This window comes from Muscardinus avellanarius (assembly GCF_963383645.1).
Source record: "Muscardinus avellanarius genome assembly, chromosome: 21".
Classification (NCBI taxonomy): Eukaryota; Metazoa; Chordata; class Mammalia; order Rodentia; family Gliridae; genus Muscardinus; species Muscardinus avellanarius.
In genome coordinates, this window is record NC_137807.1 from 14,554,859 (window position 1) to 14,699,037 (window position 144,179).

Below are 144,179 nucleotides of genomic sequence, written 5' to 3' on the forward strand. Positions count from 1 at the left end.
CTCCTCTCAGATGTTGCCGTTAGCATAATCTGCCCTCGGCCTGTCCATAGCCTTAAACCAACTTGAAGAAACATGAAATGGGGGGAGAGGTGGGCCAGGGCTGGGAGATGCTGCCAGACTGAGGGTCCCTTTCGAGGAGGGCCACTTATCTGAGGACCCTTCTGCCAGGGTGCTCGGCCAGCCCTCTGGGCATAGAGCAAGGTTTCGGCCTGGCGGTGCCTTCTCTCCTCACGCTAAGGAGTAGATGAGCTGGCTGTGCTCCCAGCTCCTCACTTTAACATTTCCTGGACAGAACGTGTCCACTTTGCTCATGGGGCACAGCATCTCTTGAGGCCAGAGCAGGCCTCTTCATTACTTTTTACTTTTAGACTTCTTCGGGGAAGTTTTTACAAAATATCAGTGGTATTCCCAGCGCGTGTGATGTGTGGTTAGACTTCTGATAGTATTGATCGACCTCCTGGGGGCCAACCTGGCTCATGCTGGGGGACTTATAAACCAACCGCTGCTTTAAAGAGAGATTTGATTCCCTCCACACAGCATAGGCTGGAAGGTTGGCTTTGAATGGGGATTTGTCCCCAGAACTCTTTGTGGACTTCTTACTTAGAAGACTTTTCTTATCTGCCTTTCTAGTGAGGTAGTTTCTGGAACCATCTACCAGGTAAGTCCTAAATAATACATATCTGATCTTTCAAGCTGCTAATTGGAATTATTTCAATGTTTGGGAAGGGCACAATAGGCTGAGGTATCTTGTCAGAGCGATGTGTTCTTAAGATGACGTCTGTGCTTCCTGTGGGCTGCTTATAGACTCAGACCCGCACTGGATGCGCCGCCGCCTCCGCTCCCGTGGTTGTCCCTGTGGCTCTAGGTGCTCACCCACCTCCATGTCCCTCCGTGGTGCCGGGGTCTATTTAGCACTGATGGACTGTCAACAGCAAGGGATCAGGTGTGTGGCAAGCCACGGCAGAACACTGCTGGTGTCTCAAGATGCCTGGGAGGAAAGTCACGTGAGCGGGGCGAAGGGTCAGTGCTTTGCCCAGAAGCCCCCCCCATGCCTCAGCCAGCTTGGCTCCTCCTCGAGCTTCTAGATGAGTGGCCTTGAACTTTGACTCAGTACTTTGTGCCTGGCCAGAATCCCCATGTCAGATCCTGGCGCCCTCAGCTTTCTCACTGAGAAAGCTCTGGTTGCCCTGTGTGCGGAGCTGGCCCCGCCTGCCAAGGGAGGAGGGAGACCATGACCCTGTGGCATGGGTGCCTCGTCCACACCAATGTATCTCAGAACTGGAGTTGACTCCAAATCAGGTGCCTTACCCGTGGCTCTGTCCCCGTGCTGCTGGGGAAAGCGGGATCGCTTCGTCGCTCCCCACTGGGCAGACGTCAGCACCATCTCACCTCGTTTCTCACTGTGGCTCCATGAGTGGATTTGCATGTTCCTGTCAAGCTTCAGAACATCTCTCTGGGAAAAATTCTTCCATGTTATATTTAAATAGGACCTAGGATGTGCTTTCTGTAGCTGCCCAGAGTCCTGCTGAATAAAGTGTATTTTGAAAATGTGCCCCAGAGCAGACTCTGCACCGTGGGCTCTCCGTTACATGCAGTGCTAGCTTTGCTTGGAGGGTGAAGGGAGGCAGGTGCCTGGCCGCAGTAGTGCTCCCCTGACTCTCACTGGAGACCATTTTGAGGTCAAGTGCTCTCAGGGCAGGGCTTCAACACCCCCTGCTCCTGAAGGTCCAGTGCTCTGTAACAGGGGCTCTAAAGTCCTGAGAAGCATGACCATTCTGGGTGTTTGCTGGGATGAGTTCAGAATTCAAGCTTTTAGTCAGGCATGGTGGCGCATACTTGTAATCCTACTACGAGACAGGAGGATCTGGGTTCATGGCCTGCCTCGGCTACATAGTGGGGCCCTTTGCAACTTAGACTGTTTCAAAATAAAGAATAAAAAATAGGGCTGGAGGTGTAGCTTGGAGGTAGAATGACCCTGGGTTCAGTCCCCAGCACCACACACACATACAATTCAAGCTTTTGTACCTAAATAGAGGAAGGAATTGGAACTCATAATTTTTCTGAGTAACTGAATCAATCAGAAGTTGAGCCAGAGCCGGGCGTGGTGGCATATGTGTGTAATTCCAGCATTCAGGAGACTGAGATAGGAGGATTGCAATTTGAGGACAGCCTCAGCTACTTAGGCTTTTTGCAACTCAATGAGACCCTGTTTCAAAATAAAAAATAAAATATAGGGCTGGGGGTGTAGCTTGGAGGTAGAATGCCCCTGTGTTCCATCCCTAGTACCAAAAAAAAAAAAAAAAAAGCCGAGTGTGGTGGCACAGGCTTGTAATTCCAGCATGTGTGAGGCAGAGACAGGAATATCACAGTTCAAGGACAGCTACCTAGTGAGGCCCTTTGCAGCTTAGACCCTGTTTCAAAATAAGGAATAGAAAACAGGGCTGGGGGTATAGCTCAGAGTAGGATGCCCCTGGGTTCCATCCCCAGTGCTGCAAAAAAAAAAGTTGAGCCAGGAGGCCATGGCGTCAGGGAGTCTGAATTGTTGACAGCAGTGATCTTGCAGGCGATACAATGGGAGGGAAGCAAAACAGGCCGCCTGCTGGGGGTCCAAGCCTCTGGCCAGAGCAGGCGGTTTAGAGGCAGCGCCGGGGCACTCGCCCAGCCGCTGGCACACTCACCCAGGGCATGGCCCCTGCTCTACTCCTCCTGCCTGTCCTGTCTGGGAATCCCTGGAGAGGACCTCTCCTTGCCTGGGCCGCCTTCAGGCTAAGCTGCTCTAAAGAAGACCTGATTTCCTTCTGTTTTAAAATATAAGCTTAGAGCCAGGCGTAGTGGTGCATGCTTGTAATCCCAGTACTTAGGAGGCCGAGTCGGGAGGATCGCAGGTTTGTGGTCAGCCCTCAGCTACTTAGGTCCTCAGCAACTTAGTGAGACCCTGTTTCAAAATAAAGTAGGGCTGGAGGTGTACTCAGAGGTAAAATGCCCCTGGGTTCCATCCCTAGTACTATACACACAAAAAAAGTAAGCATAGGAAGTAATGCTTGGAAATAGTTGGGACTAAAGGCTGTTTTGAGTTAGCTCAAAGCTGACTCGCAGAGAAATCCTTCTGAGGGGCTTGTACCTCCTGAAGGCACTGCAGACTTTGAGCATCTGGCTGGCGATACCTGGGACAGCGGTTTGCAGATGTCTGGTGCTGACGGTAGACCAGGTGATTGAGGTGCAGTGACTGGGCATCTTCAGCTTGTATTTTCAGTTCGAGTGGACCATGCTGGACGGGATTTAATGGGTTGTATCTAAGGTGCAAACGGGGTGAGTCCTGCCTTAGTGTGTCACCCACCCCTGGAAGGCCCCTTGTGTTGTCTTTTCTTTGTGAGGTCCCTTCTGATGGCGATGTCACCGTGCCATCAGTGAGGTCTGGGGTGAGGAGTGTCCTAACCATTACGGCAGGCCCCTTGCAGGGGCGCGAGGGTTGCCTGGCACCGCAGGTGCCGCTCTCCCTGGACAGGGGCCTCGTAGTTGAGCTACGTCCGTGTCCCAGCATCTCGCCACGAGGAGCTGGCGGAGGCGGGTCTGCCCCTTGGCGTATACAGAGCGTGTAAAGTCACTGAAGTCGCGATACTCTATTTTTCCCCTGTAAATCTATTTTTTGCAACATCAGAAACATCGGTGACTGCTCTGCCCCCCCCCTTCACTGGAGGCCCACATTCCAGTTTGTATTGTCTTCGTTCAAAGTAAACTAGATGACTTATTTGTATAAGATGTTATTTTGCCACAAGAGACAAATAAAAGATTTTCACAGTATGTCGACGCTGTCTTGTCTCCTCCTGCGTGGGCCCGGGAGGGGCTGGAGGGCAGGGGTGGCATAGTGGACTCCAGACTTCTCAGCTGTTCCACGGCCTTTCTGTTGAGTGGAGAGTTGCTTTCTAGGGAGCTCATGGGAGAGTGTTGTTAGGGGGCTTTGAGAATTGAAAACTTATAACACCTTTTAAAGATAGGTGGATTTGACAGTAAAATGTACCTCAATACAGTTTGAGCTGGGCATGGTGGCACATACCTGCAATCCCGGTACTTGGGAGTCTGATACAGGAAGATCGCAGGTTCGAGAACAGCCTCAGCAATGCAGCCAGACACTCAGCAACCTAGTGGGACCCCGTTTCAAAACAAAAAGGGCTGGGGGATGTAGCTGAGGTAGAATATGCCTAGGTTCCATTCCAAGTACCCCTTCCCCCAAAGAAAAGTTCAGTGCATTTTATAAATGCTGACGTCTTACTGCCTCATCACAGTCAGAACAGGACATTTCATCACAGCCAACTCAGAAACTTCCCTTGAGTTCTGTGTGTTGGGAGACAATTCCTTCTTGCTTCATCCTCTTAGATCCAATCTGATTCTGTCTCTTGGAAAACTTGTACACTTAAAATGAACTCATATCCAAAACAAACCCCTCACAGCCATATTTACGGTCGCAACTGATAGATTTTTTTTTTTTTTTTTTTTTTTTGCAGGTCTGGGGATAGAACCCAGGGGCATTCGATCTCCAAGCTATACCCCCAGCCCTATTTTTTATTCTTTATTTTGAAACAGGGTCTCACTAAGTTGCGGAGGGCCTCACTGAGTAGCTGAGGCTTGCCGCGAACCGTGTTCCTCTGGTCTCAGCCTCCCGAATGCTGGGATTACAAGTGTGCGCCACCACGCCCGGCACAACTGATAGATTTTTTAAATCGGGGGCTGAGAACATAGCTCAGGATAGAGCATGTGCTTACCAGGCAAAGCCCCTGGGTTTAATCCCATCACCAATGCTTAAATAAGAGCCTGGTTTAGCTGGGGCACCCAAAGCAATTACTATTGGTGTCTGCTCACAAACATGACTCACTTATTTTCCCCTCTGTTCTCTTGGATTGTGTATGTACCAGAGGTTGCATCCAGACATGCCCTTCCTCTGAACTGCACTTACAGCCCTTCTTATTTTATCTATCTATCTTTTTATTTTTATTTATTTATTTGCAGTGTTGGGCATTGAACCCAGGGGCGCTCTTCCTTGGAGCTATATCCCCAGCTCTAATTTTCATTCTTTATTTTGAAACAGAGTCTCACTAAATTGCAGAGAGTCTTATTAAGTAGCTGAGGCTAGCTTTGAACCTGCAATCATCCTATCTCAGCCTCCCAAGTACTGGGATTACAAGTGTGTGCCACCATGCCCGGCTGAGAGATTAATTTTAGAGTGATACTGAGGACCTTGCTGTTTTGTTTTTGTTTAGTACTGGGGATTAAAGCCAGGGGCATTCTACTTCCAAGCTACACCCCCAACATTATTTTATTTTTTCTTGCTAAATTGCCAAGAGTCTCCCTACGTTGCTGAGGCTGTCCTCAAACCTGCAATTCTCCTCATTCTCCCAAGTACTGGGATCATGGGCATGCACCACCACACCCGCTCTCTTACTAATCAATCTATCTTTCTTTCTTTCTTTCTTTCTTTCTTTCTTTCTTTCTTTCTTTCTTTCTTTCTTTCTTTCTCTTTCTTTTTGTACTGGGGATTGAACCCAGGGACATTCTACCTTCGAGCTATACCCCTAGCCTTATTTTTTATTCTTTATTTTGAAACAGGATCTCACTGAATTGCAAAGGAACTCACCTGACTAAGTAGCTGAGGCTGGCCAAGAACCCTAATCCTACTGTTTTAGCCTCCCAAGTACTGGGATTACAAGCGTGCGCCACCACACCTGGTTTATAATGTCTTCTTAAAGTTTAGTAAGAAGCCGGGGTGGTGGCGCACGCTTGTAATCCCAGTACTTGGGAGGCTGAGATGGGAGGACTGTGTAGGTTCAAAGCCAGCCTTGACTACTTATTGAGGCTCTCAGCCATTCAGTGAGACCCTGTTTCCAAATAAAGAATAACAAATAGGGCTAAGGGGGTAGCTCAGAGGTAGAATGCCCCTGTGTTCCACCCCCAGTACCACACACACACACACACACACACACACACACACACACACACACACACACAAAGACCGTTATACCATTTTTGCAGACATCTTTGGCTTTGAACTGTTGGCTTTTTTTCCCCTCCCCCTCGGGTCTGGAGATGTAACCCAGGACATTCTACCTCCGAGCTCCACCCACAGCCCTATTTTTTTTATTCTTTATGTTGAAACAGGGACTCACTGAGTTCAAAGGGCCTCACTAAGGAGCTGAGATCCCCACCCTAATGTCTCAGCCTCCCAAATGGTGGGATTACCTTTTTATTTTTGAAACAGGGTCTTAATTGGAGGGCCTCGCTAAATAGCTGGGGCTGTCCGGGAACCGCGATCCTCCTCCGGTCTCAGCCTCCCCAGGGTGGGATCTCAGGCGCGCGCCGCCACGCCCGGCGGCACTTTTTTTGTTTTTAAGGGATAAAGGCAGACAGCAGGACCGGCCCACGCACAGGAAGTTACCCACCCCTCTCCGCGGGAGGCCCCGCCCCGCCCTCGCGCCCCGGGGCGTGGCCTCTGCCTTCGGGCCCCGCCTCCCGCGGCCTTGGTTCTGGCCAATGCCTTCCGGCCCCGCCTCCCGCGGCCCGGGGCGTGGCCTCTGCCCGCCGGCCCCGCCTCCCGCACCCCGGGGCGTGGCTTCTGAGCTCCGGCCCCGCCTCCCGCGGCCCGGGGCGTGGCCTCTGTCCGCGGCCCCGCCTCCCGCACCCCGGGGCGTGGCTTCTGAGCTCCGAACCCGCCTCCCGCGGCCCGGGGCGTGGCCTCTGTCCGCGGCCCCGCCTCCCGCTGTCCGGAACCGGAGCGCAGAGGAGCGGCCCAGCGTCCAGTCCGCCGCTCATGGCCGCCGCGCTGCTGTCCCGGGCCTGCGGCCCGCTCCGCGGAGGTGAGTGGCCTCTGCTGCGGCGCAGGCCGCGGCCGCGGCGCCGAGAGGTCGAGGGTCGCGCTGCCGGCCCTGCGCGGCCCTGCGCGGTCGTCCGCCGGGCAGCGGCACCTGCGGGCGGGTGGGCGGGCGCGCGGCCTTTGCCCCAGTTGCCTCCCCGCCGGCCGGCCGGCCCTCCGCGACCCCGGCGGCGCCAGCCCGGCCGCCCGCGCCCACTCGGCCCCGCGGCCGCCCCTGCTGGGTCTGGCTCGGGCCCGTGACCTTGGACCGGGCGCTCGGCCCCTCGCAGCCTCAGTTAGGCCAGGTGTCAATTGACCACGAGGGAGTACCACTGTTGCCAGGGTTAAATCGCAGGGTGTGTACGACACTTAGTACCGAGCTTGGCACCGAGCAGGTGTTCCGTGGTGTTGGCCGGTGCTGGTTCTCTAATACAGGACTTTCCCATCGTTTGTAGCAAGACGCCTATGGCCAAGGTTTCCAGATCCTTCACCCCCAGTGAAAACAGGGACCCTCGATTGACAGCTGTGCCAAGCCCCCCTGGCAATATTTCTTCTATCCTCCCGCTCTCAGGAACCGAGTGCTATTGTTGTCCACATTTTATAGACACTGAGGCCTGGTGAAGTTAAAACCCTAACGTTAAACACTAAAGTTAAAACCCGAGCCTGGCGTGGTGGCGCACGCTTGTCATCCCAGCATTTGAGAGACTGAGACCGGAGGATCGCGGTTTGCGACAGCCTCAGCTACTTAGGCCATCCTCAATTTAGTGAGACTCTGTTTCAAAATAAAGAATAAAAATAGGGCTGGGGGTGTAGCTCGGAGGTAGAATGCCCTTGGGTTCTATCCCCAGCACCACAAGTAGTGTGGCTCTCATCAACCTTGCAAGACTCTGTTTCAAAATAAAAATAAAATTTGGGTGTGGTGGCTCCCGCTTGTAACCCCAGTACTTGGAAGGCTGAGACAGGAGGATCACAGGTTCGCTGCCAGCCTCAACAACTTATGAGGCCCTCCACAACTTAGTGAGACCCTGTTTCAAAATAAAGCATATAATAGGGCCATGGTTGTGCCACAAAAGTAGAATGCTCCTGGGTTCCAATCCCAGTAATGGAATAAATAAATAAATAAAAATAGGGCCAGGGATGTAGCTTGCCCCTGGGTTTCATCCTCAGTACAATACAAAAAACAAAAAACAACAACAACAACAACAAAAAAACCAAAAAAAAACAAGCAAACAAAAAACAGCCTGGGGTTTTTTCAACAGCAGCACTATTGACTGGGCTGATTTTTTTTTTTTTTTTTTAAGAAGGGTCTTGGCCAGGCCACTCTTCAACTCCTGGGCATGAGTAATCTTCCTGCCTCAGCCTCCTGAGTAGCTGAGACTATAGGCCCTGTCACCATGCAGGGCATAAATGAGAAATAATTTTTTTTCAGCACCGAGTATTGATCCCAGGGCTTCCCACATGCTAGGCAAGCACTATACCACTGATCTACATCTCCAGTCCATTTATTTATTTGTTTATTTATTTATTACTAGGGATTGATCCAGGGGCATTCTACCTCCCATCTACACCCCCATCCCTATTTTTTATTCTTTATTTGGAAACAGAGTCTCACTAAGTTGCAGAGGGCCTCACTAAGTAGCTGAGGTTGGTCACAAACCTGCGATCCTCATGTCTCAGCCTCCCAAGTACTGAGATGAGGAGCATGGGTGACCACGCCTGGCTATTTATTTTTTGGTACTGCAGATTGAACCCAGAGACATTCTACCTCCGAGCTACACCCCAGGCCCAATTTTATTTCTTATTTGGAAACAGGGTCTCATTAGGTTGCTGAGAGCCTCATTAAGTTGCCAAGACCAATTCTGAACCTGCAATCCTCCTGTCTCAGCCTCCCACATGCTGGGATGATAAGCATGTGCCACCATGTCTAGCTAGTCCTTTTTATTTTATTTCTAGATAGGGTCTTGAGGCTGGCCTCGAAATTGTAATCTTCCTGCTTCCACTTCCCGAGTAACTGGAATTATGGGTGTGTACCTGCTCCATGATTCTTTTATGTGGAGGCTCTCTTGTGCATGGCGGGGTGTTTAGTAGTATCCCTGGCCTCTACCCAATGGATGCTGATAGCTTTCCCCTTTCTAGTTTTAACAACCAAAGTATCTCCAGACATTACCAGATGTCCCTGGGGGTAGGCAGCATCCTACCCTGGTAGAGAACCTTTGAGTTAATGAATCACGATCATCATTATCCAAGCTACACTTCCAGCCCTATTGTATTTATTTATTTTTTGTGGTACTGGGGATTGAATCCAGAGGCATTCTACCTTCAAGCTACACCCCCAGCCCAGTTTCATTTCTTATTTGAAAACAGGGTCTCGCTGCATTGATGGGAGTCTCACTACTTGCCGAGGCTGTCCTTGAACCTGGGATCCTCCTGTCTCAGCCTCCCAAGTACTGGGATTACAGGCGTGCTCCGCCACACCTGGCTGTTGGTTGTAATTACTAGTCAAGATTGCTTGCTTCCTCCCTCTACTGACCCTCGCTCTTCCTGCTGGTAGTTCTGCGTCCTCGGGGCTGGCGGAGGTTACACACCATCTACCAGTCTGTGGAACTGCCCGAGACACACCAGATGTTGCGGCAGACATGCAGGGACTTCGCTGAGAAGGAGCTGGTGCCCGTTGCAGCCCAGATAGACAAGGAGCATCTCTTCCCAGCGGCTCAGGTGAGCACGTCAGCCTTGGAGCCCGCTCCGGTGGCTGTCTGCACGTGGATGAGTGGTGACAGCGGTGAGGGTGACGGTGTCGGCCAGGGGCACGGAGAGCCAAGGAACCCTAGAGCAGGGCTGGGAGCCCTGAGAGTGCTCTGAAGGTTTCCTTTGGCCACCGTGGGGCCTTTAGCCAGGATTTAACTTGCAAAACAACAATAGTAAGCCAGGCACGGTGGTGCACACCTGTAATCCCAGTACTTACGAGGTTGAGACAGGAGTATCATAGGTTCGAGGCCAGCATCAGCAACTCAGCAAGGCTCTCCGCAACTTAGCAAGATTCTGTTTCCAAATAAAAAATAAAGTAGGGCCGGAAGCATCCCGAGCACCAAAATAAAATAAGCTGGGCCTAGTGGCACAGGCCTGTAATTCCAGTACTGTGGAGGCTGAGACAGGAGGACAGAAGGTTGGAGGGCATCAGGTAGTGAAACTCTGTTTCACCTAGTGAGACCCTGTTTCAGAATAAAAATAAAATCAGGTTGGGGGTGTAGCTCGAAGGTAGAATGCCTCTGGGTTCACAATCCCCAATACCAAAAATAAAAAATGAAAAGGAAGGACGGTAGTAAATGGTGGGTGGCTGACACGCTTGCCAGGTGGCCGGCACCGTGGCACCAGGGCCGTGGGTAGGGCTGTGGGTGCTCACGGGAGGCTGGCCAGGCGCTCCGCACCGCCCGAGCACGGGGATAGTGTCAGGCACTCCTCACCACGGCGCTGTGAGAGGTGCTGGCGCTGCGCCTCGCTGGACGCTGATGAAACTTCAGCTCGTGAGCGTTGAGTAGTGTGCCCAGGGTCCCGGGACTGTCCACTGCAGAGCCAGGACGTGAGCCCGGGGCCTCTCCTCCCAGGGCGGAGAGCCTCACCAACAAGCTGCTTCTGTGTTCCCCCATGTGTGGGCGTCACTGTTGCTGCTGGTCCCCTGGCCAGGCACAGTGCGAATGCTCAGTAGACGTTTGTTGAATCAGTGAGCCATGAAAGGATATACGTTTCTAGACTCTTCTGATCTACCCTCCCCCCACCTTCCTCTCTTTCCTGGTACTGGAGTTTGAACCCAGAGGCACTCTACCTTCAAGCTACACCCCTAGCCCTTTAATTTTTAATTTTTTAATTTTTTAATTTTTTGGTGGTGCTGGGGGTGGAACTCAGAGGCTTTCTACCTCCAGGCTATACTCCCAGACCTATTTTATATATTATTTGGAAACAGGGTCTCACTAAGTAGCTAAAAGCCTCACTAAGTAGCTGAGGCTGGCTTCGAACCTGTGCGACCCTCCTGTGTCAGCCTCCCAAGCGCGGGGATTACAAGCGTGCGCCACCACGCCCGGCTATTATTTTTTTATTTTTTTGAAACAGGGTCTTACTAAGGTGCTCATGCTGACTTCACACCACCAGGCTCTTGTCTCAGGCTCCCAAACACTGGATTACAGGCACAAACCAACTTGCTTGGCTTGGCTTGTTTTTCAGTCTGAGAAATTCAAGAGTTATGGCCCACCTGGTGCAGTAGCACACTCCTATAATCCTAGAACCTGGGAAGTGGAGATGGGAGGGTCACAGGTTCCAGGCCAGCCTCAGCAATTTAGCAAGACCCTGTTTTGAAATAAAAAATAAAGAGGACTGGGGGTATAGCTCAGAGATAGAACTACCCCTGGGTTCAGTCCTAAGCACCACTTCACCCCTTAAAACAGTATTGTGCTGCCGAGCATGGTGGCACACGCTTGTAATCCCTGTGCTTGGGAGGCTGAGATAGGAGAATTGCACAGGTTCGAAGCCAGCCTCAGCTACTTAGTGAGGCTCTCAGCAGGCTCTCAGACCCTGTTGCCAAATAAAATATAAAATAGGTCTGGAGTACAGCCTGGAGGTAGAAAGCCTCTGGATTCCACCTCCAGTACCACCAAAAAAATAAAAGTAAAAGTATTGTGCTTACCATATACCTGCCCTGCAGGCCTTGGGGCCGCCTGGCTTCATGAGTATTTGTAGGTCACTGTAGGAGACCTGAGGGACGCAGAGCTGCGCAGGCAAGTGGCATTCTGGGTGCCAAAATCGGTTGGGTAACTTAGAGGTATTGGCTCTGAGTCATTTACTTAATCCCAAAGGCTTCCCTACTTAATGTAATCTCCATTTTTCTTTCTGGAATAGTTGCAAAGATTATGTAAAATAATACCTGGCCCTTGAACCATGGCAGCTGTTAATAGAGCAGTTGTGGGTGGGTGTGGTGACACCTGCCTGTAATCGTAGTACATGGGAGGCTGAGACAGGAGGGTTAGAGATTCACAACCAGCCTCAGCAACATATCGGAGGCCCTCTGCAACTTAGTGAGACCCTGTTTCCAAATAAAAATTAAAATAGGGCTGGGCATGGTGGCGCACACTTATAATCCCCGCGCTTGGGAGGCTGAGACAGGAGGATCACGCAGATTCGAAGCCAGCCTCAGCTACTGAGTGAGGCTCTCGGCAACTTAGTGAGACCCTGTTTCCAGACAAAATACAAAATAGGTCTGGGAGTGTAACCCGGAGGTGGAAAAGCCCCTGGGTTCCATCCCTAGTACCACAAAATAAAAATAGGGCTGAGTTGTAACTCAGAGGTAGAGCACCCCTGGGTCCAATCCGTAGTAACACACACACACACCAGAAAACAAAAAATAGTTGTTTATCTCATTACAGTTGAGAAAGTTCAGACAAAGGAGTGAGGTGGCTTTGCGAGGTGAGCTGGTGGGTGGAGCTGACTCCGCTTGGAGCCGCATTAATGGAGTCGTGAACACAGGCAGACCCTGGAGAGGAGCGAAAGGGAAGAAACAGAGGAGCCCCAGCACAGCAGGCCAGCCGAGGGCACGGCCTCAGAGCCAGGCCGGCGTGCGCGCTGGCGTCTTCCTGCAAAAGTGGCAACTGCCGCTTTCTTTGGCCTCCATTGTACTCTCTGCAGGTACTCCCAGTGCATAGACAGGGATTTGCTGTGGTGGGAGAAGGCTTTCCAAGCCGGGCGGTGGCACACTTGTCATCCGCTTCTCACTCTGTGCTCGCAGGGTTGGATACAGGCTTCGGAGCCACCCCTGCCTTAGTGGTTGCTGATCATTTTTGTCCTGAAGAATTTTTGTTTCCCTCAAAAAGTAGAAGCCGGGCGCGGTGGCGCACGTTTGTAATCCCAGCATTCGGGGGGCTGAGACTGGAGGAACACAGTTCATGGACAGCCTCAGCTACTTAGGCCCTCCGCAACTCAGTGAGACCCTGTTTCAAAATAAAGAATAAAAAACCAGACAGGAAGGTCGAATGCCCCTGGGTTCCATCCCCGGTGCCACAAGGGAAAAAAATAAAGAAGCAAGTGTTCCCCAGCCTGCCCCTCACTAGTCCTCTGGTTTGTCCTCTCCTGCTTGCTTTATGGGGCTGGGGACATTGCAGGTTAAACCTTCCAAATGGTTGCAGAAATGGCGCTGGGAGGAGGGGGCCAGCGAGGCAGCGCTCCCTCTGGGCACGCGGGGTCGTGTGGTAAGGGCTTCTGCCCGTGACGGCACCGTGATGCCATCTGTGTTGCTTTGTTACTTGCCAGGCGTCCCCATGTGGAGACTCTCATGAGGGCCGCTCTTATGTGGTCCTGTTTACAGGTCACCCCGTAGCCTTGGGTTGTGTAGCTGGGGAGGACAGGGGCCAGGTCTTCAGTTTTTGTGTTTTGGTGTTGGAGATTGAGCCCAGGGGCATGCTGCATCTGAGCTACACCCCAGCCTTTTTATTTTTTATTTTTTATTTATTTATTATTTTAATTTCTTTTTGGTGGCACAGGGGATGGAGCCCAGAGGCTTTCTACCTCTGGGCTATACTCCCAGACCTATTTTATATTTTATTAGAAACAGGGTCTCACTAAGTTGCTGAGAGCCTCACTAAGTAGCTGAGGCTGGCTTCGAACCTGTGCAATCCTCCTGTCTCAGCCTCCCAAGTGCGGGGATTTACAAGCATGGGCCACCACACCTGGCTTTATTTTTTATTTTGAACCAGGGTCTCCCTGAGTTGCAGAAGGCCTCACTAGGTAGCTAAGGCTGGTCTTGAACCTGCAAACCTCCTGTCTCAGCCTCGCAAGTACTGGGATTACAAGTGCATGCCATTATGCCCAGCGCGCGAGGTCTTCTGATCTGCCACTTCACCACAGAAGCTGGGTGCCCATTTGGTGCCAGTGAGACGCGTGATTAGTCCGGTTTGCTTCTCTTAGCTGAGGATTGAGGCCTGTTTACTCTGCTTTTATCCTCGTCCCTGTACGTGCTGCTGAGCTCCCAGGTATAGAAGGGAATCCAGGGTTGCAACAGGCAGAAGGCTCAAGGAACTAGACGTACACAGATAACAGGCATGTTTGAATAATTCTAAACAATACAGTGAGTGTTCCAAAGCCATAGTAATGGGGACGGGAGTGCAGCAGAGTGGAGGGGCACTTGCCTAGCACGTGGGAGGCCCTGGCTCCATCTCCAGCACTGCACACACATACCCAGCAAAAACAAAACTCTAAATCACACAATAATAACATTGACAGCTAACCCAAGATAAACATTTGCATATCTTAGGGGTGTGTGTGTGTGTGAGTGCGTGCGCGCGTGTGCACGTGTATTTAACTCATTTAGTCTATTTTTTTGGTGTGTGTGGGTGTGTTACTGGGGATTGAACCCAAGGGCATTCTACTTCTGAGCTACACCCCACAGCCCTATTTTATTCTTTATTTTGAAACAGGGTCTCAGCCTGGCATGGTGGCACACACTTATAATCCCAGCGCTTGGGAGACTAAGACAGGAGGATCGCACAGGTTCGAAGCCAGCCTCAGCTACTTAATGAGGCTCTCAGCAACTTAGTGAGACCCTGTTTCCAAATAAAGTATAAAATAGGTCTGGGAGTATAGCCTGGAGGTAGAAAAGCCCCTGAGTTCCACCCTCAACACACACACACACAACAAAAAAAACAGGGTCTCACTGAGTAGCTGAGGCTGGCCACAACCCTGCAATCCTCCTGTCTCAGCCTCCCAAGTACTGGGATCACAGGTGTGCAGCACTGTGCCCGGCTCGTTTAACCTTCAGGGCAACACAATAAGGTAGCTCTTCATTAGCTCCCGTTTTCAGATGAGAAAATCAAAGCTAGAGATTCCACTTCTCACTCTGTGCTCGCGGGGCTCGCGGGGTTGGATACAGGCTTCGGAGCCACCCCTGCCTTAGTGGTTGCTGATCATTTTTGTCCTGAAGAATTTTTGTTTCCCTCAAAAAGTAGAAGCCGGGCGCGGTGGCGCACGCTTGTAATCCCAGCATTCTGGAGGCTGAGACCGGAGGATCGCGGTTCGCGGACAGCCTCCGCTACTTAGTGAGGCCCTCTGCAACTGAGTGAGACCCAGTTTTAAAATAAAGAATAAAAAAAAAAAATAGGGCAGGGGATATAGCTCGGAGATAGAATGCCCCTGGGTTCCATCCCCAGACCCGCAAAAAAAAAAAAAAAAAAAAGTAGGTTTACTTTTGCCAGGAGAGATGACACACGCCTATAATCCCAGCACTTGGGAGGCTGACCCAGGAAGGTCACAGGTTGAAGGACAACCTCAGCAACTCAGTGAGACCCTGTTTCAAAATAAAAAATAAAGTAGGGATGGGGTGTAGTCTGGAGGTAGAATGCCTCTGAGTTTAATCTCCAGTACCAAAAGAAAAAAGAAAAAAGTTCAGCTCACAAGGGAAGGGTCAGGAGAGAGGAATCCCGGGAGGCCAGACCGAGAGCGAGGTGGGGTGAGCGCCAGTGGCAGCGCAGCCTGGTTGGCTTCGGAACCTGACTTGAACTTTGGTCTTTTCGTGCACAAACTAACAAATGAAAAAAAGAAATATGAATTGCCAATGCCATTTTGTTATAAAGGGGAATAGGAAACAGAATGGTGCCTCCAGCTAATTTTGGACTTCCTGACCCTGGAATGTCTATATATTATACATATAAAACAAGGTAGTTTCTTCTCATCTGCTCAGTGAATTGTTTTGTATTGAGGATTGAACCCAGGGGCATTCTACCCCCAAGCTACAGCCCCAGCCCAATATTTTCCTTCCTTCCTTCCTTCCTTCCTTCCTTCCTTCCTTCCTTCCTTCCTTCCTTCCTTCCTTCTTCTTTGCAGTACTGGGGATGGAATCCAGGGGCATTCTACCTCAGAGTGACACCCCCAGCCCTATTTTTATTCTTTATTTGGAAACAGGGTCTCACTGAGTTGCAGAGGGCCTCACTAAGTAGCTGAGGCTGTCCATGAACCGCGATCCTCCAGTCTCAGCCTCCCGAATGCGGGGATTACAAGCGTGCACCACCACGCCCGGCTTATTTCTTATTTTGAAACAGTCTCGCTAAGTTGTTGAAGCTGGCCCCGAACTGGGATCCTCCTGTCTCAGCCTCCCTCCCAAGAACTAGGATTGCAGGCATGAGCCATCACCCCCAGATGCTCAGTGGATTTTTACTGAATAAAGTGGTGGGTGCGAAGCCTGCCTTCTTTTCCCCTCTTGTCTCAGATGATGGTGTCTAGTAAGCCGCGTGGAAACTGTCAGAGCCGTACCCTGTATTTCTTCTTCTTCCTGCTCGCTAACTTTTACTAACTCTACCCTGGAAATGTCTCCCGTGTCACCTCCTTTCATTTCCACGCTTGGGAGGTGAGGAACCCGCCTGGGCTTGGAGTCTGTGAGATGGTTTCCATGGGAACCCCTCAAGGCAGCATCAGATAAGCAGTCTCATCCAGGATGCTGCAGAATTACCAGGCAGCAGGTTGGAAGGTGCCCCCTTCTCCCGGGTCACTGCCACGTCCAGAGCTCGTCAGCCACGTGGTGGTGGTGAGCGCTGGCCACTGAGCAGCTTCTGGGCTTTTGTGTATATATATATATATATATACATATATATATATGTATATATATATATATATAGTGTGTGTGTGTGTGTGTGTGTGTGTGTACACATGTGAGTTTTATGTACATTGTCTTGCTTAATCCTCAGAACAATCCTATAAATACTGTTTGGAGGCTGGGCGTGGTGGCACACGCTTGTAATCCCAGCATTTGGGAGGCTGAGACAGGAGGATCGTGGTTCACGGACAGCCTCAGCTACTTAGTGAGGCCCTCTGCAACTCAGTAAGACCCTGTTTCAAAATAAAGAATAAAAAATAGGGCTGGGGGTATAGCTCAGAGGTAGAATGCCCCTGGGTTCCATCCCCAATACTGCTAAATATATATATTTTCATACTGTTTTGTGGAGGCAAACTAAAATCCAGGAGGTTTTTTTTTTTGTTGCTGTTGTTCCAGTGCGGGATAGAACCCATGGCCTCGTGCATGCTAGGCAAGTGCTCTGCCACTGAACTACACCCAGATCTCCAGAAGTGATAATAATTATAGAAACAGACTGGATATGGTGGCACGTACCTATCGTCCTAGTCCTTGGGAGGCTGAGACAGAAGGATCACAGGTTCAAGACTGGCCTCAGCAACTTAGACTCTCAGTCACCGAGTGAGACCCTATTTCTAAGCAAACAAAAAATAAAAAGGGCTGGGGGTGCTGAGTGCGGTAGTGTATGCCTGGAATCATAGTACTTGGGAGGCTGAGACAGAACAATGGAGATTCACAGCCAATCTTGGCAACTTAGCAAGACCCTTTGCAGCTTAGTGAGACCCTATTTCAAAATAAAAAATAAAACAGCTGGGTGTGTAGCTCAGAGGCAGCATGCCCCTTGGTTCAATACCCAGTACCATAAAAAATAGAGAAAAAGAGGAAAATATTGCAAACATTATTCCTAGCATACTCCTTTAAGTCAAAATAATGCAAGAACATGGTTCCAGGAATAAAAATATAGCCAGCCCTCTCTACTTATGGGTTCTTCTGTATTTGGAGATTCAATCAATCTAGAATCAAAAACACTCACGAAAAGCTGGGTGTAGTGGTATGCACTTACAATCCCAGTACTTGGGAGGCTGAGACAGGAGGATCACAGGTTCAAAGCCAGCTTCAGCAATTTAGGCCCTTTGCTACTTAGTGAGACCCTGTTTCCAAATAAGAAAAAAATTGGGCTGGGGGTTTAGCTCGGAGGTAGACTGCCCCTGGGTTCAATCCCCAGTAAGACCCTGTTTCAAAATAAAGAATAAAAAAAAAAAATAGGCTGGTAGTGTCGCTTGGAGGTAGAATGCCCCTGGTTCCATCCCTGGTACTGCAAAAAAAAAAAAAAAAAAAAAAAAAATTGTGTGTGTGTGGGAGGGGTTACCGGGAATTGAACCCAGAGGACATTCTGCCTCCAAATGACATCCCCAGTTCTTTTAGTTTGTACTTTGGAAACAACACCTCGCTACTTGCTGGGGCTGGCTTTGAGCCTCCGGTCTTCCTCTCAGCCTCCCAGGCACTAGGGTGGCAGGTGTGTGTCATGGCGGCCGGCTCCTGCATTCATTGTTGTGCGGGCACTGGGTATACAGCAGTGAGGGAAGACAGTCCCCATGCCTCATCGTCACAGAGGAAGGCCTTAGTCAAGCACATCAGTAGATGTGAAATTCCAGCCACATAGTGCAAAGGCGGCCAGGAGCGTGTGACGGAGGGCTTTAGGTGGGGCCTCCAGGTGGCAGCCCCAGAGAGGGGATGCGTGCCGGAGCCAGCTGGCAAAAGCACGGGCTCCGAAGAGAGGAGTGAGGATGAAAGAACTCAATTCTATGAATTTAATTCAAAGAATTTTAATTCATGCATGGAAGGATCGCCAGTCCACGCCCGGGTCGCTATCTCTACTGGCCGACCCGGGTTTATTTCTCTTGAAGCATTTATACACTTTCAGGCCAGTCAGTGCCCTCGCGCCGGCACCGCCTGAACACAATAAAGACACCCAAAGCACGTACATGGCAGGCAGGCCAGTCAGTGCCCTCGCGCCGGCACCGCCTGATCTTCTCTCAGACCTTTTACTTTGAACTTTCCATGACCCCAAACCTTGTTGACTCTGGGTGAAGGACAGTCAGCTGAGTCAGAAATATTCTTTTAGGGGAAAACCTTAATGGCTCCCCACAGGTGCGGGAGCTGGGCTGAGGAGGAGAAAAGGCCTCGTCCACAGAGGCACACGGGACGGAGGGAGCCGCGTGTGTGCCAAGGCCCTGAGCTGGGGAAGCAGTGTGTGCATGCGTGTGCACTTAGGAAGCTTAACCTGACACGGTGCTTCCTGCCCCGGGCCTTGGGTCTGCTCAGGTGTGGCTGTGAACCAGGGTGAGCAGCGTGGAGAGCGGGCGGCAGGCTGCAGCCTGGGTGGGTGGGCCGGGCCCCACAGCTGCCGGCATCGCCCGCTCCGTCCCTGCAGGTGAAGAAGATGGGCGAGCTGGGCCTTCTGGCCATGGACGTGCCCGAGGAGCTCAGCGGCGCCGGCCTGGACTACCTGGCCTACTCCATCGCCACGGAGGAGATCAGCCGCGGCTGCGCCTCCACCGGGGTCATCATGAGCGTCAACAACGTGAGGCTCCTGGGGTGGGCAGGCTCGCCCGGCCCTCGTCTCCCGAAGCCGTCCCTGGACCTGGTCCTGTGGGTGGGTCTCTAAAGGCAGCAGGCCTTGGGGTGCTTCCAGCCATTCCCCATTTCCCCACCAGTCTCTGTACTTGGGGCCCATCCTCAAGTTCGGCTCTGCAGAGCAGAAGCAGAAATGGGTCACGCCTTTCACCAGCGGCGACAAAATTGGCTGCTTTGCCCTCAGTGAACCAGGTACTCGCCCAGTTCCCCCACCTCCGAGTCAGGGTGACAGAGTTGGGGGGAGCTGAGTGCCCCGGGGTGAGGCCAGGGGGAGACCCCAGGCTGGGCGCTCGGCTCTGTGGGGTGATGGTGCCCTGCGTCCGCACTTGACCCTGCGCCCTCAGCCTGCCATGGAGAGCCGTGGGAGCTAGTGCAGCCCAGGCACTGTTTGGTTCTCCCTGCCTTTGGGGCCCGAGTCCCAGGGTCTTGGTGCTCTCTTTGGGGGCAGGGCAGGTGCCTGGCACGGTGGGTCCACACTGGTCCTAAGTCTCTGTGTGTGCAGGGAATGGCAGTGACGCAGGAGCCGCCGCCACCACTGCCCGGGAGGACGGTGACTCGTGGGTCCTGAACGGCACCAAAGCCTGGATCACCAACTCCTGGGAGGCCTCGGCCACTGTGGTCTTTGCCAGCACAGACAGATCCCTGAAGAACAAGGTGCGGAGCCCGGGCAGGGATGGGATTTCAGTTGCTAGGTCGGAACCTCCTGGGCCCTGCCGGGGCCTGTCCCACTCTGGGCCAGCTGGGGCCGTCCCTTCCCCTCCGGGAACCTGCACCTTCCTCCGAAGCCAGCGGAGGGCGTCCCCAGCCTGTGCTCCGAGGGAGGCGGGGGGCGGGCCTGCTGTGCTGTCCCTGAGGCCAGCTCCTGACCTGGCCAGCCTCGCCTTTCAGGGCATCAGTGCCTTTTTGGTTCCCATGCCGACACCTGGCCTCTCCCTGGGGAAGAAGGAAGACAAGCTGGGCATCCGGGCCTCCTCCACGGCCAACCTCATCTTTGAGGACTGTCGCATCCCCAAGGAGAACATGCTAGGAGAGCCCGGCATGGGCTTCAAGATAGCCATGGTGAGCATGGCTGGGCGGCCGTTCCTGGGCAGGTCCTGGGCCCAGCTTGCAGCCACTGACCGGGCAGTCCCCACAGCAAACCCTGGACATGGGCCGCATCGGCATCGCCTCCCAGGCCCTGGGCATTGCCCAGGCTGCCCTCGACTGCGCTGTGAACTACGCTGAGAACCGCAAGGCCTTTGGGGCGCCCATCACCAGGCTCCAGGGCATCCAGGTAATGGGGCTGGGGCTCGAGAGCAGGGCCTGGATGCAGGAGGGAGCCTTCCCCCACTCCCACACCTCCCCTCTCTCCTGTCCTGGGAGGAGGGGCTCCTTCTGATGGGCCGGGGCCCTGCTGTTGCAGTTCAAGCTGGCGGACATGGCTCTGGCCTTGGAGAGTGCCCGGCTGCTGACCTGGCGCGCTGCCATGCTGAAAGATAACAAGAAGCCCTTCATCAAGGTGCCCGGGTGGGGGCCCGAGGCCTGGCCAGGGTGTGGGGCTGAGGGAGGGCTCTGGTGGGCCCTGTGCTTGGCAGTGTGGGCTCTGGGTTCATGGTACCTGGGGAGGCTCGCTAAAGTGGAGTTGTTGACTGCCATCCCTGGCTAGGAGGCGGCCATGGCCAAGCTGGCGGCGTCGGAAGCTGCAACAGCCATCAGTCACCAGGTGAGCCCAAGGACCTTCGCAGCCCCACAGCGGGTCCTTCACTGTGGCAGACCCGGCCTTGTCTTCCCCACACGGGACCTCTGCCTCCTGAGCCCCACTCTCCGCCCTAGGCCATCCAGATCCTGGGCGGCATGGGGTACGTGACGGAGATGCCCGCTGAGCGGCACTACCGCGATGCCCGCATCACCGAGATCTACGAGGGCACCAGCGAGATCCAGAGGCTGGTGATAGCCGGCCACCTGCTCCGGAGCTACCGGAGCTGAGCCTTCATGCCAGCCCTCCCTGCCCGTGCCCCGCACTGGCACAGGGCTCCCGCCCCGCCCCACTCCACCCACCTTCACAGCGGTGGAGTGACTGGGAGGCCGGCGGCCCCGGACTGTGTGCCCTCTTCACCACTGTGCCTTGGGGTGTGCCCTCCTGGGGCGGGGCAGAGGTGACATTGGCTCACCCAGTGCTGACCTGGAACCGCCTGGCAGAAAGACCCCTCCTCCAGGACAGGGCCCAGACATAGGGCGGGCAGGATGGGGCTTAGTAGGAGCGGTGCTCTGGGCCCTGTCCTGGGCCTCTCTAAAGGACAAATGAGGGTGGGTGTGTGGTCGCCTGCCCGTGTGGGAATTGACAGTCAATAAAGCGCACGTGTCTGCTGCCCTTGCCCTGTCCATCTGTCTGCCCAGCTGCTCTCCCCACAGTGGGGTCCACCCTCCTGTCCAGCAGACCCTGCTATGTGTGGCCAGTGTCTGCCTGGAAAGGCTCCAGGAGGGGTTCTCCAGGCCCCGGGCCCCAGCGGCAGGTGGAGCCCCAGCAGACTAAGATGGCTGGGAGACTTGAAAGGGAGCCTTTGTTAGGGTGGGTGCTCTGGGGTGGGAGGACCTGCCTGGGGTTTTGGTGCCCGGGCAGGGCTGGCTTTGGACCATGGCCGTGAGTGAAGACCAGGAAATGCCGGGCAGGTGTTCAAAGCAAGTGGGCAAGCCCTTCGCAGTGGTGGTGCACACCTGTAATTCAGTACTTGGAAGGCTGAGACACAGGAGGTGACAGGTTTGAGGACAGCCTCTGCAATTGGGGCCTCTGAGTTCAATCCCTAGTACCCCCCAAAAAGAAAAGCAAGCTGGACAGCCTGTGGGTGGGGAGGGCTGGAGGGAAGAGGCGGGGGAGCATTGTGCCGCCTGGAGCCACCATCCCGGGTGCGGAGTAACCTGGGCCCGGGAGGAAGCGCCACCCTCCTGTGCTCCAGGACAGGGGCTGCCTGGGGGGCTTGCGGAAGTTGGGGTGTCTGCACCTTTCTCCTGGCTCCAGGTCAGCGCCTGGAGGGTCTGAGCCCTTGGCTCACACCTTCTCTGGTCCCCTTCATGGGCCAGTGCGAGCCAGAGGGCAGAGCATGTCCCCGCGGGTCCCGGGAAGCTGCCAGGTCTGGCCCGACTGCTGGGGGCAGAAGACAGAGTTTGGCCTGTGGCGTCGGGCGGCACTGGCTCCCGGCCCAGCGAGGGTAAGGACGAGCCTTGGGGGAGAGTCCTGGGGACATTGGGTGCTGATAAAGGGGGGCTGCCAGAGGAGCTGGAGAGTTCCCGGACCTGTGCCAGAGGCAGAGGCAGTGGCAGCTGGTGTCTGCCTCTCAGGGCTGCAGGCCTCTCGAGGCCAAGGCAGGTGGCCAGGCCCAGCCCTGGGCTTCCGGGGCTGTCCCGAGACCCACGAGACCCACGCAGCCTCTCCGGTGGAGAGACCTCACATGCACGCGGGGCTTCAGCCAGGAGCTGGCTCCTTACCACTTAGAACAATTCTCAGCTCCCCTCCCGTCCATTTGAACCTGAGCAATTCCAGAATTAGGTGCAAACACTAGGCCTCTTTGCACCCAAGTTCTTCAGGGTGAGTTTCCCAAGAACACAGGCACTTGCCAGCACCATGCTGCAGCCCAGGTCTTGATTTTGCCAGTTGTTTGGTGATGCCAGAGCTGTGTTTCAAAACTGAGAGGCCACCTGTACCCTTCACTCTGGGACAGTTCCTCAGAGTAAGATGGTATTTTTGTGATATTGACTTATTATTATTATTATTATTTTTTGCAGTCTGGGGATGGAACCCAAAGGCATTCTACCTCCAAGCTACACCCCCTATTTTTTTTTATTATTTTTTATTTTTTTGGTGGTACTGGTGATGGAACCGTTTTACCTCCAGGCTACACTCCCAGACCTACTTTTTATATTTTATTTGGAAACAGGGTCTCTTAAGCCAGCAAGGCTGGCTTCGAACCTGCGTGATCCTCCTGTTTCTGCCTCTCAAGTGCGGGGATGACAAGCATGCGCCACCACGCTCAGCTGCCCGGCTATTTTTTATTCTTTCATTTGAAACAGGGTCTCACTAAGTTACTAAGAGCTTCACTAAGTAGCTGAGGCTGGCTTCGAACCTGTGCGATCTTCCTGTCTCAGCCTCCCAAGATTGAGGATTACAAGTGTGCGCCACCATGCCCGGCCTTTAAATAGGTTTTCTATTGGTATCTTCTTATCGATGTTACCAAGGCAATAGGCTGGTAACTTATTCCTTAGGCAGGCGGTGCCTCTTTTTCTCTGGACAGTGCACTTACTGAGTGCAGGGGTCAATAATCTACCTGGCCTCTGCCTCTACTGTATTGGGTAGTATTGGTTGCTTATCAACTTGGTTGCTTCGAAGCAGCACATGGAGTTTACTTTTCCTACACCCAGAACAGGCCACAAAGGAGAGGAGGTAAACAGAGGCATTGATGCCTCTATGTGCTTTTATGGCTAAAAGCTTCAATTGCCTCTAAGGCTTTTACTATAGGTTAGACATTAGGACAAAGGGCAAAGAGCGAGGGAGACTGCATTGTAACAGATGCTGCTCCTCCCTTCCTGAGCGCCTGCACGGCACCCAGGCTCTGACTACATTTTACATTTTTGAAATTAATACCAAAGCAATTTTCCAATACTGGCACAGATAAGTGTTCCTCTGCCACGCGAAGTTCAATGTTGACATTCAGAATATATATTGTATACTTCATCTATATTTTAAAGTTATTCTTGGCAGGAGAGCTAGTTGAAAACTATTACCAGGGATCAAAACAGCAGTTGACAGCTGCTTTCCTATTAGCAACTTTATGAAATGTGGTTGCTTCAAGTGCATCAGAGATGCTGCTGGTCGGACCCAGCTTGGCAGGAGGTGGCATCTGGGCCCCTCCTTCCCTGAGGCCCACTGGGTGCTGGGCAGCACTCATAGTGGGAAACCCCGAGGCTGCTGCGGCCTTCTGGGGAGGAGGGTCTCTGCACACCCATGCTGAGCAGCTGGGCCAGCACAGGGTCCAGGCCGTCACGACTTGGGCTCTTCTCTGCCTCCTGACAGGGCTGGGCGTCTCCCACCTCCAACAAGATGCTGCTGGCTGGGCGTGGTGCACACATCTGTAATCCTGGTACTTGGCTGGCTGACATAGGAGAATTAAAGATTCTCTCTTTTTTTTTTTGGTGGTGGTACTGAAGATTGAGCCCAGGAGCATTCTACCTCCAAGCTACAGCCCCAGCCCATTTTTTATTTTGACTTTTTTTTGTGTGTGTGGTACTAGGAATGGAACCCAGGGGCATTCTACCTCCGAGCTATGCCCCCAGCCCTAATGTTTATTCTTTATTTTGAAACAGGGTCTTACTGAGTTGCAAAGGGCATAAGTAGCTGAGGCTGTCAATGAGCCCTGATCCTCCTGTCTCAGCCTCCCAAATGCTGGGATGACAAGAGTGTGCCACCAGGCCCGGCTTATTTTTCATTTTGAAACAAGGTCTCACTAAGTTGCAGAGGGCCTCATAAATTGCTGAGGATGGTCTTGAATCTGCTATCTTCCTGTCTCAGCCTCTCAAGTACTAGAATTACAAGTGTGTGATACCATGCCTGGTTTTCCATATAATTTAAAATTTTTCCCATTATATTCTTTTTTTGTGATACTAGGGATGGAACCCAGGGGCTTTCTACCCCTGACCTACACTCCCAGACCCATTTTATATTTTATTTGGAAACAGGTTGAGAGCCTAAGTAGTTGAGGCTGACTTCGAACCTGCGCAATCCTGTTTTAGCTTCCCAAGCACTGAGATTACAAGGTTGTGCCACCACGCCCGGCTTTAATTTTTCTTATTATAAATAACCTTGAGTTAAACACTTTTGTTCTATCTCTTGGTAGATAGATTACCCTGGAAGGCTGGTTAGTTCCCTATGATACTGGTGATAGCAATAGCATCTACCTCCAAGGACTCCCGGTGTTACCTATCAGCTGCGTGGCTACCATTTGCCAAGCTTCTCCAGGTTGGACTTAATTCTGTACTAGCTCCTAATCTTTCTGTGTTGGGGATTGAACCCAGGTCTCTGGCATGCTCGCCAAGTGCTCTCCCACTGAACTACGGCCCCTAACACCTAGCCTTCTCTAAATCGCGGTGCCCTGACTTCTCCCACCTGGAGGGTGGAGGACTTTCCAAGGCCTTTCTGGATCTACTCTTACCCTCTGTGTAGTCTGGCTACGGTCCTCTTACCGGATGGACTGACTTGGGTCAAGTGCTTGTTACCTTGGTGTAGGCTGGGATGTGGACCATTGAGTCTTCTCTTCCAAGGGTGTTTGAGGGAAACTCCTTTAATTTCTAACTATTCCTACAGGTCCACAGATGACTGCACCTTGTCTTCAAAACCAGCGACAGGGCTCTAAGCTACCCAAAGTAAAAGGGGGCAGTAGCACCATTTACTATAAGCATAGGGAAATAAAATTGTCAGTGTCATCCTGTAATCCCAGTACTTGGGAGGCCAAGACTGGAGGATCACAGGTTTGAGGCCAGCCTCAACAACCTAACAAGACCCTGCTTCAAAAAACATTTTTTTAAAGGGCTGGGGGTGGAGCTTGGAGGTAGAATGGCCCTGGGTTCAATCCCCAGTACAGAAAAAAAAAAAAAGAGCGTGGTGAACCAGGCGTGGTGGCATATGCTTGTAATCCCAGCACAGGGAGGCTGAGACAGGAGGACTGCACAGGTTTGAAGCCAGCCTCAGGTACTTAGTGAGGCTCTCAGCAGCTTGGTGAGACCCGGTTCCCAAATAAAGTATAAAAAATAGGTCTGGGAGTGTAGCCCGGAGATAAGAAAAGCTCCTGGATTCTACACACACACACACACACACACACACACACACACGCGCGCGCGGGTGGGGGGGGGATAACATCAACATTAGTTCTTATTTTTGCGGGTCTGGGGATGGAACCCAGGGACATTCAACCTCCGAGCTACACCCTCTGGCCTATTTTTAATTCTTTATTTGGAAACAGGGTCTCACTAAGTTGCAGAGGGCCTCACTCAGTAGCTGAGGCTGGCTTTGAACCTGTGATCCTCCTGTCTCAGCCTCCCAAGTACTGGGATTACAAGCGTGCGCCACCACGCCCAGCTCAACATTAGTTCTTTGCGGACTTGTGGTTGCAGGTTGATAACTCGGGCTCAGGCAGCCAACGTGACCGCAGGAGGCAGCGCAGGGCCTTTAGCCCCTCTGAGCTCGGTGCTGGGGTACTCCAGGCCTCCGTGTGAGCATCCTCCTCGGCTGGTCGCAGCACAAGGCCTAGCTACCCTTCCAAGGAATGGCTGAAGGCAGACCCTAGAGAATGAGGGAGGCTGTTCCCTGCTGGGGCGACACAGCGCTCACGGGCGGTGGCAGCGGGGCTCCTTGGCCATCCCAGGACCTCTCCCCGGCTCACCCAGCGCCCCTTCTGTGCACACAGCTCTGTGCTGAGTCCTCCAGTGTGCAGAGAGAGGTGTCCAGCCCCGTGGGCCTCGGCTCCAGTCATATCCTGTGATCCACTCAGAAGGCGTGGGGTTTGGGAAGCCCGACACAGGAGTCACACCCTTCAGCCTTCAGCTGTGGAGAGGCAACCAGTCTTTAATCATGGCCCAAAAGCACTACAGGTCGTTGAGGCTAACTGAACAATGACGGTGTGTCTGTCTGCATTCTAACTCCCTGAAGACTGGTCAAGGTGTATGGAGTGCACGAGCATCTAGCAAACCCGAATAGGGCTGATGTTCATTTAATGCTCAGGGTACCTTCAGCCCACTTCAGATTCTGGAGTTTAAGGCTCAGAGGGGCTCCATCAGGCTCCAGGGGGATGGGGAGGTAAAGGCTGGGGCTGGGGCCCTCCTCCCCCAGATCATCTGCGTATTCTCTAGGGATTTATTTATTTTTTGTGGTACTGGGGATGAAACCTAGGAGCATTCTACTACTGAGCTACACCCCCAGCCCTATTTTTTATTCTTTATTTTGAAACGGTCTGAGTTGGAAAGGGCCTAAGTAACTGAGGCTGTCCTCGAACTGCCATCCTCCTGTCTCAGCCTTCCAAATGCTGGGATTACAGATGCCATTTCTTTCCTTTTCTTTTTCTTTTTTTTTTTTTTCTGTGGGTCTGGGGATGGAATCCAGGGGCATTCTACCTCCTAACTACACCGCCTGCCTTATATTTTATTCTTTGAGATAGGGTCTCACTAAGTTGTGGATGGCCTAAGTAGCTGAGGCTGTCTGCAAACCGCGATCCTTGTCTCAGCCTCCCGAATGCTGGGATTACAAGCGTGTGCCACCACACCGCGCTCTCAGATGCCATTTCTATGCTTATGATACCACCATACCGTTTGTCAGCTTTAACGGTCAGTAACTAAAGTAGAACTCTTGTACCCCAATTTCTTTCTTGATCTCAGTTTTGGCAATTACTGTTCAGGTTGGAAGTAGCGATGTCACAGTTGAGCCCGTCCTCTGCCTCCAACTTGGCAGCTGGCTGTTACTGCTTCTTGCTGTCCAATCTGCCACGTTAGCATGGTGTGGGATCTCTGATAGCAAGGGAGGACTTGCTGGAGAAATAGTCCAGGGAGCAGTGAGGAGACTGCAGAGTGTCCAATGACAGGCTCCACGCAGAAGGAGGGTGTGTGCTGGAGACCTGCACAGGCAGAAGGCGCCCTGGGACTGGGGCTTCTGTGGGCACGATTTGGCCCTGTTGGCTCTGGCACACCTGCTGCCCATGGGCGCTGGCAGGCCTGCGCCACTCGCCCTCACAATCAGGACTGCTCCCCTGCACTAGCTGGCCCTCACAAGCCTACGCATGTGTCCTGTTTCCTGGGGATAAACCCAGCTCATCAAGGCTCTCCAGCTGGAGGGATTCGTGCTCACGTATAAAAGCTGTTCGTGTTGCTGGGTGTGGTGGCGCATGCTTGTAATCTGTGCACTTGGGAGGCTAAGACAGGAGGATAACAAGTTCGATGCCAGCCTCAGCTACCTAGTGAGGCACTCCGCACTTAGTGAGACCCTGTTTCAAAATAAACAATAAAAACTAGGGCTGGGGGTGTATCTTGGAGGTTCTATCCCCAGTACCACAAACAAAACAAAAACAATGCTGGACGCTGAGGGCACATGCTGGCTACTTCTGGAAGATGAGATGGTTCATCGAGCTGTCTCATGGGAAGGTCGATGGGCTGTCAGCTCGGGGTGCGTCTCAGGCAAGGCAGGGGAGGTGCACTGGGAATCCAGGCCTGGAGAGCTGGCTGCTGCCCCTGTCCCCACAAGGTAAAGGTCCATGCCCATCACCTGGTGGACATTCCCAGCTTGTCCCAGCTTGTCACTGGCCCAGAAGAGGCCAGTGAGTCTTGCTTCCCCCTTTTGTGGTACTGGGGATGGAACCCAGGGGCATTCAACTTCCGAGCTACACCCCCCAGCCCTAGTTTTTATTCTTTATTTTGAAACAGAGTCTAAGTTGCAGAGGGCCTAAGTAGCTGAGACTGGCTGTGAACTTGTGATCCTCCTGTCTCAGCCTTTCAAGTACTGGGATCAAAGTGTGTGCAACCTCGCCCGGCTTGCTCTCCCTCTCAAGTGGGTTCCCTCTATCTTTTACAGTCTCAGTGGGGCTGAAGAAAACTCCTATTTCATCTATTTTAGGGTGCTCAGCGCCTCTCTTGCCTGCAAACCCGTGGCAAAGTTTACAGGTTCTACTTACGAGGGAAGAGACTTCTTGGAATCTAAGGAAGAACTGGACTAGGCTAAATACAAATGAAAGAGACTGAGAGCCTGGCCTGCGGCATAAATTCTTTTTTTTTTAATCTTTTTTTTTTGCGGTATTAGAGATGGAACCCAGGGACATTCTACCTCTGAGCTATACCCGCAGCCCTATTTTTTGTTCTTTATTTTGAAACAGGGTCTCACCGAGTTGCAGAGATCCTCACTAAGTAGCTGAGGCTGTCTGTGAACCACAAAACTCCTGTCTCAGCCTCCCAAATGCTGGGATTACAAGTGTGCGCCACCATGCCCGGCTGGAATGAATACACAGGTGTGATCACTAGTAGTGATAACTGCCACAGCAGCCCTGCAGGACCTTAGCTCTTGCTGACTGTTGGCTCCGAGCAGTGACTTCCCAACCCTGTTGCAACTCTAGAAGCGAGAAATGTTTTGTTCTGGGAGGCTACAATTGAAGCTGTTAGAAATTTTAATCTTGCAGACAGAAAGCAGCCTGTACTTTGCATAGATATAGAAATAGCTTCTGGATTAAAAAAGTCTTACCTGGAATATTCCTCCCAGAAGAGGCCAGAGACCTGTTGGTAGGATTTGTCAGACTCGAGTACAAACTCCTGCAGGGAGGTCGACAGCTGTGTTAGGAGCCGTTGCTTCCGGTGTGATGCCGTTGCTAGAGGCTGCTAGAGAAATGTGGTTTGGTGAGGAGGCTGTCCGGACCGGTGTGCACCAGCGGGCCCGCGGGGATGGGCTGGCTCCTAACCCTGGACCGAGGAGCTTCCATGGGGACAGAGGGCTGCACAGCCGTCCTTCCTGACGAGCCTACTTCATGTATGTACAAAACTGCTTTACTCCGAGGTTCTGCTGTAAGCGTGAGGCTTTACAGAGCGGGCTTGGCCAGCGGTGGCCTGGAGCTGCCATGTAGACAAGGATTCCAACCCTCACAGACAAGACAGAGCTCTGTTCCCCTACCCCCGCACACAGGTGCTAACATCATGGGCCTGGTCAATAGGCCTGTGCTGGCCACGGCAGAGGTGGCTGCTGGCAGCCTAGCCTGCAGGTCCCCAGGGCTTTAGCTGTCCCCTTGCCTGGAACAGCGTTGCTGTCCTACTCAAAAGAGGCATACACGGTGACAGTAGGAATGGAGCCTGCCAGGCTTCAGATGAACTGCTGCTGTGTCTCAATCAGCTCAAATGAGCAAGATGGCAGTCATCACTACAAACATACAAGTCCCAGTATGCAGTTTCTCTGGGGAAAAAGAGCCTAGATTGGCAAGGAAGGGAAATCCAAACGGAAACTTGCAGCTTGTCATGCCTAACACAGCCTATTTATTAATTTATTTATTTATATTTTTTTCAAAGTACTGGGAACCCAGGGGACTTCTACCTCTGAGCTATACCCCCAGCCCTATTTTCTATTTTTTTTTTGTTGTTGTTGTTTTGGTACCAGGGGTGGAACCCAGGGGTTTTTCTACCTCTGGGCTATACTCCCAGACCTATTTTATACTTTATTTGGAAACAGGGTCTCACTAAGTTGCTGAAAGCCTAAGTAGCTGAGGCTGGCCTTGAACCTGCGCTATCCTCCTGCCTCAGCCTCCTAAGCACTGGGATTACAAGCGTGTGCCACCATACCCGGCTTTGTTCTTTATTTTGAAACAGGGTCACACTGAGTTGCAAAGAACCTCACTAAGTAGCTGAGGCTGTCCACGAACCGTGATCCTCTTGTCTTAAGCCTCCCAAATGCTGGGATTACAAGCATGTGCTACCACGCCTGGCTAGTGCAGTTTTTTGGTTTTTTTTTTTGGTGGTACTGGGGCTAGTAGAACCCAGGGACTTTCTACCTCCGGGCTATACTCCCAGCCCTATTTTATTTTTTTATTTTTGGTGGTACTGGGGGTGGAACCCAGAGGCTTTCTACCTCCGGGCTATACTCCCAGACCTTTTATATATTTTATTTGGAAACAGAGTCTAAGTTGCTGAGAGCCTCACTAAGTAGCTGAGGCTGGCTTCGAACCTGCGCGATCCTCCTGTCTCATCCTCCCAAGCATGGGCATTCTAAGCATGCCTCACCCTGCCTGGCTCTTAGTGCAGCCTTTTTAGAAAACTTCTCAAGCCTACAGCATTGAGAAGCCACAAGAGGACAGGGGGTGGGGTGAGTAAGAAAGTAGGGAATGAAGCAGGTACTATAATCACAGCCCCACCCCATTTCCAATCAAGAGACAAAACTTGGAGAGCTGGAGGAAATTTTACTATCTACTGTAGTTCGAATAAAACAAGTACCTGTAGGTCCTCTACCAAAGTTTTAAGGGCTTATTTTGAGGTTTTGAAGATTAGCAACTTTTATGTACCTTAAATTCAGGAGTGCTATGTGGGCATTTCCTCTTCAAATCTGCAGAGAAATGAAGATGGCAAATAAATAAATAAATAAAAAAGTCACACCCCTATCTGGAATTTAACTTTATGAAAACAAAGACAGAAATGTTAAAAATTACCAACTGCAGCCGGGCGTGGTGGCGCACGCTTGTAATCCCCGCGCTTGGGAGGCTGAGACAGGAGGATGGCATAGGTTCGAAGCCAGCCTCAGCTACCTAGTGAGGCTCTCGGCAACTTAGTGAGACCCTGTTTCCAAATAAAAAAATAAAATAGTAGGTTTGGGAGTATAGTTTGGAGGTAGAAAGCCTCTGGGTTCTACCGCCAGTACCCCCCCCCCAAAAAAAAATTACCGTTAACTGCTGAAGGCATTTATTTGCCCTTAATCTGAGTTGCTCAGGAGCCGGGTGTGGTGGCGCACGCTTGTAATCCCTGCGCTTGGGAGGCTGAGACAGTTGGATCGCACGGGTTCAAAGCCAGTCTCAGCTACTTAGTGAGGCTCTCAGCAACTTAGTGAGATCCCGTTTCCAAATAAAATATAAAAAAGGTCTGGAAGTATAGCCCAGAGGTAGAAAGCCTCTGGGTTCCACCCCCAGTACCACCAAAAACAAAAACAAAACAAAACAAAACACCTGAGTTGCTCAGGAGCCTTGGGTCTCAGCCCTGTTGACTCTCCACGTGTGTTCTGGAGAGCTGGGCCCACAGCACTATGGGGAACGGGGAATACACTTGTGTGCTCAGTCTTCACCAAATGCAGAGTCCATCTGAGTTCTGTGCACAATTGAGGCTCTAATACTTTGACCTTGCATGAGTGCAGGTGACCAAGTCTGGAGACCACTGGGGTCTTCTGGAAAAGGTTGCAGGAGCCTGCTTGGTAGCACCTACCAAAAATGAAGATGTTGTGACAGGGGCTAGAAAGGAGTCATCAATTAGAACCCAACCCCCCAAAGCCCCAAACCTTTTAGCAAGATCTGAAGACCACAGAGGAATCGAGCATCCTGATGGTGTCCCACTCCACTGGCAACGTGGTGGGCACCACTGTGGCCACAAGCCACAGAGCCTTCTCCAGCTCTGCAGCCAGGCACCTCGGGACCACTTCTCTCTCTCTCACCAGGCTGGGGCTGCTGAGATCAGGGTAAGCAGACCCGTGCTGGTTTCCACCAGAGCACTGGGCAACAACCGACCGCAGCTCAGGAGTGTTCTAGGGGACAGACAGATCTGCTCCTTCTTTCCCCAGTTCCTGGAATGTGGGCCATCTCAGAGGGGCACTTGACATTTGTCCCCAGTACCCAGTTGTCACCACAGGTAAGCCAAGACTGTAATCACAACAGCAAGTACAGGATTGTGTTGCTTTTTTCTTTTTTTTTTTTTAAGGGAGTGAGGGCATGGAAAATACAGCACACCAATGAAACAAAATGCCAAAAAAATACAAAAAAATACAAAATAGAAAAATGTATTTACAGGTAGTACATTACTATGATCAGAAAGCACAGATACCTGCTGCTATAATACATGCATTGGTTCGGCAAGAAACTACTAAAACCCTGTGAGGGAGAAGCCTGTGAAAAGAAAAGGGCCAAAGGGTTTTGACTTTTCATCCCTAATTTGCTCCACTGATCACACCAAGTAAGAGTCCCCGAAGCCCACGAGTCTATCAGTCCAGAGGCTAGGCTGGTTGGTAACTGCAGGGTCGGGAGGGGAGACGGAGGCTTATGCGAGGAAGCCACAGTAAACTGTTCTACATGCTCACAGTTACAGCAAGCCCGTCTGCTACACAGCATGATCTTAGCAGGTTTTACTTTTTGTTTATTCATATATATCTATGTGCGCATGTATATATATATATGTACGTATGTATAAAAACCGTGCCCTTGTTCACTGCCAACACGTCTGGGTGGACATGAACTCATTACAACAAATTCTTATGTGGATGTTGTAAGAAGTCACTCAATGTCTGTGGATTTAATAAGTCACTTCACACCACAGAAAATATTTAATAAATCCAAAAAAAGGAAAGAATATAATGACAGAAGAGCTTCTGTCTTAGTTCTCCGAAACTGAGTCCCCCATAGGAAACTGGTCCCAAAGTTCTGGAGGGGTCACTGAAGAAACTTCAGCTTGCTCATTTTTTTATCCTTTTAGTGTTCGAGAGTTCTACAACTCCTTGCTGTTTGCAGTTTTTAAGTAGGCAAGTCTCCATCTCCCCTGCAAGGTCACAGTCCGCTGCAGATCCACACAGGGAGGCGGGAGGGCTCGTCCTGCTGAAGGCCCCACCTCTCCGGCTGCAGGAGCGGCAGCCAGGCTCCAGCACCCTCCGGCAAACCCCCTCCTTCAGGTGCGAGCTCCAGCTGCACACCAGCCTTCAGCAGGGAACCTCTGCGAACCAGCCAGCGAGGAGGAAACGGAGCCACGGGCGAGAGCAAAGGGCGGCGCTGGCCATTCGGTCACTGCCGCCGCGGCCATCATACTTCCAGGAACCGCGAGCTGCTGGACTTGGAGTGGAATGGCTCAGACCACATCCTCCGGAGGTCACCCTGGGAAGAAGGAGTTTTCTGAGGTTCGGATTTAAAGAGGCACACACAGCACGAATCCTTTCTGATTCAGATCAGACCGCTTCTGTGGGGAACTGAAGAGCGCTCAACTTTTACTCACTGAAAAATACTCAGGGTTTTTAGAAAAACTCACTAGAAGAGAAGCTCTTAGGCTCCTTGAGCAAGTAAGTGCTTTGAGGAACTCTGTTCAAACTCCATACCAACACTGGCTCCACCACTGAGAGGTAACAATCTGAGTTAATGAACCTCCACTTCTGTGTCCTATCTATAAAACGAGGTAATAGAGATTTGGCAAATAAGAATGTGTTCTCTAAATCTAGTTACATCATCTACTGCTTCAGTACTCTGTGTGTGTGTGTGTGTGTGTGTGTGTGTACACGTGTGTGTGTGTGTACACGTGTGTGTGTGTTACTGGGGATTGAACCCAGGATCATTCTACTTCTGAGCTACACACCCAGTCTTATTTGTATTTTTTAGTTTGAAACAGGGTCTCACTAAGTTACTGAGGCTGGCCTTGAACCTGCAATCCTCCTGTCTCAGCCTCCCTAGTCCTGGGATTACAAGTGCGCACACCCATACCTGTTAGGGTCTTTCTTAACAAAGAAGCTTTCCTTCCTTCCCTTCCCTGTTCTAGGCTCTGGGGATGGAGCCAGAGCCTCACCTCACGGCAGCCATGGGGCACTGCTCTGGGATTTCAGTTAATTAATCCATGGCCAGCCAGTGTAGTTGGCTAATTTTTTACCAGTGTCTCTAAGAACTGGGAGATGTTTGCTAATGCCAAAACAGCTTGATGCAAAACAGACAAGATCAAGAGCTTTGGGCCTTAAAGAGAACCACCCCCAGTGAGGAAAGTATAAACCCAAACCCCAGGTCCATGCCAAGTTACTGCTTTCACAGGTTTATAACTGCTTCTCTCAAAGCCCCCCCTTTTTTCCAGTACTGGGAATCAACCTCAGGGGCTGTGCATGCTGGACGGCACTTGATCCCTGGCCACATCTCAGCACTTCTCTCACCTTTAAATAGGCCATGGTGAGGAGTGGCAATAAGGTAAATGGCACCAAGTAGAGGAGGGCGGGCTGGGCAGCTCGGTGGATGCGAGACGCCACAGTAGCGGTGAGCAGACCTAGGAGGAGATGGTGGTGAGTGACTCTGGCAGAGATACTGTCACCTGGCTGCTGCCTGGCAAAGTCTTGAGACTGGACACACTGGGTATAACACAGTCCGTTCCGTGGCTGGGGTGTGACCTCCCGCTCAAGCAATTAAAAGTGGAACAAACAGTACAGGAACTCCAAGGAGCTGTGATTGGCCCAAGTCCTGCTTCTTGCTCAGGGTTCTGGGTTCAAACCCTCCTACCCAAAATGTACCCAGTCTCCTGTGGTGTGTGATGCTGGCACTGGAGGCAAAAGACCTGGGTTTGGGGCCCACCTCTGCTCTTAGAACAGCTGTGTCACCTTGGTTGAGGCGCTGCTCCTCTGGGCTTGCTCGCTGGCCTCATGGGGACAGTCCCACTTGCCTTGGTCCTCTTGGGGTCTCTGCACTGGACTCACCCCGTGCGCACACCACCTCAGGTGAGTATGGTGCCGGTGTGAGGCAGGGGCAGCAATGAGAGCCGCTTTGCCACCTGCTGCTGGGTAGTGGCAGTCACTAGCAGGGATGCCTCCATCATTCCTGGCCTATTCTTTTTTTTTTTTTTTTTTTTTTGGTGGCACTGGGGATTGAACCCAGAGGCATTTTACCTCAGAGCTAAACCCCAGCCCAATTTTACTTCTTATTTAGAAACAGGGTCTCACTAAGTTGTGGAAGGCCTTGCTAAGCTGTTGAGGCTGGCTTTGAACCTGTAATCCTATTGTCTCAGCCTCCCAAGTATTGGGATTACAAGTATGCACCTGGCTTAATTTTTATTTATTTTTGTTTGTTTGTGTTTTGTGGGTTCTAGGATTTGTTTGGTTTTGGTGGTACTAGGTGTAGAACCCAGGGGCTTTTCTACCTCTGGGCTATACTCCCAGACCTATTTTATACTTTATTTGGAAACAGGGTCTTACTAAATTGCTGAGAGCCTCACTCAGTAGCTGAGGCTGGCTTCGAACCTGTGCGATCCTCCTGTCTCAGCCTCCCAAGCACTGGGACTACAAGTGTGCACCACAATGCCTGACCTTCTCTTTATTTTTGAAACAGGGTCTCACTGAGTTGCGAAGGGCCTCACCAAGTACCTGAGGCTGTCCACAAACCGCAATCCTCCAGTCTCTGCCTCCTGAATCTAGGATTACAAGTGTGCGCCACCACACCCAGCATTATTTTTATTTTAATTTTTTATTTTTGGTGGTACTAGGGATGGAATCCAGAGGCCTCTACCTCTGGGCTACACTCCCAGACCTATTTTATATTTTTTATTTGGAAACAGGGTCTCGCCAAGTTGCCGAGAGCCTCACTACATAGCTGAGCTGCCTTTGAACTTGCGCGATCCAAGCACGGAGATTATAAGCGTGCACTACCATGCCTGGCCATTATTTTTATTTTGAAACAAGGTCTCACTAAGTTGATGAGTCTCATTACTTCCTGAGGCTGTCCTTGAACTTGTGGCCCTCCTGTCTCAGCCTCCCAAGTACTGGGATTACAGGTGCGTACCACCATGCCTGGCAGACATTGCTCAACAGGGACCTGTGCGCACAGCACAGAGCGTCTATCACCGTGTGGGTAGGAAAGGTCTCTTTGCTTGTCTAAACAGCAACCAGTTACTGCTCTCCTGGTCACTGTAGCTAGAAGACCCGACTTAATTCTTACCTACAAAGTATCCAATGAGGGTACAATGGAAGTAGGAGACCTTCTGCATGCGTCCAGAGATGTTGGCAGGTCCAGAGGCACCACAGGAATCCCCGCTGGCTTGTTTCTTGTAGTTGTCATAGCGAAGGACGAAGCACAGCAGGAGGCCAGGCATCACGATGTCCCCGATGCCCAGCATGGAGAAGTGGCTGCCAGTGGAGCTGGAGGACAGTCATGAGTTAGGGACTCCCATGCTGCAACCTAAAGTCTACTCCTTCCCTGCAGTTTGCCAGCTTTTAATGAAGCCGCTGGGCATGGTGGTGCACGCTCGTAATCCCAGTACTTGAGAGACTAAAGCGGGAGGATTGCAGGTTCTCGGCCAGCCTCAGCAACTTGTGAGGCCCTCTGCAACTTAGTGAGACCCTGTTTCCAAATAATAAAATCCAACTGAGGGTATTGCTCGGAGGTAGAATCCCCTTGTGTTCCATCTCTAGTACCACCAAAAAAAAAAAAAAAAAAAAAAAAGAAGTCAAAATATTTATCTGAATGGCAGAAGGAAATCTCTACTGGATTCCCGCTTTGAAAGTTTAAGAGATAAAAAGCCCACAGAACACTGGCCACAGAAGGCGCAGCCTGGCCCCTTGTGTTGGAGGAGGGCACCCTCTGAGTGGCTGCTGCAGTGATCTGTGCAAGTGCTCCCTCCTCTAGCAACGTGAGGCAAGTCACTGCTGAATAAGCAGCTGATTTATTCTAACTTACACTAACAGACACAGGCAATTAGAGCAGCACGTTAATTCTGCCATGATTACATCACCAGGAACTATGTAATTTTACCATTACAACATATTTTTACAAATGTCTTAGAAGTAAAAAAGATCCAGATACTAGCCAGGTATTGTGGTGTATGCTTGTAATCCCAGCCCTTGGGAAGCCAAGACAGGAGGATCTCAGGTTCGCAGACAGCCTCAGCTACTTAAATAAGATCCCTCCACCAAATTAGTGAGACCCTGTTCCAAAAATAGAATAAGCCGGGTGTGGTGGTGCACGCTTGTAATCCCAGCCCTTGGGAGGCTGAGACAGGAGGATCGCATAGGTTCAAAGCCAGCCTGATACTGAGTGAGGCTCTCAGGAACTTAGTGAGACCCTGTTTCCAAATAAATAGGTCTGGTAGCCGGGCATGGAGGCTCATGCTTGTAATCCCTGCGCTTGGGAGCCTGAGACAGGATGATCACACAGGTTCAAAGCACACCTTAGCTACTTAGTGAGGCTCTCAGCAACTTAGTGAGACCCTGTTTCCCAAATAAAATATAAAATAGGTCTGGGAGTATAGCCCATAGGTAGAAAGCCCCTGGGTTCTACCCCCTGTACCACCACCAAAAATAAATAAATAAATAAAATAGGTCTGGTATCCTGGATGTAAAACAAACTAACAAACAAAAACACTGGATCCCACCCCCAGTACCACCAAAAATAAATAAATGAATAAATAAATAAAAGAAAAAAAGTAAAAAATAGGGCTGGGAGTATAGCTCATATCCTTGGGTTCAATCCCCAGTACTGCAAGAAAGAAAAAAAAAAGATGTAGATACTATTATTCCAGGCAATTTTAAAAGGTGGGACCGGCAGTAATGTAGTGGTTTAGTAACATGAATCAACAATAAGGGGCACACCCGTATGACTTAGCAGTGCATTATGGAAAGCTAAGCTGCTTTGTGTGTGAGGTACTGGGAGTAGAACACAGGACAGTCTACCTCCAAGCCACACCCCCATCCTAGTTTCCTCTTTTTAAATTCTGGAATAGGGGCTCACTAAGTTGCGGAGGGCCTAAGCTGCTGGTCCTCCTGTTTCGGTCTCTCAAGTACCGCAATTACAAGCATACGCCACCATGCCCAGCAAGTTGCTTTCTTATTCTCAGTTGGTCATTAGTACAATGGAGATGATGGCTCATAGCCCTTTGTAAGTGAGGACAGAATGCTGATGACAAGACAGATGACAAAGGCACAGAAGACGGTGTTCACCGCCACAGGACGGGCCTGGTGGGCCCGTCTTACCTGGGGAAGACCAATTTTCCAGGCAGAGACAGGCGAGGAACATCACGCCCAACATTGGGGCCCAGGTGGAGCTTCCGGGATAGAACATCAAGGGGATTGTCAGCTGGCTGTGTGGCCACCTTCACCATGACGTTGCTATTGAAGATGTAGGCTGAGAAAAATACCTGCAGGGGAGAGAAGCCTTCAGGAGGGAGCTGCAAGTGTCCGCTTTGGTGTCAGCCCACTGTGCTCTTGGAGCGTGGTTTGATTGCTGTGTGGCAGTGCTCTGACTGATCTTTGCGTATGCCTGCAGTTTCTGAACATCTTTCTGGATCCACGGGTACTTCCTACAGTGAAGCTGGGTACTCCCACGCAGGGAACCTGGTCTGCCTACCTCAGAGCCACACACACCAGCTACGGTTTTGCAGCTTCACACACACACGGAAGCCAGCTGCTGCACAACTTGGACATGTACCGTCCAGGACTGGAGCAAGGGACAGGAGAGAGGGGCTGGGCAAGCAGGCTTCAGCACTCAAGTGGATAGCTGTAGCAGGGAATGATTCCACTGAACACAAAGAACAGGGGCTTCCAGGGAAACAGACACTTACCCAGAAGACATCGTAGATTAGAAGCCCTGAGAGAAGCAGGCAGGAGACCTTGAGGCTGGGCAGGCGGACGAAGGCGATCATGGCGACACAGAGACCCATGGCCAGAGCTGGGAGGAGAAAGCAATCACCAAGCGGCTCATCCTCCTTCCACAAACTCTTCAGCTTATGAGCCCTCGAGTTTGTGATCCCTTCAAAAGTGGGACCCCGAGCTCCAGTCTCAGACACTCACACCTAATGGTGTGACGTGCCGCTGGGGCCCATGTAGACCTACTGGATGTGAGGCAGTTCCTCTCTCATGCAAGACACAGTGCTGACTGTGTGACCCAGGAGACTGTATCATGAACCTAGCAGTTGCAGGCCAGGCTGAAGCCAAGACCTCCTCCAGTGCACTCCCTGGGGCCCCATGCTGGAACGTGTCATTTTTGCTCCCAAGTCAACTGGCACCTGAGATCATGGCCCCTTTCCTCTACTCAGAGACATTGGTCATCCTATTTCACTCTCTTTCCTGGATTTTCCCCACCAATATACAATGAGCCATATTCCTGGCCGGGCGTGGTGGCGCATGCTTGTAATCCCCGCGCTTGGGAGGTGGAGACAGGAGGATCGTGCAGGTTCGAAGCCAGCGAGGCTGGCTTAAGAGACCCTGTTTCCAAATAAAAATATAAAATAATAGGTGTCTGGGAGTATAGCCTGGAGGTAGAAGGGTTTCCAGGAATCCCAGTACCACCAAAAAACAAAAAAACAAAAAACAAAACAATGAGCAATATTCCTATCTCAAAACACAAACACCCAGCCGGGTGTGGTGGCGTACACTTGTAATCCCAGCATTTGGGAGGCCGAGACCAGAGGATCGGAGTTCATGGACAGCCTCAGCTACTTAGTGAGGCCTTCCACAACTTAGTGAGACCCTGTTTCAAAATAAAGAATAAAAAATAGGGCAGGGGGTGTAGCTTGGAGGTTGAATGTCCCTGGGTTCCATCCCCTGACCCCCCCCCCCAAAAAAAAAACCCACAAATGCCCTAAAAATCTCTTTAGGTACTTCTCATTTCTCTGTTCTCCTTTACAACAAAGATCCTCTAAAGAGTGGCTGAACTCCATACAGAGTTTCCAATTCACTCCTTCCTTCCTTTTCCTTTCTTTTTTTTTTAGCAGTATTAGGGATTGAACCCAGGAGCAGTCTACATCCAAGCTACATCCCCAGCCCAATTTTTTATTCTTTATTTTGAAATAGGGTGTCACTAAGTTGCGTAGGGCCTCACTAAGTAGCTGAGGCTGGCCGAGAACTGCGATCCTCCTGTCTCAGCCTCCCAAATGCTGGGATTACAAGTGTGCGCCACCACGCCTGGCTTCTATTTTCTTTAAGTTCTTAACACTTATTACAAGCTGGGCATGGTGGCTCACGCCTGTAATCCCAGTACTTGGGAGGCTGAGGAGGATTGCAGGCTTGCCCCCAGCCTTAGCAAGTAGTGATACTCTCATCAACGTAGTGAGACCCTGTTTCAAAAAAAAAAAAAAAAAATTGAGCTGGGGTGTAGCTCCGAGTTAGAATGCACCCAGGTTTAAGCCCCAGTACCACAAAAATGAGAGATCTTTAATGGCTACGAACCTGCGATCCTCCTGTCTCAGCCTCCCAAATACTGGGATTATATGGGTGTGCCACCACACCTGGCTTCACCAAAAATTTTAAATTAGGTGGATCTCACAGAGATCTATTTATGATAGATAGTGACCACTGGAAAAGTTTTTCCTTTACAGCCAAATTTCTATCAAGTTGCAGTGTAAAATGAGCCTTTTGTAAGTACGTCTTATTAAGGAGGTAACAAATTCTTTTTTATTTTTATTTTTTGTGGTACTGGGCATAGAACCTAGGGGTTTTCTATCTCCAGGTTACACTCCCAGACCTATTTTATATTTTATTTGGAAACAGGGTCTCACTAAGTTGCTGAGAGCCTCACTAAGTAGCTGAGGCTGGCTTCGAACCTGTGCGATCCTCCTGTTTCAGCCTCCCAAGTAACCCATTCTTTTTTAGCCTGCCAAGGCCATCTTCACCCCTTGTCTGTAGAGACATCAAATACTAATAATAATAATCTTATGTGTTCTTTTGTGTGTGTGTGTGTGTGTTGTTGGGGATGGAACTAAGGGGCATTCTACCTCTGAGCTACACTCCCAGCCCAACTTTTTATTCTTATTTTGAAACAGAGCCTCACTAAGTAGCTGAAGCTGGCTGTGAATCCAGATCCTCCTGTCTCAGCCTCTCAAGTACTGGGATTACAAGCATGAGCCACCTCATCCATCTATATTCCTTTATAATAATAATAAAAAGTAAGTGCTTTCACCACAAGCATTACTTTTTCTTGGAATTGCAGACTGAACTTAAATGGCTGCAAACCTACAATTTAATAGGGGCATTCTACTTTTAAGCTATATCCCTTTTTTGTTTTTAAACAGGGTTGTTGAGAGTCTTACGGACTCCTGAGTGCATGGATATGATACTGATTCTGAATCACAGAAAAAATAGTTTATAATTCCCTTTTGTCAAGTTCTATTCAATCTGATCATAAGCAGAACACTCTTGGTTTTAAATTAATTCACAGAGTTAGTGCAAGTGTTTTATTTTGAGGATTAAATGAGATAAGTCAAATACCCAGCAGAAAGCCCATACATAAAGGCACTTAAATCTTAGCTGCTAGCCGGGCGTGGTGGAATCCCCGCGCTTGGAAGGCGGAGACAGGAGGATCATGCAGGTTCGAAGCTAGCTGGCTTAAGAGACCGTTTCCAAATTTAAAAAAAGTATAAAAATAGGTCTGGGAGCATAGCCCGGAGGTAGAAGGGTTTCCAGGAACCCCAGTACCACCAAAAAAAGAAAAAAAAGAAAAAAAAGAAAGTTAAAGAAGGCAAGATAAGTGCCCAGACTTGTGTGTGTGTGTGTGTGTGTGTGTGTGTGTGTGTGTGTGTGTCTACTAGTTTTAGGGGTGAGGGATAAAAATGATTGATTATAGTGATTGACAGCTGTATGACTGTGAATAAAGAAGTTAACTATGACACTCTACCAGGTAAAACTACACTCTGTTATGTTTAGTGACTCACCATCCATGAGAAGCCAATGGCCAGTAAGAACCCAGATGAGGACGAGCATGACAGACAAAGAGAACGACAGTAACTCAGCGGCAGTGAAGCGCCCACAGCAACCGAAGGAGATCCTGGAAGACACACAACATCCATTGCTCATGGGCACTGCGCGCTCTGCGACCAGATTCTCCTCTGCTCTTTATTATCAGAGTTCATAAAGGCTGGACTATGGCAGCAGGCAATACCCAGATGCCTGGAAATCCAAAGACCCAAGCCTGTTTGGAGTAAGCTACAGAAAACCCAAAGGAATTACGCTTCTGCTCTCACTGAATAATTTACTTTTTTTGTTTGTTTGTTTTTGGTCCTGAGGAATGAACCCAGGGGGATTCTACCTCTAAGTTATACCCTCAACCCCATTTTATTTTTATTTTGAAATAGGGTCTTGCTAAGCTGCAGAGGGCTTCACAAGGTTGCTGAGGTTGGCTGCGTACCTGCGATCTTCCTGTCTCAGCCTCCCAAGTACTGGGATTACAAGCAAGTGCAATCACATCCAAGGATAATATACTTTTCAGCCAAATTAGCAACATGGATATTTTAAAATTTATTTATTATTGGGGTACTGGAGATGGAACCCAGGGGCATTCTACCTCCGAGCTATATCCCCAGCCCTATTTTTTGTTCTTTATTTTGAAACAGGGTCTCACTAAGTTGTGGAGGCCTCACTAAGTAGTTGAGGGTGGTGGAGCCAGTCTACCTCTGAGGTACACCCCCAGTCCTTTTTAATTTTTATTTTGAAATGAGATCTCGCTAGGTTACTGAGATGTCTTGCTATTGCTGAGGTCAGTCTTGAACCTGTGATCCTCCTGTCTCAGCTTCCCAAGTGCCAAAACCAATCTCTGGAGAAGCTGGATAGGGGGGAAAATTCTATTCTTACGTGGAAAACAAAACACTTTATTTAGCAAAGACAAATAAATATTTGTAAGATGCTAAATCTATTTGGTTATTAATTCTCAGAAATTCAGCTGCCACTAGTGACTGTTTCCAAGTGTATGAGCATACAGCATCCCAACAGCACAGAACTTTATTCACATGGAGCAATTGCAGGAGTTCAAGTATGAATACGGGCACTAAGGCAGCATTGGCCAGCACATCTAGGTGACCAAAGAAGAACGGCAAACCATACTTGAATTCAACCACTGTTCTTAAAGACTATATATATATATATATATTTTTTTTTTGGGGGGGGGTGGGTGGGTCTGGGGATGGAACCCAGGGGCATTCGACCTCCGAGCTACACCCTCTGCCCTATTTTTTATTCTTTATTTTTGAAACAGGGTCTCGATGAGTTGTAAAGGGCCTCACTAAGTAGCTGAGGCTATCCGTGAACCACGATCCTCCAGTCTCAGCCTCCCGAATGCTGGGATTACAAGCGTGTGCCACCACGCCCAGCTCGTATAGACCATTAACTTACTAGTAAAGGAATGAAAGAATTGTTTAAGAGAAAACCTCTCATCTTTCAATAATCTGAGAAAGAAGTAGAGTACAATGACTTCTACTTCCTAAGAATTGTTTTTATTTCCTCTGCCACAAAAAGGTGCAAAGAAAATAATCTTTTCATTTTAAAAGACCAAAAATTGCTGGGCTTGGTGGCGCATGCTTGTAATCCCAGCATTCGAGAGGCTGAGACAGGAGGATAGCATAGGTTTGAAGCCAGCCTCAGCTACTTAGTGAGGATCTCAGCAACTTAGTGAGACCCTGTTTACAAATAAAGTATAAAATAGATCTGGGAGTATAGCACAGACGTAGAAAAGCTCTTGGGTTCTACCCCTAGTACCACAATAAACAAACAAACAAACCTTAAAAAAATAAAAGACCAAACATCTGACTTACTAATCTCTTGGTGTTTGTGTGCTCTAGTTTATACCAGAAACAAACTCCTAACAATGTTACCAAGCAAGAAAAAGACATACAAATCCATACAAGCAAAGTTCAAATCCTTACTTGTTCTGAGGTGAACAGGGTCTTGTTAAATACTGGCACATCGGGAGAAGAAGAAATGCAAAAGCTATCGTTGCAAGAACTGGAGAAAGAAAATGTATGGTTAAGTTTTTGTTGTTTTTTTTATCCATTATATGAAAAATGCCATGATGTATAGAAACTTAGTCATTTCTCTAAATATTTTTCTTGACAGACGGAAATGATTTAATTCACAAAGAATCTTTCTTTACTCTTGCACAATTAACCTCTTTATTTTATTTGTAATACTGGGGATTGAAAATAGAGGCATCCTATCACCAAGATACACTCCAAGACCTTTTAATTTTTTGTTTTGAAACAGGGTCTGTGTTGTTGAGAGTCTCACTACTTGCTTAGGCTGGCCATGAACCTGTGATCCTCCTGCCTCAGCCTCCTGAAAAAAAAAAAAAGTATCTGAAGTAGGCAGAAATATGGGCAGAGTTTCTCATTCTCACCTATTTCAACAGGAAAAGGTAAATAGTGGGCTGGGGAATGATCTAACAAGTCTTACATTAACAAGTTAATGTTTAAAAATAGATCAGAAGCTGGGTGTGGTGGTGCATGGTTGTAATCTCAGTACTCTGGAGACTGAGACAGGAGGATTATGTGTTTGTGGCCAGCCTCAGCAACCTGTGAGGCCCTCCACAACTTAGTGAGACTTTGTTTCAAAATAAAGAATAAGAGCTGGGCATGGTGACCCATGCTTGTAATCCCAGTGCTTGGGAGGCTGAGACAGGAGGATTGCAGATTCAAAGCCAGCCTCAACAACTTAGTGAGGCCCACTGCAATTTAGTGAGACCCTCTTTTCAAATAAGAAACAAAATCGGGCTGGGGGCTTAGCTCAGAGGTAGAATGCCTCTGGGTTCAATCCTTAGTGCCACACACACATAACACACACAAAAATGCTGTTATCAAAAAAAAAAAAAAAAAAAAAAAAAAAAAGCCAGTGTGGTGGTGCATGCCTGGAATCCTAGCATTTGGGAGGCTGATATAGGAGGAATGCAGTTGAGGACAGCCTCAGCTACTTACTCTGGGAGACTCTGTCTCAAAATAAAGAATAAAAGAGAGGGTTGGGGTGTAGCTTGGGGGTAGAATGCCTCTGGGTTCCATCCCCAGTACTGCAAAAACAAAAACAAAACAAAGTAAGAACAACAAAATAAAGAATAAAATTTGGGCTGCAGGTGGAGCTCAGATATAGGCTGCCCTTGGGTTTAATCCCCAGTGCCACAAAAAACAAAACCAAAACAAAAAAGAGATCAGAGCTAGGTGTGGTGGTATGTGCTTATATTCCCACTACTTGGGAGACTGAGAGGTTTGAGGACAGTCTCAGCAAGCAGTGAGACCCTATTTCAAAATAAAAATAAAATAGGGCAAGGGGTATATCTTGAAGGAGAATGCCCCTGAGTTCAATCCCTAATACCAAAAAAATCCTCACAAACAAATAAACAAATGAACACCCCACAGATCAGAGATTTGATGGTCAAATTAATTTGATTAGTTATTAATATCTCCATTTGCAGACACACTAGAAGAAGCTGTCAAAGACCACTAGCCAAACTGGAGTGTCTGTGACAGATCAGAAAAGAACCCACAGCCAAAGAAATACTATTCTGGTGTCATAGAGCTCATGAACATTAAAATCCCCGTTCTTTCAAATTGTGCTGACAGGTCTGAACAGGTAAATGTATCAAGTGGTTCAAGAAGGAGGTTTGTGGCTCATACCTATAATCCCAGTATTTGGGAGACTGAGACAGGAGGATTGCAGGTTTGTGGCCAGCCTCAACAACTTACTGAGGCCCTCCTCAGGCAACTTAGGGAGACCCTGTTTCAAAATAAAAAAAGAGGACTGGGGTAAAGCTCAAAGGCAGACCACCCTTGGGTTCCATTCCCAGTACCACCTCCACCGAAACCACAAAACAAACAAACAAATAGGAGGAGGCTAGGAGAGGGAGAAAAGCCAGATTTATGAAGAAAAAACATGCGTGGCAAAGTTTATAATTTTAATTCTTGAACATGTTAAAAAAAAAAAAGATGGGCTTTTTCTTTTAGTATGCAAAGAACAAGTGGAGAAACTCACTTACCTGCTGTACATATTGTAAAAACTACTTGAACTGAGTCAAAGAAGAAGAACATCACGAGGAGAGAGACAGATGCTCCGATAGGAAGGAACAGAGCCTGGGCTGAGTCAATTGTCTGGATGCCTGGAAGAAAGAGAAGCAGCACATTAACCATGCCACGTGACAGGGACCATGGCCTTGCACTTTACACATATTAACTCATCACAATGCAAATGGATTTGGGGGATACTACCTACCACATGGATTATTTAGGCCCCAGTGAGATCAGAACTTTCTTGTTCTCAGTACCTTCACTATACTAAGTGCCCAAGAAATACTTTCTGGTGTTGAACATCTGGGATGACAGGAGGTAAAATCAAAAGAACAGTCCCTCAAATCAAGAACATTACATTGGGCATGGGAGGATGAGACAGGAAGATTACAAGTTTGATGCCAGCCTCAGCAATTTAGTAAAACCCTATCTCAAAGTAAAAAGGGCTTGATGGCCCATACCTGTAATCCCAACATCTGGGAGACAGGAGGATTGTGGTTCGCAGCTGGCCTCAGCTACTTAGTGAAGTCCATTGCAACCAGTGAGACCCTGTTTCTTTCTTTCTTTCTTTTTTTTTTGGTGGTAGTGGGGATGGAACCCAGGGGCCTTCTACCTCCGGGCTATACTCCCAGACCTATTTTTTTTTATATATTTTATTTGGAAACAGGGTCTCTTAAGCCAGCTGAGGCTGGCTTCGAACCTGCGCAATCCTCCTGTGTCAGCCTCCCAAGCGTGGGGATTACAAGCATGTGCCACCACGCCTGGCACCCTGTTTCTTTTTTTGTGTGTGTGTGGTATTAGGGATGAAACCCCAAAGCTTTCTACTTCTAGTCTATACTCTCAGACCTATTTTATATTTTATTTGAAAACAGGGTCTCACTAAGTTGCTGAGAGCCTCACTAAGTAGCTAGAGGCTGGTTTCGAACCTATGTGACCCTTCTGTCTCAGCCTCCCAAGTACTGGGGTTACAAGCTTGGGCCACCATGCCCAGCTAAAACCCTGTTTCAAAATAAAAAATAAAAAACAGGGCCGGGGGTGTAGTTCAGAGGTAGAATGCCCCTGGGTTCCGTTCCTAGTATAGCATAAAAAAAAAAAAGAAAGAAAGAAGGACTAGGAGTATAGCTTATAGGTAGAATGTGCCTGGGTTCAACCTCCAGTACTGCAAAGAAGAAAAAAAAGATTAAGAGAGCCAGGCATGATGGTTCTTGCACACCTGTAATCTAGTACATGGGAGGCTGAGACCAGAGGATCACAGGTTTGAGAACTGCCTTAGCAACTTAGTGAGGCCCAGTTTCAAAATAAAATAGGGTGCTGGGCGTGGTGGCGCACTCTTGTAATCCCAGCATTTGGGAGGCTGAGACAGGAGGATCCGAGTTTATGGACAGCCTCAGCTACTTAGTGAGGCCTTCTGCAATTTAGTGAGACCTGTTTCAAAAATAAAGTGTGTATATATATATATATATATATATATATATATATATATATATATATATATATATGGCAGGGGGCAGGGGGCAGGGAGTATAGCTTGGAGGTAGAATGCCCCTGGGTTCCATTGCCAGGACCACAAAAATAAATAAATAAAATAATTAATTAATTAATTAATAAAATAGGGCTAGAGTCAGGTGTGGTGGCACATCTTTGTAATCCCAGTTCTTGGGAGGCTGAGACAGGAGGATCATGTAGGTTCGAAGCCAGCCTCAGCTACTTAGTGAGGGTCTCAGCAACTTAGTGAAAGCCTGTTTCCAAATAAAAATATAAAATAGGTCCGGGAGTGTAGCCTGGAGGTAGAGGGCTCCTGGGTTTCATTACCAGTAAAACACACACACACACACACACACACACACACACACACACACACACACACACACGGTTAGGGGTGTAGTCCAGAGGTAGAACATTCCTGGGCTCAATCCCCAGTACCACACACACATAAAACAAATGCCGGGTGTAGGGGTACAAGTCTGTAATACTTGGGAGACTGAGACAGAAGGACTGAAGGTTTGAGGATAGCCTCAGCAAATAGTGAGATTCTCATCAACCTGGTGAGAAATTGTTTCAAAATAAAAATAAAATAGGGCTGGAGGGTATGGAGGTAGAATGCTTCTGGTTTCAAACCCTAGTGCCCCCAAAGGAAAACAAATACACATACATTAAGAAGTAGTAGTACTGGTTAGTGGCACATGCCTATAGTATCTGATACTTGGGAATCTGAGAGGATTGCCAAGTTCAAGGCCAATCTGAGCAATTAGTGAAACCCTATCTCAAAATAAAATAAAAATGCTGGGCATGGTGGCGCTTGCTTGTAATCCCAGTATTTGGGAGGCTGAGACAGGAGAATCACATAGTTTTGAAGCCAGCCTCAGCTGCTTAGTGAGACCCTGTTTCCAAACAAAATATAAAAAATAGGTCTGGGACTGTAGCCTAGAGGTAGAAAGCCCCTGGCTTCCATCCCCAGTACCATGAAAGGGCGGGGGATACTGAGGATGTACAATAGAAGCTCCTGGGTTTGATCCCCAGTACAAGGAAAAACAGATACTAAAAATTAAAATTAGTTGATTTGAATATATTTGTAATCTTGCATAGATGTTGGTTAAAAAAAAAAAAAAGTGTGTTTAATCCCATTGAGTAAAGCTGGGGTGCGGTGGCGCATGCTTGTAATCCCAGCGCTTAGGAGGCCGAGACAGGAGGATTGCGCAGGTTCAAAGCCAGCTTTAGCTACTTAGTGAGGCTCTCAGCAACTAAGTGAGACCGTTTCCAAATAAAGTATGAAATAGGCCTGGGAGTATAGCCCAGAGGTAGAAAACCCCTGGGTTCTACCTCAGTACCACAAAATAAATAAATAATAATAAAAAAACCCCATTGATTAAATAGTTTATTTGTGGATTTATTTATTTTGTGGTACTGAAGAATGATCCCAGGAAAATTCTATGTCTGAGTTATACCCCTAGTCCCATTTTACTATTAAATGATTGTGGTACTGGGGATGGAACCCAGGGACCTTCTACGTTCAAGCTATACCCCCAGCCCTATTTTATTTTTATTTGGAAACAGGGTCTCACTAAGTTGCTGAGGCTGGCTTTGAACCTGCGATCTTTCTGTCTCAGCCTCCCAAGTACTAGGACTACAAGTACCGTGTGCACATATGTCACTGTCAACTTGTTTTACATTATGATGTGAGACTACAGCATACCAATTAAAGCATTAAAATATTTTTTTCAGTGTGGTGTAGGGGTCACAATAGGAGCAAGGGACTGCATCTATGGGACAAAAATCTGTGAAATCCCTAACTAAATTTCTGCTAAATAGGTTCCTTTCTGTTTTTGGTATTGCGAATTGAACCAGGGTGAGATTCTACCTCTCAGCTAAAACAACAAAACCAAAAATGCATAACTAGACACATTAGGTTGTAATGAGGAATCAACATTTAAAAATCACTCTGGGGGGGGGGGGCTTCCGGGAAGATGGCGACGGAGAAAAGCGGAGCCTACAAACCCCGCTAACAACCAATCTCTATTACCATAAAATCAGCGCCTTTCATAGCCAGAAAACACCATCAGCAGAGAAACAAAAAATGTAATTACAAGGGACAGAGAAAAAGAGGGCTGAAAAAACGAGACACCAGAAAGAAACCAGACTGCAGTGCTGCAGCCGAAGCTGCGGTGCGGAACGGCACGGGTGCCATCTTCCCTTGCAGCACCAGGCCCCAGAGAGGAGGGGGACTCAGAATGGAGCTCAGAGCCACAGAGGATATACGCCGGCCTCACGCCCGAGGACGTGGCAGCAGCACCACATAATTGTCAAAATGACTAATGTGGAAGCCAAGCAAGAATCTTAAAGGCAACAAAAACAAAGAGCCAAGTGACATTCAGAGGCAAACCAATTAGAATCACTCCAGACTTCCCAAACCAAGTCATGAGAGCCAGAAGGGCTTGGAGTAACATATTCCAAACTCTGAAAGAAAACAACTTCCAGCCAAAAATTTCCTACCCAGCAAAACTTTCTATTAAATTAGATGGGAAAATAAGAAGCTTCCATGACAAACAGAAACTGAAGGAATTTATGTCTTCAAAACCAGCGCTAGAGAAAATACTCAAAGAGATTAACTACAAAGAAGAAATAGGTAACACACACCAGAACCAGAGAAACAAGATTTTCCATCCAACAGACAACTAAGATTGGTTATCTGTGGAGATTCATTATTTATGTTAGTCTTTTACCTATCTCTAAATTGTATTGTTTGCTTTTATTGTTGCTAATTTTTAGGATGTCTAGTTGGAATATTAATATACCTTCAGATATAGCAATTGGAAATATTTTATCCCATTCTATCAGTAACTTTTAACTCTGTTTACATTGTCTTTGGATATACAATATTTTTTTAATTTTTAGGGAGTTTGTATACCCTTCTGTTGCCTGTGCCACTGAAATCATATCCAAGAAATCACTGCCAATTTCAATGTTGTGAGGTTTAATGACCCAGATTTTCTTCTAAAAGTTTATAGTCTTAAGATTTATTTAGGTCTTTTATCTATTTTGAGTTAATAATTGTATATGGGGTTAGGTAAGGGTCCAGTTTTATTCTTTTTCATGTAATTATTATTTTTCAACAATATTTAGTTAAAAGATTATTATTTCCTCCACTAAATGTTCGTGGAAACCTTGTCAAAAATAACTTGACAATATATGGAAGAATTTATCTCTAGGCTTTTATTTAACTCCAATGGTTTATATATCTGCCTTTATAACAGTAATACACTGTTTCAATTATTGTAGCTTTATATGGTTTGAAATCAGAAAATATACACCTTCTAGCTTTGTTCTTTTGAGATTGTTTTGGGTATCTAGAGTCCATATTCCATATTAGGATAGATATTTTCTGAAAAATAAATAAATAAATATATGATAGTTTCACCTAAAAAAGAAAAAAAGAAAAAAATATTCTCTGGTAAGAAAGAAAGCAAAAAGAAATATTGAAATGTTATCTTTCAGTCATCAAAAGCTTGGTATCAGACAAATCAAGCTGTTATGTGAGATTATCATTTTTAATTTTGGATAAATTGCTATAATACTAGATGTCAACCACTAAGCCAAGCATGGGAAGGAGGGATGGGGAGGGAACGGGGTGGGGATCGGGTAGGGGCTAACTGGGTGATGTGTGCATGTATGTCAACAAAAGTTTTTTTTTTTATTCCACTATGATGTATGAATACAGTGCACCAATAAAAAATTTTAAAAAATTAAAAAAAAAATCGCTCTTGGGTATGTACATCTGCCTGTTTCAAAGAGGAATATAGAAGTTTTTGTGAAATAAAAATCAATTATTACTTCAAAACAAAACTGCTTCTCAGTGGTTAGGTAAATGAGTCAGATAATAGGAATGGGCAATTCAGTTTAGGAAAGTGATCTAGGTGTCACAGCAGCAGAAGTGACCTAGCTAATAGTCTGTCCTGAGCTACAGTCAAACTGTTTCAGTGCTTGGTGGCACCCTGCCCACTGCCTCCTCATCTCTCTTCCCCATACAGAGAACTAAGATGGACATTGGTATTTTCACATATGTACACATAGCCAATGGTAGTAAAAAAATATTTTTTCTTATTTTGAGATAAATAATCTTGCCAAATTGCTGAGGCTGGTCTTGAACCTGTGGTTCTCCTGTCTCAGCCTCCCAGGTACTGGGATTTTGTTTGTGTTTTGGTTCTGGGGACTGAATTCAGGGCATTCTAACTACACTCCCAGCTCTATTTTTATTTAATATTTTGAAATAGGGTCTCACTAAGTTGTAGAGGACCTCACTAAGTAGTTGAGGCTGGCCAAGAACCCAAGATCCTCCTGTCGCAGCCTCCCAAGTACTGAAATGAGAAGTATGTGCCACCATGCCACTAGGGATTGAACCCAGAGGCATTCTACCTCTAAGCTACACTCCCAGCCCAATTTTATATCTTATTTGGAAACAGGGTCTCACAAGGTTGCTAAGAGCCTCCTTAAGTTGCTGAAGCTGGCTTTGAACCTGTGATTCTTCTGTCTCAACCTCCCAAGTACTGGAATTACAAGTGTGCACCACCACATCTGGCTATCTTTGTAGTTTAAATAAATTATACATGAAGTAAGGGATTTACAGATACCAGATAATGTGCATGTGGCTTTTTCTTTTTTTTTTTAATACTAATTAAATGAGGACTGATATGCTAAGGGGCAGAGCATTTCTATACAGGCTTTTTGGGGTAGATGCAGGGGTTAGAACAAGGTTAGGGGAAATCAGAGAGGGCCTGGAAAGGAATCCCTTTCTACAGCCCTCTAACTTTTCTTTGTGTGTGTATGACACGGGATGGAACCCAGGGGCATTCTATCTCTGAGCTATACCCTCAGCTCCATTTTATTCTTCTATTTTGAAACAGATTCTCACTAAATTGCAGAAGAATTAGACAGGCGTGGTGGCTCAGACTTGTAATCTCAGTACTTGGGAGGCTGAGACCAGAGGATCGCAGGTTTGTGGCCAGCTTCAGCTACTTGGTGAAGCCCTCTGTTAGCTCAGTGAGACCTATAGAATAGGGCTGGTGGTGTAGTCAGATATACAATATCCTTGGGTCCAATCCCCAACCCCCCCAAAAAAAAAGCAGCCAGCCTCAACAATTTTTTCCCCCCCAGATCTGGGGATTGAACCCAGGGGCAATCTACCTCTGAGCTATACCCTCAGTCCTTCCTCCTTCCCTCCCTCCCTCCATCCCTCGCTTCCTTTCTGCAGTATGGGGCTGGAACCCAGGGCATTCTACCTCTATACCCCCAGCCCTATTTTTTATTTTTTTTTTAATTTTTTTTACTTTTATTTTTTATTTTTTTATTTTAATTTTTTAAATTGGTACATTGTAATCATATATGACATTGGAATACAAGATTTGAGAGGATATATATACAAGCACACATCATCCAATTAGCCCTCATCCAATCCCCATTCCATTCCTTCCCCCTCCCTCGATCCCATGCTTGATTGGTGATTATTTTTGATACATTTGTTTATGTACCTCATGAGTTTTAAAGAGGTTCCATCCTCCCCCATCCCCTCCCCTCTGATTGGTCACCTTAATTGCTTCTCTATAGGGCCCTTTCTACAACTCGAACTCCTCCTGTTACCCCTTTCCTCCTAGTTTTTGCTAGTTAGGGGAAGCATCTGGTTTTTACTTTCTGTGATATTTCTATGTGCATGCCGCATTGCAAGTTCTGATCCCACTCTTGACGGCCCCAGTAGAGGCCTGGCCACCTGGAGGACTCTGATCCTGACCTTGCTGGCTCCAGCACCAACGCTGTCTCATGGGAGGCCCTGATCCTGGCCTCAGAGGCCTCAGTAGCGGCCTTGCCTCATAGCAGGCTCTAATCCCGGCCTCGCTGGCCCTGGCACCGGCCTTACCCTTCAGCAGGCTCCGATCCCAGCCTCGGAGGCCCCAGTACCGGCCTTGCCTCACGGCTGGCTCCGATCCCAGCCTCTTTAGGTCGGTGCCGGGGCCAGTGAGGCCGGGATCGGAGCCAGCCGTGAGGCAAGGCTGGTGCCGGGGCCTCCGAGGCCAGGATCGGAGCCTACTTTTTATTTTTGAAGCAGGTCTCACTGAATTGCAAAGGGCCTCACTAAGTAGCAGAGGCTGTCCGCGAATCATGATCCTCCAGTTTCAGACTCCCGAATGCTAGGATTACAAGGGTTTACCACCAAGTCTGGCTTCACTCAACATTTGTGGAAATCATATGAGCTTAATAGCATTGTATGAATATGTTAAAATGTATCCCATTTTATGATGAAGATTTGGGTTGCTTCAAATTTTGGCTATTACAAACAATGCTGTTGTTGAGCATTTTCTCCCCCCGGTACTGGGGATGGAACCCAGGGACATTTGGCCTCCAAGTTACACCACCAGCCCTATTTTTTATTCTTTACTTTGAAACAGGGTCTCACTGAGTTGTAAAGGGCCTCACTAAGTAGCTGAGGTTGGCCACAAACCCGGATCCTCCTGTCTCAGCCTCTCAAATGCTGGGATTACAAGTCTGCGCCACCATGCCCGGCTGTGCTGTTAAGCATTCTAATACAGGACTTTTGGTGCACCTGTGCCTATACTTGTGGGTATGTAATATAACTAGGAGCAATTGTGCTACATCTAAGGGTGTTCACATCTTCACTTTTAGTATGTAATGTGAAACTTTTTTCAAAGTGATTGTGCCAATGTACCTTCTTCCTAGTAGTTCAAGTTTGTTTGCTTTTTGTGTGTGGTGCTAGGGATAGAATCCAGGGGCATTCTATCTCTAAGCTAAACCTCAGCCCTATTTTGTTCTTTATTTGGAAACAGGGTCTTGCTAAGTTGCTGAGAGCCTCCCTAAGTTGCTGAGGCTGGCCTTGAACCTGTGATCTTGTCTCAAACTTCCAGTGCGCCACCACATCCAGCTCTAGAGGGTTCTTTCTCATTCTACATCTTCACCAACACTTAGTGGGGTCAGGATTTTAATTTTAGCTATTCTTGTAGATGTGTAGTGCTGTTTCATTATGGTTTTAGTTTTCATTTTCCTGCTTTCATATGAGCTGAGAGCCATAATTCCTAGCAGGCCTTTCTATCTTCCCCTGACTTCCTTGTGGCTTCAAGTTGAGCAGAGAGCATGTAAGTGTAACCTCAAGTAGTAATTCACCAGTCTTTAGTCATACACCCTACGGAACCCCACAAGAATTAAAGGACAAAGCTATATCCTCTCTTTTTTAAATTTAGAATTTTGGTATGAGTCACATGACCTGTGACTCTATCTGAATTAATTCTCTGTCAAGTTATCACTTCATAGTCCTCCATCAATATTCTATCTAACTATTTAGACTCACAGTGTTTCTTTCTTATTAGGTGGTGACTTTAATCTGCCCTATGGGTCTCCATCTGGAAATACATACTCTTCTCCTGGAGTGACTTCGCCACTAATCCAAGTTCACGGTTTCGTCAAGTCCATCCTTCTCCAAGAGAGACCTCACATAACAGAATGGTGCACACCTGCCTTGCCTTTGTAATTCTGTACATAGATGTCGAAAGGATTGCATCTCTACACCTTACTGTGATTCGCTGATAGTAGCTACTTGTTCAGAAGGATTCCAAGGCCATCATAAAGGCCAGTGAAAGGTAAGTTCCTATCCCAGATATGGAAGGTAAAATGGTACTTGCCATCTCTGCCTTAGCACATTTTTTTTTTAACATTTTGGAAAGAAATGTTCTTGTACTTTTGCATCTCTTCCAAATATCTAATATCATACTGAGTACATGGTAGGGATCACTCAACATAAATCTGTTAATACTGAATCAAACACCTTCCCTCTGTCTTCCCTTGAGATTAAACCCATGGCCTTATGCATGCTGGCCAAGTGCTCTACCATTGAGCTCTACTTTTTTGTGTGTGTGTGGTACTGGGGATGGAAGCCAGGACCATTCTACCTCCATGCTATACCCCAGATCTATTTATCTTTTATTCTTTATTTTGAAACAGGGTCTCAGTGAGTTACAAAGGGCCTTTACTAAGTAGCTGAGGCTGTCCTTGAACCTAGATCCTCCTGTCTTTGTCTCTCTCTCTCTCTCTGTCACTTTTTGTGTGTGTGGTATTGGTAATTGAAAAGAGGCATTCTACCTCCAAGCTAACTCCCAATACTATTTTATTTCTTATTTGGAAACAGGGTCTTGCTAGGTTGACAAAAGTCTTACTTCTTGCTGATACTGTCCTTGAACTTGCAATCCTGTTTCAGCTTTCTAAGTACTAGGATTTTAAGTGTATGCCACCACGCCTGGCTTAGTTTCCTTATTTCTAACTTAACTCTTTGCATATAAACATCTTAACTATTGGAGTATAATTTATATACCATAAAATTGGCCTAGCTGGGCATAGTGGCAAATACCTGTAATCCCAGTATTACAGGTTGAAATAGGAGGATGACAGGTTTGAGGCCAGACCCAGTAATTCAGCAAGACCCTACTTCAAGAAAAGAAAAAAAAGAAACAACAACAAAAAAGGCTAGGCATGTGCATGGTGGTACACACCTGTAATCCTGGTATTTGGGAGGCTGAGATAGAAGGATCACAGGTTTGAGGAGAGCCTCAGCAAGTTATGAGACCCTGTTTAAAAATAAAAGCTAGGGGTGTGGCTTGAAGGTAGACTGCTCCTAGATTCAACCTCCAGTACCAAAGAAGAAAAAGGGAAAGAAAGATAGCTGGGCGTGGTGGCTGAGACAGGAGGATCATGCTTCACAGACAGCCTCAATTACTACTTAATTGAGGCCCGGTGCAACTCAGTGAAACCCTGTTTCAAAATAAAGAATAAAAAATAGGGTTGGGGGTGTAGCTTGGAGGTAGAATGCCCCTTGGTTCCATCCCTGGTACAGCCAAAAAAAAAAGGGGGGGGGGGAGAAAGAATAAAAAGGGGGGCTGAGGGTTAAGCTTGGAGGTAGAATGTCCCTGGGTTCAATCCCCAGTATATACACACAATAAAAGTATATAATTCTGTAATTTTTTGGTAAATTTATCAGTGCTAAAACTGTTACCATAATCTATTTTTTGAACATTTTCATTCCCCCAATAAGATCCCTCAGTTTATATTTAATTTTTCTTCCTATTTCTAGCTCCAGGCAACTACTAATCTACTTTCTGTCTAAATATATTATTGCTGTGTTGTTGGAAATTTCTTATGAATGGACTCACACAGTAAATAGTGTCTGACTGCTTTCATACAGTAAAATGTGTTGAGGTTCATCCACATGGTAGCATATATTAGTACTATTCTATATTCTTTTAAATGCTAAATGATATTCCACTAAACTCTTCCTTACCAAAGTGTCTAAATGAAATCACAAGCAGGCAGACAGTAATCTCTCCTGTTTATCTCTATGAAACACCAGCAGCAAGCTTTTAGGCATGAGTTTCCTATATGCAAGAAATCAGTAGTTTAAGCCTGGCGTGGTGGTGCACACTTGTAATCCCAGTACTTGGGAGGCTGAGATAGGAGGACTGCAGGTCTCAGCCAGCTTCAGCTACTTAGTAAGCCCCCCACCCCCCACATCTTAGTGAGACCCTGTTTCAAAATAAAAAATCAAACAAAGCTGGGGGATATAGCCCACAGGTAGAATGTCCCTGGGTTCAATCCCCAGCACCCACAAAACAAAAAGAAATTAGTTTACATTCAGAAGATAAAATTTAATCATAACATACAGACAATAGGTTTTATTACTATATCCAACATAAAAACTTGACTCGTAAGTTATTAACTGAGGGACAGAAAAATCAAGATAGCTATATAGATGAAAGTTAACTAACATAAAAAGTCTTACTATTATTGGTGCTGTTGCCATTAAAAGACCCAGATGAACTATTATTGTCTTTCTCCTTATCTTGATTTTCAAAGTCCATGTTAAGGGACCTGTGAGGGAAAAAAGAATTATAGGTAAGTTTTAGCTTTGCTTAAGAAATAAGTAGGTCAGAAAAGCTAGTAATGAGACAATGGTTAAAAATACTAAGGCAAAGAAGGGAAGATATCCTTTGAACTATGAAAAATAGCTCTTGTTGCTATATTTAAAAAAAATTCTTCCAATATGGTTCAATCTTTAGCTACATCTTTGTTGCACATCCTTAATTACTTGCTTATGATAAAAGCCTAAAGGAGAAATGTTGGGTCAAAGGGTGAGTACATTGAGACTTTTACATATCATGTAAATGCTCCCAGAATGGTGTGCCAGTTTACTCTCTGCAGTCTAGGAGAGTACTCTTTTATACACACGTTGTCAGCTTTGATTAAACAAAAGACTTATTCTTCTCTATCTGAAACTGTTCTAGTGCTATAGGGGTAACAGTGAGCAAAACACAATAGGATTTTTGCATACATGGATTTGTACATTCAAAGGAAAAAGTAGGTATGAGGAGGTAGAAAAGAAGTAGGCAGGTAGGGAAGAGGCCTGGTAGAAAAGCTTAATTTCCTGAGGGGCAACAAATACTAATTAACTTCCAAGGCTCCTAAAAAGAGACCAGCTCTTCCAAGGTTCAGAGATAAGAATGACCAAAGTTTTACAAAACCATGTTTACTAATCAACAAACCCGGAGACATCCCTGGAGCAAGTCTGACACCTCTACTGAAAGGAGACCCCTCAAAGGACATGCAAATACCATCTATGCAAATTTTAAGAACTGCCTCTCAGACTCCAAGTAACAGAGGACATACAGAGATATATAAACCCCTAGACCAGTCACCAGGACGGTTACCCACTCTGGGAACCCCTCCCCGTTGGGGAGCTTTTCTCTGTCTCGCAGGCTGCGTTGGCTTTGAGAGAAGGTGGGGTGCAATTGAAGGCACTTGGCCTGGGATACACTCAGGTAGTGACCTGAAGGCCTCCACTGGACAATAAGGCCGACCAGGGCCCCTAGGGGGTGACCTGCACTTCTTTTCTGGCAGATCACGTGGACTTTGGGAGAAAGCAGCTTGCAACTGAAGGCATTTGGCTTGGGCTACCCTCAAGTATTGTCCTGAAGGCAGCTGCTGGGCAACAGAGTCCCAACAGCCCTTAGGGGTGTTCTGCCACTTTTCCCTATTCCCTGCTATTTCCAATAGACCTTTTACTCCCTTCCTGATGTCTGCGGGTGTCATTCTTTGCTCCCCACAGACAAGAAAACGGTAAGGAAACGCTGTGTTTCTTCTCAAGAAACCCTGTTTCAGGTAGATATTAAAAAAAAAATAAGTTAAGCATGATATGTTAGTGTAAAAAAGTAGAAATAATGATTTTTTAAAAAACCAGAGAATAACCAAGTATTTCCAGGGATATAAAACTCGGACTTTGAGCCAGGCGTGGTGGCGCACGCTTATAATCCCCGCACTTGGGAGGCTAAGGCAGAAGGATCGCTCAGGTTCGAAGCCAGCCTCAGCTACTTAGTGAGGCTTTCAGCAACTTAGTGAGACCCTATTTCCAAATAAAATATTAAAAAGGTCTGGGAGTATAGCCCAGAGGTAGAAAGCCTCTGGGTTCCACCCCCACTACCACCCCCCCCCAAAAAAAAAAAACTCGGACTTTCACCCACTGCTGGTGGTAACTGGAAAACAGAATCCAAGTATGCTGACAACCTAATTTCAGATTCCTAGCCTCCAGACCTGAGAAAACAGGTCTCCACCGTTTAAGCGCCTAGTACATTGGGTTTTGTTAGCACATCTAAGCTAATAAAAATGGGAATTCATACTTTATACATGGAGACTTGTCTTATGTCCCAAAATGTTCTATATTAGTAAATATTCCATGTATACTTAAGAAAAATGTGTTTGGTTGTTGGGTGCTTATAAAAGTTAACTAGGTCAGACTGGACTATTGTCCAAATCCACTATATTCTTGGCCGATTTTCTGCCTATTTGATCAGTTATTGAGAATAGTGTATTGATATTTTCATCGATATTTGTGAATTTGGTTTTTTCTTTTTGAAGGTTCTTTTTTTTTGTGGTACTGGGAATGGAACCAAAGGACATTCTACCTCTGAGCTATACCCCCAGCCGTATTTTTTATTTTGAAACAGGGTCTCACTGAGTTACAAGGGGTCCTACATTCCTCCTGTCTCAGCCTCTATCTTGCTATCTCACTGAGTTGCAGAGGGCCTCACTAAGTAGCTGAGGCTACCCTCAAACCATCCTCCTACCTCAGCCTCCTGCATACTGGTATCACAAGCATGCAGCCACTATGCCCAGCTTGCGATTTGTTTTCTAATTTGTCTTATGCTTTGTTTCCTTTTTCTGCTTTCTTTAGATGTTTTATTTATTTATTTATTTTTGGTGTATCGGGGATTGAACCCAGGGGTATTCTACCTCCAAGCTACACCCCCAGCCCTATATTTTATTCCTTATTTTGAAACAAGGTCTTACTAAGTTGCAGAGGGCCTCACTAAGTAGCTGAGGCTGGCCACAAACCTGAGATCCTCCTGTCTCAGTCTCCCAAGTACTAGGATTACCAGAGTGGGCTACCACGCCCAGCTCTTCAGACTATTTATTTTATTTATTTATGTGGTGGTACTGGGGATGGAACCTAGGGGCATTCAACCTCCAAGCTACATCCCCAGCCCTATTTTTTATTATTTTGAAACAGAGTCTCACTGAGTGCAAAGAGCTTATTTTTTAACAGTTCTATCTTATTTCCTTTTTGTTATTTATTTTTCTGTGTACTGGGGCGTTTTGTGGCCCCAGGGGCATTCTACCTCTGAACTACCCCAAGCCCTTTTTATTTGTTGTTTTGAAATAGGGTCTCAGAATGTTGCTAAGAGTTTTGCTAAGTTGCTGAGGCTGGTCTTGAACCTGTGATCCTTCTGTATCAGCCTCCCAAGTACCAGGATTACAGAAGTACACCACCACACCTCAGTTTATTTCTTATTTTAGTGGCTGTAGTATACATCTTTAACTAATACAATCTACCTTCTAGTTTTTCTACTTCAAGTATAAACAACCTTCAAATAACACCGGGTGTGGTGGCGCACGCTTGTAATCCCCGCGCTTGGGAGGAGGAGACAGGAGGATCACACAGGTTCGAAGCCAGCCGCGCTGGTTTAAGAGACCCTGTTTCCAAATAAAAATATAAAAAATATAAACAACCTTCAAATAGTTTATCCTTATTTTTACCTTCAAAGTTTTTTTTGGGGGGGTGGTGGTACTGGGGTTCCTGGAAACCCTTCTAACTCCAGGTTACACATCCAGACCTATTTTTTATATATATTTTTAAATTTGGAAACAGGGTCTCCTAAGCCAGCGGGGCTGGCTTCGAATCTGCGCCATCCTCCTGTCTCCGCCTCCCAAGCACAGGATTACAAGTGTGTGTCACCACGCCCAGCTACCTCCAAACTTTGTGCTATTGTTGCCAGGCATTTTATTTTAACATATGACGAGCCCCACAGTACATTACTTTTGTTTATGTAGTCAACTATCCATAGTTGTACAAGTACTGGGGTTATGGGCATGTGCCACTACACTCGGCTCATCTTTTAACCTTTAATTTATGCTTTCTCGTGGCAGAGCTCAACGTCTGTGGGGATCTGCAGTCTAGGACTGGTAATGCATTTCATGGGAACCTGTCTGGAGCCAACAGGACATGAATACTGCTTCTTCCCTATGGACATGCTTTGGGAAGATATGTATTAATTTGAGTTCCTCAAATTCACTTAGGAATGGAATAATAACTACACTTGTTATTTTTCCTCTTTTTTTTCAGAATCTGTTGGCAGTGGAGTAAATTTACAGAAATCTCTACTTCAGAGCCACGTGTGGTGGTGCACGCTTATAATCTCAGTACTTGAGAGGCTGAGACAAGAGGATGGGGCAGGTTTGAAGCCAGTCTCAGCAACTTAGTTTCCAAATAAACTATAAAATAGGCCTGAAAGTGTAGCCTGGAGGTAGAAAACCCCTGAGTTTAATTCCCAGTACCAAAAACAAAAACAAAACAAAAAAATAACAACAACAACAAAAAAACCCTCTTCCCCTGGGGTTAGCTATTACAGATTGTTAGCTGTCCCTATTCTTCTTGTGGGCATTTTACTGATATTCTAGACTGGAAAGTTGCCAGCCATCTCTTTGCTTTTACCCTAGGCCCTCATAAGATTGGGTGGATGACTGTGTGCTGAGAATAGTGTAGGTCAGGTTGAAGGGCCTCTCCTCTGGGTCTCTGAGATAAAGGTCAATCTGACTTTTAAGTCCAAGAACAATTGCAATTCACTTGCACAACTGCCTTTAGGTTCTTTTTATCTAAGGACACTGAATGTTTTAAGTTTCTTTTTCTTAAAGTTGGCTGCTAGAGAGCTTTACCATGGTAGTTGTGGACTACCAGCAGTAACAGTGTTGGCTTCATGGTATATATTTTTAGGTTTATTTTTGGCTTTTTTAGTATCTACCATACTTTTCTTTGGCCCCATTTTAATTTAGCTTATCTCATTATAACTTGTGTAATTTAGCAAATTACCTAAAATTCTTAGTCAGGTGTGGTGGCACACACTTATAATCCCAAACCTTGGGAGGCTGAGACAGGAGGACTGTAGGTTTGCAACCAGCCTCTACAACTTGTGAGCCCCTTCCCCCACGGCCGGCTGGCTCCCCAGAGGGTGCCTGGTAGGGTTTGAATAAAGCAGCTGTCTCTGATAACTTGGTTAGTGTTTTTACCTCCTTCCTAAACTCCCTAACTCTATTTTCAACCTTTCACCACTCCCCCCCCAAAAAAAAATCAAGCTGGGCATGATAGTATATGCCTCTAATCCTAGTACTTGGGAGGCTGAGACAGGAGGATTTGAAAGAAAGAAGTAAAACTGTCCTTATATGCAAGCCACATGATCCTGTATAGAAAAAATCCTAAGGAATCTATCTATGCACATACCCAAAACTCCTGTACTAAAGCTACAGAATACAGCAACAATATACAGAAATTAATTGTAGTTCTGCATTCTCAAAAATTAACAATCCATATTGAAATCAAGAAAAAAGTTCCACCAAAAATAACATCAAGCTGGGCATGGTGGCACCAGCTAATAATCCCAGTACCTGGGAAGCTGAGAGGAGGGTCACAAATTTGAGACCAGCCGCAACAATGTAGCAAGCCCCTCCACAATTTAGTGAGATCCTGTTTCAAAAAACAAAACTATAATAGGGTTAGGTGCTGAGATTACTTCCTTCTCCTCAGCATCTGTGTGAAGATTTCCCACGCAGGAAATTGGCTAAGCTTCAAGGAGGCGGAGCCCCGAGGGGAAGTGTTGTCTCTGGCCAAAGTACTCCCCCACTCTTAGATATTCTTTCATAACTATTATTCTTTTGGTAATGATTCTTTTAACTTTCCACACAAATTGCTCCGGTGATGTAAGATCAGGACTGTGAGAGAAACTGAGTCTGTGAGAAAAAAATTTTCTAGTAATTTGTCTAAGCCTCTAAACGCCCTCAGCTTTGCTCAAATGGTAATAAAATCTAGTTAGAATTCAGATGCAGTGCAAGCATTCCAGTCACAGTAATTACAAATGCAGATTTCCCCTTTATCTCTGACCTTCATTCTAATCATTAACCTAGGTAAAAGCCTTAAGAGTCAGCTGAAACCATTAGCCCTAAGAACTTGTAAGGGAGGCAACTGGTGCCTCTGTTTACCCCTCTCCTTGTGATCCTGCCTAGATACAGAGAAGATAAACTTTGTGTGTGACATCAAAGTAGCCTAGTTGATGAGCAGCTAATACTGCCCAATACAATAGAGCTGAAGGCTAGGAAGATTCTTAACCTTTACACCCAGTATGTGCACTTCCCGAAACAGGGAGATGCCACGTGGCTAAGAAATGAATATGTCAAAACAAAGGACAAATATAATAAATGTGTAAGTGTGAAAGAAAGGAAATATGGTGAGAATAAGAAAGCATTTTTGTATGAAGAAGAGCTTATCCTAAGATTGTCCCAAATGGGAAAGAGAGAACCGGGGTAATCAGAAAAGAAAAGGATGTTGCAAAGGGTTTGTGATAGGAAAATGGATTATTAAAAGAGGAATAGGTTTCTAATAAGCCTATCATTTGAGGAAAAGTGCTCAGCAGCTAGAGAAGTACATCTGACAACTAAATCTAAAAACTTCATGTTATTTTTTGGTGTTTATCTGCTAAACTGTGTTGTGAGCTTGCTTAAGCTTTCAGACTTTAAATGGAATACAGACGAAACCTGGGAGACCTCCATCGCATCCCCCTGGATCGTCATCTCTCCCCATGCCTGCCATATGGACTAAGCCCTAGAAACGGAAAGTTCTGAAAAGTTAAAGGAGATTCCATGAGAGGCCTATTCTCCGAGCCCTGGGCGTGCCTGTGTCTTCTGGAATTTGCCCTTTGGAGCCGCCTGTCTGCAAGGGCAGGGGGCTCAAGAACAGGGGGCTGGATCTGGTCACAAGATCTGGAGCTAATCTCTTGAATGCCGGACTAGTTTTTTTTTTTTACTTTGTTTACATGTCCTTCACTGTTGATTTGTGGTGATTACACTCCTTTCTTTTCTTTTCTTTTTTTTTTTTTACTATTAATCTCACTGGTGAAGGATATAAATTTTCTGGGTTTTTGTAATAAAGTGTCAATCGCACAAGAGGCTTTTGTCCATGTTAGATTCTTTCCCAGAGAGGAATATCCACATTAAGTGCCGTGAATAGGAACTTAAAGGAGTTTATTTCATAAAAGGGGAAAGAATCGCTGCAGATAAGTGGCTGCAGAACTGCACCCGAATCCTTTGGACATCTTTCTGAGAAACTCGATCTTGAGCGGACTCAGTGGCCATATTCAGTGCTGAATTTATTATTCCCGACTGAGCCAGTCGGCCGCAGTTAGGGGTATAGCTCAGAGGTAGAATGCCTCAATCCCCAGTATGCCTCCCCCTGATAAGTCAGGTCCCTCCCCTACCCCACGTGATCTCGCAGCGGGAATAGGAGGCGGAACCCCAGAAGCCAGAAGCAGAGATATCGTGAGACTACAGGTGCCACGAGATGTACTTGAGATCACGAGACTACAGATATTGTGAGAGAATTGGCATGCCTATAAAACATCGACACCTCCAATCCACCACATGGCTTAGCCGGCCAATCAGGACTATGTGCAACTGTCCAGACGTGTGGCCCGTCAGCCCCTTCCCCCACGGCCGGCTGGCTCCCCAGAGGGTGCCTGGTAGGGTCTGAATACAGCAGCGGTCTCTGATAACTTAGTGTTTTTACCTCCTTCCTAAACTCCCTAACTCTATTTTCAACCTTTCACCCCCCCCCCATCAAGCTGGGCATGATAGTATATGCCTCTAATCCTAGTATTTGGGAGGCTGAGACAGGAGGATCACAGGTTTAAGACCAGCCTCAGAAATGTAGCGAGACTCTCTCAGCTACACAGGTGAGACGCTGTTTGAAATAAAAAATTTAAAAAGTTGTATACAATGAACATTACTAAGAGAAACTAAACACTTAATTAAATGGATAGGTATTTAAAGTCCATGGATCAGAGGAGTCAGTACTATTAAGACAGTACTTTTCCCCAAATTGATCTATATATCCACAATGCCATTCAGAATCTCAGCAGGCTTTTTTGTTGGTGGTGGTGGTAGAAATTCTAGCTGAAACTAAAATTCATACGGAAATGCCAAGGATCCAGAGTAGCCAGACATATGTGAAAAAGAACAAAGTTGGTCCTATTTGCAATTACTAAAAGAAAACAGGACCATCTTTCTAACATATAGCCACTAGTAGAGACTTCCTTAATAAGACCCCTCTAAAGCTTAGGAAATAAAACCAAGAATCAATAAATAGGACACTATTAAATTTAGAAGTTCTACACAGCACAGGAAACAATCAAGAATCTGAAGATAGAGGTTACAGAATGAGAGGAAATCTTGGCCGGGTAGTCCTTTGACAGAGGACTACTATGGAGAAAATATAAAGAACTTAAAAAACCTCACACTAAAACCCAAATAATCCTTTGGCTGGGTGTGGTGGCACATGCTTGTAACCCCAGTACTTGGGAGGCTAAGACAGCTTCAACTCTGCAATTTATTTTTTATTTATTTTTTTGCGGGTCTGGAGATGAAACCCAGGGGCATTCGACCTCCAAGCTACACCCCGTGCCCTATTTTTTTAAAATTCTTTATTTTGAAATAGGGTCTCACTGAGTTGCAAAGGGCTTCACTAAGTAGCTGAGGCTGTCCGCGAACCACAATCCTCAGCCTCCCGAATGCTGGGATTACAAGCATGAGCCACCATACCCGGCTTCAACTCTGCAATTTAGTGTGACCTGGTTTCAAAATAAATAATAAGAGCTAGGCGTGGTGGCTTGTAATCCCAGCATTCAGGAGACTGAGACAAGAGGATCCTGGTTTGTGGCCAGCCTCAGATACTTAATGAGGCCCTCTCCAACTTAGTGAGACCCTGTTTCAAATTAAAGAATAAAAAATAGGGCTGGGGGTGTAGCTTGGAGGTAAAAAGAATGCCCCTGGGTTCCATCCCAGTACAGAAAAAAAAAAAAAAAGGAAGCTGGGTGTGGTGGGAGGCTGAGACAGTGAGACAGGAGGATCGCACAGTTAGAAGCCAGCCTCAGCTACTTGTGAGGCTCTCAGCAACTTAATGAGACCCGATTTCCAAATAAAATACATATAAAAAATAGGTCTGGGAGTATAGCCTAGAGCTAGGAAAGCCCCTGGGTTCCACCCCAGAACCCAGAACCCCCCCCCAAACACACACAAGGCTGGGGTAGCTTGGGAGTAGAATGCCCCTGGGTTCTATCCCCAGTACCGCCAAAAAAACAAAAACAAAAACAAAAAAGGGCAATTGAACTTCTCAAAATAAACACAAATAGCCAATAAATATATAAAAAATGTTCGACATCATTAGTAATAAAGGAAATGCAAATCAAAACTCCACTGAGGAATCAGGCATGGTGGCATCCGCTTGTAATCTCAGCATTTGGGAGGCTAAGACAAGGAGGATCACAATTCGTGGACAGCCTCAACTACTTAGTGAGGCCCTTTGAAACTCAGTGAGACCCTGTTTCAAAATAAAGAATAAAAAATAATGCTGGGGGTGTAGCCTGGTACAAATAGCCAGGCGTGGTGATGCATGCTTGTAATCCCAGCATTCGGGAGGCGGAGACCAGAGGACGGGGTTCACAGACAGCCTCAGCTACTCAGCGAGGCCCTTTGCAAATTAATGAGACCCTGTTTCAAAAATAAAAAGACTAAAAAATAGGGCTGGGGGTGTAGCTCGGAGGTACAATGCCCCGAGGTTCCATCCCCGGTTCTGCAAAATAAATAAATAAGTAAATAAATAAAATAAAGAAAGAATACAAATAACAATAAATGCGGGTGAGGACGTGAGGAAATAAGAAATGTTATATATACACTACTGATGAGATTGTAAATGAGCACAATCATTATGGAGATCAGTGTGGAAGTTCCTCAAAAGAACAGAACCACGGGCCGGGCGTGGTGGCGCACGTTTGTAATCCCTGGCTTGGGAGGTGGAGACAGGAGGATCGCGCAGGTTCGAAGCCAGCCGCCCTGGCTTAAGAGACCCTGTTTCCAAATTTAAAAAAAAACATATAAAATAGGTCTGGGAGTGTAGCCCATAGGTAGAAGGTAGAAGGTAGAAGCCCAGTACCACCACCACCAAAAAAAAAAAAAAAATCTTTTTCAAAAATTAAAACAGAACCACCATATGATCTCGTTATCAACTCTTCACTCCTCAGCATCTTTCCAAAGAATTAAAGTCAGAACACCATCATGATACATGCATATTAATGTTTATAGTAGCACAAGTCACACCAAATTATCAAATCAACCTAAGTGTCCATCGACAAATGAATAGACAATGAAAATGTGGCATATACACACACAATGGAATTTTTTTTTTTTTTTTTTTTTTTGTGGTACTGGGGTTCCTGGAAGCCCTTCTACCTCCAGGCTACACTCCCAGACCTATTTTATACTTTTTATTTGGAAACAGGGTCTCTTAAGCCAGCACCACTGGCTTCGAACCTGCGCGATCCTCCTGTCTCTGCCTCCCAAGCACAAGGATTACAAGTGTGTGCCACCACGCCCAGCAACAATGGAATTTTATTCAGCCATAAAAACAAAATGATGTCATTTAAAGGAAAATGGATAGAACTGAAGAATATTAATGCTAAGTAAGACCAGCCAGTCACAGAAAGTCAATGGTTGTATATTTTCTCTCATATGTGAAAGCTAGAGAGAAAATAGGAAAAAGGAACTTCCGATAAATGAGGAGAAATACCAACAGAATAATAGAAGGGAATGGGGCAGGAATAAGGAGAACTGATGAAAGAAACAGTTCAAATAATGCTGAGTCCATGTATGAAGATATTTCCAATCCCACTAATATGTGCAAGAGGGGTGGGGGGCAGAATGGAATCTGGAAGGAAGCACACCAAATGCTGTGTGTATCACCTTGAGCCTAACTGTGATGTATAATTACAATGTGCCAATAAAAATATAAAAAACAAAAGGGTATAATTCAACTTAAAAAAAATGATGGTAGCTGTAACAACCTACATGTCCAACAATGATAGAAGACAGTGTCACAAAGAAATCTTAAATACTAAAAGAAATATCAAATTACCAAAAGCTAGTATGAAGATGACTACTGAAAATATTTCTTAGGCAAAAAGAACCCAAATATAAATCATTTCAACTATAAAAAGGCACACTATATATGTATATGTCAAACATAACATTCATTTATAGGAATGAAAGTACTATGAGGGTTGTGAACCTAAAATTTAAAAAATTTTTAATTACAATGCCTTTGAAATGTTGATATGTAATATACTCTGAGGAAAAATAAGATACAAAATATTGAGATCAGAAGAAAAGATTCCAAATTGCTGTGGCTTGATTAACATTTCCTATGAGTGGTTATGAACCTAGGACTCTCAATAGATATCACAGTGACATCACAGCTTATTGTAATAAGCTGAATAAAGCTTATTACAATACTTACTTTTTCTGTGTTGAAGACTACAAGTATGTGTTTTTACAGAGTATCCACTAAAATCCAGAAATAATACTCAATGGTTCAAAATCCTTATGCTTAGCTATTTCATTTATCCATCTCTCTCTAGGTTCTCAACTTAAACTCAAGCAGCCTTTTTTTTTTTTTTTTTTTAGGTATTAGGAATTGAACCAAGGGCATTTTACCTTCAAGCTACACCCCAGCCCTTTTTAGCTTTTGTTTTGAAACAGGGTCTCACTAGGTTACTGAGAATCTCACTAAGTTGCTGAGGTTGTCCTTGAACCTGCGATCCTCCTGTCTCTGCCTCCCAAGTACTGGCATTGCAGGTGTGTACCATCACACCTGGTCTTAAGCAGCCTTCATTTTTAAGTGTGTGAGCCAAAAAACTATTTGAATTATACAACCACTAAAGTTTCTTTCAATTAAGAGTAGTAGGAAGAAGGGATTGTCTAGCATCTTGATTTTTCTTCCTATTCCTATGGCTGGCTGCTAGATGAGAATTTCACCATGATCCAGCCTCAGCATTCCCAAAGTCAGCAGGAAGAATACTCAGTTATGCAACTAGCACACCGTAATCATCATATGAACCGCCTCCAGCTGTGGGTCAAGAAGTCTACTCTAGCCAGCTGTAGCACATCTCATAATCCCAGCATTTGGGAGGCTGAGACAGGAGGATTGCAGTTCATGGCCAGCTTCAGCTACTTCGTGAGGCCATTTGTAACCCAGTGAGATCCTGTTTCAAAATAAAGAATAAAAATTAGGGCTTGGGGTGTAGCTCAGAGGTAGAATGCCCCTGGTTTCCATCCTAATTAAAAAAAAAAAAAAAGTCTACTCTAAAACGGGCATGGTAGTACACTTGTAATCCCAGTACATGGGAGGCTGAGACAGGAGGGTCACAGGTTTGCGGATAGCCTCAGCTACTTTAGTGAGGTCCTCCACAACTTAGTGAGACCCTGGTTCAAAATTAAGAATAAAAAATCAGGCTGGGGGTGTTGCTCAGAGGTAGAATGTTCCTGGGTTCAATCCCCAGAACCACCAAAAAAAAAAAAAAAAAAAAAAAATCTACTCTAAGCAATGTCATAGGGGTCAACCAATGTCGATACTTTTTAAGAAAAATATTTAGATTTCCTAAAAATACAATTTATTTTTAAATTCTGGATTGCCCTTCCACTTAATTTTTTGTGTCCTTTGAAATAGTCACTATTGCCGGGCGTGGTGGCGCACGCTTGTAATCCCGCGCTTGGGAGGCAGAGACAGGAGGATCGCGCAGGTTCGAAGCCAGCCGCGCGCGCTGGCTTAGGAGACCCTGTTTCCAAATAAAAAAAATGTAAAAATAGGTCTGGGAGTGTAGCCCGGAGGTAGAAGGGCTTCCAGGAACCCCAGTACCACCAAAAAAAAAAAAGAAAAAAAAAAAAGAAATACTCACTGTTGCCAGGCATGGTGGCGCACGCTTGTAATCCCCACACTTGGGAGGCAGAGACAGGAGGACCGAGCAGGTTCGAAGCCAGCCTCGCTGGCTTAAGAGACCCTGTTTCCAAACAAAAAATATAAAAATAGGTCTGGGAATGTAGCTCGGAGGTAGAAGGGTTCCATCCCCAGTACCACCAAAATAAATAAATAAATAAAAAATAGTCGCTGTCAGGAACTCTTTGTAACCTTCCTAATATGTAATCCTAAGTACTTGAGAGGCTCAGACTGGAGGATCGCAGGTTTCTAGGACACCCTCGCCAATTTAGTGAGACTGTTTCCAAATAAGAAATAAAACAGGTCTGGAGATGTAGCTTGGAGGTAGAATGCCTCTGGGTTCAATTCCTAGTACAACAACACGACACAGCAACAAAACAGCCAACTAAAGAACAAATATCAGCACAGTCCCGTTCTAGCTCCAATTGTGCCCAAGTTCCTTTTCTCTTCATAGAATGATTGTGATTTTTTACCAACACTTAAAAAAAAAAATGCATCTTCCACCTCCAACTAAAATAAAGCCCATTTTAAGAACATCTTACCTGAAACTACCATAGACTATAAGAAGAATGGATATCAGAAATGTTGACACTTGACTGGAATCCACCAGGGAATAGGCCCTAGAAAAATAAGAAGAAAATAATTAAACCACATGCAGCAAGCCCTGATGGAGCTTACTCTGCCTTTAAAAAGAACAGATATAAACTAGAATTAGCAAAGTAACACTATAAAAATGAGATTTGTGAGCTTAACATGAGCAATAAATTGACAGGTTCACAGTTATTAATAGTCAAAGGATGTTATATGATGTCAATAAATGAAAAAATTTCTCTGTATGATATACAATGCATGATTGATTGATTGATTGATGGTACTGGGGATGGAACACAGGGGGCATTCTACCTTTGAGCTGTACCCCCAGCCCTATTTTTCTTCTTTATTTTGAAACAGGGTCTCACTGAGTTGCAGAGGGCCTCATTAAGTAGCTAAGGCTGTCCTCAAACCTGCAATCCTCCTGTCCCAACCTCTAAAGTATACTGGAATTACAATTGTGTACCACCACACCTAGCTTCCAATGTATATTTTTTTATTATTATTATTATTATTTTTTTTTGGTGGTACGGGGGATGGAACCCAGGGGCCTTCTACTCCAGGCTATATTCCCAGACCTATTTTATATTTTATTTGGAAACAGGGTCTCTTAATCCAGCTGAGGCTGGCTTCGAACCTGCGCGATCCTCCTGTCTCCGCCTCCCAAGCGCAGGGATTACAAGCGTGTGCCACCACACCTGGCCCAATGTATATTTTATAGTGCCTACTCCCAACTTAAAAAGTATCAAATATCGCCGGGCGTGGTGGCGCACGCTTGTAATCCCCGCGCTTGGGAGGCAGAGACAGGAGGATCGCGCAGGTTCAAAGCCAGCCGCGCGCTGGCTTAGGAGACCGTTTCCAAATAAAAATGTAAAAATAGGTCTGGGAGTGTAGCCCGGAGGTAGAAAGGCTTCCAGGAACCCCAGTACCACCAAAAAAATAATTTAAAAAAGTATCAAATATCTACCATATATATGCCAATGATAAAAGTTTCACAGATTAAGCTTTGATCCATTTACACTGAAATCACTAATAGCATTTGCTTAGTAATGAGATAAAGCCTGAATTCTCTCCTGAATTCTATTTCTATTTTCCTGGGGTCGTTAGGTCTCCATCTGTATGTCTTACAAGAGATTCTTCAAAGCCAGCAGGTTTTCTTTTTTTCTTTTTTTAGGTATTGGGGCTGGAACCCAGGGGCATTCTACCTCCAAGCTACGCCCAGCCCTATTTCTTATACTTTATTCTGAAACAGGATCTCACTGAGTTGCAAAGGGCCTAAGTAGCTGAGGTTGTCTTGAACCACAATCCTCCTGTCTCAGCCTCCCGAATGCTGGGATGACAAGGCTGCACCACCACGCCAGCTCAAAGCTAGCAGGTGTAACCTGGTCATTATTTGTCTCTTCATACTTGATCCTCTTAAGAAATGGTTGTACTCTTGACACCCACTTCTCTTAGCTTTTTATACCTGTCAACAGTCAGTGAGTTTTACGATTTCTCTATCTCCAAACCCTCTACTTCTCCCAATCCCACTGCCAATTCTTTAGCTTTCTCCTATGTCATAACAGTCAAATATCATCTGGCCTTCCATATATGATAAAGATGAGGAAAATCTTTAAAGTGGTAGAGTTTGTTTTTGGTTATTTTTGAGGGGGGGTACTGAAGGCTGAATCTGGAAAATCCAGGTAGAATGCTACCTACTCAGAGCTACATCCTCAGCCCTGTTTTGTTTTTTATTTTATTTTTGTTGTTTGGTGGTACTGCGGGTGGAACCCAGGGCTTTCTGAAACCTCCAGACTATTTCTATCTCTGGACTATACTCCCAGACCTATTTTATATTTTATTTGGAAACATTGTCTCACTAAGTTGCTGAGAGCCTCACTAAGTAGCTGAGGCTGGCTTCGAACCTGCGCGATCCTCCTGTCTCAGCCTCCCAAGCGATCCTCCTGTCTCAGCCTCCCAAGCGCAGGGATTACAAGCGTGCACCACCACACCCGGCTTTTTTTTTTTTTTTTTTTTTAAAGAGAAACATTTCTTACAGTTCTGGAGCTAGAAATATCTAAGAACAAGGCAGTAGTAGATTCTGTGAGGGCTCATGCTTTGCTTCAGAGAAGGTAACCTCATCAGTATGTTTTCCTCATGGTGGAAGGGGCTACCAAACTCCTTGGGAGTATTGTATAAGAGCACTAATCCATTTCATCAGGGTTCACTTCCCAAAGGCCTACTTTTTAATATTACCACAATAGGGATCAAGTTTCAACATATGAATCTGGAGGAGGAGTAGAAAACACATCCCGATTACAGCGCACAGCATTAGAAAAAGAGCCCTTAAGCCAGATATGGTGGCACATGCCTGTAATCCCAGCATTTGAGAGGCTGAGACAGGAGGATCTCGGTGCAAGGACAGCTTCAGCTAATTAGTGAGGCCCTTTGCAACTCAGTGAGACCCTGTTTCAAAATAAAGAATAAAAAATAGGGCTGGGGGTATAGCTAGGGCATAGAATGCCCCTGGATTCCATTCCCAATACCGAAAGAAAAAGAGCCTTTAACATTCACAGTTAATTGAAAAAACACCAAGACAACTTGATATAATGCAGAAGAAAAGGACTTGCTGAGAAATGATATGAAAGCTGCAGAGGTAGCTATCACAAATGTCAAAATATGCATTTTGTACCATTTTTGGCTTGAAATATATTTAATTACAGCCTGAAAGTAATAGATGAGTCTCTAAGTTCATCCCCCAGAGTAGAGCCACATCAAAGGCCTCCTGCCTGTGTTCTACTAGATAGCATTCACAAACTGAATGGTTCAGTGCTACTAACACCTCTATATCCACAGGAAGGATATACATCCATGAGCCATATACTGACACTTCTATAGGTTCACATTAGAAACATGGTGACTGATTGCATTTACTTACTGCTACCTTTAGAGTCACTGTCCTCTTCCTCACTTCCCTTCTCTCCTGACCTCTTCATATCTACTCTACTGAGGATGCTCTTGTCAAGGCCATGAGTTACTCTCAGAACCAAGTTCCTGTTATTTACCTTGTCCCCTCTCCACTCTCAGTAGCACTCAAGAGTTTCCACTCCTTGGAATTTTCAACTTCTGATTCCTCTGACACTACAAACCACTGGTTGCCTCCCAACTCGCTGGCTGTTCCTCCTCAGCAACCTCTGATGGCTCCTCTTCCTGGAGTCCCCAGACACTGGTCTTCTCCTCAGTCTACACATTTTCCCTAACGGTCCTCTTAAATCTGATGGATTTAAACACTTGTTCTCTGTTACTTAGTTGTTTGTTTTTGTTTTTTTTTCCCCAGTACTGGGGATGGAACCCAGGGGCATTCTACCTTCAAACTCAACCCCAAGCCCAATTTTTTATTCTTCATTTTGAAACAGGGCCTCACTGAGTTGGTAGAAACTCACTAAGTAGTTGAGGCTGGCCTCAAACCCAGGATCCTTCTGTCTTAGCCTCTCAAATGCTGGGTTTATAAACATGTGCCACCATGCCTGGCTACTTAAGTCTTAAATTTATCCCTAGAGCCTGGTGGGATGGCATACACCTGTAATACAGTACTTGGGAGGCTAAGACAAGAGGACTGTAGGTTTAAGGCCAGCCTCAACATCTTTGTAAGATCCTCAACAACTTAGCAAGACCATGTTTTTTGTTGTTGTTGTTGTTGAACTACCTCTAGCCCTGACCTACCTCTCTCTGGAACTCCAGAATCATATTCAGTTTCTACTGTGACATCTCTATTTGGACCAAGAGTTATTTAAGGAGTATCTTAAATTTAAAAAGAACAAAATAGGATTCAATTTCTCTCACAAACCTTTTCCCCCATTTTTCATCAGTAAAGGTACCATCAACCCTGGTACTCAAAGCAAAATTTCCAACGTGAGTAGGTCAACTATATCTCCAAAACATGGCTTAAATACTTTCACTCTGTCTCCATCATTAGCACTCTAATTCTGTCACTACCAGCTATACCCTCAACTACTGAAATAGCTTCCTAACGGGCCCTACCTTCCGGTCTCCTCCTAATATGTGTGCACGCACACATGCATGCACCATTTTTTAGGCCTCAATTGCTCTATGACACATCTAAAATTCTCAAGGGACAACTACTATACTGATAAAATCCAAGCTCTCATGTACCTACTTGACATCAACTTTGTTCTTACTCCCCATTCTCCACCACACAAACCAGTACTCATCCTATGCCATTCTAACATAACCACTATGCCTCAGTTTCACTGGTCTTCACTGTTTATAATATTGACTCACATCCACTTTAGAACTATGCCCTCTCCTTAGAATATTAACTTCCTTTAATCTTTGAATAGCTGGCTCTTTCTTGTTATTCAGACATCAACTTAAAATGTCACCTTCTCATTACTGACAGGCATTTCCTGTAGTCAATTTCGGAGCTGCCCCAATGACTGTTATTATCCTATTTTAATTGTTTAGAATTCATTGTTGATTTTTTTCTTTTTGTTTACTGCTCCCACTCTTCACAACCTCACCAACAGGTAACTCCCTGGGAGCAAAGCTATGATGTCTTATCCACAACACCTAGAACAGTGGTGCAGCCAGGGCTCAGCAAATATTTTATTCTCGTGTGGGGGTGGGGGAAGGGGACTGGGGATTAAACTCAGGGGCATTCTACCTCTGAGCTACACCTCCAGACTTATTTTTTGTTTGGAAACAGGGTCTCACTAGGTTGCTAAAAGTCTGGCTATGTTGCTGAGGCTATCCTCCAACCTTTGATCCTCCTGTCTCACCCTCCCAAGAACTGGGATTACAGTTGTGTGCCACTATTGCCTGGTTACAGTAAATATCTTATTTACTTATTTATTTTTGTAGTACCGAGGATGGAACCCAGGGGCGTCGTGCCTCCAAGCTACATTCCCAGCCCTATTTTTTTAGTCTTTCTATTTTTATTTATTTATTTTTTGCGGTACTGGGGATGGAACCCAGGGGGCATTCTACCTCCAAACTACAGTCCCATCCCTATTTTTTAGTCTGATTTACTTTTATTTATTTATTTTAATATTGCGGTAGCAGGGATGATGGGACCCAGAGGAAGTATGCCTCCGACCTACAGCCCCAGCAACCCCCCCCCCCTTTTTTTTTTTTTTTGCGGGTTTGGGAATAGAACCCAGGGGCATTTGATCTCTGAGCTACACCCCCTGCCTTACTTTTTATTCTTTATTTTGAAACAGTGTCTCAGTAAGTTACAGAGGGCCTCACTAAGTAGCTGAGACTGGCCGTGATCACAATCCTTGTGATCTCTGCCCCCAGAATGCTGGGTTACAAGTGTGTGCCACCACGCCCAGCAGAATGACTGGGTTTTTGTTGTTGGCCCAGTCCTTGGGAAGCTGAGACAGGAAGATCATGGTTTGTGGACAGCTGGGATTACAAGAGTGCACTGTTACACCCGGCTCGATGTGGCATTTGAAAAGCCGAGTGTGGTGGCACACATTTGTAATTCCAGTACTTGGGAGGCTGAGACAGGAGGATCGCAGATTCCCAGCCAGCCTCATTTACTTAGGGAAACCCTCTGCAACTTAGTGACATCTGCTTCAAAATAAAGAATAAAAAATAGGGCTGGGGGTGTAGCTCGGAGGTAGAATGCCTTTGGGTTCTATCCCCAATACAACAAAAATAAAATAATATGCCACATTTAATATAAGCTCTTTTCATCTTCAGCTTCACCTTGAGATGAAAGGGATAACCACTGGCTTGGGTAGAAAGCAATCATTTGTTTGCTTTTTTGGTAACTTGGGACTGAACATAGAGGCATTCTACCTCCAAGCTACACTCCCAGCCCTATTTTATTTTAAAACAAGGTCTCGCTAGGTTGACGAGAGTCTCATTACTTGCTGAGGCTCTCCTTGAACCTGTGATCCTTCTGTTTCAGCCTCCTAAGTACTGGAATAGTACTGGAATAGTACTGGAATTACAGGTGTAATCATCTTGTCCAGCTCAGAAAATAATTTTTATAAACAGTTAAATGCTTGGTAACAGAATAACATAGGTATGGTGTTAATGAAAAATTTAAAGAAGAAACAAGTTTTCTTCATCATCAACACTGGCATGGTTCATGTGCACACATGGAAGCAGATTCTAACCTAGATTATTTTTCACTTCCTGATAAATGGACCAGTATCTGTTACAGGGAAGAAGAGAAACTGCGGCTGAAAAACAACAGTAAATATATTACTAGTAATTATAATACCATCTGTAATATAATAAAATATATGCACAGTGTCTAGAGAAAAGGCTCTCAAACTTTATGCTTTCAGGACTCACTGAGGACTCTAAAGAGTTTCCGTTTGTGTAACTTTATCTATTGATACTTATCACATTAGGAATTAAAACTGAAAGCATTAGCCAGGCGTGGTGGCGAGCGCTTGTAATCCCAGCATTTGGGAGGCTGAGACAGGAGGATCGGGGTTAACTGACAGCCTCGGCTACTTAGTGAGGCCCTTTGCAACTCAGTGAGACCCTGTTCCAAAATAAAGAATAAAAAATTGGGCTGTGGGTGTAGCTCGGAGGTAGAATGCCCCTAGGCTCCATCCCCAGTACTACGAAAACAAAAACAAAAACAAAACAAAACTGAGAGCATTAAAAATTTATTCATATAGCTGGGCAGATAAGGTGATGGTACACACCCATAATCCCAGTACTTGGAAGGCTGGGACAGGAGGATTGCAGGTTTGAGGTCAGCCTCAACAACTTAGCAAGACCCTGTTTTCAAGATAAAACAAAATAAAAAGTTAGGGGTATAGTCCAGAGGTAGGATGCCCCCTGGGTTCAGTCCTCAGTTAAAAAAAAAAAAAGAAAGAAAGAAAGAAAGAAAGAGAAAGAGAAAAAGAAAAAGAAAAAAGATAAAAAAATTTAAATTTCTGCAGCGTTTGGCTTTTCTGCAATAGTATTTCTTCTGAAAGAATAAAACAAAGATTCTCTTTATCTCTGAAGGGTATCAATCAGAGCAAGCCACTCTATACTAAAAAAGCTGGAAACAATGTGTCTCACAACAAGAAATTTTTAGAAAACCTTTTGAATGGACAATTAAGAAACTACTAAAAATTAAATTTTGGCAGGTTTAAGAAAAAGAAGTTAACAGACATACATAAAAATAGAGAGAGAGCACTCATTGTGGTGCATGCGAGTAATTCTAGTACTTGGGAGGCTGAGACAGGAAGATGGCAGGTTTGTGGCCAGACTCAGCTATTCAGCAAGGTCCGCGCGCGCGCGCGCGTGTGTGTGTGTGTGTGTGTACACACATATATATACATATATGCATATATATATATTCACATACATACATATATACACATATATATGGAGAGAGAGTGCACGCAGTATTGTATGACTATTGATACATATACATACAAAAGACTAGGTATTATTAAAAGCAAATCATCTCTGCGCAGCTAATACTTAATAATTTATTTTCTGCATTTCCCACTGTGTACATTTTATTAGTTTTGTAATTTTTTTTGCAGTATTGGGAATTGAACCCAGGGGAATTATACTTCCAAACTACACCCCACTAGCCCTATTTTTTACTCTTTGTATTTTGAAACAGGATCTCATTAAGTTGCAGAGGTTCTCACTTAAGTAGATGAAGCTGGCCTTGAACCTACAATCCTACCTTAGCCTCCCAGGTACTCAGATTTCAAGCCTGTCCCACCATGCCTGGCTTAGTTTTATAATTTTTAGTTAAAAAAAAAATGGATGCCAGAAAAAAAATTGGTTAAACCCCCTATAAAATTTTACAAGTGTAATGGCCATGACATCAAATATGACAACAGCTCTAGCTTTGCACTAAATAAATTATTTATGTGGCCTGATGGCAAAGGGCCCATATATCCAGGAAGGCAATTTATATAAACTCAAATGGAAAATAACAGAACCACCTTGCACCCTTGCTAATGAAATAACACTGCCTTTGGAGCTTGGGAAGGGGGGAGCAACTTCTGGAAGAAATGTTTTTATGTCCAATGTTAAGCTCTATAACAACAACAATAGCTCTTCCACCAGCCTGTCCTCTCCTTCATTGTCTCTATCAGAACCATAATCACACCTGGTGAGCATCCTTATTCGATGGCTGCCTCTCTACATGCTAAGTACCTCCTCTGGGAGGACAGCAGCCATGTCTTCCTTTCATGTCCCTTGTGCCTACACGGGCAACCTTGTACCAAGTAGGTGTGCAGTAAATTTGGTGTGTGTGTGTGTGTGTGTGTGTGTGTGTGTGAGAGAGAGAGAGAGAGAGAGAGAGAGAGAGAGAGCGCGAGAGAGCACGCGAGCGAGCTAGGGACATTCTACCTCTGAGCTATACTCCCCTTTTCAATTTGAAACATGGTCTCACTAAATTGCTGAGGCTGCCCTACAACCCGTGATCCTCCTGTCTTGGCCTCCTAAGTACTGGGATAATAGGCATGCACCACCATATCCTATGTTCAATAAATGCTGGGGGGAAAAAAGAATAAGTTACCAAGAGGCAGGATACAAACTCTCAAGGCTCATCCTTCTTTTTTATTATTTATTTATGAAGGCTCATCCTCTAAATGCTCCAAGCACTTAGGCAGAAAAAATGCAGTAAGTAATGGGGCTTTTGTTGGGCAGGTGCAAGGGCAGTACATCTGTGCCTTGAACCTCACCCAGGACCTGGCCCACAGTAAATCCTCAGGAATTCTGCAAGCTGACTAAACATTACCTCTTCTGTCTACACACACTCCTCCCTCCGTGATGATCTCATCCAGTCCCATGGCTTTAAATGCCCTCTATAAGCTGATGGCTCCCCAAATTATAGCTCCAGCCTGGACCTCTTCCCAGAACTCATATATCCAACTGCGTATTTGAGTCCTTCACTTCCTCATTTCAATCTACTCTTCTGGAAGTTCACACCACAACACACAGCTGAAGCCATCTCTGACTGCTCTCATTCCCTCCTTTTCTGGATTCAATTCATCAGCTAATCTATCAGTTCCACCTTCAGAAAACAGAACCTCACCATCTCTCATCCCACCTTTCTCTACTGTCCTGGTCCCTCTGTTTTGGACTATTACAGTAGCCTCTAACTGGCCTCTGTTCTACCGCCTTCCCAGACTCTGGCTTCCCCCCAGCAGCCAGGCCATCGTGCTTTGGCTCAAATGATATCCTCTCAGACCATTTTTTCCTGAAAACTCTATTTAAAACAAGCCCCTCACACTGTTATCTTGGTTCTCTTACTTTATTTTTATCTACTACACTTATCAGGGTCAGAACATTTCTGCCTATTACGTTGCCCATTTTGTTTTCTTGTGCAACCCTCAACATGTAGAACAGTGCCTAACAAGATATTCTCTCTCAAAAACTTATCCTGAATGAATATCGAAAATGCCTTTCTGGAGAGCCAGAATGGAGAACCAGAAAGCAGATACTAACTACCTGTTCCTTTGTGTGAAGTTATAGACTAGTTAACTGGGGACCACTTTCCATGTAATTAGATTGACTTCTGAGGCAGAAGAGGCTTCTTAGCTCCAATGAGGGACTACAGATCCAGTCTTGTTGTGCACACTGAGCTGGCCTGAGCTATAATTGCCAGACATTCCATCCCTTCATCTCAGTGAGTCTGCCTGTCTTGTGGCCTTTACATGGGGCTGTGTATGATCTGTAACATGTGGACTCAGTCCAGTTTGGGGTGGTGGTCTCAACTGGGCAAGTAAGTGATTTACCCTCCAGAGGACATCTGGCACAGTCTGACATTTTTGGTAGTTGATATCAGTGCAGATTATATCTATTAGGTATAAACCCACTGTTTAATCCACTGTTAAATTATAGGCCACTTTGGTTAGTAAATACCTCTACTGAGCCCTAAGTGACCAGAGCACACGTATAAATGGAGTTACTTAGCTGGGCATGGTGGCGCATGCTTGTAATCCCAGCATTCCGGAGGCTGAGACTGGAGGATCACGGTTCGCGGACAGCTTCAGCTACTTAGTGAGGCCCTTTGCAACTCAGTGAGACCCGGTTTCAAAATGGAGAATAAAACATGGAGCAGGGGGTGTAGCTCAGAGGTTGAATGCCCTGGGTTTCATCCTCAGACCAAAAAAAAAAAAAATGGAGTCACTCATACTAAAGTTCTACCTCACCTAACAAACTACATTGTTCCCTGACCTTCCTAGACCTTATCTGCAGAGAAATCTAACAATCAAATTTCCCTAATAGGCCAATTTCAGTGGGCATGAATATGAAATTCTCTCTGCTTTAATACTTACAAAAAAGTAATCTGAAATAACCTGATGTTAACCAGTTATTTTTCTACTATTCTATCTTCTTGGCTACTATCTTATAAAGAAACTTCAGCCGGGCATGGTGGTGCACAATCATAATCCCTGTAAGTGGAAGGCTGAGACAGGAAGATCACATGCTAGTATAGCCTCAGCAACTTAGTAAGACTGCTTCCCAAAAAAAGGGGAGCTGGGGGAGTACCGTGAAGGTACAATGCCCTTGGATTCCATCTCCAGCACACACGGGGAGAGAGAGAGAGACAGACAGACAAACTTTAAAATGATAAATCTTGGTTTTTATTCCTGATACCTTCAGCACTGTTTATAAAACTGATTTCTCTGCTGGGCTCATGGGAATATTCGTTCTATTTTATAGTGTAACCCAAGCCAGGCATGGTGGCACACACTTGTAATTCCAGCATTCGAGAGGCTGAGACTGGAGGATTGAGGTTCCCGGACAGCCTCAGCTACTTAGGCCCTCTGCAAATAAGTGAAACCAAGTTTCAAAAAATAAAAAATAGGGCAGGGGGTGTAGCTTGGAAGTCAAATGCCCCTGGGTTCCATCCCCAGACCCGCCCAAAAAAAAAAAAAAAAAAAAAAAGCATGGTCCATTCTAGAACTGTGAATAAAGCAAATAAAAAAAAAAATTTTTTTTTTTCAGTACTGGGGATTGGACCCAAGGGGCATTCTACCTCTTAGCTACACCCTCAGTCCTATTTTTTTATTCTTTTATTTTGAAACAGGGCCTCACTAAACTGAGACTGGCAGCAAACCTGCAATCTTCCTGTCTCGGTTTCCAAGGTAAACTAGCCCATGCACTGGGGGATAAAGTCACACTGGGATTACAAGCATATGCCACCATGCCCAGTCAAATTAAGAACTTTTTTTTTTTTTTTTTTTTGGTGGTACTGGGGTCCTGGAAGCCCTTCTACTTCCGGGATACACTCACATGGGCTACACTCCCAGACCTATTTTTTTTACCTTTTTATGTGGAAACAGGGTCTCTTAAGCCAGCAGGGCTGGCTCCAAACCAGCGCGATCCTCCTGTCTCTGCCTCCCAAGCGTGGGGATTACAAGCTTGCGCCACCACACCCAGCAAGAACTTTTTATTAAATATGTTGTAAACTTTGTCCCCCCAGTGCATGGGACAGTTCACTACACCAAACAAAACCTTCCTGGTTTAAGTGTCAATAGAACCATGGTTGAGAAAATTCTGGTTTAGGGTAAAGCTAATGATAACTAATAGGTAGCATCACTGACCTTTGCTATGTGCCAAATATTGTACTACTACACTTTTGTTGTTGTTGTTGTTGTTGTTATTATTATTATTTATTATTTTTGGTTCTTGGGATTGAACTCAGGGGCATTCTAGAGATATATCCTCAGCTCCCTGAGAAGTGGGGGATGGCACACCTTAAAGGTACCTGCAAGGCCCTTAGCAACTTAGCAAGACCGTTTCAAAATAAAATAGGCTGGGGTGTAGCTTAGAGGTAGGAGAATGCTCTTGGGTTCAATCCTCAGTACAAAAAAAAAAAAAAAAAAAAAAAGGTAGTGATTAAGATCTAGGAGTTTTAAAAATCAATGCATATTTATTGTGTACCTACTCTGTGCCAGACACTGAATGAAGATGGAGCAAACAAAATAATGAACAAAACAGGAAGAAGCAGATATACAATTAGCAAGCAAATTAATACATGAGATCATTCTTCTAAAGGAATAAATGAGGCAAACACAGTGGAGAAAATAAAAGTGCTATGGAGAGTAACTAAAGGGTGGTGGTAGGGCATTACAGAAGGGAATTCAGAGAAGGTGATAGGCGAACTCAAACCCAAATTTGACAGCTTTGCTATGAAGGAGGTAAAAAGAAAAGGTCCGAGGAGGTAAGAAGAAAAGGTCCGAGGCGCAGCTGTAGTGAGGAGTGACTGAGACAGCAGCTGAAAGTGCTGAACTTGGTAAGCAACCACTCAGTAAACAGCTCTGATCGTATCACTCATCCACATTAAATACTCTAGAGCACTCTTCTTTTAGTCAAAGGAGGAAAAGTTGGCTACATCTTAGATCAGAGGGAGGTAGTTTTTGGTCCTTGTTATCCATAGAAAGGCACTAACTAACCCAGCCTGCTATATTGTCAATCCCACTTCATCCTCAGGACAGACACTATACAGAAATCAATTCCTCAAACCCATTATCTCACCATTCAAAACATAAATACAGGAGAGTCTTAATTTGATTAGTAAGAAATTAAGAAGTTCTTACCTCCCTTTTTCCCTACTTAGGAGTAGCGAACTTCTGGTCTATTAATGAGTAGGTGGGTCAAGAGAAAAGGGAAGAGATGTCAAGAGGAAGATTCCATTACATGATTAACGTGAAATTCATGGACAGAGGTTCAAATTACAATGTAAATATTTAAGGATTGGTTGTTCAAAACCCTAATGTGGCCGGGCGTGGTGGTGCACGCTTGTAATCCCCCCGCTTGGGAGGCAGAGACAGGAGGATCGCGCAGGTTCGAAGCCAGCCGCACGCTGGTTTAGGAGACCCTGTTTCCAAATAAAAATGTAAAAATAGGTCTGGGAGTGTAGCCCGGAGGTAGAAGGGCTTCCAGGAACCCCAGTACCACCAAAAAGAAAAAAAAAAAACCCTGATGTGTTCAATAGGTAACAATTATTGGTAAGACTCATTCAGCACTTTCCTATGTGTCTGTCACACACTGTGTTAAAACATAAACCTCCTTCTTGTGCATCAGGATACATTCTCCCTAGATATAACCCAACTAAGAAACCCACATACAGGAAAGATTCCCTTTCCTAAGCAAGAAGCCTCAGCTTGGAGGCCAACACCACAATGTACCCACAGCCCTCTACCTACAGGGAGTGTGCACGTCTGACTGAACCCTCCCCTTAGGGTAATCCCTTACTTTGGAGAAAAACCACCTCCCTTCTGAAACACTCCTAGCCAAAAGCTGCCCCCCTCCCACACATACACTGTCCTTTCAGGGCAGCATATGCTAGCATGGGGTTCCTTGTTTAAAAGTTAAGAATTTAAAGAACCAGACAGCCGAACATTAAACCAGGTCTTTGCCACTGCACTGGTGGCTTGACAGAATCCATACATTTTTCTGACCTGGGGTGGGGGGGCCAAACCAACCTGAAACTGTCGCTGGACAACATTCCCTGGGACAAGCTCCGTGGATTCGAAATCACTTTTCAGACAGCAGGACGGTTCTCACAACCCAGCCTTAGCTCCACCTTCAGGGTCTCTAGGTGTGGGGAGCATTGCCTATTGCTCCCCCTCCCTCCTCCGCAACAAAATGCTAGAGAAAGATCCCAAGGGAACTATTCAGTCCGCGGGCCAATGGGAAAATCCAAGGCTTACGGTTAAGCCAATAGAGATGCGCAGCGGGGTGGGGCTGGGAGCAAGCCGGGGCTGGGCTCTGGGTGGAGGCAGAGGCTGGTGTGGGGCTGGCTTAGCTGCGCCAGAGCTTCATTAGGGTGGCGACCGGCAGCTCCCTCAGGAGACCGCTCCACTGTCAGGGACTCGGAAGTCCCCACTACCTGGCTTCAGCCCCATCCGCTGGCCTTAGCCCACTCTCGCCCGCACTCCCTGAGAAGTGGGGTGGGGGCAGTGTCTAGGGTGGCTCGAGACGGGAGTGGGGAGCTGGCTCCTCGGAGATGCCACCCACTCCAACCCCTCACCTTTGTTGCCCCTGCCTGGTCCCTCAGGTATCCATGTGCGACCGAAAGGCGGTGGTCAAAACTGCGGACACAGCGAGGATGCAACTGCACTCAAGGGAGTGGGCTACTCAGGCGTTGGAGAAACAGAAAAAGGCTGTTGCAGCCCACGTCCAGAAGGTGAGGACCAGGCGCACGACAACCTAGCTGCTCCTCCCCATCCTCCTCCCCAAAGCGCCTGGCAGAGATTCTGGAGCACGCAGCTCAGCTGGGGGTTGAGATTCCTATAAAGGATGCAAATAAATTTTGTGCTGCTCTTGGAAGACCACACCCTCGGGCGGCGCCTTAAGTTTTATTTTTTAATTACTCAACTCCATTAGGGAAAGAGGCATCAAGCAACGGTTTCCATCCAGGGAGCGGAGAGCGGGGCTCCTTCTGTAGGGTTCCTGCGCAGAGGATCCACCTGGCTATTTCGGGAGAGGGGAGCCGCGCGGGTGTGCCCAGCCTACCTCTTGTGAGTCTTCCAGTGGGGAACCAGTGAACAGTTAAGGGAAAGCGGGTGGTAGTGGTGGTAGGGGCTTGTTAGGGCTTAGTAAAGGCACAAAGGGACAAAGATGGCAAGATGCAGACGAGCTAGGTTTGCAGCTGGTTTGCTCGAAGGGAAGGTAGTGGTCAGCCCACGAAGTGCTAGAGTTCCAGTGGAGAGCCGGAAGAGGAAAGACTTCAGATGGGGAATAGAAATCAGTATCTTATTTTTTAAATAAATGCAGCACAGTTGCGCACCTAGCTTGTAAAAGATATATTCCCCGAGTTAAGAGGTTTTAACACTATATGCAATATGAATGTAGCCAAATTTTGCATAATTCATCACACTTTTCTTACAAGATTACTTTTGGCTCCTTCCTATAGGGTATCCTCTTAAGAAATTAACACAAATATCCTACTACCTAGTGCTCTCAGAAGTGGGGAAGTAGTGAAGAGCTGTTCCTGAAATTTGTTAATCTCATGGACCAGGTACATTAGCACTCATTAGGATATATGAAATGAGGGCTATTTGAGTTATAATCAAGGATTAAATATGGCTAGAAGCTGTCAGAGTCTGCTTCCAATGTTTTAAAAATAGGGACAATGGGGTAATTTAAGGTTCTTTTCTCCAAAATTTAAATTTTGATACCAAGCTGTTAGGGTTAGATGATCAGTGAAGCTTTGTCGTTTAGAATTCTTTTTATATAGAACAAGATAAGCCATAACTGTTGACATCACTGGCAGTCAGTGAATGCTGTAGAAGAATGTGTCATTATCATTATGACACAGCATCTTGTCTGTGAGGCTGGCTTTTTTTTGGGGGGGGGCACTGAGGACTGAACATAGGGGTATTCTACCTCCAAGCTACTTCCCCCAGCCCTATTTTTTATTCTTTATTATGAAACCAGGTCTCAAGTTCTGGAGGGCCTCACCAAATGTAGCTGAGGCTGGCCACGAACCTACAATTCTCCTGTCTCAGCCACCCAAGTACTAGGATTACAAGCATGCACCACCACGCGCAGCTGCTCGAGGATGACTTCTGCTTTTGACCTGCTAAGCCTCCCTTCCCATCTTAGCTCTGACTGCAAACATGTTTATATTAGTATACTATTAGGCAACTTGGAGCCAGGGAACATTTTTTTTTGTTCTACTAGCTTGCAAATGCTAACCTTCTTCCTTTCTGCCCCTACAGGTTGTGGCTTACCCAGAAGGCAAACAGTGAACTCTGGTTTGGCACTAAACATCTGTTTTCCTTATTTCTCAGGAGTCTGACAAAGTACAATTCTACCTGGCACAGCACTGGGGGGGGGGGGCTGTCATTGGTGACAATGAAGATAATGTTTTTAACACTGCAAAACAGTGCTTATAGATGACATGACGAGAATATGTAATAGGCTTAGTGAAAGACTAGAGGAGCATGCACATTCCTAATGGAAGGAAAAATCATGACAATTTATAAAACCAAAAGACAGTTTTTTAACCCAAAAACCAGTTAATGAGGCATTTTAAACCATGGCCCTAAACTGTTTCTGATATTTGTTCTCAGATCAAAAACACAGTGTATAGTAAAGTAACCTCTGAATTAAAACACCACACTGGAGCCCGGTGTGGTGGCCCATGCCTGTAATCCCAGTACTTGGGAGGCTGAGACAGGAGGATTTTTTTTTGGGGGGGGAGCAAGCAGTATTGGGGATGGAACCCAGGGCATTGTACCTCCAACCTACACCCCCAGCCCTATTATTTATTTATTTATTTATTTATTTTATTTATTTATTTATTGGTAGTACTGGGGATGGTACCCTTCTACCTCCGGGCTACACTCCCAGACCTATTTTATATTTTTAATTTTGGAAACAGGGTCTCTTAAGCCAGCGAGGCTGGCTTTGAACCTGTGCAATCTTCCTGTCTCAACCTCCCAAGTGCAGGGATTACAAGAGTGCACCATCACGCCTGGCTTATTATTTATTTTGAAAAAAGGTTTCACTGAATTGCAAAGGGCCTCTATTAAGTAGCTGAGATTGTCCCTAACTGCAATCCTTCCTGTCTCAGCCTCCCAAATGCTGGGATTATAAGCATGTGCCATCATGCCTGGCTAGGAGGATTGGTTTGAGGACAACACTCCCATCAACCTAATGAGACCCTGTTTCCAAACAAGAAAAAAAATTGGGCTGAGGGTATAGCTCAAAGGTAGAATGCCTCTGGGTTCAATCCCTAGTACCATAAGAAAAAAGGGGGTGGAGGGAAAGCTGCAGGTGAAGACTAAAAGCTGCTGCTGATGCTGTTTGACAGTTGATACATTGTTCTTTTCTTTTTTTTTTCTTTGTGGTACTGGAGATGTAACCCAGGGGCTTTCTACCTCAGGGCTATACTGCCAGACCTATTTTATACTTTATTAGTATACTGGCTTCCAAACTGTGTGATCCACCTATCTCAGCCTCCCAAGCACTGGGATTACAAGCATGTGCCACCACGCCCAGCTGATACAGTCAGTGTTCTAAAGATGTTATTACTATGCTGCCTTTAGTTTCCCTGAAAACATCATGGTTCACTGAAGTCATGCTATATCCTATTTTTTATTGTTAAGTACTTACTTATAAATAAATGTAAGAACATGATTGCTTATAAGATACATATAAGTTATTAGAGTCAGGAATGATGGTGATGTTAAGCACTCATATATTGTCCACATGGGAGATTAAGATAATGACAACAGAGCCGGAGGTGGTGGCACATGCTTGTAAACTTTCATGCAAAATTGTAATAAAAATATTATATGATGGCCAGGCATGGTGGTGCACCCCAGTAATCCCATCCCAGTACTTGGGAGACCAAGACAGGAAGACTGCAGATTCAAGGCCAGCCTCAGCAACTCATTAAAGCCCTCTGAAATTTAGTGAGACCTTTGTTTCAAAATAAAACATAAGCCAGGCATGGTGGCACATGCTTGTAATCCCAGTGCTTGGGAGGCTGAGACAGGAGGATCACACAGGTTCAAAGCTAGCCTCAGCTACTTAGTGAGGCTCTCAGCAACTTAGTGAGACCCTGTTTCCAAATAAAGTATAAAATAGGTCTGGGAATATAGCCCGGAGGTAGAAAGCCCCTGAGTTCCACCCCAGTACCACACACACACACACACACACACAAAATAAATAAATAAATAAATAAAAGCCGGGTGTGGTGGTGCATGCTTGTAATCCCCGCGCTTAGGATGCTGAGACAGAAGGATCACACAGGTTCGAAGCCAGCCTCAGCTACTTAGTGAGACCTTGTATCCAAATAAAACAGAAAATAGGTCTGGGAGTATAGCCCGGAGGTAGAAAGCCTCTGAGTTCTACCCCCAGTACCACACACACACACACACACACACACACACACACACACACACATTAAATAAAAGCCGGGCATGGTGGTGCACGCTTGTAATCCCTGCGCTTGGGAGGCAGAGACAGGAGGATCGCGCAGGTTCGAAGCCAGCCGCGCGCGCTGGCTTAGGAGACCCTGTTTCCAAATAAAAATGTAAAAATAGTAAAATATAAGAGGCATGTGTGGTGGTGCATGCTTGTAATCCCAGTAGTTGGGAGGCTGAGTTAGGAGGATCACAGGTTTATAGCCAGCCTCAGATTATGTATCAGGAATATATGAAACATAAATGAATTTTATACTTAGACTTGGGTCACACCCCCAAAATAGCACTAATACATACAAACATTATACATTATACATACAAATACTTCAAAATCCAAAACACTTCTGGTCCTCAGCTCTTTGAATAAGAGATATCTGATGTACATGTGGGTGTATCATATAGCAAATTCCTATAGTTTTAGCCCTTTTTATTATCTTGAGATTATATTAATTGAAGAATAAGCTATCCACATAATTTTAAAAGCCATTACAATGCTCTAACTCTAGTGTGAAGGAGGTAATGAATTCATAATAAAACACTTTAATATGTAAAAATGTGAGCATCAATGTACTAGGAAATATGATATAGTAAGGTGTTTGTACCAACATAAAGAATTAACAAGAAACAGCTACAAATGCAGACTGAATCAGGTATGTTGACAATGAATAAAATACCATGAGGAGTACTACTGAATGCTGTGTTTTTCCAAAATGTCACTCTTGTTCTAAGTGAAAGGACATTATTCAACCCAATTTATATGGCATTTTCATTTACAAAAAAAATATTATCATGCAAATAAGTGCTTTGTGTTTATAAGTAAAAATATACTAGCTTGGGTGCAGTGGCACACTGCACTCCCAAGTATTCAAGAGGCTGAGGCAGCTGGGTGTGGTGGCGCACGCTTGAAGCCAGCCTCTCTGGCTTAAGAGACCCTGTTTCCAAATAAAAATTCCAAATAAAAATATAAAAATAGGTCTGGGAGTGTAGCCCGGAGGTAGAAGGGTTTCCAGAAACCCAGTAACTAACACACACACACACACACACACACACACACACACACACACACACACACACACAGGCTAAGGCAGAAGGTAGGAAAGTTTGAGGCCAGCCTAGGCAACAGGGCAAGCCCCCTGGGAGCAACTGCCAGTACTGCAACAAAATTTCCAACCATGGTAATTAAAAGAGCTTCAAATGCCAAATGAGAATATTTGTTCACTGTATACTGCTATCCTGTATACTGCAAACCTGGACCTGCCCACTAAATGCCTTTAACAACCTTTCCTATGGTGACAACTAAATGGTTTCACAAATTTCAAAACTGCCCCTGAAGAATCAGTGTACCATCCTAGCTGAGAACCACTGAGTTAAGTGAATAAGTATGACTAGTCTTGGGTATTTAAAAATCACTGGCATTGCTTACTGCATAACATTTTTGCTAGTACATGGACTTTATAGTTGCAATTCACCAGAATGGATCAACATAAAAGTAGATATGAAAACAGAAACAACTATTACATGTATGCATACTCTAAGTACATATATACTAAACATGACTCAAAGACAAAATTTGGAATATATAAAAATACTAGAGCAGACGATTCAATGTGATTCTAAAAATACAGCTGAAGAAAAAAATCCCAAGAATATCTAAAAATGTGGGTTTTTTTTTTTCTTTTTTTTGTGGTGGTACTAGAGTTCCTAGAAACCCTTCTACCTCCGGGCTACACTCCCAGACCTATTTTTATACTTTTTAAATTTGGAAACAGGGTCTCTTAAGGCAGCGCGGCTGGCTTCGAACCTGCGTGATCCTCCTGTCTCCGCCTCCCAAGCGTGGGGATTAAAAGCGTGTGCATTAAAAGCGTGTGCCACCACGCCCGGCAGAAATATCTGAAAACTGGATTTTACTAGACTAGCAAACTACTCACCACAAAGTGAAAAATCTCAAGAAGTGATAAAAGCTGGGCGTGGTGGTACGTTCTTATATAATCCCAGCATTTGGGAGACTGAGACAGAAGGATTGAAGTTCGTGAGGAGCTTCAGCTACTTCCCTTTGAAACTCAGCAAGACCCTGTTTCAAAATGAAGAATAAAAACTAGGGGTAAGGGTGTAGCTTAGCGGTAGAATGCCCCTGAGCCCCTGGGTTCTATCCCCAGTACCACACACACAAGAAAAAAAATGATAAAAAGCCACAGAATCTTTTATACTGTTTTCAACAAATGTAACCAAAAATGTCTAACTAGTTTACATTAAAAATGCTTTAAGAATTCTTTTAAAAGGCAATAAAATTATCAATGTATTATAGATCTTTTAAGGGAAAACTACATATCAATTTTTACAGTATATGTTATAAAAGAAATATACTATCTTAAATTATTCCATTGGTGAGGTAATATTATACAGTATGGTAATCGTAGGTAACAAGTATATACTGTAATTTTTTTTTTTTTTTTTTTGGTGGTACTGGGAATAGAACCCAGGGGCTTTCTACATCTGAGGTATACCCCCAGACCTATTTTATATCTTATTTGGAAACAGGGTCTCACTAAACTCCTGAGAGCCTCTCTAAATAGCTGAGGCTGGCTTCAAACCTGCACGATTCTCATCTCAGCCTTCCAAGTACTGGATGCGCTGCCACCCCCCCCCATACTGTAAATAAAAAAAACTAGAAGGATTTTGTAAGTAAGTTTCCATCATAAAGGTAAATACTTGATAATATTTAAACATTATGCAATGTGTACCTGTATCAGCTATTACTAAGTAACACATTAATATGTATAATTTTTAGTTTTTGTTTAAAATAAGTTTTATTGGCAACAACAAAAAGGAATATATCTGCAGATTCAGAATAAAAGCAAAATGACTTAACAAAACAGAAGGAAAGAAAAATGTACAAACAAAACTAGAAAGAACTGCCAGGTCAAAGAGGGCTGAGAATAATTTATGGCTCATTGGTCAGAACAAAGAAAGCATAGTTTCTAGCCAGGCATGATGGTACACACTTGTAATCCCAGTATTTGGGAGGCTGAGACAGGAAGATCAAGGGCTTGCAGCTGATTGGTCAGGACCCTCCTGACCAATCCCCTCCCCCTCGGTCTCTTCCCCCACAGAACTCTGCAGCGGGAACAGGAGGTGGAACCCCTGAAGCCAGAAGCAGAGATGTCACGGGTCTCCAGATATTGCAAGAGGACCAAGCATTCCCATGCCACTAGCCCCATCCCAAGACCCCGGCTACATAAATACTCTCAACTTCTTCTCTGTGGTGTGACTCTGCTGACTGGTCATTAGCTCCTTCTCCCATGGGCTGCAGACCTCACCCAAAAGTGCCAGTTGATTAAAGAGGCCGGGTCTCACACAGTAACTTGGGTGGGTTTTGCCTCCTTTGTGATCCCCCGACTCAATTTCAACATTACATCTGGTGCGAAACCCCGCCAAACCTGAATGGATTCATTTTTCTTTTTTCTCACTTTTTTATTTCCCCCTCCCTGAGACCCTGTGACTCCCCTCAGGAGCCCTCCTCTTTACTCCTAGGAACCTGGACACTCTGACTCTTTTTTTAAGGTTTTTTTTTTTTTTTTTTTTTTTTTTTTTTTTTTTTTTTTGGTGGTACTGAGGTTCCTGGAAACCCTTCTCTCTGGGCTACACTCCCAGACATTTTTTTAAAAATTATTCTTATTTCATGCCGGGCGTGGTGGCACACGCTTGTAATCCCCGTGCTTGGGAGGCGGAGACAGGAGGATCGCGCAGGTTCGAAGCCAGCCGCGCTGGCGTAAGAGACCCTGTTTCAAAAATATAAAAATAGGTCTGGGAGTGTAGCCCGGAGGAAGAAGGGCTTCCAGGAACCCCAGTACCACCAAAAAAAAAAAAAAAAAAAAAAAAAAAAAATTATTCTTATTTGGAAACAGGACCTCTTAAGCCAGCAAGGCTGGCTTCGAACCTGCACCATCCTCCTGTCTCCGCCACCTCCCAAGCGGGGGGGGGGGGGGGGGGCGGGCTTACAAGTGTGCGCCACCACGCCTGACCTGACTCTTAATTGGACCGACTGCTTTCTTTCGGAGAGGGTAAGTTCCCTTCCCTTCCTCTGGTCAGTGGGTCCTCTGGCTTCTTGCCTCCGGCTTCTGTTTATCCAAATGTATGGCTGTGAGAGAGTTGCCTCCAGGATGATCAGATCATCCTCCAGCCTTGAGAAGGGAGTGGAGAAATCCCCCTGATGCTCTTGGTTCCTCCTGCTCTGAGAAGGACATCCCTCTTGCTCTCTTGGCCCCATTCCCAGACAATTGATCAGGAAATATAGGAACACCTGTTTCCTGTTCTTCATTCTCACCCATGGAACAGACATGGGAAGCCAAAATTCCAAAATAATGTGTCATAGAGGCCCCAAAACAATACTCTGGATTTTAATATCTTGACCAATCTCAGCAACTTTTGTAAGCGGTCTGGTAAATGGTCGGGAGTCCTTTATGTCCAGGCCTTCTTTTTCCTGCGCTCCCATACCTCCGACCCCTCTCCCCCGTCAGCCACCATTTTCCCACCAGCTGCCATTTTTCTAATTCTACTACGTCACACTGACCATCTTGGTTACCATCTGGTGATGACACACAGTCGCAATCTTGTGACCTTGCCAGGTTACAGGAGCCGTTTTCTGATTTCACCCTGGTTCCACATATCTACTCTACCCTTAAATCTCAACCCACCATTGAAGCCCCCCCCCGGCAGCCTTATTAATAAATATATTTCAAAAATTGGGTGAGGGGCAGCTCTGTGAAAGGATTTGGTTTCTGCCAAGAAGCAGGCAACTATTCTAATGTATATTAACCTAGCTAAAGGTAATTAGCAAGTCGATAGGAGAGGGGAGCTAGGACTTCCTCATTCTAAAGACAGGTTTACAGCCGGGCGTGGTGGCGCACGCTTGTAATCCCAGCGCTTGGGAGGCAGAGACAGGAGGATCGCGCAGGTTCGAAGCCAGCCGCGCTGGCTTAGAAGACGCTGTTTCCAAATAAAAATGTAAAAATAGGTCTGGGAGTGTAGCCCAGAGGTAGAAGGGCTTCCAGGAACCCCAGTACCAGCACCCCCCCAAAAAAAAGACAGGTTTGCATAATAATTGGATAATCTAGTTTAAATGGGAGGAGGGGTTCGACCTTTGGGAAAGGAGAAACCTGGGCATAAACTAAGAGTTCTGCGGGAAAAGTAAGGGGAGGAACTTTACAGGGACTTTTACTACGTCAGAATTACATGAAACAAGATGGAGAATGTCATGTATATAAGAAGTCTGTTCAGTGTTTTGTGTTTCAGTGAATTCATTCGAATCACCCCCCCCCATGCCACTCATAAATGGCATGGGGCTGTAACTGCTTTCTATATTTCTATCTTTTTGATAAACTCATTTAAATCTTCAGCAAGAGTCCGGGCTATTGCATATTTATCCTTAGCTCAGGACAAGAACCCGCAGTTTTTACGTTTTGATGGGAACTGTTTCCAGGGATCTAACAAAGGTCCCCTGGGACTGTTCCCCTAAATGGTAATGGTCACCCCCCAAATGATACCATTCATCCATCACTGCAACATCTTATTAAACTGTAACATCAGGACTTCCGGGAAGATGGCGACTGAGAAAAGTAGCATTTACGAGTCCCGCTAACAATCGATCTTTATTGCCACAAAATCAGCATTTTTCATAGCCAGAAAACACCATCAGCAGAGAAATAAAAACTGTAAATACAAGGGACTGAGAAATAGAAGACTAGAAGTGTGGGGAGCCATTACGGCTTTCCCCTAGATTAGTGTCTGACTCAGCTGACTGTCCTTCACCCAGAGTCAACAAGGTTTGGGAAGAAGATCAGATGGTGATTGCACGAGGGTACTGATTAATCTATCTGTAATATATGTGTTTTGTATTGGTCTTTATTGTATTCTGGTGGTGGTAGCACGAGAATGTTGACTGACCTGTAGCTGTATATAAATATCTCTGAAAAAACAAACCCAGCATCGGCGTCAGCACAATAAAGATGAGATTGACCCAGAAGTTGCATTGGCCAGGAGTGTCGGCGCAATAGAGAATACTGACCCAGGCATAGTCGTCAACCCGTAGGAAATATTGACCCACAAACAGGGGTCGACCAGTAGAGACAGTAAGCTGGTGGCTCCCCCATGTTAGAATTAAAAATTCTTCATCCTCACGCCTCACTTCAGAACCCGTACTCTCGCCGGCTGGCTCCAGCATAGAAGAACAACCAGAGACCAGAAAAGAAACCAGCCGCATTACGGCAGCAGAGCCGCGCCGGCGCCATCTTGCCTCGCAGCACCAGACTCCAGAGAAGAAAGGGACTCAGAATGGAGCTCAAAACCAGCAAAGAAATACGCCAGCCTCATGGCAATGGGTGTTGCGGCAGCGCCATATTGCCAGCAGCAGCGGCGAGTTCACCACAACCATGACACCTCCAGATCAGTGCACTTAACAACCCCCCAGGCTCCAAAGAGAAGTAAACAAGGAGCTGAAGTGAGCAGCTACGGATCATTCGGGTGTAATTCAGCAGCTTTTTCAGCACAAAGAACGTCTAAAACTCCCAGTGGCCAAGCTCATCACGCCCTCCAGGGACTCAGAACAGAGCTCAAAAGCAGAAAAGAAATACGCCAGCCTCACGCCTACCGAGGGCGTGGCAGCAGTGCCATATTGCCAGAGACGGCAGTGAGTTCACCGAGCCCACGACAGCTCCAGATCAGCACACTCAATAACCGTAAGTGAAATTGCGGCCCCAACATCATTGGCAATCAGAGAGATGCAAATCAAAACTACCCTGAGATTTCACCTAACTCCAACTAGAATGGCAATCATTCAAAACACAAACAAGTGCTGGCCAGGATGTGGAGAGTGGGACTCTAAAACACTGTTGATGAGATTGCAAATTAGTGCAACCACTTTGGAAAACGGTATGGAGAATCCTCAGAAGAATGGGAACAAATCTACCATTTGATCCAGCAATACCACTTCTGGGTATCTACACAAAAGAAAGTAAACCAAACTACCAAACTAATGTATGTGTAAGCTGCACAATTCACCATAGCCAAACTATGGAACCAGCCAAGATGCCCATCAACAGATGAATGGATTACAAAACTGTGGGATATGTACACAATGGAATTTTACTCAGCCACTTAAAAAAAAACAACTCAATTACATCATTTTCAGGGAAATGGATGGAACTGGAGGACATTATGCTAAGTGAGATTAGTCAGTCACAAAAAATAAGAAATCAGATGTTTTCCCTAATATGTGAAAACTAAGGAGAAATGGGTCATAGGAGGAACTCTAGATGAAAAAGAAAATCCTAAAGAGGAGCAAACATGACAACCTAAATGAGGAGATGGGAGGGGGGAAGAAGGAAATTCTCTAAAACACGCAATATACTTAAACATATAGAAGTCAACCACTAAGCCAAGCAAGGGAAGGAGAGATGGGGTGGGAATTAGGTAGGGGTTAAATCGGTGACGTGTGTACACACAAGTTTTTTACCCCAATATGATGTATGAATATAATGCACCAATAAAAAAATTTTTTTAAATAAACTCTTTAGGGGACATTTAAGAAAAATTTTTAAAGGATTAGGGGAAACAAATGTAGTAGTAGTAGTAGTAATAATAATAATAATAATAATAATAATAATAATTAAACTGTAACACCCGCTGTCCTCCCTTAAGGAACCCTCAGATCTCTACCTACTCAAAATTTAGTGAACACAGCATTTAAAGTTTTTAATTCCTGAGAGGAACAGGCTGAAAAGGAGTGTACAATGCAACTCCGCCAAAAGGGAGATCTGCAAGCCTGAGCCTTAGTAGAGGCCCTGCTACCGGTGGTTGTGGCTCAGCCCTCTGAACGACAAGTGCCACCTAGGGGTAGAGGACAGCAACAACTACCTCCAGGAGCCTGCTTCATGTGTGGCAAGGCCATCACCAACCAGACCATGCCCAGCATGCAACCAGGAAGGCCACTAGAACAGTGCCCTTGGAAAAGTGGTGAACCCTAGGTGCATCAGCGTAGGGGAACCACTCTTCTAGACCAGGCCCTGCCGCTGGCCCTACTCTCCCTGGTCAAAAGACTGCCAGCTCCCGGACTCATCAATTCTGATCATCCTTGCTGAGCCCAGGTTAACTCTCAAGACAACGGGTAAACCAATCTCCTTTTTGGTTGCCCTCTCAGTCCTTCCATCCTTTTTGGGTCCCAGTTTTTCTTCTCCAATCTCAGCATGAGATTGATGGTAAGCCCTCCTGCCAATGGCTTGTGATATAGAACAAAATCACCCTGCATGAGGGTCAGGGTGAAGTGGTTAACCTAATAAATAATTCCCTGTACATGTTGGGCCTACGGTGCTTAAACATTTCCTAAACCCCTTGTTTTATTCTCCCCTCCTGAAATAGCTGACTAGTAAAGTCAGTGCCTCCGGTTCTACTTGCACCATTGTTTCTCCCCAAGGAGGCCTACAGCCCCTCTTCTCCTACTGACCAAATGAGAGGACATTTGCCAGGACAGGACTGGCAAATTGATTTCACCCCTGTGCCCTCTCACAAAAAAAAAAAATCTTCTTCCGGGCGTGGTGGCGCACGCTTGTAATCCCCGCGCTTGGGAGGCAGAGACAGGAGGATCGCACAGGTTCGAAGCTAGCCGTGCGCGCTGGCTTAGGAGACCCTGTTTCCAAATTAAAAAAAAAAGTAAAAATAGGTCTGGGAGTGTAGCCCGAAGGTAAAAGGGCTTCCGGGAACCCCAGTACCACCAAAAAAAAAAAAAAAAAAAATCTTCTTACCATGGTCAACACCCTAACAGGTTGGGTAGAGGCTTTCCCCTCAAAGGACAAGACAGCAAGCACAACTGCCAATGCTCTATGTTGGACATCATCCTTCGGTTTGGACTTCCCAATTCCTTACCATCTGATAAAGTACCAGCTTTTTTTTCTAAGGTTACTCAACAGGTGGCACAGGTCCTTGGCATTTCTCAGAAGCTCCACAACCCATATCAACCACAGTCATCAGGAAAGGCCCACCTATTTATGTCTGAAAATTCATTATGCAGGAGACCTATTTACCCCCCTCCATAAAACATTAGACCGACCACAAGGTGGTGGGATCAGCGCAGTGCTCTCCCTCTCTGGATGCCAGAAAACCATAAGTATTAAACTCTCTAAAATCTGTTACTCATGCTCCTGACCCAATAACATGTTTTGCATTTGACCAGACTGACCCATACTTACTACTGAAAAGGGTGGTGTGTCTCTCTCAGGGAAAAATGCTATTACATTAATGAATCTGGACTAATGGAGAAAAATGTCTAAACTCTGACCACGTTAAGCAAGAATCTAAAAACACGATATCGACAGTCTATATCTAGGAGGGTTCCAAGGGCCAGTAGCTGCTGGGCTCCTTCATTTCCTGGGACTCATTCTCATGATTTGCCTTTTCTTTTTAAAAGCCCTTGTCACAGGTTTGAGGACAGCCTCAACAAGTAGTGAGATGCTCGTCAACCCAGCAAGACCCTATTTCAAAATAAAAATAAAATAGGGCTGGGTGTACCTCAAAGGTAGAATGCCCCTTGGGTCCTAGTGCCCACACACACTTAAAAAAAGAAAATAAAGATTTTTTTGTTTTGTTATTTTGGTGGTACTGGGGTTCCTGAAAGCCCTTCTACTTCTACCTCCGGTCTACACTCCCAGACCTATTTTATACTTTTTCTTATTTAGATACAGGGTCTCTTAAGCCAGCACAGCTGGCTTCGAAACTGCGCGATCCTCTTGTCTCTACCTCTCAAGCGCGGGGCTTACAAGTGTGCGCCACCACGCCCGGCATGAGAATAAAGATCTTTAAAAGCACTTAAGAAAAAACACTCCATGTAAAATTTTATAGCCTATAGTTTTATGTATTTTATATATTTTAACTATATATATTTAAACTATAGACTTAGAGTTGTCAAGTCTGAATATGAAATCCTTTTAGATCAATGAGAGCTGAGATAATTCAGCAGCACCAGACCCCGCACTAGAACAAATGCTGAAGGTTCTTCACACAGAATAAAAATCATGAAAATGAAAAGATGGCCTACATAAAAAAAGAAGAGTGGAAGAAATAGTAGGTAAGTAGATAAATATAAAAAACATGCTTTCAGCCAGGCGTGGTGGCACACGCTTGTAATCCCAGCAGCACCTGGGAGGCTGAGACAGGAAGATCGCACAGGTTCGAAGCCAGCCTCAGCTACTTAGTAAGGCTCTCAGCCACTTAGCGAGACCCTGTTTCCAAATAAAATATAAAAAAATATGTCTGGGAGTATAGCCCGGAGGTAGAAAGTCCCTGGCTTCCACCCCCAGTACCACCAAAAACAAAAGAAAACAAACAAAAAACACATGCTTTCAAAAAATATGTGGCATTTATAAGAATTAAAACATCTGACAACAGTAGACCAATGTAGAGAATATAAGAAACTTAATTTTCCAAAGACAGCCTCCTATCCAACCTCACATGGCCTGCTTCTGATATAACATCAACAATTCTTTCACCATGCCGGGATCACATGCCTTGTAATCCCAGCACTTGGGAGGACCAGACAAAAGGACCGCAGGTTCACAACCAGCCTCAGCAACTTAGGGAAGCCCTCAGCAACTTAGTGAGAACTTGTTTCAAAACAAAAAATAAAAATCAGGCTGGGGGTGTAGCATGGAGATAAAATAGACTTGGGCTCAAAAAAATAAATGAGTAAGTAAGTAAATAAAATTCTTCCACCAAGATGTCTATGTTTGCCGGGAACGGTGGTGCACACTTGTAATCCCAGTACTTGGGATGCTGAGACAGGAGGATTGCTGGTTTGAGGCCAGCCTCAACTACTTAGTAAGGCCCTCCATGACTTAGCTGAGACACTAATGTAACTTGGTGGTAGAATGCCCCTGGGTTCGATCCCCAGTTACACACACACACACACACACACACACACACACACACACACACACACACATTCTGTCTATATTGGAGGGGTTATATTCCCTCTCCTTGAATCTGTGCACACCTTTTAAGTACCTCCCACTAAAAATATAGCAGGAATGATGCCAACTGAGATGAGGTCGCTAAGGCGACAAAACTTACACTTAGCTCTCCTTTAGGACACCGCCTCTGGAACCAAACCACCAGACTGAGGAAATTTAGGCCACAGTGACAAGGCCATGTGTATGGCTCCTGGCTGAGAGGCTGAGCTAAGCTCTAGGCCAGCATTAAATGCATGGTATAAGAGTAGGCAAGCCTTCACATAACTCCAGCTTTGAGCTGCCTTCATAGAGGCCACTGACATGGAACAGAGACTGACTGGCTCTGCTGTAACCTATTCAAACACCTCACCTACTGAATGGGTTGTCAACAGTGTTATTTTAAGACACTAAATTACTTGGCTTCTTTTGCCACTACAGTAACCAGAACAACAACAAAAAAAAGTATATTAGAAAATTTAAATTGTTTTAAAATTAAAGCTTACCAATTCCTTAAGTTATATTTTCTTAAATTACAGGGAAAATGGCATATATAACATTACTCCAATAAGATGGTAATAAAGGTGTATACTGTATGCCCTGTATCAACTAAAAACAGAAAAGATGTAACACTAGTAAACGAAGAGTAGAGATAAAATTAAATCATAAAAATACTTGCTGGGTGGGATGGTGCGCGCTTGTAATCCCAATACTTAAGATGCTGAGACAGGAGGATCGATCGCACAGGTTCAAAGCCAGCCTCAGCTACTTAGTGAGGCTCTCAACAACTTAGTGAGACCCTGTTTCCAAATAGCCCAGAGGTAGAAAAGCTCCTGGGTTCCACCCCCAGTACCACCAAAAAATAAAAATACTCAAGTAAGTTTTGTGGTATGGAGAATGAAACCCAAGGGCATTCTACCTCTGAGTGACACCCCCAGCTCTATTTTGGGGCAGGGGGTCTAGGGTTGGAACCCAGAGGCATTTGACCTCCGAGCTATACCCCCTGCCCTATTTTTTATTTTATTTATTTATTTATTTATTTATTTATTTATTTATTTATTTATTTATTTATTGTAGTACTGGGGTTCCTGGAAGCTCTTCTACCTCTGGGCTACACTCCCAGACCTATTTCATACTTTGTTTTGTTTTGTTTTTTGGAAACAGGGTCTCTTAAAGCCAGCATGGCTGGCTTCTAACCTGCGTGATCCTCCTGTTTCCACCTCCCAAGCGCGGGATTACAAGCATGCTCCACCATGCCCAGCTATTTTTTATTCTTTATTTTGAAACAGGGTCTCACTAAATTACGGAGGGCCTAAGTAGCTGAGGCTGTCCGCGAACTGCAATCCTCCGGTCTCAGCCTACCAAATGCTGGGATTACAACTAGCGTGCGCCACCACGCCCGGCTAATTTTTTATTTATTTTGAAACAGGGTCTCACTGAGTTGCAGAGGGCCTCACTAAGTAGCTGAGGCTGGCCGTGAACCACAATCCTCCTGTCTCAGCCTCCCAAATGCTGGGATTACAAGCATGCAACACCACACCTGACTCTCATTTTTTTTTTTTTTTGGTGGTACTGGGGTTTCTGGAAACCCTTCTACCTCCGGGCTATACTCCGAGACCTATTTTTATATTTTTTTATTTGGAAACAGGGTCTCTTAAACCAGTGCGGCTGGCTTCGAACCTGCGCGATCCTCCTGTCTCCGCCTCCCAAGTGTGGGGATTACAAGCACGCGCCACCACACCAGGCCCAGTCAATCTTTTGATTCATGAGATTATTTGATTATTTTAAGGTACTAGGCTTTGGGGTAATTTGTTATGTAATATTATGGAGGAAACAGCTAACTGATACAGTAAGTAATTCTACACACACATACACACACAAACACCTACCTTTTTTTTTTTGGTGATGGTGGCAGTATGGATTGAATCTAGGGGCATTCTACCTTTAAACTACACCCCAGGTCCTATTCTGAAACAGGATTGCACTAAGTTGTTGAAGCTGGCCATCAATCTGTGATCCTCCTGTCTCACCCTTCTAAGTACTCAAATTGCAAGCGTGTGTGTGTGTGTGCCACCACATCCAGCTAGGATTGTATGTTGCTTTTTTTGGGGGGTGGGGAGTGCTTGCTGGGGATTGAACTCATGGGTACTCTACCTCCCAGCTACACCCCTAGCCCTATTTGCTAGGGATTGACCCAGAGGTACTCTACTTCCAAGCTACACCCTCAGCCCTATTTTTATTTTGAAACAAGATCTAACCAGGAATGGTGGAGCACACCTGTAATCCCAGTACTTGGGAGGCTGAGACAGGAGGACCACAGGTTGTAAGACAGTCTCAGCAAGTAGTAAGACTCTCATCACAACCTAGTGAGATCCTGTTTCAAAATAAAAAAAAAAAATAAAATAGGTATGGAGGTGTAGCTCAGATGTAAAATGTCCCTGGGTTCAAGCATCAATACCGAAAGAAAGCGGGGGGAGATGTCTCACTACCTGCTGAGGCTGTCCTCAAACCTGCGAGCCTCCCAAGAACTAGGACTACAAGTGTGTGCCACCACACCCAGTTTAGGGTTTTGTTTTAAAATCAAATATGGCCTGGCATGGTGGCACACACTTGTAATCCCAGTACTTAGGAGGCTGAAACATGAGGATCATGGGTTCCTGTCCAGCCTCAGCTACTTAGTGAGGCCCTCTGCAACTTAGTTGAGACTCTGTTTCAAAATAAAGAATAAAAAATAGTGCTGGGGGTGTAGCTTAGAGGTAGAAGGCTCCTAGGTGTTCAATCTCCAGTACTGGAAAAAAAAAATCATATATGGGATAGCACTCATTTTAGTAAACTATGTGCAGACCCACTGAGAAACATATGAACAAAACATAATTCATGTCCTCAAAACTTTACAGAAATATGAATAAAAAAACAATAACTAAAAGAATCAAGAACAAGAGCATGAAGGAAGGTCATTCTGGGACAAAGATTTGGGGGAATGAAGAGGAAGCAATTTTAAGATAAATTTTAGAATATGTGAGGGAGAGAACAAAATCAACACTTTAGAAAAGTAATAATAAAGACCACATACTTAGCAAGTGCCTGTTTGGGAGATAAAGTAGAAATAATAAACTGATAACAAGTCTATGGTCCAGTTCAAGAAGAGTGACATAAGTGAAGACGACAAAGAACCTGTGGTCCTTTGTAATCATGTCCCTTAGTTATTCAGTTCCTGGGCTAAGCTACTTTCTCTAGGTGCAGTCAGGATATTAAGTAATATCTGGCCATAACACCTGAACCTACTTGACAGTAACAATTTTACTTTTGTATTTGCTTCAAAGAGCAGTGAAATGTTAGGTTAAGCATTCATTTCTCTTTTCATGTGCCCTGTCATTACAGTTTTAGGGAGATATTCTATTCTAAAATCCAGTATCTAGCAAGTTTTACCTGTAAAATATTCTTTATTAAAAAATAAATGAAATTAATGGCTCTGATCCTACCCCTTCCAGACTTTACTATCAAAGCAGGAAGACAGCTATGGTAAATACATTCAGTGCAATGTTAAGACAATCTGAGGTGCTGTCCTTATGATGAGAACAGATAAAGAGCTGTAGGCATCAGCAAAGTACTTCACCTGGGCTTTAGAATACTCTGGAACAAGAGGACAGCATTTCAGCTAGTCTTTAAAAGATAGGGAGGACTTGAAAAATAGTTAAGACTTAGATTTAGGAGAAGGGCTAACCAGGTAAAGAAGTCACCCTTAAACAGGGAGAAAGAGTCAGGCACAGTGGCACACACCTGTAATCCCAGCGCTTGGGAGGCGGAGACAGGAGGATCCATACAGGTTTGAAGCCAGCCTCAGCTACTTAGTGAGGCTCTCAGCAACTTAGTGAGACCCTGCAACCAAATAAAGTATAAAATAGGACTGGGAATATAGCCCAGAGGTAGAAAAGCCCCTAGGTTTCACTCCCAATGACATACATACACACACACACACACACACACACACACACACGGTTAGAGGCCAGTGTCAGCAATTTAGCCAGATCTGTGGCAATTTAGTGAGACCTATTTCCAAATATAAAAAAAATAAATAAATAAAAAGGACCAGGTATGGTGAAGCATGCTTATAATCCCAGTATCTGGTAGGCTGAGATAGGAGATCACAGGTTCAAAGCCAGCCTCAGCTATTTACTGAGGCCCTCTGCAACTTGGTGAGACCCTGTTTCAAAATAAAGAACAAAAAGCAGGGCTGGGGGTATAGCTCGGTGGTAGAAGGCCCTGGGTTCTATCCCCAGTACAGCGAAAGAAAGAAAGAAAGAAAGAAAGAAAGAAAGAAAGAAAGAAAGAAAGAAAGGGCTAGGGGGGTAGCTTGGAGGTACAAATAAATAAATAATAAATAAAACTAAACAGATATGGAGGTATATATAGCTCAGAGATAGAATGTCCCTGGGTTCAGCCTCCAGCAACAAAACAAAAACCCTAGCAGAAAGCAGTAATCTAGTTTGGCTAAAGTAACAATTATTTCAAAGAAAATATATTGCTTTTAAAGTAAGAAAAGTTGAATTTTACACTCAACAAATAAAAAAACCCAACATCCAAATACAATACAATCAGAGCTGACAATGTGAAGACCAAGAGACAAAGACTAAATGTACCCACCATCCATTCTCCATTAAATTCTTCTCATAACGAAAAAGCGTAGAAATCTCTAAACCTATACCTGCCAAAACAATCTCTTCTCTTTCCAAGAGCAATTTTTCTTCTGCCTTCAAGCATACTATTGCTCCCTTCATTTAAAAAAACAGAGACCTCTATGCTCCTGCTGCCTATACAACCAACCTATCTTATGTCATTTACATCTTATCTTCTCAAACAAATGGTCAGCACCCACAGGATGCCTTTATTTCTTCATTACCCTCCCCTAATTTGGCTTTCACACTCACCACTCTGATCTTTACTAGTGTACTTTCAATAATGACTTCCTTTACAAGCTCAATCACCTGTTGTTTTTTGTTGTTCCCTCTGAACTATACAGCTTTTTACACTTCTGTCCATAAAACTTTTGTGCCTTTCATGTTCTTTGTGCCCCTTCACCTTCCTAATTATTCTACCTCTGATGGAGCTATTCAACTCCTTCCTTTCACTCCATTTTGAGTTCCCAAGCCTGTTTCTAGTCTTCTTTCTTCTTTCTTGGTTAGTTATATCTCTAATATTCAACTAACTCTAGCAAGCCTGACTATGGTTCCAGGTGGCATTTCTAAAAATGTCTGCACTAGTCAATGGCAAAGATAAGAGAATTTGTACTTTCTAACCAATTTTAATTCTAACAGTAGTATTTTTTAAGCATTTCTGAGAAATGAATGCAAATTTCTAGTAATTTATAATGTCACAAAACAGCTGCCAGTATAGGCTGTCAGAAAAAGTCTGAAAATTTAGTCAAGTTGTGTGAAAGTCAAGCTAGAGAAGGCTGGGCAAAAATTAACACTCAGAAACAACAAAATCAGGCACTAAACTTAGGTCAGAATGTCTGTATAACCAGGTGGAAGAAACAATGAACACAACTTTACTGAGCATGTCCTATTTAGGTCAAGAGTGAAGCCCAGGCCTGAAGCCCTTAGATGAAGGGAAGTGGGTGTGCCAGCCTCTGTCCGTACAATAAGGAAACAGATAAGAAACACTGAAAACCACTCTTCCCGCATTTTAAAAGGGTGGAAAACTTCCCTGTGCATTACAAAGGAAACTAGGGAAATATTTCTTTGAGTAGATTAAGGACACTTATCTTCAAAAGATCAAAATAAAAGTATCTGGAAAATTGTAACTAATTCATGATATTGCTTTGCTTTATGAAATGTAGTGATGGACTATAAAATTTGTGACTAAAACTATTATGACTATTCAAAGGCAAAAATATAAATCAATAATTTGCAAACTATTCTACTTCTTTTTACATAGCATTGTTTGACATTCTCAACAGAATGGACATCTCAAATAGTTAAAATGGTAAATTGTGAAACAAGAAAAATAATTTATGTAGTAAGACACTACCTGGCACTTATCGGGATTTAGTAAATAATGAAGAGAACAAGTAGCTTGCTTTTCCATAGCACTAAGCAATTTACAAAACATTTCTACATACATTAATCTCACTGAATCCTCACAACCCTTTGAAGGACAGGCACTGGCTTTTTACAAAATACAAGGCTGAGATTAGGACATAGGTAGGTCACAGTTAATCGGAGGGGGAAATCACCCTCAAACTAGAGATTTCCTGACCCCAAGAAGTCAAAACAGAATATGGTGCTCATATTTGAGCAGTTCAAATAAAATTTAATGAGAACTGAGTATTTTTGAATGATTATGAATTTGAGTGATTATGAATTTTACATTCAGTAAAATTCACAAACATGGAAAACAAGTAGGGCACAAACATAGAAAAACACTTTTTAAAGTGATTCTTCACTATCAATACTGAACTCCAAAATAAAGATTGCAATTTTCCCTCCAGGATAAGGTAAACCCTATAGGCTTAGAAACAAGATTTTCTATAAATCCCCTATTAGACTAATGCATAGTCATTGATCTAATACTTTAAAAACTGCTACAAACAACTTTTTCATAGAGGCTCACTCTAGTCTCACAGTAACCAGGCAGGACTGTGGCCCTGGTGAGACCTATTAACAATAGCTGAGCAGTAACAATCCATTGTAAGGGCCAGGCCCAATGGCACAAGCTTATAATCCCATTACTTGGAAGGCTGAGACAGAAGAATCATAGGTTTGAGGCCAGGCTCAGCAATTTAGTGAAACCCTGTTTCAAAACAAAGCAGAGGTACACACCTGTCATTCCAGTACTGGGAAGACTGAGATAGGAGGATCACAGGTTCAAAACCAACTTCAGCAACTTAGCAAGTTCAGGAGACTGTGCTTTAAAATAATAAAATAGGGCTGGGGGTACAGCTGAGAGATGGAATGGGTTCAATCTCAATACCACAAAAACAAAACAAAAGAAAACATCAACAACCAAACATATGAGCTGGGTGTGGTGCCACATGCCTGTGATCCCAGTACTTGGGAAGCTGAGACAGGAGGATCACAGTATTAAGGCTAACCTCAGTAACTTACAAAGAACTCCTCAACAACTTAGTAAGGGTCTGTTTCAAATTAAAGAAATAGAGCTGGGAGTGTAGCACAGAGGAAGAATACACCTGGGTTCAATCTCTTAATACCACAAAAATAAAATAATACAGGGCTGGGACTGTGGCTTGGAGGTAGAATGCCTCTGGGGTTCAATCCCTAGTACCACAGAAAAATTTTTTTAAAAAATTCATTGCAGGCCGGGCGTGGTGGCGCACGCTTGTAATCCCCGCGCTTGGGAGGCAGAGACAGGAGGATCGCACAGGTTCGAAGCCAGCCACGCGTGCTGGCTTAGGAGACCCTGTTTCCAAAATAAAAATGTAAAAATAGGTCTGGGAGTGTAGCCCGGAGGTAGAAGGGCTTCCAGGAACCCCAGTACCACAAAAAAAAAAAAAAAAAAATTCATTGCAGGAAAATGAAGACAAACTCTAGACTTTCCCATACAAAACTGAATTTAGTCAACTGATCACCTAAAAGGTTAAAGTTCCAGAAGAGGGACACACTTCTTCTAATACCTTAAGTGAAGATTAGAAAACATGCTACAGACACCCAACATTGCAAATGTTTAATTTACCCATCCAATGCATAAAGCCAGTATTTTAGCTTCCAAGGAGGAAACACTCCAGAAACATAAAAAAATAGAACAAAAAATTCTAGAAACCAAGGTCTGGTGGTATAGCTCAATGACAGCACAGCATACCAAAGCCCCAGGTTCCATCCCCAGCATCACAAAAAATCAAAAAAGGACACAAATTCTAAAAATCAAATTATACTTATGGCTTTACTACCAGAAAAAGCAATCACATAAAGTTTCAGGTGCTAATAACACACACACACACACACACACACACACACACACACACACACACACACAAAGCAAAAGCATTTGGTCAGGCACTCTCTTCTTAGAACATTCCTTGATTTTTCATGAGATGGCTTGATCAAACAGGTAAGAATGATGAAAACTAATTTATTAATGTTAGTAATATTAAAATAAACTATAATATATAGAATTTGTAAGAAGTACAAATTTGTGGTGTTAGCTTTGGGTAATTTTAGTTTAAACTACACACCACGCAAATAACATTATCCTAGCACTTTAACTATAGGCAAAACATGTTTTTAAAATAATGAGCAATCTAGCCAGGTGTGGTAGCTCACCTTTGTAATCCCCGCACTTGGGGGGCAGAGACAAGAGGATCACACAGGTTCAAAGCCAGTCTCATCTACTTAGTGAGGCTCTCAGCAACTTAGCGAGATTGTTTCCAAATAAAATATAAAATAGATCTGGGAGTGTAGCCTGGAGGTAGAAGGTTCCTGGGTTCCATCCCCAGTACCACCAAAAAATAAAAAAATAAAATAATAATAATAATGAGTGAAATCTTCTGTCTATAATCCTAGATACACATTTTCAACTAGTTTCTCACTGAAAAACTTCCAGCAGCTACAATCAGACATGAGTATGCAACAATTCAATGGTACGTGACAATAGCGCTAAAGTAGAATGGCCTTCCATTAGTTCTGGAGATCTGTATCATTTTTCATTCTCAGCTTTAGCACTATTTGCAAATACCTGACATAATAATATCCATTATTACAATAATATATCACCTCAATATAATGCAACCCTGAAATCAGATCTTAAGATAGGTAGCACAGGTAGAAACATTCTATTCATCGATTTGATAAAAATTTTACCAACTAAGCCAGGTGTGGTGGTACATGCTTGTAATTCCAATACTTGGGAGGCTAAGCTTAACAGGAGGGTTGCAGGTTCACAGCCAACCTCAGCTATTTAGTGAGGCCCTGTGCAACTTGGTGCAACCCTGTTTCAAAATAAAGAATAAAAAAAAACAGGTTAGGGGTATAACCTGGAGGTAGAATGCCTCTGAATTTAATCCTTTGTCCTGCAAAAAATAAAAAATAAAAAATTACCAACTATCTATTATATGCCAGGCATTAAAGTGTGCCAAAACAGAAAAGTCTTACCTTGGTAAAACTTATTCTACTTGTTTATTGTCTATCATCTCTCAGAGATAAAGACCAGACCATGAAGAATTGCATTAAATAATTTGGATCTTATTCTGTGGCCAAAAGCCACTGTAGAATTTTAAGCACAAGACTGCCATGATCTAGCTTAGGCCACTCAGGAGACTAGCCATTGTGTAAAGAATAGAGAAGCTGGGTGTGGTGGCACACGCTTGTAATCCCCGTGCTTGGGAGGCGGAGACAGGAGGATCATGCAGGTTCGAAGCCAGCCTTTCTGGCTTAAGATACCCTGTTTCCAAATAAAAATATAAAAATAGTTCTGGGAAGATGGCGATGGAGAAAAGCGGGGCTTACGAGCCCCGCTAACAACCAATCTCTATTACCATAAAATCAGCACCTTTCATAGCCATAAAACACCATCAGCAGAGAAACAAAAAAAATGTAATTACAAGGGACAGAGAAAAAGAGGGCTGGAAAAACGAGACACCAAAAAGAAATCAGACCGGAGTGCTGCGGCTGGAGCCGCCATGCAGACGCCATCTTTCCTTCTAGCACCAGGCTCCAGAGAGGAGGGGGACTCAGAACAGAGCTCAGAGCCACAGAGGAGATACGCCGGCCTCAGGGCCGAGGACACGGCAGCAGCGCCTTACTGCCGGCGGCAGCGGCGAATTCACCAAACAACTCCAGACCAACGCATTCAACAGCCCACCAGGCTCCAGAGGAGCAGCGGACAGCGAGCCGAGGTGAGCAGCTGTGGAACAGCTGGGTGGGATTCGGCAGATTTTTCGGCGCAGGAAGCATCTAAAGCTCCCAGTGGCTGGGATCAGCACACCCTGCAGGGACTCAGAGTGGAGCTCAAAACCAGAGAAGAAATACGCCAGCCTCACGGCCGAGGGCGTGGCAGTGGCGCCATATTGCCACCTGTGGCAGCAGCAGCAAATTCACCAAGTCCACTAAAGCTCTATCAGCACACTCAACAACAGAGTCAAATTGCGGCCCCTAGAGAAGAAATCCCAGTACTGACTCCCAGGGACTTGACACAGTGGGGAAGTGGTGGTGGCAGAGATATCACATCATAGGAGAACGCCCAACCTGGCACCCCCCATAGTCTAAAGCAGCCTCTATTGACTCCCTGGGTCTGAGACTCTGCGATACAACCTAGTAAAGTAGTGGGGTCTGAGATACCACAGACTCGAGATCCAGAGCACCTTAAGTGAAGTCTTAGCAACCCAAGGGAAGAACCCAGAGAAGGCACAAACTTCCAAAATCATGGGAAAGAGGAATAACAATGGAGCAATGAATGCCCACAACCCCACAACATCAGAACCTGATAAAACAGAAATTCAGAGATTTCTAGAAGATCAAATCAGGAAAATAACTGTAGAAATAATAGAGGTGTTTCAAAAAGAATTCACAGAGAGCCAAAAAGAAATAAAGGATGCAATTAATGAAGTAAAGGCCTCAATTCAAAGTACAAACAACCGATTAGACCACATGGAGAATAGAATCTCGCTCTTAGAAGATGAGCAATCCAAAAATGAACGCATAGTTTCTAAATTAGAAAAAAAAATCCGACAGCAGGAATCTGACATTGAAGAAATATGGGCCCATTTTGAGAGCTAACCTAAGAATAATTAGAACAGAGGAGGGAAAAGAAGGTGAAACCAAAGGGATCAACAATCTCTTCAAAGAAGTAATAGGAGAAAATTTTCCAAACATAGAGCAAGAGGTTGATATACAGGTCCAGGAAGCTTATAGAACTCCCTTTAGACAGGATCGGAGAAGAGGATCCCCACGCCACATAATTATCAAAATGACCAATGTGGAAGCCAAGCAGAGAATCTTAAAGGCAACAAAAACAAAGGGCCAAGTGACATTCAGAGGCAAACCAATTAGAATCACTCCAGACTTCCCAAACCAAGTCATGAGAGCCAGAAGGGCTTGGAGTAACATGTTCCAAACTCTGAAAGGAAACAACTTCCAGCCAAAAATTTCCTACCCAGCAAAACTTTCTATCAAATTAGATGGGGAAAGAAGAAGCTTCCATGACAAACAGAAACTGAAGGAATTTATGTCTTCAAAACCAGCGCTAGAGAAAATACTCAAAGAGATTAACTACAAAGAAGAATTAGGTAACACACACAAGAACCAGAGAAACAAGATTTTCCATCCAACAGACAACTAAGATTGGTTATCTGTGGAGATTATTTATGTTAGTCTTTTACCTATCTCTAAATTGCATTGTTTGCTTTTATTGTTGCTAATTTTTAGGATTTCTAGTTGGAATATTAATATACCTTCAGATATAGCATTTGGAAATATTTTATTCCATTCTTTCAGTAACTTTTAACTCTGTTTACATTGTTTTTGGATATACAATATTTTTTTAATTTTTAGGGAGTTTTTTTACCCTTCTATTGCCTGTGCCATTGACATCATATCCAAGAAATCACTGCCAATTTCTATGTTGTGAGGTTTAATGACCCAGATTTTCTTCTAAAAGTTTATAGTCTTAAGATTTATATTTAGGTCTTTTATCTATTTTGAGTTAATATTTGTATATGGTGTTAGGTAAGGGTCCAATTTTATTCTTTTTCATGTAATTATTATTTTTCAACAATATTTAGTTAAAAGATTATTACTTCCTCTGCCAAATGTTTGTGGAAACCTGGTAAAAAATAACTTGACAATATATGGAAGAATTTATCTCTAGGCTTTTATTTAACTCCAATGGTTTATATATCTGCCTTTAGAACAGTACTATACTGTTTCAATTATTGTAGCTTTATATGGTTTGAAATCAGAAAATATACATCTTCTAGCTTTGTTCTTTTTTGAGATCGTTTTGGGTATCTAGAGTCCATATACCACATTAGGATAGATTTTTTCTGAAAAATAAATAAATAAATGTATGATAGTTTCACCTAAAAAAAAAGAAAAAAATATTCTCTGGTAAGAAAGAAAGCAAAAAGAAATATTGAAATATTATCTTTAAGTCATCAAAAGCTTGGTATCAGACAAATGAAACTGTTCTGTGAGATTAACATTGTTAATTTTGGATAAATGGCTATAAATACTAGATGTCAACCACTAAGCCAAGCATGGGAAAGAGGGATGGGGAGGGAACGGGTGGAGATCGGGTAGGGGCTAATTGGGCGATGTGTGCATGTATGTTTACAAAAGTTTTTTTTTTTTTAATCCCATTATGATGTATGAATACAGTGCACCAATAAAAAATATAAATACAAAATAAAAATATAAAAATAGGTCTGGAGTGTAACCCGGAGGTAGAAGGGTTTCCAAGAACCCCAATACACCAAAAAAAAAAAAAAAAAAAAAACCAAACCCTAGCACACAGAAAATACATAATAAATTACTTTGATAATACTCTGGTATTATAAACACACTTAAAAGGTTGGGATAGGATGACTTCCTTTCACCCTACAAAACCCAAACCTAAGAAATTGTTAGCAGTGTTTGAGTGCAATCATACACAAATTCTGCACTGACTTCATCAAGAGACAAGCTCCTGTTTCTCAAAGAACTTACATTAAAACTGCTCATAAATATACATTAAGCAACATGTTTTTTCTCAAATTAGTAAGTCTAGTTTACACCTTGAATTTGTGTTTTCACATGTAATCTTTTAACTCCTCAATGTATGTTAGTAAATAGGACATAAGCAGAATCTTATGGTTAAACAATGATAAAGATATCCTGGTGTTACTACCCATTATTTTGATTTCTTCTGACAATAGCTCTTATCTAAAACATAGGTTCCCAAAGTGGGTGATACCTCCCCTCATATGCAGGGGGGGAGGGGGTGCTGGAACTAAACATAGATATATAAAGGAATACAAATTTGACACTGCACTTTGTTTATTCACTTAAAGGCTACATTTCAGCAGGGCGTGGTGGCACACACCTGTAATCCCAGTACTTGGGAAGCTGAGACAGGAGGATCACAGGTTTGAGGCTAGCCCTAGCAATTTAGCAAGATTCTCACAACAACATAGTGAAACCCTATTTCAAAATAAATAAACAAACTGGGCATGATGGCGCAGGCTTTTAATCCCAGATCCCAGTACTTGAGAGGATCACAGGTTTGAAGACAGCCTCAGCAAGAAGTGAGATGCTGCTCATTAACTTAGCAAGACCCTGTTTCAAAATAAAAATAAAATAGGGCTAGAGGTGTAGCTCCAGGGTTCCTGAGTTCAATCCCCAGTACCACAAAAAAGACAAGAAAAAAGAAATTTTAAAAATGTAGGTCTGGGGATATAGCCCAGAGGTGGAATGCCCTAGGTTTATGCTCAATGTCCCACTTCCCAAAAGAGGCAGAATCCCAGAGGGCAATGAATAACTTTTTTTCTGAAAAAGGGACAGTAAGTGAGGTAAGTCTGAAAAACTCTGATTCTAAAACTTTGATAAGGGATAACATTCCTCATTCTTATAGAGATAGCATTGGAACATCAGAAAACCAAACCCCCAAAAGCTCTCCTTTGCAAGTATTTTGGATTATAAACACCCATCCTGCCAAGTGTGGTAGCATACCCTTGTAATTCCAGCACTTAGAGAGCCTCAGCTACTTAGTGAGGCCCTCTGCAACTCAGTGAGACCCTATTTCAAAATAAAGAATAAAAAAAAATAGGGCTGGGGGTGTAGCATGGAGGTAGAATGCCCCTGATTCAATCTCTAGTACTGCAAATTTGACAAACAAAACAAACACCCATCCTTCCATAGCCTGCCCTTATGCTTAATATTCTTTCAACAAGAAGAACCATAGCCAGGTTGTGGTGGAGCATGATTGTAATTGCAGCATTTGGGAGGCAGAGACCAAAGGATAGCGGTTCACGGGCAGCCTCAGCTACTTCTTCGTGAGGCCCTTCTCAACTCAGTGAGAACCTGTTTCAGAAAAAAAGCACCGGGGGTGTAGCTCAGAGGTAGAATGACCCTGGGTTCTATCTCCAGTACAGAAAAAAAAAAAAAAAAAAAAAGATGATCCATCCTAAAAATTTACTATAATATTCAATCACTCATTCACTAAGCAGAGGCTAGATACTACTATGGAAGGATAAAGGTTAGTATCTAGTGAGGGAGCTTTGCAGACAGAACTACAAGTGCTAAAAATAAAAGAGCTGCCAGGCGTGGTCCCATACGCCTATAAACCCAATTACTTAGGAGGCTGAGACCAGAGGATCGTAGGTTCTTGTCCAGACTCAGCAACTTAGCAATGCCTTCCACAAATTAGTGAGACCCTGTTTCAAAATAAAAAATAAAATAGAGCTGAGGGCATAGCTCAGAGATAGAATACCCCTGGGTTGAATCCCCAGTACCAAGAATAAATAAGTAAATAAATAAATTGATCTATCAATCACTTTCACATAGGGTGGTCAGAAAATGCTTCACAGAGCAAGCATGGCAGAGCATGCTTGTAACCCCAGTACTTGGGAAGCTGAGGCAGGAGGAGCACAGATTCAGGGCTAGCCTCAGCTACTTAGTGAAGCCCTCCACGACTTAGTGAGACCCTGTTTCAGACAAAAGAAATAAAAAATAGGACTGGGAGTATAGCTCCAAGGTAGAATGCCCTTGTGTTCAATTCTCAGTACAAAAAAAAAGAAGAAGAAAAAAAGAATATGCTTCATAGATAGCTGGAGTTTGAGCTAGACCCTGAGGTAACAGGATTTTGATAGATTTACTAGTAAGAAAGCTAGCACAAGCCGAGCGTGGTGGCGCACACTTGTAATCCCAGCATTTGGGAGTCTGAGACAGGATCGCCGTTCGAGGACAGCCTCAGCTATTACTTGGTGAGGCCCTTGGCAACTCAGTGAGACCCTGTTTCCAAATAAAGTATTAAAAATAGGGCTGGGGGTGTAGCTCAGAGGTAGAATATCCCTGGGTTACATCCCCGGTATCACAAAAAGAAAGAAAGAAAGAAAGAAAGAAAGAAAGAAAAGAAAAAAAGAAAGAAAGAAAGGAAGGAAGGAAGGAAGAAAGAGAGAAAGGAAAGAAAACTAGCACAAGAAAATGAGACCAGAATAAACTTAGAGGTAGGAGCTTTTTTTTTTTTTACTTTTAGGGGGTTACTAGGGATTGAACCCAAGGGCATTCTACTCTAATACCTCTAAACTATACTCTTAGCCCTTTTTAATTTTGAAACAAGGTCTCACTAAATTGCTGAAGCTGGCCGCAAACCTGCCATCCTCCTGCTTCAGCCTCCCAAGTACTGGGATTATAGGTATGTGCCACCATGCCTGGCTCTCAACTCTTTTTATTTATTTTTTAAATTTCAAGGGGTTTTTTGGGTACAAGGGATCTATGCTCCAGCCTGACTTTATTTCTGCAAATAGAGTCTCATTAGGTTTTTGGTGTGTGTGTGTGTGTGTGTGTGTGTGTGTGTGGAACTGGGGTTCCTGGAAACCCTTATACCTCCGGGTTACACTCCCAGACCTATTTTTATATTTTTATTTGGAAACAGGGTCTCTTAAGCCAGTAAGGCTGGCTTCGAACCTGCAGGATCCTCCTGTCTCTGCCTCCCAAGCGCAGGGATTACAAGCGTGCGCCACCACGCCCGGCTCTCATTAGGTTTTTGAGAGCCTCTCTACATTACCGAGGCTAGCTTTGAATCTGCAATCCTCCAGTCTCAGCCTCCTAAGTACTGGGATTACAAACATGCACTGCTACACCAAGTTATTTTTTTTTAATTTTGAAACACAGTCTACCTAAATTGCTGAGGCTGGCCTCAAACCTCTGATCCTCCAGTCCCAAATACTGAGATTACATGTATGCATCACCACTCTCCTTCTTTGTGCGTGTGGTACTTAGGATGGAAGCCTGGGACATTCTACCTCCTAGCTACACCCCCAGCACAACCTGCAATCCTACTGTCTCAGCCTGCCAAGTAGTGGGATTAAAAGCGTGTGCCAGCCAGGCGTGGTGGCGCACGCTTGTATCCCAGCATTTGGGAGGCTGAGACGGGAGGATCGTGGTTTGCAAACAGACTCAGCTACTGAGTAAGGCCCTTTGCAACTCAAGACCCTGTTTCAAAATAAAGAATTAAAAAAATAGGGCTTGGGGCATAGCTCAGAGGTAGGATGCCTCTGGGTCCCATCCCCAGTACAACAACAACAAAAAAGTTTTTTTTAATTAAAAAAATAAAAAATAAATAAAAATAAAAATAAAAAAATGGGCTAGGGGTGTATCTCAGAGGTAGAATGCCCCTGGGTTCCATTCCCAGTAACACACACACAGCAGAAGCGGGTGGTGCATTCCTGTAATCCCAGTACTTGGAGAGCTGAGATAGAAGGATCACAGGTTCACAGCCAGCCTCAGCAATCTGGGAGGCACTCAAACTTTGTGAGACTGTTTCCAAATTAAAATAGAAGCTGGGCATAGTGTTGCAGGCTTTAATACCAGTACTTGGGAGGCTGAAACAGGAAGATTGCCGGTTCTAGGACAGTCTCAACAAGTAGTGAGACTGTCATCAACCTAGCAAGGCCCTGTTTTAAAATAAAAATAGCACTGGGCATGGTGGCGCACACTTGTAACCCCAGCATTTGGGAGACTGAGAAAGGAGGATTGCGGTCCAAAGCCAGCCTCAACCTACTTAGGCCCTTTGCAATTCAGTGAGACCCTGTTTCAAAAATAAACAATAAAAAATAGGGCTGGGAGTCTACCTTGGGAGTAGAATGCCCTGGGTTCCACCCCCAGTACTGTAAAAAATAAATAAATAAAAAGCCGGGTAATCCCTGGGCTTGGGAGGCGGAGGTGGAGACAGGAGGATTGCGCAGGTTCGAAGCCAGCCTTGCTGGCTTACGAGACCGTTTCCAAATAAAAATATAAAAAATAGGTGTCTGGGAATGTAGCCCAGAGGTAGAAGGGTTTCCAGGAACCCCAGTACCACCAAAATAAATAAATAAAATTTTAAAATAGCCAGGCATTGTGGTCCATGCTTGTAATACCAGTACTTGGGAGGCTGAGACAGGAGAATCATGCAGGTAAAGCCAGCCTCAGCTATTTAGTGAGGCTCTCAGCAACTTGGTGAGACCCTGTTTCCAAATAAAACATAAAATAGGTCTGGGAGTATAGCCCAGAGGTAGAAAGCCCCAGGTTTCCACCCCCAGTACCACAAAAAATAAGTAGATAAATAAAAATAAAACAGTGCTGGAAGGTAGCTCAGAGGTAGAATGCCCCTGGGTTCAATCGTGTGTGTGTGTGTGTGTGTGTGTGTGTGTGTGTGTGTGTGTGTGTGTGTGAGTGACTAGAGATTTAGCCTGAAGGTAGAAGGCCTCTGGGTTACAGCAAGAGGAGTGGAGTACCACAAAAAATAAATAAATGTGTAAAAGTCAACAGAATGAAAAATGAACCTCTGATGTACTCATAACTAAAATTCAGTAATTATCAGCTCCTGGCCAATCTTATTTTATAGTTTTCATGTCTTATGACATCAAAATCTTAAAGGAAGCCAGGCGTGGTGGCTCACAATTGTAATATCATTTGAGAGGCTGAGACAGGATGATCATGGTTCGTGGACAACCTGAGTTAAGGCCCTTTGGAACTCAGTGAGACCCTGTTTCAAAATAAAGAATAAAAAAAAAAAAAATAGCGCTGGGGGAGTAGCTTGGAGGTAGAATGCCCCTGGGTTCCATCCCCAATACTACACACCACAAAAAAATCTTTAAGGAGCTTATTTTCCTATGTACCTAACATTCCTCCCTGACTCCATACTCAGACAAATCCGAACCCAGGGAAATTCTACCTTCTAGCTACACCCCCAGCTCTATTTTTTTTTATCTTTTATTTTGAAACTGGGTCTCACTGAGTTGCAAAGGGCTCACTAAGTAGCTGAGGCTGTCCTCCAACCACAATCCTCCTGTCTAAGGCTCCCAAAGGCTGGGATTACAAGCATGTGCCACCATGCCCGGCTAGGCTAGTGTTTTTTTTTTTTTTTTGGTGGTACTGGGGTTCCTGGAAGCCCTTCTACCTCCGGGATACACTCCCACGGGCTACACTCCCAGACCTATTTTTTTAACATTTTTATGTGGAAACAGAGTCTCTTAAGCCAGCAAGGCTGGCTTCGAACCAGCGCGATCCTCCTGTCTCCGCCTCCCAAGCGCGGGGATTACAAGCGTGCGCCACCATGCCCGGCCTTTTTTTTTTTTTTTTAATCAACCAATTTTTATTTGTTTGCACAAGCCAAGGGAAGAGTGACAATATCATAAAACTGCACATATTCCAAAACTCCATTTACATAATATTGGAGGGATTGAACACAGGGGTGTTCTACCTCTGAGCTGTATATACCCCCAGCCCTATTTTTACTTTGAGACAGGGTCTCACAAAGTTGCAGAGGGCCTAACTAAACTGCTGAGGCTGGCCATAATTCTTTATATTGTTACCTGTTTAACTCAGGAATAACTAGAAAGCTGCCAAGCTTTCCAATCTCTACCTGCATATACCACCCTTTTTCAAAATGGTATATAACTTTTCTCCCATCTCAAAACAAGCTAGAGGTCGTGTGGTGGCACATGCTTGTAATCCCAGTATTTGGGAGGCTGAGACAGGAGGATCACGCAGGTTCAAAGGCAGCCTCAGCTACTTAGTGAGACTCTCAACAACTTAGTGAGACCCTGTTTCCAAATAAAATATAAAATAGGTCTGAGAGTATAGCCTGGAGGTACAAGGCCCCTGGGTTCCATCCCATATCACACAGACACACACACACACACACACACACACACACACACACACACACACAGAGTTAGAGGTGAGGGAGGGGTTAAAGCATCCTAATTTCAAGAATTTGCCTTGCCTATACACTAAACCAAGGGGACAGATGTCAAAGGAAGTATTTTAGTGGAATAAACTACAAATTATCAAGCCAGGTGTGGTGGCACACACTTGTAATCCCAACATTTGGAAGGCTGAGACTGGAGGATCCAGGTTCACAGATAGCCTCAGGTACTCAGTGAGGCCCTTTGCAACTCAGTGAGACCCTGTTTCAAAATAAAGAATAAAAAACAGGGCTGGGTGTGTAGCTCGGAGGTAGAATGCCCCTTGGTTCCATCCCCAGTACCACAAAAAAAAAAAACAACTATAAAACTATCAAACTTCACAAAATAACCCCCCTCCTTAACTAGTAGAGCCAACCAGTAGTGTGCAGCTACTCTACCTAGTAAAACGCTTTCATTTTCCTCATTTTTAATTTTGAAACAGGGTCTCACTAAGTTGCTGAGAGCCTTACTAAATTACTGAAACTGGCTTCAAATCTTGGGATCTTCCAGTCTCAGTCTCGCAAGTACTGGTATTACAGGTGTGTGCCACCGTGCTGGGCTTCATTTCCCCTATTTCTTGATGCTGTGTTTTCTACCTTTTCAGTCACCGATGTCTTCTATACAACATAGTACATTGCCGAATGTGATGGCGCAAGCTCCTAATCCCAGCATTTGGGAGGCTGAGACAGGAGGATCGCGGTTTGCAGAGAGCTTCAGCTACTTAGTGAGGCTCTCCACAACTTAGTGAGACCCAGTTTCAAAATAAAGAATAAAAAAATAATAATAATAACCGGCAGGGGGTGTAGCTCAGAGGTCAAATGCCCCTGGGTTCCATCCTCAGACCCGAAAAGAAAAAAAAAAAGTTAATCAAGGCAACTATGGAAGACTCTCACCTGGGCCAGAAGAAAAGCTTTAGGTAAGTTACCACAAAGCATGACAAAATCACCTTAACATTTTTGTGGGGGCGGGGGTATTGAGGATTGAACCCTGGGGCATTCTACCACAGAGCTACACACCCAGCTTGCTTGTTGTATTTATTTATTCATTTATTTATTTATTTATTGACTCATTATTTTGAAACAGGGTCTCACTAAGTTACAAAGGGCCTCACTAAGTACCTGGTGCTAGCTGTGAACCTGTGATCCTCCTGTCTCAGCTTCTCAAGTACTGGGATTATAAGCGTGCGCCACCATGCCTGGTTCACCTTTACATTTAATTCTTACTCTGTCCACAAAAAAAAAAAAACAAAAAAAACAAAAACAAACAAACCCACTAACTCTAATCTTGGGTTCCACGCTACCTGCCACTGAGATGCAGCTCACTGCTGCTCAAAATAATCAAATTAGGAACCAGGCCTGGTGGCGCATGCTTGTAATCCCAGTACTTGGGAGGCTGAGACAGGAGGATCACGAAGGTTCAAAGCCAGCCTCAGCTACTTACTGAGACCCTCAACAACTTAACGAGACCCTGTTCCCAAATAAAATATAAGTCTGGGAGTGTAGCCTGGAGGTAGAAGGCCCCTGGGTTCCATCACCAGAACAACAACAACAAAAAAACTATCAAATTAGTTTGTCTTTTTAAAACACCGATGCTGTCACAACTGTTTGACAATATTTTAATTCTTCTTTTGGAGTTAACTTCCTTTCAATCTCTCAGTTATCTTCTTAAAATTGTGTATTTGTCACTGAAGTTCCTTTTGAACTATCATCTTTAGTCACAAACCCTTTTTCACTATTTGAAGATGCAATGAGTTCTTGACTTATCAAGTAACCTAAACAATACACATTATCCTCTTGGTTTAGAGCTTTCTACCCAAAAACTGTGTGTGTGGTATTGGGGATGGAACCCAAGGGCCTTCTATCTCCAGGCTATACTCCCAGACCTATTTTATATTTTATTTGGAAACAGGGTCTCACTAAATTGCTGAGAGCCTAAGTTGCTGAGGCTGGCTTCGAACCTGTGTGACTCTCCTGTCTCAGCCTCCCAATTACTGAGAGCATATGCCTGTGCCACCGTCCCTTTTTATTTTTACTTTGATACAAGGTCTCACTAAGTTGCTGAGGGTCTTGCTAATGTCTTACCAGGCTGCTAAGGCTGGCCTGGAAGTTGGGATCCTCCTGTCTCAGCCTACCAAGTACTGAACTAAAAGCATGAACTACCACACCCAGCCCACTCTTTATTTTCAGATATTACCCATTTCCTTGATGCTTCCCTACAATAATTACAATTAAATTATAATTACAGCACTTCACAATTTGTTAAATGCCCTGTAAATGTATTCATTTAATCGTGATGGCCTGTGAAAAAGGCATTTCCCCTATTTTATAGCTATAGAATAAGAAATAAAGAGCTCGATATCTTGTCCAATTATATAGAAAGTTGGTAGCTGGGTGTGGTGACTCACACTTGTAATCCCAGTACTTGGGACACTGAGATGGGAGGATCTCACAGTCAGCCTCAGCTACTTAGTGAGGCCCTCCACAACTAGTAAGACCCTGTTTCAAAGTAAAGAATAAAAAATAGGGCTGGGAGTGTGGCTCGGAGGTACCCAGGGTTCAATGCCCAGTAAGGGGGGGGGGGGTATTGGTGAGCACTGGGCCGCCAAACCAGGCCTTCCTACTCCAAAGGCCACATTCTTTCCATTCTATTTTGCTCCTTTCTAAGAAAGGAAAAGTCTAAGAATCCGGGGGGGAGGGGGAAGCTTGCATATAATCCCAGCACTTGGTAGGCTGAGACAGGAGGATCACAGGTTCAAAGCCGGCCTCCAGCAGCAATTTAATGAGACCCTGTTTCAAAATAGAAAGTAAACTAGGGCTAGGAGTGTAGCTTGGAGGTAGAATGCCCCTGGGTTCAATCGACAATAACAACATTAATAAAATAGAAAGGAAACGTCTAGAGTTCTGTCCCAAACCACATTTGCTTCAAAGAGTAAAACCACTTTCAAATCTTTCTAGCTCGCACCCAGATTTCCCATCATCACCCCAGATTTCCCATCATCTCCCCTACAATCATCCTTTCCCTGCCTCCTCACCTAGAGCCATTACTTCCACTACATAATCGCCACTCTTCACGATTACTAGCATTCTTCTTTAACCTCTCTGGCAAATATTCCACTTTCGCATCGCAAAACAAGACTCTCTTCCCTTTCCCCTCAAATCTCGGTGCTTCCTTTACGTACGCGGTCACTCCCTAAACTAAAAGTACGCTTCTCAGTCCTACACCAGCTACCTAACAAAAGTCCCACAGAAAATGGAATATAACTTGCAGGGCCTCCCTGTCGGGGACCGGACCAAGGCACCAGCACATTTCAAGTTCTTAAGAACAGAGGACCGACCCTGACAAAGAGTCAGCCCGTGCCCTACTTCTCCCCAAAACGTGCCCACCCCTTCCATCCCCTCGACGCCCGCCCGCGCCCGGCTCGGCTCCCCTCCTGGGCGCCCGGGCCTCGCCCCGAGGTCCTCCCCTAGGTCCGGGTCCCGGAGTCAGCAGCAGCCCCAGCGCGCGGAGGCGTCGGCTCGCCTCAAACTTGGGCGCTCGGCCTCCGATCACCTGTTCTCGCCCTCCCGGCGCGGCGGCCCACCTGGGCCCGGCCGCCGGCCTCCGCCCTCGCGGCTCCGCCACCCCCCAGGCCGGCTCGGGCGCCGGATTCGCCTCCCCCCGCCGTGACCCCGCGGCGAGGGGGCGTCGCCCGCCGCCCGCACGCACCTGTTCCTCCCTCCGCCCGCCCGCCCGCCCGCCCGCGGCCTGCCAGCCCGCACTCACCACGAGTAGGTCTGCTCCGCCATGGCGCTGCCTCTCGGGGCTCGGCGGGCAGGGCCGGGCGCGGCGGCGGGCGCGCGGGCCGGGCGCTCGGGGGCCGCGGCCGAGGCGGCTCCGCGGCGGCCCGCTCCCTGGCCCGGGGCGGGGCGGGCTCGCTCTCGGCTCCTCAGCCGCGGCGGCGGCGGCGGCTCCGCTGCGGCTCTGAACCCAACATGGCGGCGGCGGCGGCGGCGGCGGCGGCGCGAGAACAAGGGCCCGGGCGGGCGGCGGCGATGGCGGGCGCGCTCAGTGCGCGCCGGGCCGCGGGAGCGCCGCGCTCGGGCGGCGGCGGCGGCGGCGGCCGGGGGACATGGCCGGCGGGCCGAGGCGGCGGCGGCGGCGGCGGCGGCGGCGGCGGAGGGGCGCTCGGCGCTGAGGCGAGGCCGCTCGGCGCACACCCGCCGAGGGGGAGGGAGGGGCGGGGCGCGCCGGTCACGTGCCCCAAACACGCCCACGTGACGCCGCCCGCGCCGACGTCGGCCGCCGGCCGAGGGGACCGCGGCAGCCAATCAGGGGCCCCGCGCGCGCCCGCCGCCCGCCCGCGGCTGTCACTCAGCCGCCGGCCCCGCCCACAGGCCCCCCGCGGGCGGCAACTGTCAGTCGACCTGTCAGTCGGTCGGTCGGCCTGTCAGTCGGCGGGCCGCGCGCTGCATTCCTGTCCTCCCTACCTTTGTGGCTTCCTTCCTTCGTTTAGCAAATATTCCTTGGAGCCTACAGAACTTTATGGCGCCCAGGCTCGGCGCCAAGTCAAATACCCCGATGCTTGTCTTCAAATAACCAATCAACAAATATTTATTAGGTGCCAACTACGCGTGAACTCCTTCTGCTGGATCTCGCCGTCCAGGCACTTGACGTCCTAGAGGAAGTCAGGGTCCCACCCGACCGATGAAGAGAGTTTCAGACGCTGCGGAGTTTTAGTATGATAACACAAGGCAAGGGGACGGGGTGACGAGGGGCTTTAGGGTGGTCCGAGAGGGCCTCGCCGAGGAAGGGTCTGTGAGCCGACACTGGGGGATGAGAGCCGGCCAGGTAGAGACCCCCAAGAGGGCCGGGCGTGGTGGCCACGCTTGCAATCCCAGCAATCGGGAGGCTGAGACAGGAGGACCGGGTTAGAAGCCAGCCTCAGATACTACTTAGTGAGGTCCTCTGCAACTCAGTGAGGATCTGTTTCAAAATAGAGAATAAAAAATGGAGCTGGGGATGTAACTCGGAGGTAGAATGCCCCCTTGGTTTTATTCCCAGTACCGCATTAAAAGAAAAAATCCGCAACAGCAAGAAGAAAGGTCGGGAAACTGCCCATCTGGAGGACAGGAAGCAGACACAGGGGTAAACATAGAGCTGAAACAGAATCCAAGAGTCAAAGTGGGGGTCAGGGGAGGGATGAGCTGAGGCCTCCAGCGTTGGAGAATGTTTTCTCCTAAATGACTGGTAAGCCCGGCGTGGTGGCCCACCCTTGTAATCCCAGGATTTGGGAGGCTGAGACCAGAGGGCCGCGGACAGCCTCAGCTTAGTGAGGCCCTCCATAACTTAGTGAGACCCTGTTTCATAAAATAAAGAATAAAAATAGAGCAGGGGCTGTAGCTTGGAAGTCGAATGCCCCTGGGTTCCATCCCCAGGCCTGCAAAAAGAAAGAAAGAAAGAAAAAGAAAGAAAGAAAGAAAGAAAGAGAAAGAAAGAACTGGGTAAAGCCGGGCTTGGTGTCCCACACTTGTAATCTCAGTAACTGGGAGGCCCTAGACAGGAGGATCATAGGTTCATGGCCAGCTTCAGCAACTTAGACCCTGTTTCAAAATAAAAGATAGAAGCCAGGCATGGTGGCACACACTTGTAATCCCAGCATTCGGAAGGCTGAGACAGAAGGATCCAGGTTCACAGCCAACCTCATCTACTTAGTGAGGTCCTTTGCAACTTAGTGAGACACTATTTCAAAATAAAGAATAAAAAAAATAGGTCTGGGAGTATAGCTAAGAGGTAGAATGCCCCTGGGTTCCATCCACAGCACCTCAAAAAATAAGTAAATAAATAATAGGGCTCAGAGGTAGAAACCCCTGGGTTTAATCCAGTCACATACATACACACACACAAACACACACACTGATTACTAAGAGGAAAGGCATGTTGGGAAGAGAGAATGGGTGTGAGGCCACACCCATAGATGTGGAGGTGCAGAGTGGGCCTAGATCCAGGCATGGAATGGATTTTTGCTGTGGACTGTTGAGAGAAGAGGCTAAAGATGGGTTGAGGTGCCAGGCGTCGTATCACTCACCTATAATTCCAGTTTTTGGGAGGCTGAGACAAGAGAATCACAGGTTCAAAATCAGCCTCAGCAATTTAGCAAGGCCTTGTTTCAAAATAAAAATAAGGGCTGAGGATGTGGCTTGGAGATAGGATGTCCCTGGGTTCAATGTCTAGTACAAAAAAAAAAAAAAAAAAAAAAAACTGAGGCCAGACTTTGAAGGGCCTGTCTAAGCCCTGCTGCTAGTTACTGGTTTTGTGAGTGGAAATGATCAGCTTTTTAAAATGTACCTGAGCCTGGTGTGTTGGTGGTGAGTAGGGAGTAGGGAGGCTGAGACAGGAGAATCACAGACAGGTTCGTGGCCAACCTAGGCTACTTAGTGAGGTCCCCTGTAACTTACAGACCCTATATCAAAAATAAAGAATAAACTGGGCGTGGTGGCGCACGCTTGTAATCCCCGCGCTTGGGAGGCTGAGAAAGGATCGAGCAGGATCGAAGTCAGCCTCTGCTGGCTTAAGAGACCCTGTTTCCAATTAAAAAATACAAAATAGGTCTGAGTGTAGCCCGGAGGTAAAAGGCCCCTGGGTTCAATCCCCAGTACCACAGAAAGAAAGAAGAAAGAAAGAAAGCCAGATGTGGTGGTCCACACGTGTAATCCTCCGAGCATTCCCAGCATTCAGGAGTCTGAGACAGGAGGATCACCACAGCCTCTGCTACTATTTAGTGAGACATTTTGTAACTCAGTGAGATACTGTTTCAAAATAAAGAATAAAAATTGGGCTGGGGGTATAGCTCAGAGGTACAATGCCCCTAGGTTCCATCCTAAGTGGGGGGAATAAACCCTGTGTGGTGGTGCACACTTGTAATCCCAGCATTTGGGAGGCTGAGACAGAAGGATCACACCCTGTTTTAAAATAAAGAATAAAAAATAGGGCTGGGAGTGTAGTTCGGAGATGGAATGCCCCTGGGTTCCATCCCCAGTACTGCAAAAAGAGAGAGAGAAAGGAAGAAAGAAAAAAAGAAAGAGCAAGCAAGCTGGAGGTGGTGGTGCACAATTCGGGAGGCTGAGACAGGAGGATTGCGGCTCGCAGACAGCCTCAGCTACTTAGTGAGGCCCTCCGCAACTTAGTGAGACCCTGTTTCGAAATAAAGAATAAAAAAAATAGGTGTAGCTTGGAGGTAGAATACCTCTGGGTTCAACCCCCAGTTCCATAAAAAAATAGGGCTGGGCCTGTGACTTAGTGATAGAATGCACCTGGGCTCAACCCCTCGTACCACAAAATAATAATAATAATAATAATAATAATAATAATAATAAAGTAAAACATGCCTGGGCAGCAGACACACGGTCCCTCCTAAGCCTCCCTCTTTCCCCTCCCTTCACAGAGAGTGAAGCTCATACACCTGGAGCTGGCAGAGGCGAACTTCTCTGTGGCTTGCCCAACTTAGGCCACGGTGTAGCTGCGCGCCAGTTTCCCAGGGCCTGCCCAGGCTCACAGAACACCACACCCGAGCCAATCTGCAGATGGATCAGTTGGCCACCGCCCATACAACTGCAGCTCGCCTGTTCCCCACGCGGAACCCTTTAATGAGAAAGCCAAGTAGTGTTCCTTCGAAAGCAGGCTCTTCACTTTCCTCCTCCCCAGCCCTCCCCAGGTGCTGGGACCCGCCAGGTGCCACGTGTTTCCTCTGAAGTTCCACCAGAGAGCCCTGGGAAATGGCCAGCTGGTAAGATCATGGTTCTAGGAGGGTTCGAGGTAGAGCCCCCAAGAAAATATGCAACCACTGGGGACCTGTCCTTTCACCCTTCCCAGAGAGATTGCAGCCTGCAATTTTCTGCCCAGCCATAAGCCCCGCCGCATCTCATGGGAACAGCAGAGGAAGGCAAAGCGTCGAAATGCTTGACTTTCAAGGAGCTCTCGCAATGCCACCAGGTGCATTTCCAGTCACCTGTGCCCGTACACGACACAGCCTCCCAGATCTTGAAGGGGCATGAGCGAGGCTTAGGTCCCATGGGAAAGGCCAAAAGCCACTGGCAGGCGTGGCTTTGGGAGGTGCAGAAGCTCCTCCTCTGGGGAGCTGAGAACACAAGAGACCAGAAATGTCACTAATGAAACGAAAATGACACATGGAGCCTCTGGGCGATTCACTTGGGCTTTGGTTCCCAGTGAGTCATAGAAGACAAAGCCAGGCGCAAGTTGGGATTGGGTGAATGGACTAGGGGCTGCTGTCTTCTCTCAGTCCAGACCAGAGGCTTCCAGTGTGCCTCTCAGGAAAACACGTGAATGCAGACCCTGTAAGAAGCCCAAGAGGCCAGATGGGGGGTGCACGCTGTAACCCCAGTCCTTGAGAGGCTGACAGGAGGGTCACAGGTTTGAGGCCAGCAGCCCAAGGTAACTTAGTGAGACCCTGTTTTAAAATGAAGAATAAAGGTAATCCCCACTTTTGGGAGGCGGAAACAGTAGGATTGCACTGGTTCGGAGTCAGCCTCGCTGGCTTAAGAGACCCTGTTTCCAAATTTAAAAAAAAAAATAGGTCTAGGAGTGTAGCCCGGAGGTAGAAGGGCTTCCAGAAACCCCAGTACCAAGAAGAAGAAGAAGAAGAAGAAGAAGAAGAAGAAGAAGAAGAAGAAGAAGGAGGAGGAGGAGGAGGAGGAGGAGGAGGAGGAGGTGGTGGTGGTGGTGGTGGTGGTGGTGGAGGTGGTGGAGGAGGAGGAAATAGGGCTGGGAGCCAGGCGTGGTGGTGGTGCATGCTTGTAAACCCAGCATTTGGGAGGCTGAGATGGGAGGATCGCGGTTCGTGGACAGCCTCAGCTACTTAGTGAGGTCCTGTTTCAGTAAAGAAAAAAAAATAGGGCTGGGGTGTGGTTCAGAGATAAAACACCCCGGGTTCCATTCCCAGTACCACACAAAAAAATATAGATAGATGATAGATAGATAGATAGATAGATAGGGCTGGGGGTGTGGTTCAGAGGTCAATGCCCTGGGATCAATCCCCAGTACCGCAGACACACACAAAGCCAAACAACACTTGCGGGGCTGGGACTAGGCAGTCCAGGCCACAGAAACCCTGTGTGCGTGGGCCCTGGGACTATGGCTTGAGCATCTCAGGCAAGGCCACCAAGACAGAGAAAGTACCTCCAAGCTTTGGCCAGGATCTCTCCAGGCTTGCATTTCCCGGGAAGGCCAGGCTGGAATAAATCGGAAACCAGTGCGGGCTGGCTGGAGTCCGCCTAGTCGGCAGCGACTCTCAGTTCCTGGGCCAGCTCCACCCTGGGGCGGCCCCAGGTGTGTCTGTGGTGTCTCTGGGCCTCAGCTGGGGTGCCAGGTGTGGCTGGCAGGAGACGCCATCTCTCGGCTCCCCCAGGAGGGGTGCCTGGCTTGCTGGTCCCCGCCCAGGTGAGAGGGCCACAGCTTGTGTAATGTTTGTTGAAAGAGGCCAGGGAAGGGCCTCTAATTATTGCCACGGTAATTACAGGATGGCTCCTTCTACCTTGTATTCCAGAGACTAGGCGTCTCCTTGGGACACGTCATCTGTCTTGGGCGCCAGCTCCCAGGGGCAGAGCTGCGGCTCTGGCTGTGTAGACCCTGATCTGAGAGGCTCAGGGGTGAGCGGGCCCACCCCTGCCTGCAGCCCACCCCTCTTCTGCCCCTCTCCACGCATGCGCACCATTGCCCTTTAAACTACGTGCACCTGCTGGCAACCTCCTGATGGGCCATGGTTTCACTTCCAGATCCCTGGCCAGGCTCAGGAGGCTTTCCCGTGGCCCTTGGAGCTTGGCTTCAATGCTGCTTCCTCCAGGAAGCACGTCTGGACTCTGCTCCGGAGCTCGCACACCTCCTGCACGACCCACCTCCCAAGAGCAGCGGATGCACGCCCCTTCTCTCCCTCAGGCTGAGTGCTTTGTGGGGTGGGGTGTGGCTTGTTGCCAGTTATATTCCCAGTGTGGAGTGTAGATCGTGGCTCAGAACAAGGCCGAAGTTTGTAGAATGAATGCTTGAGTCAGGGAGAAAGGCCAGCCAGGACTTGGAACACTGGTCCTGCTTGCTTTGTGTCCAGCTTCCCCTTTTGTCCCCCACAACTCCCTCCCTGACTAGAAGCAGTCCTTAAAGACAGGAATCTCTGTGTCAGTTACATTATGGGGACATAGGAAATTAGAAGTAAGGTACATGGATGTGGGCGTGGTAGCCCACACTTGTAATCCCAGTATTTGGGGGCCTGAGGCAGGAGAATCGCAGATTCGAGGCCAGCCTCAGCTACTTAGACCCTCTCCAATTTAGAGAAACCCTGTTTCCAAATAAAATAGGGGTAGGGGTGTACCTCAGAGGTAGAATGCCCTGGGTTCAATGCCCAGTACAGGAAAACAAAACAAAACAAAACAAAAAAAAAAAAACAAGTGTGGTGAGCTTATTAAGCAACAAGTGTCTCTCTCTCTCTCTCTCTCTCCTCTCCTTTCTTCTTCTTCTTCTTCTTCTTCTTCTTCTTCTTCTTCTTCTTCTTCTTCTTCTTCTTCTTCTCTCTCTCTCTCTCTCCTATACTGGTGATGGAACCCAGGGGCATTCTACTTTTGAGCTATACCCCCAGCCCTATTTATTCTCCTCCTCCTTCTCCTCTTTTTCCTCCCCCCTCCTCCTTCTCCTCCTTCTCCTTCTCCTCTTCTTCCTCCCCACCTCCTTCCCCACCTCCTCCCCCTCTTCCTTCCCCCCTCCTCCTCTTCCTCCTCCTTCTCCTCTTCCTCCTCTCCCTCCTCTTTTGTTGTTGATGTACCAGGGGCATTCTACTTCTGGGCTCCACTCCCAGCCCAACTTTTTATCCTTTATTTTGAAACAGGGTCTCACTAAGTTGCCAAGGGCCTAAGTAGCTGAGCTGGCTGTGAACTGGAAACTTCTGTCTCAGCTTCCCAAATATGGGGATCGGAAGGGTGCACCACCACGCTCAGCACTTGCACTCTTTTGAATATGTGTTTCCCCCCCTTGGTTGTGGGGACTGAACCCAAGGACATTCTACTTCTGAGGTATACCCCAGAACTATTTTATATTTTATCTGGAAATAGGGTTTAAGTTGTGGAGGACCTTATTTGGTAGTGTGTGCCACCATACCTGGCTTGACACATACGTTATTTATTTATTTATTTATTTATTTATTTATTTATTTATTTCTTGTGGGGGGTACTGGGGATTGAGCCCAGGGTTCCTCCAGGCTACATCCCCAACACTATTTTATTGTTAATTTGAAACAGGGTCTCACTAGGTTGATTAGAGTCTCACTAGTTGCTGAGGCTGTCCTCAAACCTGTGACTCACTGGGTGTGGTGGCACAGGCTTGTAATCCCAGCATTTAAAAGGCTAGGATAGGAGGATCGTGGTTCACAGACAGCCTCAGCTACTGAGTGAGGCCCTTTACAACTCAGTGAGACCCTGTTTAAAACTAAAAAATAAGCCGGGCATGGTGGCCCACACTTGTAATCCCAGCATTTGGGAGGCTGAGACAGGAGGATCGTGATTCATGGAAACCCAAAACGATCTCGAAAAAGAACAAAGCTAGAATATATATTTTCTGATTTCAAACCATATAAAGCTACAATAATTGAAACAGTGTAGTACTGTTATAAAGGCAGATATATAAACCATTGGAGTTAAATAAAAGCCTAGAGATAAATTCTTCCATATATTGTCAAGTTATTTTTGACAAGGTTTCCACGAACATTTGGTGGAAGAAATAATAATCTTTTAACTAAATATTGTTGAAAAATAATAATTACATGAAAAAGAATAAAATTGGACCCTTACCTAATCCCATATACAATTATTAACTCAAAATATATAAAAGACCTAAATATAAATCTTAAGACTATAAACTTTTAGAAGAAAATCTGGGTCATAAAACCTCACAACATTGAAATTGGCAGTGATTTCTTGGATATGATTTCAATGGCACAGGCAACAGAAGGGTAAAAAAACTCCCTAAAAATTAAAAAAATATTGTATATCCAAAGACAATGTAAACAGAGTTAAAAGTTACTGATTGAATGGGATAAAATATTTCCAATTGCTATATCTGAAGGTATATTAATATTCCAACTAGACATCCTAAAAATTAGCAACAATAAAAGCAAACAATACAATTTAGAGATAGGTATAAGACTAACATAAATAATGAATCTCCACAGATAACCAATCTTAGTTGTCTGTTGGATGGAAAATCTTGTTTCTCTGGTTCTAGTGTGTGTTACCTAATTCTTCTTTGTAGTTAATCTCTTTGAGTATTTTCTCTAGTGCTGGTTTTGAAGACATAAATTCCTTCAGTTTCTGTTTGTCATGGAAGCTTCTTATTTCTCCATCTAATTTGATAGAAAGTTTTGCTGGGTAGGAAATTTTTGGCTGGAAGTTGTTTTCTTTCAGAGTTTGGAATATGTTACTCCAAGCCCTTCTGGCTCTCATGACTTGGTTTGGGAGGTCTGGAGTGATTCTAATTGGTTTGCCTCTGAATGTCACTTGGCCCTTTGTTTTTGTTGCCTTTAAGATTCTCTGCTTGGCTTCCACATTGGTCATTTTGACAATTATGTGGCGTGGGGATCCTCTTCTCCGATCCTGTCTAAAGGGAGTTCTATAAGTTTCCTAGACCTGTGTATCGACCTCTTGCTCTATGTTTGGAAAATTTTCTGCTATTACTTCCTTGAAGAGATTGTTGATCCCTTTGGTTTCACCTTCTTTTCCCTCCTGTATTCCAATTGTTCTTAGATTAGCTCTCTTAAAATGGGCCCATATTTCTTCAATGTCAGATTCCTGCTGTCGGATTTTTTTTTCTAATTTAGAAGCTATGCGTTCATTTTTGGATTGCTCATCTTCTAAGAGCGAGATTCTATTCTCCATGTGGTCTAGTCGGTTGTTTGTACTTTGAATTGAGGCCTTTACTTCATTAATTGCATCCTTTATTTCTTTTTGGCTCTCTGTGAATTCTTTTTGAAACACCTCTATTATTTCTACAGTTATTTTCCTGATTTGACCTTCTAGAAATCTCTGAATTTCTGTTTTATCAGGTTCTGATGTTGTGGGGTTGTGGGCATTCATTGCTCCATTGTTATTCCTCTTTCCCATGATTTTGGAAGTTTGTGCCTTCTCTGGGTTCTTCCCTTGGGTTGCTAAGACTTCACTTAAGGTGCTCTGGATCTCGAGTCTGTGGTATCTCAGACCCCACTACTTTACTAGGTTGTATCGCAGAGTCTCAGACCCAGGGAGTCAATAGAGGCTGCTTTAGACTATGGGGGGTGCCAGGTTGGGCGTTCTCCTATGGTGTGATATCTCTGCCACAGCCACTCCCCCACTGGGTCAAGTTCCTGGGAGTCAGTACTGGGATTTCTCCTCTAGGGGCCACAATTTGACTCACTGTTGTTGAGTGTGCTGATGGAGCTGTAGTGGACTCGGTGAATTCGCTGCTGCTGCCGCCAGTGGCAATATGGCGCCACTGCCACGCCCTTGGCCATGAGGCTGGCATATTTCTTCTCTGGCTTTGAGCTCCGCTCTGAGTCCCTGCAGCTTGTGCTGATCCCAGCCACTGGGAGCTTTAGATGCTCCCTGCGCCGAAAAATCTCCCGAATCCCACTGGGCTGTTCCACAGCGGCTCACCTTGGCTCGCTGTCCTCCGCTCCTCTGGAGCCTGGTGGGCTGTTGAGTGCATTGGTCTGGTGCCGTCCAGTGAATTCGCCGCTGCCGCCGGCAGTAAGGCACTGCTGCCATGTCCTCAGCCGTGAGGCCGGCGTGTCTCCTCTGTGGCTCTGAGCTCTGTTCTGAGACCCCCTCCTCTCTGGGGCTGGTGATTTTTTTGTTTCTCTGGTGATGGTGTTTTCTGGCTATGAAAGGCGCTGATTTTGTGGTAATAGAGATTGGTTGTTAGCGACGCTCTTAAGCCCTGCTTTTCTCCAGAAGTCCCTTTTACTTATTTTATTTTTTGATACTAAGGCTTGAGCCCAAGGGTATTCTACCTCTGAACTACACCCAGAGTCCTTTTATTTATTTATTTTTTTCCAGCACTGAGGATGGGCCCCAGGGCATTCTACACCTCCAGCCCTATTTTTATTCTTTTTATTTTGTATTATTTTATTTATTTATTTATTTTTGGTGGTACTGGGGATGGAACCCAGGGGCTTTCTACCTCCAGGCTACACTCCCAGACCTATTTTTTATATTTTATTTGGAAACAGGGTCTCTTAAGCCAGCTGATGCTGGCTTCGAAACTGTGCAATCCTCCTGTCTCAACCTCCCAAGTGCGGGGATTACAAGCGTGCGCCACCACGCCCGGCTATTCTTTTTATTTTGAAACAGGATCTCATTGAGTTGCAGAGGGCCTCACTAAGTAGCTGAGGCTGGCTGAGAATCGATCCTCCTATCGCAGCCTCTCAAGTGCTGGGATTACAAATGGACGCCACCACACCTGGCTCATTTTATATTTTGAAACAGAATCTCACTAAACGGCTGAGGCTGGCGGCGAACCTGCAATCCTCCTGTCTCGCCTCCCAAATGCTGGGATTGCAAGTGTGTGCCACCACGCTTGGCACAAGGGCATATTTTTATGAGCCCAGGGCTCCGGGCTGGGGCTGGTCTGGGAGGCAAGAGGCTCTCCACCTGCAGTTAGTCACAGGCGCCACCCTGCCCTGCAGCCTGGGCAGGTAAGAGCGCACCTGAGCCCTTTGGGCCCCCACCAGTGGCTCAGAGGAGTCGTCCATGCTGCCTCACTGCTAGGGGGCCCTCTCAGGGCTGTCTCTTGGGGACCCCCAGGACTGCCCGGCTCTCCTCAATAAGCTGCTCAATGGACCTGAGATCTTGGGTGACAGAGAGAGCCCAATGACTGGGAGTGGGGCCAAGGACAGAAAACAGGTGTGACCCTTCTGCCCCAGCATGTCTCCTGGTGACACAAGAGCTCAAGGTCGCCGGGTGTGGTAGCGCATGCCTGTAATCTCAGTACTTGAGAGGCTGAGACAGGAGATTCTCAGGTTCAAGACCAGCCCCTGCGTTCAATCCCCAATACCACAAAAATAAAAACTAAAACAAATGCCCATCCGGGCGTGGTGGCGCACGCTTGTAATCCCAGCATTCGGGAGGCTGAGACCAGAGGATTGAGGTTCGTGGCCAGCCTCAGCTACTTAGTGAGGCCCTCCGTAACTCGGTGAGACCCTGTTTCAAAATGAAGAATAAAAAATAGTGCTTGGGGTGTAGCTTGGAGATAGAATGCCCTTGGGTTCTATCCCCAATATCACAAAAACAAAAACAAAAAAACAAATGCCCAAGGCTGCCCAGACAGTTACCCCCTCCACCCCAGCCACATATCCACTGACCCGCTGGCTCTTTTCTCCCCTGCTGTCTCAGAAGCACTGGCTGCTGGAACCAAGCTGGGCACAGAGGGGCTGAGCAGGGATTGAAGAGAAAGAACGAAGTGGTATGTTTACAGCTACGCCTACAGTCCTGCTACAGACCCTCCCCCGCTTGGCCAGCAGGGAGGCCTGTGCCTCAGGGCCCCCTCCACTGCTTGCTCCTGGATGCTCTGGGCTCTGACGGGAGCTGTGGACTCTAAGCAGGACACTCTCTGGGTCCAGAAGGATGTGCCTTAGCTGCGGCTGAGACTGCTATTTGAAGTGCGAGGGCCGAGGTGGTGGCACATACCTGTAATCCCAGTACTTGGGAGGCTGACACAGGAGGACCACAGGTTTGAGGCCAGTACATGGTGATTTAGTGATACGCTGTTTCATATAAGAGGACTGTGGGTATAACTCAGTGGTAGAATGTCCTTGAGTTCAGTCCCCAATACCATACATACACAAAAATCTTCAGCAGGAGCTGGGCAAGGTGGTACACACCTGTAATCCTAGTACTTGGGAGGCTGAGACGGGAGAATCACAGGTTTGAGGACAGATTTTGCAAGTAGTGAGACTCATCAATCTAGCAAGACCCCGTTTCAAAGTAAAAGTAAAAGGCTGGGGGTGTAGGTCAAAGGTAGAGTTCCCCCACATTCAATCTCCAGTAAAACACACACACACACACACACACACACACACACACATCTTCTGCAGGGTGAGGGGTGAGGATCATCTCTGGCCATCATCTTAGTTCTCAGACGCCACACCAAGACCTTCCTGTCTCCCACCTGCCTTTCTGGGAAGCTCGTGTAAATTCAGGAAATTACATCTCCAAACTATACCCTAAGTTGCTGAGGCTGTCCTCGAACCTGTGACCCTCCTGTCTCAGCCTCCTGAGTATTCGGATTACAGGTGTGTGTGCCACCTCGCTGGACTCTTCTTTGCTCGCCCTCGCTCCGGCCAGAGCTTTGCAGGGAGGGCCTCCTGCTGAGCCTGAGGGGTCCTCAGCAGAGCTGCTCCTGAGTGAACCCCTTCATGTGGGAGCATCATGGTTGCTCTGTCCGAGCAGTGAGGACCAGCTCTCGTCAACATCGACTCTGTTTTCTGCCTCTGTGGAGAGGCCTATTCTGGACATTGTCTATAGATGGAATCATATGATGCCTGGTCTCTTTGTGTCTGGCTCTTTGTATAATGTTCCCAAGGACCACCCACATGGTAGCAGGTGTCAGCACTTCTTGGCTTTTTCTCGCGTGCGTATGCTACTGGACAATGGACCTCGCGGAACTCAACCGCTGAGCTACGTCCCCAACCCTTTTGTTTTATTGGGAGACAGGATCTCACTAATTTGCTCAGGCCGGCCTCTGACCTTCTTGGGATCTCAGCCTAAGGTAATAACATTTACAGGAGACTGGGAAGCTCCCTATGTCAGTATCTAGCACTTCCTCTTCTTACTCCTGCTGGAGGAAGTGATGGGGAGGAAGGCAAAATCCTTAGCCAGTACCCCTTGGGCACTGTCCCTAGGGCTATTCCAACAGCCTTATTTTTTATTTTCGAACAGGTTATGCTGGGTGTGATGGTGCGTGCTTGTAATCCCAGCATTCGGGAGGCTGACACTGTAGGATCATGGTTCACAGACAGCCGCAGCTACTCAGTGAGGCCCTTTGGAACTCAGTGAGACCCTTTTCAAAATAAAGAATCAAAAATAGGGCTGAGGGTGTAGCTCAGAGGTAGAATGCCCCTGGGTTCCATCCCCAGTACTGCAAAAATAAATAAATAAATAAATAAATAAATAAATAAATAAATAAGATGAAACAGGTTCTCACTAAATTGTGGAGGGCCTCACAAAGTAGCTGAGTCTGTCCTTGAACCTGTGATCCTCCAGTCTCAGCCAACTAAGTACTGGGATTACAAGTGTGCACCACCACGCCCAGCTAGTACTTTTTTTTTTTTTTTTGTGGGTCTGGGGATGGAACCCAGTGGCATTCGACCTCTGAGTTACACCCCCTGCCCTATTTTTTTATTCTTTATTTTGAAACAGGGTCTCACTAATTTGTGGAGGGCATCACTAAATAGCTGAGGCTGTCCGTGAACCGTGATCCTCTGGTCTCAGCCTCCCGAATGCTGGGATTACAAGCGTGCGCTACCATGCCCGGCTCTTAGTATTTGTTTTGTTTTGTTTTGTTTTTTGGTGGTGGTACTGGGGGTGGAACCCAGAGGCTTTCTACCTCTGGGCTATGCTCCCAGACCTATTTTATATTTTATTTGGAAACAGGGTCTCACTAAGTTGCTTGAGAGCCTCACTCAGTAACTGAGGCTGGCTTTGAACCTGCGCGATCCTCCTGTCTCAGCCTCCCAAGCACGGGGATTACAAGTGTGCACCCCCACGCCCGGCTTAGTACTTGTTTTTTGAAGATTAAATGTTAGTAACTGGCCTGGCATGGGGGCGCACACTTGTAATCCCCGCGCTTGGGAGGCAGAGACAGGAGGATCATGCAGGTTCGAAGCCAGCTGCGTGCGCTGGCTTAGGAGAATCTGTTTCCAAATAAAAATGTAAAAATAGGTCTGGGAGTGTAGCCCAGAGGTAGAAGGGCTTCCAGGAACCCCAGTACCACCAAAAGAAAAAAAAAAGTTAAAAGTAACTGTAAGAAACACCTTCACGTGTGCCCCACAAATATGAAGTGAGCCCACTCATAAAGATTGTCGTACACTAGACATATTTATAGAATGAATAAACAAATCTATTTTGAAAGTTAAAATTCTTACCTAATGGTTCTCTGTTTTTTCCCTTTTTTTGTGGTCCTGGGAATTAAACCCAGGGGCATTCCATCTCTGAGCTATATACCCCATCCCTTTTTATTTTTTGTTTTAAAACAGCGTCTGGCAAGCCAGGCGTGGTGGCGCACGCTTGTAATCCCTGCACTTAGGAGGCTGAGACAGGAGGATCACACAGGATCGAAGCCAGCCTCAGCTACTTAGTGAGGCTCTCAGCAACTTAGTGAGACCCTGTTTCCAAATAAAGTATAAAATAGGTCTGGAAGTATAGCCTTGGGGTAGAAAAGCCCCCTGGGTCCCCCCCCCAAGTACCACAAAAATAAATAAATAAATAAATTAATTAATTAATTAATTAATTTAAAAAAACCAGCATCTGGCCAGGTTGCTCAGAGCTTTGCTACATTGCCAAGACAGGCCTCCAACCTGCAATCTTTCTGTGTCAGCCTTCCTAGTACTGGAATTACAGGCATGTGCCACCACACCCGGCTAATAAGGCTTTCTTAGAATTCACTGCATTATTTATTTAATTTATTTATTTGTTTATTTTTGGTCCTAGGGATTGAACCCAGAGGCATTCTACCTCCAAGCTATACCCCTAGCTGGATTTTGGTGGGGGCGGGGGGGGGGGTCTGGGGATGGAACTCAGGGGCATTCAACCTCCGAGCTACACCCCCTGCCCAATTTTTTATTCTTTATTTTGAAACCGGGTCTCACTGAGTTGCAGAGGGCCTCACTAAGTAGCTGAGGCTGTCCGCGAACCACGATCCTCCGGTCTCAGCGTCCCAAATTCTGGGATTACAGAGTGAGCCTCCACGCCCGGCTCCCTAGCTGGATTTTATTTTTTTATTGTAAACAGGGTCTCACTAGGTTGCCGAGAGCCTCACTAAGTTGCTGAGGCTGGCTTCGAATCTGCGATCCTCCCCTCAGCCTCCCAAGTACTGGGATTTCTTGGCACCCCCATGCCCGGCTTCCACCTGCATTATAACCCCAGGATACTTGGATGCAAATGAACTTCTTAGGAATTTATGATAACAAAAATAGCAACTTGAAATGGACAAGTTGAAGCGGTATGTATGTCTCCAATTCTTTTATCCTCTGTCAAGTGGGGTGTGGTGGTGCACACCTTAATCCTAGTACTTGGGAGGCTGAGACAGGAGGATCGCATGTACGAGGACAGCCTCAACAAATAGTAAGACCCTGTTTCAAAATAAAACTAAAATAGGACGGGTTGTAGCTTGGAGGTAGAATACCCCTGGGTTCAATCCCCAGTAACACACACACACACACACACACACACACACACACACGTCCATCAGAGGGCTCCTGGCACACTTCTCTGTATCTGTATTCCCAAACATTACTGGCTCTTACAGGGACATTTCGGTTTAGTTTCTCTATGGATTTACTCTATGAGGTAAACAAGGCCAATACAATATGGGCGGTGGGTTGAGGGGAAATCTCAGGCTGGATGAGAAGAAGGAAGTTTGGGTCTTAGGTTCCCTGGCTTTTGGTCATAGACTAGGTGATACCTCCAAGCCCTCATTCGCTCCTGTGGAAGATGGGGCTAATCCCATCTGCAGTTATTCCTGAGATTGACAAGGAGAAGCATTTTGTAAAAAGGGCAGCTGCCAGCTTGGTGGCGCATGCCTGTAATCCGACGGGGATCACCGGTGCGAGGCTAGCCTCAGAAATTTAGCGACACCCTCAGTAACTTAGCAGGACCTGGTTTCAAGATAAAATAAATAAACAGGGCTAGGGGTATAGCTTGGAGGTAGAATGGGCTGGATTCAATCCCATGGATGGAAGGAAGGAAAGACGGGAAAAGGAAGAAAGGGAGGGACCACCAAATTGCACAACCTGCTGGCGGCGCTCTCGGCCAGGGCCGACGGGCTTGGTCCACCGTGCAGTCGTCGGGCCAAGGGGCTCTGCGTGCCTGTCGACTGCGCATGCGCTCCTTTCGCCTTCGCTTCGCTGTGGTCTCTAGTTGGGGCTGTTTTGCTTTGCCGGGTACCTATGATTCCTAGAAGTTTCCTGGAGGCCCTTGTTGGGCCCTAAACCTGCCTGGCCACCCGAGACTTCTTCTCAATGGAGAGCTGTCCTCTGAGCTAGTCAGATGGTCTCCGGGATGCAGAATGAATCATCCCAATCGCAGCTGTTTATTTATTGAGACAGGCACCGAGCTCTAGGCGTGACACGTGTAAACCGAATATAACCAAGGCTTCCTGCTGTCTGGCCGCTTATGGTGACTTATTTGGCGGAGAAATGTAAATGGAAGTAATTAAAATCTTTTCTCAGGCTTGCAAAAAATGCCAGAGTGACATTGTGTGTGTGTGTGTGTGTGTGTGTGTGTGTGTGTGTGTGTGTGTGTGTGGTTTATTTTTCTTTTTTTCTTACAGTGATGGTAATAAAACCCAGGACACCTTTTTTTTTTCTTTCCGAGTAGTATTAGAGAAAGAACCCGGGGCTGCCCGGCGTGGTGGCGCACACTTGTAATCCCAGTACTTGGGAGGCTGAGACAGGAGGCTCACAGGTCCATGGCCAGCCTCAGCTACTTAGTGAAGCTCTCTTCAACTTAGTGAGCCCCTGTTTCAAAAATAAAGAATAAAAAATCAGGCTGGGGATGTAGTAGCTTGGAGGTAAAATGCCCCTGGATTCAATCCCCAGCATCACAAAAAAAAAAAAAAGAAAAAAAAAAAGGAAAAGAAAATGAACCCTGGGGCATTCTACCTCTGAGCTACACCCCCAGAATGATTTATTTATTTATTATTAATTTTTTTTTTGCGGTACTGGGGATGGAAACCAGGGGCATTCTACCTCCAAGCTACACCCCCAGTCCTATTTTTTATTATTTATTTCAAAACAAGGTCTCACTGAGTTGTAGAGAGCCTCACTAAGTAGCTGAGGCTGGCTGCGAACCATGATCCCCCTGTCTCAGCCTCCCAAAGGATAGAACTACAAGCATGTGCCACCACACCCTGCATTCTTTATTTTGAAAAGGGTCTCACCAGGTTGATGAGAGTCTCAATACTTGCAGAGGCTGTCCTCGAACCTGTGATTATCCTGTCTCAGTCTCCCAAGTACTGGGATTACAGGAATGTGTCACCACGCCTGGCTCTGTTTATTTTTATTTTAAAACAGGGTCTTACTAAATTGCTGAGGCTGGCCTCAACTCTGCAATCCTCCTGTTTCACCCAAATCCTGGGATTACAGGTGTGCCCCATCAAGGCTGAGTAATAAATAAAAATTTTAAGGGACTGGAGGTATAGCTTAGTACTGGAGCACCCCTAGGTTCAATCCCCAGTACCACATCAAAATAAACACACACACACACACACACACACACACACACACACACACACACACACACAAGCTGGGCATGGTGGTGCACATTTATAATCCCAGCATTTGGGAGGCTGAGACAGGAGGATCACAGTTCGCAGACAGCCTCGGCTACTTAGTGAGGCCCGTTGCAACTCAGTGAGACCCTGTTTCAAAATAAAGGAAAAAAAATAGGCCTGGGGGTGTAGCTCAGAGGTAGAACACTGCTAGGTTCAATCTCCAGTACCCCCCCCAAATGCAGTTGTAAAAGCCAGATGTGGTGGTGCACACTTGTAATCCCAGCACTTGGGAGGCTGAGACAGGAGGATCGTAGGTTCACAGCCAGCCTCAGCTACTTAGTGAGGCCCTCTGCAACTTAGTGAGACCCTGTTTCAAAATAAAGAATTAAAAATAGGGCTGGGGATTTAGCTGGTGGTAGAATGCCCCTGGGTTCCCCAGTACTGCAAAAGAAGGAGGAGGAGGAAGAGGAGGAGGAGGAGGAGGAGGAGGAGGAAGAGGAGGAGAAAGAGGAGGAGGAGGAGGAGGAGGAGGAGGAGGAGGAGGAAGAGGAGGAGAAAGAGGAGGAAGAGGAGGAGAAAGAGGAGGAGGAGGAGGAGGAGGAGGAAGAGAAAATAGGGCTGGAGATGAGGGGGTATCGCTCTGAAGTAGAATGCCCCTGGGGTACATTCCTAGTAACACACATGCACACACACACACACACACACACACACACGTGGTTGTAAGCTGGCATGGTGGCACACACCTGCAATCCCAGTACTTAGGAAGCTGAGACAGGAGGATCGTGGTTCGCGGCCAGCCTCAGCTACCTAGTGAAGCCCTCTGCAACTTAGTGAGACCCTATTTCAAAATATAGAATAAAAAATAGGAATGAGGATATAGCTTAGAAGTAGAATATCCCTGGGTTCAATCCCCAATACCACACACACATACAGAAAGTGGTTGTTGGACTATTTTATTTTTTTCCACTACATATGGAACCCAGAGTTGTGGGTTTTTTTTTTTTTTATCTCCAATCTACACGCCCAGGCTGATTTTATTTCTTATTTGGAAATAGGGTCTCATGGGTTGCTGAGAACCTTGCTAAATTGCCAAGGCTGGCTTTGAACCTGTGATCCTCCTGTCTCATCCTCCCAAGTACTGGGATTATAAGCGTGCACCACCATGCCCAACTACCATTTTACATTTCTTTATTTCTTTTCTTTTTCTTTATTTATTTTTGTGGGTCTGGGGACATTCTACCTCCGAGCTATACCCCCAGCTCTATTTTTTATTCTTTATTTCGAAACAGGATCTCACTAAGTTGTGAAGGGCCTCTTAAAAAGCTGAGACTGGCCGGGCGTGGTGGCGCACGCTTGTAATCCCCACTCTTGGGAGGCAGAGACGGGAGGATCGCGCTGGTTCGGAGCCAGCTTCGCTGGCTTGAGAGACCCTGTTTCCAAATAAAAAATATTAAAAAAAATAGGTCTGGGAGTGTAGCCCGGAGGTAGAAGGGCTTCCAGGAACCCCAGTACCAAAAAAAAAAAAAAAAAAAAAAAAAAGCTGAGGCTGGCCGTGAACCTGCGATCCTCCTGTCTCGTCCTCCCAAGTGCTGGGATTACAAGCATGCGCCACCATGCCCGGCTCCATTTTACATTTCTAACAGGATAACATGAAAGTTCTAGTTTTTCCATATCTTTGTCAGCACTTATTATGTTCATTCTTCTAAATTTTAGCCACTCACACACCTGTCAGTGTGGTTTTGGAGTTAGTTTCCCTCTCCTCTCATGATGGGCTCCCCGGAGGAGGCAGTGTGCTCAGGACTCGTTACTTTCTTAGATGTAGCCTGTGGCTGGAAGTGATGGAGCTCTGGAGTTCAGGCAGCAAGAGTTCTCTTCTCTCACAGCACGGGGCAGGCAGCCAGGCAGAGTGGAACAAGCCTGTCATCCCAGTACTTAGGAGGCCGAGATAGGAGGATTGCAGGTTTGAGGCTAGTCTCAAGCAAGTTAGCAAGACCCTTTCTCAAAATACGAAACAGAAAAGGGTGGGGCTTGGAGCTCAGAGGTAGGATTCCTCTGGGTTGTACCCCCAGTGCTGCCAAAAGGAAGAGAGTGGGAAGTATCTGAGGAGTCACAGCCAGATAGTAATAAATTGGCTCACCAAATCCTCATGTCATCCCAAAGAGATTATAAAGACCCTTGACAAAATTGAAGTCAGGAAACAGGCTTAGAGACAGAGTGACTTGCTCAAAGTCACCAGCTCATCTAGGGTTCTACAACTCCTGCTCACCCCTTTCTCCTGTAGAATTCAGAGTTCTTTTTGCTGCAATCTTTCTTTCTTTCTTTCCTTTCTCTTTTTCCTTCTCTTTCTTTCCTTCCTTCCTTCTTTCTTTCCTTCCTTCCTTTATTTTTTGGTACTGGGGATTGAACCTGGGCATTCTACCTCTGAGCTATACCTCCAGCCCTATTTTTCATTATTTATTTATTTATTTTTTGCAGTCCCGGGGTTGGAACCCAGGGGCACACTACCTCTGAGCGACAACCCCAGGCCTATTTTTTGTGTGTGTATGCTACTGGGGGTGGAACCCAGAGGCTTTCTACCTCCGAGCTATATTCCCAGACCTATTTTATATTTTATTTGGAAACAGGGTCTAAGTTGCTGAGAGCCTAAGTAGCTGAACCTGGCTTCGAAGCTGTGCTATCCTCCTGTCTCAGCCGCCCAAACGCGGGGATTACAAGCATGCGCCACCACGCCTGGCCCAGGCCTATTTTTTATTTTTTATTTTGAAACAGGGTCTCACTGGGTTGCAGAGGGCAGAGGACCTCACTAAGTAGCTGAGGCTGTCCGCGAACCTGGAACCTCCTGTCTCAGCCCCCTGAATGCTGCGATTACAAGGGTGCACCACCACACCCTACTCTCATTTTTTATTTTAGAACAGGGTCCTTCTAAGTTGCTGAAAGTCTTCCTAAATTTCAGACGCTGTCCTCAAGCCTGTGATCCTCCGGTCTTAGCCTCCCTGTTACTGGGATTACAGGTGTGTGCCACCAGGCCTGGCAAGAACTACTTTTTAAATATCAGTCTTAGCCCATTGTTTTACAATTTCCCACTCTTTTTTTTTTTTTTTTTTGTGGGTCTGGGGCTGGAACCCAGGGTCATTCGACCTCCGAGCTACACCCCCTGCCCTATTTTTTATTCTTTATTTTGAAACCGGGTCTCACTGAGTTGCAGAGGGCCTAAGTAGCTGAGGCTGTCCGCAAACCGCGATCCTACAGGTCTCAACCTCCCGAATGCTGGGATTACAAGCGTGCGCCACCACGCCCGGCTTCCCACTCATTTCTATTCGATCAAAAGGGCAAAATGCACAGCCGTGTGTACTCGCGGAGGAGCAGCAGAGGAAGGGGCAGGTGGCTGGCCAGATCCTGGGCAGGGCCAGCCCTGTGGCCTCATGGTGGCCAGAGCCCAAAAGATGGAGCATGATAGGTGTAACGCCCGGAGTGGGTAGTGTGGGTGCGGGACCCAGGGTCACATTCTGAGGCTGTCATGAGGTCACCCGGGCCACTCAGGACGGACTGCTGACGGTGCTGGATAGAGGACCGCAGAGTCCACTCGTCATTCCAAATGACCTGGCCCCGGGGCCAGGCTGAGCACATGGATTACTCTTCCCTTCACTCTGTGATAGAGAAATAGGACTACAAGCCATCCCCCAGGGCAGCTGCATACCCAGGGCTCTCAGGGCGGCCTCAGCCAGGCAGCCTGCCAAGTCTCTTAGGCGCAGCAGGCTTCGGCGTCACACCTGGAGCTGGGAGGAGACGACGGCCCAGGACAACTGGGAGCTCTGCATCAGAACCCTTCCAGACTTTGCCGGAGCACCCTTCTCTCCTTGCTCTGATTTGTCAATGTGTGCTGAATAAAACTGGAATCACAAATGGAACACTTTCCAGGTCTGTGAACTGCTCTAGTGGTTACTGAAGACCCGAGGGCCAGTGATGGGAAGCCCCACAGCGGTAGGCAGCCGATCAGAGGTGAGGGGGCCTGGGACCAGCAAGCCTGCAGTCAGCATGGCAACCTGGTGGAGACTGTTGCCTTCCTTTAGGTTTGGCAAATTATTATTATTATTGTGTGTGTGCCCGCGC

The 144,179-nt window shown here is 45.9% G+C and overlaps 2 protein-coding genes across 2 annotated transcripts; one reads left to right on the forward strand and one right to left on the reverse strand.

The window, feature by feature from the left end:
• Positions 1-6,799: 6,799 nt before the first annotated feature.
• On the forward strand, positions 6,800-21,041 carry ACADS (acyl-CoA dehydrogenase short chain; the record flags this gene model as incomplete). Its single annotated transcript, XM_080717521.1, has 10 exons — positions 6,800-6,845; positions 9,393-9,556; positions 18,874-19,023; positions 19,157-19,268; positions 19,579-19,730; positions 19,965-20,135; positions 20,212-20,349; positions 20,479-20,574; positions 20,722-20,778; positions 20,889-21,041. The coding sequence occupies 10 exons, from the start codon at positions 6,800-6,802 to the stop codon at positions 21,039-21,041; spliced, it is 1,239 nt and encodes a 412-aa protein (XP_080573647.1).
• A 12,557-nt stretch (positions 21,042-33,598) lies between these two features.
• SPPL3 (signal peptide peptidase like 3) lies at positions 33,599-78,933 on the reverse strand (the record flags this gene model as incomplete). Its single annotated transcript, XM_080717777.1, has 11 exons — positions 33,599-33,670; positions 34,702-34,811; positions 36,470-36,669; positions 38,500-38,663; positions 39,087-39,193; positions 42,174-42,286; positions 44,157-44,235; positions 46,253-46,372; positions 57,607-57,695; positions 70,785-70,862; positions 78,923-78,933. The coding sequence occupies 11 exons, from the start codon at positions 78,931-78,933 to the stop codon at positions 33,599-33,601; spliced, it is 1,143 nt and encodes a 380-aa protein (XP_080573903.1).
• Between the last annotated feature and the right edge of the window lie 65,246 nt (positions 78,934-144,179).